This window comes from Archocentrus centrarchus, chromosome 13 (genome assembly GCF_007364275.1).
Source record: "Archocentrus centrarchus isolate MPI-CPG fArcCen1 chromosome 13, fArcCen1, whole genome shotgun sequence".
NCBI lineage: Eukaryota > Metazoa > Chordata > Actinopteri > Cichliformes > Cichlidae > Archocentrus > Archocentrus centrarchus.
The window spans coordinates 26371153-26493048 of record NC_044358.1 but is presented as its reverse complement, the minus strand read 5'-3'; the positions used below and the strand labels follow the sequence as shown (position 1 = coordinate 26493048).

Genomic DNA, 121896 nt, shown 5'->3' with positions numbered 1-121896 from the left:
TCTGTCTGTACACTGTCTGTACTTTTCATGTTGTTTTTTTCTTCGTGTTTTCTTTCTCCCATTTCTGTTGAACTATCCTGTTGCTCCCTTCCCTGTTCTGGCCGTCTTGTCAACTAATCAGAATTCAACCAACAGCATCATCCACACTGAGCATTTTGGATTTTGGAGGACTGCACAGGTGTACATTTGTGGTGGTTGAAAACTCCTCTCCATAGACTCCCCATAGGCCTCTGCAAACTGACAACCACGGTAACAAAAATTAAGCATCGGTCAGTTAGGTATGTTGTCATTCAACCATATTTCCATGAAGCATATCAAACTACAGTTCAGGTAGAGTTTCTCACCAGTGCCCAGCACACTCAAACGCTATACACTGAGGTATTTAGACTTTTGCCACTCAGTACGGTGCATGCTCAAAGAAGAACCACTTTAATATTGCTAGTAGTGGCTACAGTAGTAGTAGCATTCAGTCATCTCACTCAAGAAGATAATGTGCCTTCGTCATGATAATGTGCCCACGTCATGATAATGTGTCTGCGTCATTGTCTCTCATGTTACAATGAGACAAAACACTGTGCTGCTGTCTGACCTTTTTTGAAATATGTGTTTTTAGCAGTAGCTGTCCAAATGCCTAATCACCCCTCAAGGAATAAGCAGTTATTAAATTATAGCACTGATTTTAATGTTCAATTAAATCCCCATTAAAAGTATGAATACTGCCCTCCTTGTCAAAACTCTTGACTGGGCATTTGCTCCAAGTATAGCATTAAATTAATGATTCTCACACATTTTTATTGTTTTAAAATGTCAACAAAGTGTAACAGCTATCAGAGTGTGGGAGCCCGAGAGATCCTTGTTAAAGTGTCAGTAAAAAAAAAAAGTAACTCATTTTTTTCCCTTCAGTAATATTGCCTCACATAGATTAGCTTTGCATTCCTTTGCAATATATTTTTGCATTCCACTGATCTATATGAATAGTTGGTATATACACCAGACCTGTTATACTGTATAATACACTGTGCTGTGGGAAATGATTTAATCAAACAGAAACAGGAGACAATCTGACACTTTAGAATAACGTAATGTAATAATAACCCCTTTCAAAAGGTCCAACAGTGCACAGCCACAGGCTGTGAGCACAGCTTCTCTGCCTGTATCAGCTGTACTTGCGAATATGGTTGTCATGGTGCCCCCCGCCTTCCACCTGTCTGTCTTCTGCCACTTCTGCCGCTCTGTCACTCCCTTTCTTGTGTGAGTGGGTCTATGTGTGTGTCTGTTAACTTTACTTACCTCCCTCCAGAAGTGGGTGTGGCTGCCCGGGCTTCAGTTGTCACACTTGTTTTCCATTACTCTCTTCTGCAGTATTTAACCTGGACCTCTCCTCGTCAATCAGGTTGTTGTACTACTCAGTTGACACCCCAAACTCTCCACTCTTGAGAGCCAGCCTGAAAATCCTAAGCTCGCTCAGAGGAAGAAAACCTGTGGGCAGATCAACCAATTAGGATGTGACACATAAGCTTTACATTTCGAGTTTATAAACTGTCATATGTTCAGGAGTTCTTACCTTTGAATATAATCTTTTATTGAGTTCTCCTGTCCCATCTTTCTAAGTTATCACATATTCTCATGTTTATTTCTTCCTGGGTTATATAGCCTCTGTACATTTTCTCACAGACAGATTGTGATCCCAATCCCACTGAGTTTGTTGATATTTGTTTAGCTGTTTGAAAATCATCTGGGAAATTACCTGTCACTTAAACAAAAGTTGCTCCATTTATGCTCTAGAGCACAGAGCTGCCTAGATGCTGAAGTACTGCAACCAGAACTTTTACATCTGCATGAATCAAGGCGTGACAGGAGTGAGAAGTAATAAAGAATGTGTAAAGGCCATAAGCAGGACTGTGGGGTGACATTACTTTCTAATTTGCTGAGCAAGTACATACTGAGCATCAGCTCGAAGCACAGCCAGCACATTAAAAAAATCCCCTTGCTTTACATTATTATCTATTAAACGCCCTAATAGATTTAATTACTCATTCACTGAGGGTGCCTGAATGTTGCTCTGGATTGTTCCATCTCACTTACAACTCCTATTATCATACAAGAAAGTATTGTTATCTCACAACATCACTGACCAAACAATGCTTTTACCATACATGATAGATGTGTTACCAATACAGTACTTACAAATGTCTTGAGCCACCCCTCATTTCTTTATATTTTGTTAGAAAAATGGGAAACAGATGTATTTATTGAAACATGTGCAAACATACATGAACATAAAGTATATAAGACAAAAAAAAAAAAATTTGTACAATTCTAATGAGCTTGAAAGTAAATATTTAGTATGGCCGCCTTTATTCTTCAACACAGCCTGAACCTTCTTACACCAGGAAAGCTTTCTTGTAGTTTCTTTAAGTTGTCTTCAGGAAAAGTTCTTCAAGCTTCTTGAAGGACATTCAGAGCTCTTCTTTGGTTGTTGTATCCCTTCTGTCAAAATGATCCCACAATAATGTTGATGTCTGGACTCTGGGGTGGCCAATCCCTGACTGATAGCGTTCCATTGTGTATCTTTCTTTCCAGGTATGCTTTTACTACATTGGCAGTGTGTTTGGGATCACTGTCATGCTGAAAAATGAAGCTGGTGGTAATATAATATTATCCAGATGGTATCGTGCTGTGGATCAAAATCAAATGGTATTTTTCTGTGTTCATAACTCAGCAGTATTGCCTGAAATGCAGTCCCAAACCATGACAGAGCTTCCAGTGTGTTTTACTGATGGCTGTAGACACTCACTGGTATAATTTTGGAATCCCTTTGTTGCTGGAAAAAGACTATTTTATCTCTGTCAAAGACTCATTTCCACTGAATTTTAGTCCAGTTCTTGTGTAATTTGGCATCCTGTTCTTTCTCTTTCCCTTCCATTCTTTACAGCCATCCCTCCACTGAGACCATTTCTGATTATGTTTCAGTGAACTACAGATGAATTAACTGAAAGGTCCTGTGTCAGGTCTTTGCTGGATTTTTTCCTATTTCTCAAGGACATGACTTCACCTGCTGTAGACAGATTTTTAACCCTGGCACTTCTTTTGTCTGTGTTCCAGTTTTTAAGGAAACACTGCACAGCCTACTGAGAGAGGTCTTTGGGAATCAATTTGTTGGTGGAAAAATACTATTTTATACCTTTTAAACTGTATTCAACAAAAACAGTGGGAAGGAAAATGAGGTTTTGTGAGAGGCTGCTAGTAAAAAAGTGCCTACAGAATATTGGTTCTTTGCTAAGTTGTGTCTGTGAGTGGACATAACACTGTTTCATCCTGTGGGCTGAACATAGGTCAGTGTTAAGCGTTAAAAAAAATATGAAAATGGTCACGTTCAAGGACAAGACTTAATATAAGTGAAAAAGTAGCCATTGTCCAATGAAAAACTTCTGAAAGATTGGAGGACTTTTGGTAAAGACCATTTAAAAAGAATACTAGAAAGTCTGACACCTTGGAAGCAAAATATAAAGAAATGAGGGGTGGCTCAAGACTTTTGCACAGTGCTGAACATCACTGCAAAAGCCATAACAATCAAAGCAAAACATCTATAATCGAGTCTTTCTCAGACAGCTTCAGCAACAGGCAGTAAGAGAGAATGTGGGTGAGACCTAGGTTAACTATCACCATTTCTAATATAACTTCAGTGATATAGAGTCGTGCCTGAGCCAGCCACTGCTAAAGATACACCCACTCATGCTGTGCCACAACCAAGCTACTACATAATGCATGGCACTCTATTGATCAGAAGGAATAAAAAAAAAAGAAACTTCTGCAAATTGTAAATTTAAATACTGTGAAGTCAAGCCTACTGCTTAAATTAAAAAACCTTTTTAAGCATTTATGTCATCGCTCCTCAATATAAGATTCAAACACAAGATTTCAAAAGAGGATTGATGAAGATCGATTTTAATATTTTAATCTACATTTTTACTGCATCTTTGTAAGAAGTTATGAATGTCAGCCATGATGCCATTAGGGTGGGAGCAGTTTGTAGTAGGACTAATTAAACACATGCAACAACAAACAGTCAAAGCAGCTTAAAACTGTTGAACAGGAACAAAGTAAGGCTAAACATAGATTTTGTTTTCATCTTAAAGTGTGCCAAATTGTATGACAAAATAAAAATAATGCAATCGGTATTGCTGATATACAGTTACTGAGCATTTAAATTCTCTTTACCTCCTCTTTTTAACCATCTGTTTTCATATAGATCTTTTCTGCTTTTATGGCAGTCTGTAAAAATTAAGGCCAAATCACCGATCATTGTTCATCCCCTTAGGCAGAGTACTAATCCCAAATCTTTACACAATTTATCACAGAAGCATAAGGCTGGTACTGGAACAGTGGGGTGTGCTGTTAATTGAGCTGGGAATGAAAGTGGCATTGGAGAGGTGTCTTGGTGTAGAGCTGAGAGTCATAATCATATTCTTGATGGGATGAGTCCTTCATTTTTTAAAAATTTTTCTCTGTATCCACTTTAGCACTGTTTAAAATATTCCACTTTTTGTTTTATACCACTCTCCCCGCCTTCCAAGAGATGATTTAGAGTGCTGAACCTGGCTTATGTAAATTGACAGTCTTTTAAAAAAGAAAAAAAATTTTTATTTTTTTTTTAATGCGTTTTAGTTGGTTCAGTTGGTGGTTTTGGGCACACTGTCTTTAAGCACACAGGTATTTTCAAAGTGGTTTTCTTTACAGTGTAAAGTATTACCTAAATTAAAATGAACAACTCCCAAAATGCATTTTGGTCTGAAATATCCAATTTCCAATCTCAGAGCTTAAAATTCTGTCACATACGTTGTCAATGGATGGAGCCAGTTTATGATTACGCTGCTGATGCTTTTACAAGAGCTTAATACATTTCATGTTCTTCTGGATGAAAACAAAACAAATAACATGAACAATTATAGTGCTTTTTGATCTTTCTAGGAGTCTGGGTTACTTTAATCCAGCTTCTGGGAATCTGGGGTATCTTTGGCAATCCAATCAACATTAAACACCAACAACCAGCTAACAAAATGCTCAGGAAAACTTTGCCCATGCTGTGTATTTAAAACTTATTTCCCTGATAATGTAATTTCTATGAGTGTTGAGAAGAAGATAATATAATATAATTTTCAAGGATTGGTGAGTGTATGTTTTATGATACTGTGCACAGAGGCAACTTCAGCGATTGCTTTATTATACATAATTTTTTAATTATCTCTTCTCTGTTACACTTGGGTATGAGTCAGGGAGGAATCCACTGATCCTCCTTATCTCATCAAAAAATAAATTTAAGGTAAAGGAAATTAAATTCTTCCTTAATCATACCCTCATCACCAAAGGAACATGTTTAACTGATGAACCAGAGAAAGAGTTTAAAGATGTGCATCCCTGATTAGGCTGCAATACAATAGCAGGTCTTTCTATTTTCCATTAACAAGATTTTTTTTTTTTGTCTCAGTTCCCAGTTATGTTTAACATACAGAAACTACTGAAATATTAAAATTCTTCTCAAAATATACTCTTAAGTCATTATCATAACTTATTTTTAGAATATGCAGAAAATAACCATCTGTAGTTTGTTTGTTTGTTTGTGGCTTGACTGCTTTTCCTCTCAGCATCTCGGGCATACTGCCCATCCTTCGGCTGTGGCAGCCTTTGCTTTATCTACAGCTATCAACCCAAGAGACCATATCAATATCCCTGCAGCAACGACATCACAGATATAGCTTGACAGTCATTATTATTTGTGACTGATTTACTAAAGCACGATTGTCACCTAAGTGACATACTGATACAAAAGAAAAAAGATAAATATTTTGAAAAACTCTATGTGAAATATTCTGTCTTTTACAAAATTTTCCATATGATAATGGAAATATAAATGATTACAATTAAAAATGCACTATATCTATACAGACAGATTAATTAAAGGTTTTCTGCACTTTCCAATAGTCCAAGACACCATTCTAACCTTAATCTACAATAGTATTGAATGTATTGACTCAGTCTTTACCTCTAGATTGTGACATGAAGACTGCTGTGAAGGACTGCTCAAGGGTAACATGGTTTTCATATTTTCTATTTTCTATTTTTATATAAAAAAAAATCATAATTTGTTTTAAAGGAGATTTTCAGGTTTTTCAGAATTTCAGACTAAAATGCTTTAAGATCTTTCTGGGATTGTATATGAATGTAAAATAGGAGGTCAGACCACAACTATGATCGACTTCTTAATTCTGGCATCATTAACCATTTCCAGGTCCAATAGCTCCCAAAATCAAACAAACACTGAGGCCTCACTGAACATTGAAAACATTCCAAATTCAAATGATCAGTTTGGCTGTTTATAGTTTAACACCCAGTCATCCATGAAAAAGAGGATTTACAAGCTTCATCGAACGATTCCTGGTTCGATTCCATCTGGAGACACAAATCCCCTTTGAGGTTGCATCAGGAAAGGCATGCGATATAAAAATCTGCCACATCAAACCCACTGTGGTGACCCCTGAAAGTAGGTTAGTGAATTTGAAGTTAGCAGGAAGTTAGATAGCTAGTTTCCATCTAAAGGTGATTTTCCATGTTCTGACTTAAGTATTTCTAAAAATAAATAAATAAATAAATCAAGCATAGGTCTGTTATAGCTTTGGATGGAAGCAGAGATAGAAAACTAAATAGCAGTGACATTTGGAGGGTTAGTGAAGCATAATAATACGGTACGAGGTGGCTAGATGCAACGCTACAGTTAGGCTAATATAAGCACATTGGTAAGATGGAGGATAGGAGTTGAACTGTTCTCAGTAAAAGTTCATGTTGAGGATCCCTGGTGGGCAGAGACAAATGCCATCATATGGCAGGAAGAAGACTAAACTTCAGCCAAGGGTCTGGGATAAACGCACCCACAACATGAGGCTAGTCATTAATATGGTTTGGATTACTAACCATGACAGTGACCTGATCCTAAGTTCAGTGTGTACACTGAAATCAGATTTGGCTGAAGAGCGATTCTTGTCCAAAGTGTTCCAAGATTTGGAGTTCAGGACACCGTGAACCCATGAGCTGTAGTGTACACTGAGTTTTTTTCAGTCTTAGCTTAAAGACCCGCTGCACATGGTAATGCTAACAAAAAAGCTGGAGAAGCTGAGAATAACCACTGATTGCTTTAGTGGGCCTTGTTTCTACTGAATAAAATGAGACACAAAGCATGTTAAAAAAAAACAAGAACAGTACAACAGCCTCAATCAGTGCTCTCTAGGGCTTGAATGCTGTTGTAGTAAAGTATAAATCTAACCTTTCTGGGCTTTGGGAGTAAAAATGAATGACTTCAGCTGCAGTTCTTCCCAACTATTTAGTTTTATTACCTTCCTGTAGCAGTCAGTAATGGCTCTGTTACAGTTTGGTACTCTCCAAAGAGGCATAAAAATATTGCATACTGTACATCTTTGTTTGTCACTACAATGCAAAACTACATGTTTAACTATTAAAAATGAGCCTGCAACACCCTTGTTGGTACTGGCGAATTTGCTGTAACTGTATAATTAAGCTCTGTTGGCACATCAACTGTGTAACACTGCAAAAAATATAAAAATGGGTGAAACCTTAAACATTACTTGCCTATTCTTCAGGAATGCTTCAGATATTTTGTTTAGTTGTATATATTTAGTGGCCAAATTCATGTTGAGAAAAATTTATAATAAAACCATTACCTTAGCTGGATCCTGCTGTCAGGATATGTCATGTCCCATCTTTTGCAATGCTGTAAATTTGTGTGCCTACGTGATGTTTGACATTCCTGTGTGCCACGCATGACTTGTACTCAAAAAGGCATGAAATGAGCAAACAGTCTATTGAGACTGACGAGAACTGAGCAGCAACAATATCTGCTGCTGGTATAAAAACACTTCTTATTCATCTTATTCATCTTCAGAAGTTGAGTATAATCTAGACAAGAGGAGAAGAGGTGAAGGTGGGAGGAAATGAAACAGAAACACAATGTGTTTGAGTGATGTTTGGCTTATTGTAGGTTCTGTCCTTCTGGCAGCTTGCCCAAGGAGAGAAATGTTTTGATATTATTGTCCGCTGTGTTTTTTTTACAAGAGGAAATATAACTTCTTGTTATTATTCTGGAGTGAGGTGGGATTAAACTGTGTTTAATGGCCAGAATACATCTAAAAAGTTAGCTTTAGCTGCTTAGTTTGATTATGGTTGATTAGTAGTATCTTAGTATCTTGAGTCTCGAGACACTAATATACCACTATTTGTTTCAATTAATGGTTATTTCCCTTAGTATTCCGTTTTAGGATTATTTGGTATAGTCTCATTATTTTTCTTTCTTTTGTGTCATCTGTGTCAGGTTTGCATGTTCAAATTTTTTGTCTCTGTCTGTAGTTACTACCTGTTATATTTTGGTGGTCTTTTGTCACTTGTGTGTTGTATTTAGTTTTACTTCCCTTGAATTTCTAGTTTATATTTCTAATTGTGAAGCTACCTATTAATTTAATCTTTAACTACAAATGAAAAATGTGATATATTGTAAACAGTATTAACACATACATATAAAATGGTTGGAAAATTATAAGCATTTTTTTTGTTGTTGTTGTTCCTTAGTCCTTCTCTGTATTAGCCCACCTGAATGCAGAGGGGTTTATTTCTTTACTTTGACAGGAAATCCATCTCCTGGTGGTATGACCATTTACTTTTCCAGGTTGTTAGCACTTGAAGCGAGTCTTATATAATCAAACTCATAATTGCACTCGCTATGACTCCATTAGAGTCTTGGAAAAGAAAAAACCTACACGTTACTTTCAGGTCATATTAAAATCCTCATGACACACAATGTTCTTTCTACTTGTTAAAAGCATCTTTTTTTTTTTTTTTTCAGGATTGTGTTAACCAGTACCTTTAAATGTTTTGTTAAGCTCATTTTCACTGAGCCATTATAGACAAAGCTGGGGTAAAGATAATTAAAGAACAGCATAAAAGTATATGTGCAAGAAAAAAATGAGATGAATTTTCAAACAAACACTTCTGTGCATCAGTTTTGCAGAAAGAATAGAAACCAGACGTGCATCGTGTTAAATTGGAGCAGGGTGATGCTACACTAACTGGATCAATTAAGATCATGTACTTAGCCTGATGAGCACAAAAATAGACGATTAAAAATATGAAGTCAAACAATGGCTAACTGCTCTGCACTAATGTGCAAATGATGCTTTTCACTAGCACTAATTTGAAACCCAGTTTACAGATAACTGCTGTTTCAGCTAGTAACCTGAAGGGTGGTTCACTGGAAAACAGCAAGTTCTAATGCTGGGTATTTAGACAGATCGAGGTAGGGTGTTTTTCCTCTGTCATCTCAGAGTGAGAGGTCACTGAGAGATGACAGGGCCAAAGAAACTCCCATCAGGCATGACAGATCACTCACTCAATTATTGTAGCAAGCACCAAAGATGCCTGCTTGTCCCTGCTGAGGCTGCACACCTGGGTCAAAATACACAGCTGCATCAGTCATGATTGCATCTGCTTAAAACCACAGGGCTCAGCTCAAAGGTGAGTTTAACCCCGTTGAAGAGGGTTCTCTGCAGAGAGCATAATGGCTCTCATCTGAGAAGCTAAATATACCGATAAATGGCCAGATGAATTCCTGTCATTAAAATGAGAGCTGCGAATGTCAGAGAGTCCTTCTCTGCATCGTTTATACTTTGAAGGTTGTCTAAATATTCTAATCATTGTGTGAGGGGTTAAGGTAACATAAGACAATGAGACTGAGAAAGAAAAACTCATCAGCAGACTCATCCACCATGATATCATTTGATAAGATTTTGAAGAGTCGTATAAAGCCTGCAGAGACTTTGTGTTGGTGCAAATACATCATGGTGAACTGTTGTCTAAAGTCACTTCAAAGCAATTAGGCCTTGCAGTCTAACTGCATCACACAAAACATGTGAGCACAGAGGGGAGGACCATCAGAGAAGCTTTTGTTCAACGCTCTGTGAATAATACATGGTAAATATATACATAAACTAAGAAAATAAAAGGAAATACAACAGAACACAGTGTGAAACTAAAGACCACAACAACGCAATTTTCTTCTTTGTTTCTGTTGCTCCTGGTGTTTGTGGTAACAGCAACTTACATGGCATTATCTTCTTCCTGCTGGTCTCCCTATTAGAAAATAAAATTTGTTTAGGTGCCTTCAAACCCAATTACCGACTGAGATAGTAGGTTTCCGATGTGTCACCGTACGTGTAAAAAGGTTGAGGCAGAATCATTGATTTCGGTGGCCCCGATTAGATGCTGCAAAAGCAAGTTTTATTTTTCAGGAACTGACATTAGAACAGCTGCACAGTTGTATTCTTCTTCTTTTTTTTTCTTTTTTCTTTTTTTTTTTAAAGGGTGCTTGTTTCATTTGAATACTAGTAGGACAAAAATGTTGTTAGACAGGTTACACAATGACACCACTCTGGATTCCACAGATATGTGCCATTCCCATCTGTTAAATTGTCATCTGACTGTTTACTGTGGATAACAACCACACAAATGTGATTTGCTTTCAATTCTTCAGACATTAAAGGCTTCATAAATTTCAAATGTGAATTGCTGCAGTAAAAAAGGACACTTTCAACTACAATCAGCCAGTCATCCAACCCAACCTGAAATAAACAGACCTCTCCAAAGAGCTTCTTTCCATAATGCAAAAGCTGCTTTTCAAACTCTGGTCAAAGACAACTGAAGTCAACATACACTTCACTTTGTCTGGTTTCTGATGTAAAACCAAATGAACCAGGATTTTGGATGTGGAAATGAAGGAAATAATGCATAAATATATTAAATAATACTAATGTTACAAGGCTGTTAATGTAAATAAAAATGTTGAATTATACTGTACTCTATAGATTGTAAACTAGCATAGTGTATATTAGGACACCAATATTTTAGTAGACTGGTTGAAAAGACAGACTGCATATAAACCATAGACTGTATATAAAAGATGGATGTAGCATCATGACGTCACCCATTAGTTAGCAATGTCTTGTTGTGAAACCTCAAGCTGATTGCTTTCACCATTGCCATCTTGGACATGATGAGCAAGGGGTGGATTTACTTTTTGCAACCAGAGGAGTCTCCCCCTGCTGGTGAATAGAAAGAATCCCAGTTAGAGGTACTTCTGTTGAGGCTTCCCTTTTTCAGACTTGAAAGACACATCCATTGTTTGTTTGGTGTATTGGTCAGATAAACAGACAAATGGCAAGGCATGGAAGAAGCCACAGTCTCTCTTCTAATGACCAGAAGAAGAGAGTTGATGGCTTCACGATACAGACAGCCAAAATCAACACAGTGAGACAACCCACACAAGCGGACAACACGTCATGGAGGGGAAAAGTGAACTTCAAATAAAATAACATTTTAAAATGACATAGCAGGTATTCGCTTAGCAACCTATTAAAAAAAATATCTCAGTCTAGGTCAAATTTAACTTTTGCTTTGTTCATTTACAGTAATTTGATTCAGCTCATCTGAGTCGTTCCACTGCAGTTTCAGGAAAAATGAATGAGAATGTGTAGCTCCTGAATCCATGCATTTCATTTCAACTTAATAAGGTGTCACTGTGGTAAATGAGCATGTCACAGAGTGGGAAGTGCCTCCCTCAGCCTGGAAAGGAATTATCTTGGGTTTTCATAAAGAATATATGCATTTTTAATTAGAAATTTGGGCATGACAGCTATGTCAATTCTGATATCTGTTATTTAACCAGATTGGACAAATAATGTTTGCATAAAGTCTGACGGGTTTAACCAAAAGAATCTATGTGGATCGTTACAACAGCAGCTCTTTTTTTTACACTATTATGTCCATTTTCCAGCTGACAGGAAAGCACACATAAAGAAGCAAACAAGCAGGGTGATTCAATAAGGAGAATCAATATGCTTTGTCATTATCAGTATACATCACCTGATTCTGACCCCCACGTGTGTGGCTCGCTCACCAGTTTATCACAATAATATCTCTGTCAGATATTTTCTGACTTTAAAGTAATTATTTTTGGTACAAATGCCTGATTTGATATAAAGGTCAAGACCTCGTGTGGCGCTTCTATTGAACTTGCAGGAAAGTAATTACTGGAAAAATCAGACATAAATGTCCATTTATTTTTAAACAAAAACAGTGATAGATTTCTATTTTCAATTATGTGATGGTCTGACAGAATTTTAAATATAGATGAGTTTGTAATTATTGATTAGGTTTTCTTCTGCTCGGCAAAACTGCTCATTTTCCTGTGACAAAATCATCAATATCGTGCTTTAAGCTACGCAATAGTGTCTTGTAATTCCTCCATTATATTCTAATCCTCATCATAGTCAACATCCTTTTTCTAGTAGTTCTGCTATTTCCAACTTTTCACTCCGCTGAGCTACATTTAAAGCTGTGGATCCAGAAGAATCCAGCAGTGTCCTGTCTGCTCCATTCATTAATAAAGCTTTTACAATGGGTACACAGCCGTGCTGGGCAGCCAGGTGTAAAGGTGTGGCATTTCCATAATTTAAAGCATTGACATTTGCACCATAGGATATCAAGTGGAGGACACTTGGAAAACTGACACTGTTACAGGCTACATGTAACGGTGTCCATCCCTCACTCTCCTCTGTGACATTTGGGTCGGCTTTGGCTGCCAAGAGTTTTGCCACCAAATCTGGCTCACTGTGGTGACAGGCCAAGTGTAGTGGAGTCCATCCATTCTCACCTCTTGCATTTACACAACCACCCTGACTCTCCAGCTGGACCAGTGTAGCTTCATGTCCCTTTAGGGCAGCCAGGTGCATGGGAGTCCATCCCTGGATGGTCCTGGAGTCTGGGTTGGCTTTGTTTGACAGGAGCTGCCTACATATACCTGTATGACCCTTTAGAGCAGCCAAGTGAAGTGGAGTGTATCCTCTGCTGTCTGCAGTGTCAGTAGTCGCTCCATTCTGTAACAACTGTCTGACTATTCTGTTATGGCCTTCCTCAGCTGATAGGTGAAGAGCAGTGCACAGAAATTTATCCGTCGCATTGGGATCTGCCCCATAAGTGAGGAGGAGCTTTGTGATGTTGAGATGTCCATAGATGGAGGCCAAGTGGAGCGGTGTCCTCCCCTGTGCCTTCTCCCGTTCTACGACAGCTTTCTGTGACAGTCGTGAAAGCAGGAGGCGCACCACAGTTTCATGCCCATTTTGGCAGGCCAGGTGGAAGGGCATCCAACCAGTTTTTTCCCAGGCATCTACAACAGCACCTTTGTCCAGCAGGAGTCGGACAGTCCTGTCATCACCATTCTGAGCAGCAAAATGCAGAGGTGTCCATTGGTCCTCTTCTCCTTGGGTCACATCTGCGCCATGGTCCAGCAATACAGTGATGGTGTCATGAAACCTGTTGAAAAAACAAGAAATGAGATTCATTAATAAAGTGCATTACAATGCTTCAAAAAAAAAAAAAATGGGGAACAAGGTTCATAGATATCCTGAAGTACATGGAGTTTGGCAATGGAACTACCAGAGCAGAGCCATGGCAAAAGCAGGCCAAAGACAAACGTGCAGTTTCAGGGATGTTTAGACAATATTTCTAAGCCATTTAGTTGCATGGTTCCCTGGTTCTGATCTCCATGTATATGGACACATGGTAGCATAATGATGTGATGGAAATGTGATGCCAAAACTCAATTTAACACCAAGATCATTACATTATAGCATTTTAGAATATTTGTCATAGATAAAGGGAATTCTATAGACACAAACATAGAGCCATTAAAAAGCTTTAATCTATGATAAATAATTAAGTCCTAAATGACACCTACTCAGTAATTTATGTAGCTAAAATAGCTTGGTCACTTGAGGGTTAATAGTATCTGTAGATAAACAAATGTGCTGTACACACATACAGTCTTTGTCCTAAAAACAACTAAAAGATGGGAACACTAGGAATAATTGGAACACAGGTAATATATGCAAGGAGTTAATTGCTGAGGTTAAGCTGGGTGAATAGACAATCTGACAAAGGCACAGGTGGGAAGGAGACACAGGTTGAAACAGTTATGGAAAGCAGATAATACAAAAGACAGGGGGGGGGGAGAACACAATAGAGACCATGATAGTGATATAAATTTTTCCATCGAGTTCTCAGTGATAAAGCATAAAGTGTATTTCTTTAATTCTCAACCTTCTTTAAAACTTGGAATATGCAAGCAGGAAGTCTGGTTAAAATAAGAACTGCAGACAAGATCAAAACAGCCAGCTGCTAGCACGGAACTGTCACTTAGGTGCTTGTAACAGTTTTAACATAACACACAAAAATTAATACAAACCTCTGCAGAACAGCAATAATAAGAGGAGTGTAACCTCTGGCAGTTGTACAGTTGACTTCAGCACCCAGACTCAGGACGTGCTTCACACTCTCTGGATCACCGCTGGCTACCGTGTAGTGAAGCAGTCTCTTTTGGCCGGAAAAGTGTGTGTATACATGCTCTCTTCTCACAGAATGCCTGAAACTACCAAAGTCCTTCTTTGACAGCATGGAGAGAATGTCCTCCTTGCTATATTGGTCAACTGTGAAATTAAAGCAAATGTATTATACATGTTAGGGGGGGGAAGCTGCACAATGTCTGATGATAATGTCTCTATTGGAATCTTTTGTTGAAATTAACCTCTTCATTTTATTGTATCTTCCGGTTTCCTTGTGTACATGACAGAGAGTGACCTGAGTATAGAGCTCATTCATAATGAGTTGTTGCTTTGTGTACTGGTCTTTGAACATGCACTGCTGTGCAAAAGTCTTGAGCCACCCTTCATTAGGTTTTCTGAATCACTTTCAAATGTTTTCTTTGACATTGGCTGCTTTTTCACCTATTTTCAGTCCTAACACAAGGGATGAACTAGTGTTGTGTCTATAAATAACAGACAACTTAACAAAGAACCAATTTTAAATAGTAACTAGTCATTTTGTTTCTAGCGGCCTGTCACAAAAACATTTCAGTAATTTGTTTAAGATTCTTTAGTCGAATCTACAAAAATGCCGAAAAGAACATATTTTGATAGGCATTAGATAGTATTTTTTCACCAATAAGAAAGTGTACACAATGAGAGTAGGGAGCAGGTCAAAGAGAGCCTGGAGAGGTGGAGGAATCCTCTAGAACGAAGAGAAATCAAAGTGTGTAGAAGCAAAACAGAATACATGTCTGTGAATGAGAGGGAGATGCAAGGAACAGAGGTAGTGATGTGGATGTGTTTGGGGTCAACTGTTCAAAGCAACAGACTGAGTGGAGGCAGGGTGGAGTGGGTGGAGATGTGTGCCAGGAGTAACTTAAGACAGAGGAACAGCAGCAAGAGTGAACAGGAAGGTGTACAAGATGGTACTGACTAGACAGTGGAACTAACAAAAAGACAGGAGGCAGAGTTGAAGAGGTTAAGGTTTTTATTGAGAGTGACCAAATCGGACAAGATTAGAAATGAGTGTAGGACAGCTCAGATTTAGTATTTTGGAGACAAAGTTAGACAGACAAGGTCGAGATCTGCAGAGGAGGGATAGTGGATATATTGGACAAAGTCTACTGAAGATGGAGCCGTCAGGCAGGAAGAGAGGAAGGCATAAGAGAAGATTCAAGGAAGTCATGAAGGGAAACATGCAGAGGGTTGTGTGGCAGAGGAAGAGGGACAGGGTGAGATGGAGGCAGATGATCCACTGTGGTGACCACTAAAGAGAGTAGCCAAAAGAGTGTCTACAGCCGTATGTAAAACATGGTGGAGCGGTCAAAACTGATGAAATTATGAATGCAGAAAAGTACCATCCACCACGATCTATCATGGTTTTGATGCACCATGCAATACCATCTGGAAGGCATTTGATTGGCCATATTTTTGAGCACGATAATGAGCCCAGTGCAGTCAGCGCATACTTGGATAGAAAAACATACAATGGGACACTATCAGTCATTAATTAGCCTCCCCAGAGCCTGGACCTCAGTGTTATTAAAGCAGCTTGGGATTATCTTGAGGTCAGACAAAAAGGCAGCCAACCACCAAAGAAGAGCTTTGAATGTCCTTCAGAAAGCCTGGAGAACTGTTCCTGAAGACTGCTTAAAGAAATGACAAGAAAGCTGCCTCAGAGAGTTCAGGCTGTGTTGAAGAATAAAGACAGTCATACCAAATATTGACTTTCAAGCTCATTAGAATTGTTTTAAAACTTATATAGTGTATTTGTAGATATGTTTCACATGTTTAAATAACTCACTGTACCTATTTCCCTCATTTTTTTTAGCAAAATATAGAGAAATGAGAGGCACCTCAAGACTTTTGCAAAATCCTCCATATCTAGATATATTTTTACTGTAATTATAAAAGGCTGACAATGAAAAGTATGGTGACTTATTGATTCAGTGCTGTTGGCAACATTCCCGAAGAAAAGGATCAAAGGAGCATTATTCTCATCCACTGACTCTATTGACTCCATTTTGTCAGTATGAAGGTAATATTTGAAATGTGACAGCACTGTAAACAGCACTTCTGAAATGTCAGCCCTCCAATAATTAAATTGAACTGCACCTGATTTTCCACCATGCTCTAAAACCATGTTTACCTGAAGGAGAGTGAGACATCTCAGGCAAAGTGATCTAAAATTGAAGAGAAAGAACATATAGCAAAAAAAATAAAAAATTAATGGCTGTGATATAAATCATCACAAGTGGTTCATGAGCATTTTATTAATCAGCGTGTGAGCTCCACAGTTAAATAGAGTAATAAAAACTGAACACATTATTTGTTTTGGCTTTTTTTTTCTTTTTTTTTTTAGTGTTATTTTCTGGTTGGGGATGCTATTTTATGAAAATGCTTTGACAGACCAGACTGAGGCCTCGTCCTAAACCATAATAACACTGATAATCCCCTATATTTAACTGTAGCGTTACCATGATTCATACCCTTTGTTGTCTTTAATATAAAATCATTTGTCAGTTACTGGATTGATTGCCATGATATGAAGGCTTTAACAGAGGAGTCTCCTCCTGTGCTGCTATATCATAATATGACAAACTGTATTTAGCATTAATTGTATTATACATGAAATGTATTCTTTACTTGCTGTAATGAAAACTAAGCCAAGCATGATATGAGTAAGCAAAGTAAGAAACAAGGTCTTGCTGATGCTATCATGCTGACTTTTATTCCACTAAAAGTTCTATTTGTTGTTTAATGATCGACAGAAATTGTGGGGTGGTGATGTGAATCTTTTTTGTGCTTCTGAAGGAGGGCAGGGTGCCTGAAAACATTTGAGAACTGCTGGCTTTGGGGATAAATCCTACTAACTCGGGTGATCCCCTGCCTTTTCATTTAGCCTAACACCGCTGACATTTTAATCAGCCTCAGCTCTACATTGTGCTAATTAGCGAATGTTGGTGAACATTTTTAATCAATAATATGGTTAATCTGCCCTCAAAGCTGGAGTAGATACAGCGGATAAAACAGAGCAATTGGAGTCGAGTCTCAAGCAGAACAAACCTTTTTCATTGGTGAGATCAGCCAAGGATAATCCGCTTTCTGTCCCGCATCCCCATTTTTGCTGCTGTGAATTGGAACTGGAACTTTCAGGAATTCACTCAGGGACTCTGTTTGCCTCACAAAGTCTGCACACAAACAGCAGTCAAGAACACCTCTGAATTGGCGTGTTCAAACTAATGTATTCACCAAAACCCAGTGTTGACTGCACCCCTGGAATTACAGGTAAATTATTTCATAGATACGGCACTAATTGTAGAGAGATTCGTGAACATGAAAAATTGGACAAGGTGCTGTTTATGAATAAACATGACTGCTAATCTGTATTCATAAGCATGACTTCTCAAGTCATGAGTGCTTGTTTAAACAACAGTGACCCGCTCCTTATTATGTAAACGATGAAAACCTCATTTAAGTCAATGTGTTAAAATGTGTCCTCTATCATTGACTTTTGACTTGATAATTATTCACAAAGTCAAAAGGAACATGACTATTTGTTGTGTATGCATTTATTTTTCTGAGAGTTAACACACTGGTCTGATTAGACTGATATACAATAGTAAACTTGGTAAACCTTATATAGTAAACCTTTAAATCCAAAATAGAAAGTCTCCTGAAAGTATCTTTATGCTGCACCTGAGAACTGTGGCCTCTCCGTGTGATCCTGGGCCCAGCACTGCTTCATGATGCTTATCATCTGTTCACACTCAGGAGGCCTCTGATCAGGTATCAGCTCCACACAGGGCCTCTTCCCCTGTGACACCTGTAAGAGCACCGTGGTCACACTGCAACCTGCATCCAGATTTAGATGTAGATGTAGATGAGTACATGCAGTGAGCAACGAGCACAGCAAAGTGGACCTACTTGTTTGGTGGCTGTTTCAAAATATGTGTGGGACGCTTAGCCATGCATTCATTTAGGAGAACATAATTTTCCTTTTTAACAAATTACCACACAAGATGCACCCACACTGTAAATCTCACACATCAGAAACAAGTCAGTTTTTTTTTTCCTCTAAAAAAACATGTCATTATCAATGCAGTGTTGCATCAGAGGCATCAGAAGACATGCTTTCACTTGACTTTGAGAATGGTATAAATTTTCTCTAACTCTGCAGGACATTTGGCTTTTCTAACTAGACCTCTAACTTCTTCATCTAACTAGACTAACTTGTCATTCATAAATTGTTCACCAACAAGTTTTTTTTCACAAGAAAAAGTCTAATAAATACATCGTGAGCACCATGAAATAGCCCAGCTTACCACAGAGACCCATTCTGGTGCCAATTTTAAGCCCATTTTTGTCAGTTTCTGTGCTATAAATTGTATTGTTCATATTATTTTAGAGCACTGTTCCTAAAAAAAAAACTCACATGAAATGCCTTCATGTTTATGCTGTCAAAGTGATCCCATTAAGTGTTACATGACTCCTTGCTGAGGAAATGCCTGTAAATCTTTTTGATATGATGATGTGATTTGTTTCAAATGAATAAGTTCCTACCTGCATGTGGTTTCTGTTGTGTCAGAATTTCCCACATCACAATTCCAAAGCTGCAAATCAAAGCAGAAGGAAGCACTTCAGTCCCAATGCTCTCATACTGTGCATTCAATGAACTCTGTAACTGTCCTCCTCGTACATAAAAGGCATTGAAACCCCTTTTATGTTCTATAAAAAGCTTTTCAACAAATAAATAAAACCCAGCAAAACAAAACGGCACCGATGAGTGAGTGAGACGTGAGTGATATTGGAATATGTCCCTCTGACTGTAAGATTGAAGTACATATACTGTGCAGCAAGGTTACCCAGTGTGAAGTGTGGATTGTGCGCCGAATCCAAAAAAAAGCTGTGATTCTGATATTGCAATATCAAAACCACCTTTGGCAAGTCACCTGTAAACATCAAAGGTAGTTCCTGGAGGATTGGGGGATTGAGTGAAGGTCTCTGGAGGAATGTAACTTATGTTCCCTCTTGCAGTCAACTGCTCTATGAACAAGGTCTTGTTCATGCCCTCTTCCCAGTGGATTAAACCAAAATCTGAAATCTTAGCAAAAAAGAAAAAAAAAAAGAAAACACAAACAAGAATGAGACAGTGTTACTGAATTATCATGGAGTGCTCGGAATAAGCCAGGATGTTTATTATAAGCTTCCAGAAGTTTACTGACCTTGATGTGGAGATGATCGTCTACAAGGATATTGGAAGTCTTTAGGTTAAGATGGAGTAGAGGAGGTTTCATGCTGTGAAGGAAATTCATACCCAAGGAGGTCTCATGAATCATCTGAAACTTCTTTGGCCACATCAAAGTGTGACTGACCAGGAGATTGTTCAGGGAACCATTACTCATGTACTCCATCACAAGTGCAGTCGCTTCGCTGCACATGCCATATATGCACATTATGTACTTGAATTTCAATTTGGCTATGTTGGACACCTCCTCTATTATTTTCCTGGAATAGAAAAAAAAGAGTGTCAGTGATTTTATTTGCGTTTTGAGCTTTACCACTGGAAATGTTGCATTCTATGGAAAGTATCAAAAGTAGGTGTGCTGAGAGTAATGAATCTAACAGTTTGATATAAAGTAAAAGTTTAAGAATCCATGCTGATTGTTAGCTTCCTTTAATCTTGTCTTTATTCCTGTTAACTGTTAACCTTAGACAATATGCAGGCAATATATAACCATTTACCTGTTTCAGAATAGCTAATGATCAATCCCTTAGTTTAGGCCATGTTGAATCTGATTCTTTAGTTAACTTTTAACTAATACATATTCAACAATCAGTTGTGATATCTGGCACAGAGGATAAAAAAAAATTCTATTCAGTTTTATTTGTTTAGCCAACTCACAACAAACAGTCGCCTCAAGGTGCTTTAAAAAGAAGGTGTAGGTCATAGTTCTATTGTAACAGGTCCACGTGGTGTTTGACACCTCATGGACTTGTTCTGTAACGCTTCTACACTCCTATAGTTAAATCTAAGTGTTCCCTGTTGCCTGTGATGGTGTTAATTTATCTATTCAGTGTTGTGTGGTGCTAATATACTGTGGTGGGATCAGATTACAGCTTTGTCATACAACAATAAGAAGTCCTAGCACCACAAATGATAAAATCATAATCATTTCCATAGATCCAATACTCTTCAACCGCTTCTAACAATTATAACTTGACTCCCACCTGTAAAGGTTTTTTCCACACAAGGCTGTGTCAAAACTTTTCAAAGCAAATTTTTCCCGCCAGAGCTTGAGCTTGACCTGGTACACCTGACCAAATCTGCATTCTGCCACCCTGATCCAGTCAGCCTCAAAGTCGTCCTTCTGGAAGTTCCTGAATTGCCCAGGGGCTTGTTCAAACCGATCCATGAGTACAAATATCCTCTCTCACACAAGCCCTCAAAACAGTCTCACTCTCCGATCCTACACATCAACAGGGTTTATCTTCCAGATCAACATTGATCAGCTGTACCGCAGGAGCATGTGTCTCACACAAGGAGAGAAATGGCAGCAGAGACACGCTTTAAAATGAGTGAAGCCAGCTGTGTGGAAGTTATGAGGAGTGACATCCAAACTAAGCTATGCTCAACGCCTGTGGGCGGAGCTGAGGTGTAGAACTTGTTTACTCTGCAATGCTGCGAAGCTGGTTTTTATCAGCCGAAACTGCCGTCATAGTTTTCAGTCAATACTGAAAGCACACTCAGTGACTTTTTCTTTCCCCTCTGATGCCTTAATATGATATGATTTATGTGCCAATTCTCTCCTATGATTTGCTTCTGTATACACATGTCAGCCAAAACACTGAAGCCTCCAAAAGTAAGATGAATAAGACTGAGAGCACTGTAGTGCAGTGACCTGCTGGGGACCTTGGCTCAAAGAGGTGGTTTTAATATTGTGGCTGATCACAGTAACTCGACTGCCTCATGGACTATCCACTTTAACAAGGCACCTAACCCCTAATAGCTCCAGTGGAACAGCTCAGTAGTCTGCAATCTGAGGTGGAGGATGTGGCCATTTTGCTAGCACCAGGGAGGGATGGCATGTATTTGTGTTCATGTTTTGTGTGTATATGATATGCAAGTTCTTACACAGTTGCTCAAAATAATGTATACATTATATAATTCATCTGTGGGCTAAATCAATAATCTATGATGTATCTGTATAGCATTGCTCTGTCTACCAAGGGTCCCCAACACTCACACATGGACACAGCTATCACACTTTTATTTTGCTTTTATTTACAACAGTTCTCACTCCAGCAGCAGTGTTCATATACTTGTGTGCCTTGGCACAACCCTGCATGGCACTGAGTGTCAGCTTGCTCAGTCTTTTGGCGGTCAGCCACCGTCAGTGCTTCCAAGGCCTCTGTAGGCCCCAGCATCCTACTGAATAAATAAGAGACACTGATTAGATGATGTGCAACAGCTCTGCCACTAAGCCTCTCTTTGGCACTGAACCCCGAACCTTCCGGTCCAACTCTGCTTCTCACAACTGAGCCAAAACCACACCCCAACACCACAATGTGTTTTTAAGATCAATACATCAGGAAAACCTAAACCAGTGGCCTCTACAGGAAGGGGATCTGGTGGCTCTGTTATGCAGTGAGGATGGTTTGACTCCATTTTTCCCCTTAAAGGAAAGGGTCAAATGTTGCTCTCAGTCATCATCTTTATCACATGCTGAAAGACTCCAGATCGGCGTGTTTTCTTTGACGATGACTATGCCCCCATCCATATGACGCAAGGGGTTGCTGAATATTATGTGAATCATAGAATCATAGACTCATGGACTGCACAGTCACTAGATCTCAGGACCAACGTGATAGACAGCGCTCTTTACCACCACCATCAAAACATTAAATGAAGGAATGCCCTTTGAAAGAATGTTATTCATTGATCCTGTAGAGCTTCAGTGCTTTGAACAATCACTTTTAAGGCACACTGAAGCTGTTCTGACAGCATGTGGTGGCCCAGCACCTGGAAGATATCATTGGACTCATCATGACCCCAGTGAATGCCATGAGCCAGAACACAGCAGGCAAGCAATAGTCATACTAAAAGTGTTGCTGGAGCGTTAACCTCTGAAGACTTTTTTGATTTTCTGTGCACCTCGGAAGTAGGCAAAGTTGTGCCAGAAAGCTCTACTCTTTCTTCAAACCTTATTCCAAAGCATGCTGGTTTAGGCACTTAGTTTGTTGCTATTTATTTTGTCTTTGAATGGTTTGGGCACCAAACTGCATGCCAGCTAGTTTCTCTGTGAGTGGATGTGAAATCAAAGCTTTCCAAAACAGTGTGCAAGCACATTAGCATTACTTTGTCTTTTTCTGCATTTCAGGGAGAGGACATGCATTGATTTTCTTTCAGTGTTTTGAAATAAATGGGCAAATGATGTAGAGAGTTCAGAAACAGTCATATTCATAAGAAGATGATGTGTTTATCATTTAAAGATAGAAAGGTAGAAATTACCTGAAATTGTGTGGAAAATTGACCAAATTATCTTAGAAATCCTCAAGCATTCATTATGTGTAAGTAGCCTGTGCCGCTGAAGCAATAATAGATCATCATTCCACCTTCACTATATGCTCAGCCTAGCTGGTTAATTTAATACACAGAGATGCAGAGGAAATGAAATAAGAAAAGACTTTGAGCCGGTAGAGTCTTATTGTTTTCCACATACAAGAAGAAGGACATCTTTTCAATTACATCGCACCTCTATCTTCATAAAGGCTGGAATGAGACGCAGCATTGCCTCATTCTACTATAGAGCTGGTCATGCAGTTAATTTAGCATATTCTGAATGTATCAATAATCCTTAATAATGAATTGTAAATTTAGCATCGCTGCAAAGCAGACTTTCAATCATGTGGCGTGTTGCCTGGTGGCATGGGGACTATTATGTGTGAACCCATTTCGTCTCCCAATCTTTCACAACATTTATTGTGAAAAATCAGGAGCCTTATATTTTCTAATCATGCATTTCCATCTTTCCACATCACTGAAGCAGGCTGTTCCATGAGAGAAGAGATTTAAACTGCCGAGCTTATGGGAAAGGCTTACGATAATAGAAAGCTCATTCAAGAAGATGAGAAAACAAAGATGTCCTCCACCTTCTATTCCCACCTGCTGTTCTGCTTTATAGGCTCATTCAGTTATACTTCACCACTTTTCAACCCCCTTTAAAGCTGAATTTATCTTGGGACATGAGGTCTTGTTGCAGTGTTAAAGACAGTGATGAACTCCCACACATAGACACACACATGTATAAATGGTTCCTGTGGGTCACTGGTAGTTTTAGCTTTCATTTGAGTGGTCTCCCTTGGGTTTCTTCATTCCTAGCACATAGCACATTTAGAATAAGTATGGCTCTTTTGAGAAAAGAATTCCAGCACAAACCTACCTTGCAGTCCATCTCTTGTTGTATGTGGCTTTGTCTAATTTTTTTACACTAGAAATGTAAATGGGGTTCATTAGTATTTCTGCCCATAATGCATGTCCTATGAGAGACCAGCTACAGGTCAGGATTCTGCAGTCATTTCTTTGCTTCTCCAATTCTCTGAGCTGGCTTTTTGTTCAGGCTTTCATTTGTGAGACATGGCTAGAATTTTGGGGGGTTAATAATTCTACTTCAATGGGATTTTCCCTTGCCTGCTCCTTTTAAAACTGTCAGCTTTCACTGCAGGGCTGTGGAGGGGAAAGGAAACAAATCTACGGGGTCATGTTCATTTAGACATGTCCCATGGATTGTATGTTTATTTAGCAAAAACCAAAATGGGATGAGCTCAAAATAAATTATTGTGAGGCTTTACATGATTATGGATTAATTATTTTGCAGAGCAGCATCAAAGGTGAGCTGTTAGAGCTTTTGCACTCAAATATAAGAAGAAATAAGCAGAATTACCAATCTGATGACGTGAAAGAACGTCTTCACTAAATACAGTGTCACATTTGTTTTATTTCTACATTTTATTTCCACAATGGCCAGAAAAGCTGTTATCATCACACATATAAAAATGTATCCTGCCATTATTTGTTTGTTTTTCTTCTGCAGATAGCAAAAGTTCCAACTCCTTGCAAGTCTTTCTAAATACCTAAACGCTTCCACTCATCCTGTGAATACAGGTGCGATAATAGATGAGTTAACATTCACTGACAGTCATAGCTCTATGCCTCACTAACTAACACTATTATTTAGGACAGACACATGGATTGATGTCCCAGTGTAAAGCAGGCAGTCGTGATCAGATTTCCAGTAGGCTACCTGAGGGTGGAAATCTGTCTTCATTGATGAAATCCACATCTCGCAGCTCAGCCAATTGTATTAGCAGGCTCCACCGCGGCGAGTAAGCTGACTGGCTAGAGCTAAAGGTTTTTGTCCTCTAATAGCTAACAAGCTTAACTCCAGTGTCTCTTATTAATATTCTGTGAACACTACCACTAGACTAGACCACTGCTGGACCCCATGTGTGTCTCAAGAGCACCAATATTTTTTCAGATATTTTATGGCTTGCATTTTTGCAGAATTATAAGCACTATAAGCACAATTATAGTATCTGAAAAAGAGCCATAAAATGGTAAATTGCCATTGAAACACAGTCAAGCTGAGAACCTGTGAAATAAAAATTTATTCATCTTTTTTGCACTGGTTCAAATCTGTGAGTGATGTAAATTAGAAACCTTTCAAATGCAACGCTCATTTAATAGAAATCAGTATCTGTTCTGATTTGCCAAAGTAACTCATACAGTGCAGTTTGCACTTTTATTTCAAGGTATAGTATGTAATTCCTATGGAAGTTGGTTTCCAAAACTGAAAAAAAAAAAAAAAAAAAGATTGCCATCCGTGACTCAGAACTTTGAGTTAAGCATCTCAAAATTTTGCATTAATAACTCAAAATTTCAAGTTAGAGTTAGTTGTTTTACACTAGAAGACTTTCAAAGGTCAAAAAGCTGATAACAGTTTGTTCATGTTTGCTAGACACTGCTAGCTCACTCATACTGTCGCTACCCGATTTTGAGTGTGAATACGTTGGCGTTCTGCTTCTGGGTAACAAGGAAATGACCTCTTTCACAGAGCTTCCTGACTGGGAGAGCTAACTCAAAATTTCGAGTTGATAACGGATGGGGAATTTTTTTTTTTTTTGGTGGTGGAAACAAGCTTCCATAATTTTCTGATGCCATTAGTAAGAAAAAAAAAAAGATGTCTGCTAGTGCAGTGAAGTGGGATCATAGGAGGGATCAAGGAGCACACTCACACCGTCAACAGTTTTTGAGTGAATATTGAAAAACTGCTGAGTATTTACAGACAACTGGCTGGAGAAGATGGATTATGAACAGGGACGCAACCAGGAGCTCTGACAGAGAAGAGGGATGATGTTAACAGCAGCCAAGGTGAGTTGAACAAGATATTGAAGACTTAGTAATTTGTTTCCACTGTCTTACTTCTTTGTCTCACAACTGAGGCTCTGGAGGGGTACACAGCTGGGAGGTGGAAATCCAAGGCAGACAAAGCAGTGCAGATGGAGAATGGCCACAACAGTGGAAAGCAGGTAAGTCATTTTTGTTGCAGGGTAATGGGAGTGACTGACTGAAGCAGGTGAGAATAGCTGTACGTGTTTGCAGTACTCCTCAGGTATGTCTGGGCGAATAGATTTAAAGGACAGACTTCAAGCAGAAGGAGACGGGCAAACTGGGTTACAGAGCAAAAAGCACAAAAGCCAGCAGGTAACAAGGAGGGCCTGATTACCACCATAATGGCAAGCAATACCAGAAGCTCGATTGCTCAACTCAGAACAACACGGGCAAAATGACTCCACCCATAGGTGGGTGATCAGAAGCACAGTTGCCCCACAACTCCACAAGAGAACGAGGAGAAACAGGAGACCCAAATCAAACCCTGCTAAAAAAGACCATGACACACTGCCTGGGAAAATCCACTGAAGGTTGACATGACTCAGCAAAAAATGCATGTTCAGGGACTACGTGTTTTATAAAAGTTGTAACAATGCTGTATATTCATGTTCTGTTATTTCATTATAATTATAATAGCTAATGTCATGTTAAGTTGTTAATATATGATTAGATTGAGTTGACTGCTACTAGTTACTGTACCTAAAGATATATTGTAAATTCAGTCATGGGGTAGCTCATATCTGTGGTAAAAACACAGAGTTTAAAGATTTAAAGTTTAAAGTCAGAGACTACCTGGCAACCTCCACTCAAAATGTGTATTCTTTAAGCAGTCAATGAGTTGTTGCTGGCGGCATGTGATGCACCACAAACCTTGTTGAGATTGCTTTGCTCACTAGCAGAGTGCCACTGTCACCTGTAGTTTGCATGGAAGGTGCTGAAAAGTCTGCAAACACTTTTACTGAGTGGTAGTAAAACTGTGTGTAAAAAAAGTGTGACACAGAGTGGATATGGAGACCGTAAAAGTCCTGCATCGCTGCTATAGCCAGCATGTTTTCAAAGGCCAAAGTTATTGCACCTGTATCCAGTGAACCTGTGATTTTGTTGCCTTTAAAATGTTGACTTTGAACATAGAGACCAGGTCTGCAACCACTCACAGAGATTTGCAGTCTTCAAAGCAACTTTGGTGGCTCAAGACAGTGATAAATTAATAATCAAAAGCAGTTGCCCACAGGCTGAAGGTATCGCACACTCAACCTCTACTTTTTCAGTTGCCAAATGTGAAAAATTCAATGTAATCAGCAGGCAACCATCCTGTTTTTACTCCAGTGTGGATGAGCCATAAGGGAACCCACCGGTTAGTCAGCTGCTTTAATAGTCAATTTTTCAGGGCTTCAGTGTTGCCAGGATATCTAGACATCAGATAACATGTGGTTCAAGACATTGTGTTCTGTGCACCTTGCGGTGTATATGAATATTGAAATGTTAGAAAAATACAAAATTTCTACAATTAGTAAGGCCACAGGCTTTTTTAATGGCTACACTGAATAAGGGTGCACAATTTTAGGCAGTCGTTCCCTTCTGTAAACCATTCACAGCATAACACAAAAGGTCACCAGAATAGTTGTGCCATAAATTAAAAAGGCCAGATACTTGCTTTTGCTCAATCATTGCATGGAAGTATGTGTGATTATTTCAGAAAATCACAGATGCAGCTCCTGAAGTCTGATGTCAGATAGGCACAGTGGGAGGGAGCCTCGAACACCTTGAACCTACTCTGCAGTATGTTGATGGAATCTTATCATTCAGTTACTGTCCCTGAATTTTGTGCCTGTTTTCACTTGCACTAAAAACCCTGAAGGTCATCATCCTTCATTGGAAGTCAGTGTTGAACTCTCTGCACAGCAGTGCGCCTACAATCAAAGTGAGGAAAGAACAAGAAACAGTGCTAACAGTGTTCCAAAAAAAAATATTTTTTGAACTGTGCACATTAAATGGATTGAGAAATATGATGTTAGGAATACTGCTAGAAGTACTTCCCCCATTGTATATTATTTCCTTGTACTTACTGAGGATTACAGTTAGACTCACAGCATGAAATGAAGTCAGTAATGACCAAGAATTCTTCTTGAGAGGCAGTTTAAAAATAAATAAAAAATTACTAAATCAACACTGATATATATACTGATTTTTTTCTACAATCAACTTATACATAATCATATTATTTGCCATATCATGTTACAGTGTATTGTAATGTGATATGTCATGTCATACTACAGTGTATTGATACAAAACACAGTATTGCAGAGCTGTTGTATGTCCTCTTGCATTGATAAATGAGCTTGACAGTGCTTCTACCACAGGGGCTCATTATAGGTGACAAACCACAAATGCATACATTGCGGTGTATCAAACAATTATTAACAAGCTCTTATTCTCAAAGTGGGATACAAAGCATGCTGATTTCTTGCCTCTGGAAAAACAAAGGGTTCAGAGCAGCATTTCTATTTCAGGGTGGTGTTTATTTTCAGTGAATGATAATAGACTGCTCGTGGTTAAGTGCAAAATTAGACTGCAACAGCTGTGTCACCTGTGTGAATTGGATTGCTCCTCATTGTCTAGTCTAGCCTATACCTGTGGCTAATATGATTGACTGCTCCACTGTCTGTTGACTAATGTAATTGTCTGCAGCTATTTTGGTAAAGACTCGATCAGTATAACAGGCGACAGTCCCTCCATGGTCACGGAAGGATCAAGTCTCCTCCTGGGCGAAGACAGCCACAGCAGGCCCGTGGTGGAGCTGCTGAGCGGAGCAGCCAGTTTCCTCGTTTGCGGTAAGCCAGCCACACCAGCAGCAGCATCACTGTGACAAGAGAGGAGCCGACCACAAGGCTGACTATAACCAGAACCAGGTCCAGTTCTGATGGGTCTAGAAAAAAAAATCAGAAAATAAAAGGCACTGATTTGTTTGTCCAGTGTTCTCTTGTCTCTTTACTTTCATAGTGTAGTTTTATACGACACACTCATGAGGAAAATTTCTCATTTCCTGACACACAATCTGCCATGCATGCTCTCTCTCATCTCAGATCATCATTTTTGTGTAAGGACCAGCTAAAAAATTACCTATCTCCTCTGGAAATGTAGAATTCTTCACTTCTTTCAACATGGGACCAAAGGATATGCGATTTCGGAGATTGGTGACAATAGATTGTGAGCCCTCTAAGGGAAGTGCACTCCTCTGCTGAAGACACTGCTATAAAATGCCAAGGAAATATGAAACATGTAAGTTTGGAAAATGGTAAAACAGCTAACAGGTTATTACCTTTTCAGGTGATGGATGGTTGTTCCTTCTAGCTTTGATGATAAACAGAAAAATGTGCATAAAACCAATACAAATAATGCGTTCCTCAGATAAAGGAAACAGGAAAACCTGTTTTCTTTACTCGTGTTTTTTTTTTTTATGTGAATAAAACAGCAGGAGCTGAACTATTTATTTAAAATAAAGAGCTGGAAATGAAGATTTGAGCTTGAAAGGAACACCTTTTTTTAATCTAGGTATCCCATTCTGATTTAGAGCAGTTCAAACAAGGTAGCTCTGATGCAATGTTTAGCTCTGCTGTAACTGATGGGTTCCAGCAGAAGATGTAGTCTTACATCAAGAAGAAACAATTTATAATAATGTTTGAGCTTTGTGTCGAAGCTCATACTTTCTGCCCATATTGTGCTCGAGCGATGCATTTTAAACTTCAGGAAAACAGTGCAAACACTGATTTACGTGACTATTGCTAACAGGGGGGAAAAAAAGACAGAAAAATGGTGGTTGAGAACTTAGCAATACTAGAAACACAACTGCTGTGGGAGCTGTAGCAGGGCTCTTCAAATCCAGACATCAAAATGAGTCTCTGGAGTTTATCCTCTCTTTCACCTCCGCCCTCTAACATGCACTTGTCAGATGATTCCCTTTTCCCCATTAAATCAGTGGCCTCATTCCCAAAACAGCAGGATACAGCAGTTGGTATTAGAGCTCCTTTGCTACTTGTCGAGTGTTGCTCTGTAACTTTGCAAAGACCTTATCTGACCTACAGAGTGTATAACAACATGACCAGTGTTCTAGGCTCTTTATATTTGGAAAAATACTTGTATAAGTGATGGCGTGTTGCATTAGTCATACCAAAGCATTCTTTTTACTTCTGATTTAGAAAAAATATGTTTACTTCTATTTTCAAATAATCCTGTCTCTCCTGTTTTTTCTTTGCATATATTCCATATATGCATTCACCCTTTTTCTTGCTCTTTCACCCAACCAATTTACAGGAGCCTGTTCACTTCTCGTCTGTCCCATGTTTTCCATGTCACAACCCTGTGTCACAAAATTTAAATTACCTTCAGTCGCTCGCCCTTTCATTCTCTCACATCATTACACTGTGCACCCACTGCAATCTTACCCTTTCACAGTCAGAGTGGTTCCTCAGGCAGACACTCAGATCACAGTGTAGGTACACTACTGAGTAATTAATCATTTGGAAGAGACTGATGGTGAAGCTGGCACTCGTTGACAAGGCAGTGGGCAGCAGTGTGATCCCTGCTGGTTCCGCTGCTAACCTGAGGCACCAAAACAAATGCAGAATATTACCTTAGTGCAGGGTTGTTTTTTTTTTTTTCTTTAAAAGAAATAGTGGAATGTTTAAGGAAAAGCAGTTAAACTTAGAAAATCCTGCAGGTAAAGTCTCAGTACCACTTCTTCCAGAAGCCACGGAAGCTGTAGTGATCAATTAAGATGAAAGCAAAAACAATGCACCATTTTTGCATCAATATTTTATATTGGATTGAACTGAAACATTTAAGAGATAATGAATCATGTTAGGTAAATATCAGCATTTGTTTTAAGGTGTAAGATTGGTGCTTAAAAAACCCACAATAATAGTCACTCACATTTTGACATTTTAGAGGTTGTGTATTTACAGGATATTGCCGCCTCTCTACGTGTGCAGGAGTATACCCAACTCCCAGTTATCTGGCTGGTGCTGGCTCAGAGAGATAGTTCCATCAACCTACAACAGCCCTCTTATCTAGAATATTTAACTTTTAGAAATGTACCTGCAGCTCCCTGGATTGATGTGAATTATAGTAAAACTGTTTATCTGGTTTTATATATATATATATATATATATATATATATATATATATATATATATATATATATATATATATACACACACACACACACACACACACACACACACACACAGGGACAGTCTGGCTGTCTATATTTTAACAAGAGCTGGAGGCAGGGTACACCCTGGACCAGTCACCACTCTGTCACAGCACTAACAGAGACACAGTCAACCGTTCACACCCACATTTACACCTACAGCCAATTTAGAATTACCAAATAACCTAACGTGCATGTGTTGCAGCTGTGGGAGGAAGCCAGAATAACCAAAGAGAACCCAAGCAAGCACAGGGAGAACATGCAGACTCCACACAGAAAGGCCCCAGCTGTTCAAACCAGGAACCCTCTTGCTGTGAGCACCACTGCGCTGCCCCATCTTCAAAATTATCAAATAAAACTCAAATTAGATGCAACTGAGCAAATACATCCTTATAGGTACTAGTATTAATAGGCAGCCTCTTTGAATGCGTCATTATTGACAAACCCAAAAACAAACATCTAAGTTGGAAAAGGTTGGTGCAGAAGTTATAAATTTGCTTTATTCATGGGTGTATTTAATTTTTTTTTTCTTATTTCAACTCCAAAAATCCTATTACTATACTGTAAAAAGCATGTTTTGTTGTTTTGGGGTTTTTTGTTGTTCCATAATGCCATCGAGATGGCCACACATTGATGAGGTGATTGAAATTTCTAACTCTTGTGTTATGTTAAACATAAGAGTTAGAAAACAACGCAAACTCTTATTTCAGACTTTCCTATTTACCTTGAGAAAAGACAGCAGGTGGAGTTCGCAAGGTCTGGCTGGATGGTTGGAGACAGGCAACAGGAGGTGACCCCGAGGTTTATCTGACTGTTGTTTGTCTTCAGGTTGATAACCACTCTGAGGTTCCCCCTGGCAGGTACAGCATCACCAGGCTCTACACCTCTCCCAAGGTCGAGACTCATTTCTGCTGTGTAGTTCCCACTGCCACACAGGTCCTCTGAAACTTCCGTTATACTACCAGCAAATGAAAATATTTGCAATTTGTGAAGCTAATGTTTCTTCATTTACATCATAAATTTCTTCACAGAGAGATTATACAAAAAGTGTAAAATGTAAAAAGTATTCTTGCAAATGTAGTGGTTATGTTTAAGTTGTTTTGCTTAGCTAAAATTCCTATGAATGTTACACTAACTGCAGCAATAAATAAAAGATACACTAACTGGCACGATAGTCAGTTTGCTAGCTGTAGTTCCTGACTTAGTATCACTAATGAGGAAGGAAAAGAACTATATAAAATGGCATGTGGTCACTGGGGAACAACATAGCAGCTGACAGTGTACTAAATCTACTCAGTAAATAAACCATTCAAAATCAACAGTGTGTGCTAACTAATTATTAATAATGACATTACCCAGAAAGATACAGATGAGGTGAGGTCCTTCCCCTGAGTTTCGGCTTTCGCAGCTCAGCTTCAGACTCCGGGAGTAGCACCCTGTGCCCAGACTCTTCTTTAGCTGCACCACTCACCGACCTGGTGGCATTTTGTGCTTTAAGTGTCTCAGTTTTGCCTCCTCCTCGGTTTAATTGTGTTTTCGTGTTTTTTTCAGAGAGAAGAGTCAGCTCAGTAGCCTTTATTGTGGTCGGCAGAGCAGTTGCTTCAGGTTCAGATAAAGTGACCTCTTTAGCAGGGGCCTCCCGAGCTTTAGAGGTCTCTCTGTGAAAGCGTCTTTGTGTTGTTTTCCTTACAAACTGGGGCCTCTCAGGTGTCCAGTGCCTCTCCAAATGAACAGTTTTAACTGTCATACTCTTGACCTTTTTTGACATTGTTTCATGGCCATGATCAGATTTAGTGATGGATGCTGAAAGCGCTACATATTCAAGGTCAACAGCCTGCGGTGTAGTCTTTCCAGCTACAAGAGAGTCAGAGCTGTAACTGCAGTTTTCTGGTTTTGTGCCAGGAGTGTCCTCAGCCCTGAGATGATCTCTTTCTGTGACTGTACCCTGTGTTTTATACATTTTCTGACTATGATCAGTCTCACCTACTCCAGTTGTTGTTTTAGTTGCCTTGGTCGACTGAGCACAGCCAATAGTCCTACAGCTAGTTTTATTAATAATCTTTGTAGATGAGATCCTTGTAGTTGATACAGAATCTGTCACAGATCCAGATATCAATTGACTTATTGAAGTCTTTTCATGCGAGGTCTGCCTGTCGGGCTGCTCTATTCCGTCCTGCGTATGTGCTGTAGAAATTTTCTCAAGCAGAGGGTGTTTGGCTTCAAAAGCACTCTTTGTAGTCAGAGCTGTTTTGATGTCTTTAATTGATGAATATTCTATTTTTCTAAACATGGTAGATGTTGGACCATGTGAACCTTCAGCTCTGTGGGATGTCTGCAACAAGCCTGTTTGGATGTCCCTCCCTGGGTCATTAATATTGTGTGTTATTGCAAATATAGCAGGAGGAGCATGCTGACTTTGTTTAATAGTCCATTCAGAAATATTATCCTTGAGCTGCTTGGCACTCTGTGCTTCTGTTGCCTGTTGTCTTTTCACAGCAGAGGTGAGTTTGCCAGTAGTGGGAGTTATGGGAGGCCCTATCCGTGACAGAGTCTCAGTATGACTACTGGCGTGCTCCACATGCTCAGCAGAAGCGCGAGATGACTTTTCCACACCTGGCACACCCTCGCTAACCATCAGGGGTGATTCATGATCTTCTCTGGACACAGTAACACTCCCTATGGTAGGAATTGGAGTCAGGGACACCGAATCATTCATTATAGCTGCGATGATTTGAAAGGAAGACGTAGGGTTCACTAGCCGATCATTGGTCTGGTGTGTGAATTTACTGAGGACTATAATATCATTTCTGGAAGTAATATGTGGAGCAAGGGGAACACTGTTGCTCACTGTTCCTCGTGGTGTCACGGGATTGTCTTGGTTTTGTGTCGTTTTTTCTCCAAGATGCATCAAATCAGAAACAAACACGTTAGTCACGCCATTGGCCTGTAATTTCTGCATTTCAGACCCACTATCTGACTCAACATCTGGAGAGGTGCCAGTTTGAGCATTTGTGTCCAACACAGGTGTTCCAAAATCATTTACAACATACACAAAATCGTCGTTCGTAGCCTGCTCAGTCTTGGGCCTCGTATGAACTGCGAGCATGACAGACTTGACGGGAACTGTCACCGTGTTGTTTGCTTCATCCTTTCCAGTTACCCTGATTGGGTCATTCTCATTTGTGATTTTTACTACTGGTTTTTCAGTCTTCATTATAGACAAAGAGTTCAATTCATCTATGTTGTGGTCTTTATTCCTGCCAGTTATTTGCGATATGAAAGGGGAACTATGCTTTTCAAGCCTTGTCTCTGATAATTGTTTTGTGACTGACTCTAAATGTTTCACTTTCGAGGTTACCGTCATTCGCACATTATCATTCTCCTTGGGTTGATTTTTCTCCTCAGCAGTTGCTAAGAGAGACTCAGCATGGTTACTTTCACTATTTGCATAATGAGTGTTGGAACTGGCACTCAGTAAGTTTTTTTCAGACACTGGTCTGGTTAGCCCTGTCACCCTATAGGTGCCAGGTAAAATGTCACCTCCAAACAAGCTGAGATTTAGCAGTGGTGACACATCGGTGGGAGGAAATTGATTGTTTTCCGCTTTAGGACCCAATGATTCCGTTAGGGTGTGTACAGATCTCTGCCTGTTACCATCAACAGGGGTATGCAGAGCATCTGGATGGGCTGTCAGCTCTGACAGTTTAAATGAGCATGGCTGGCCTGAAGTCATGTCAAAAGAGGAGGAGGAGGAGGACTCACTGATCTGAGGGGCAGCATGCACTTGGCGTGGCTGCAACTGGCCTATGGAGATGTGGGCCTCAGATGACAAGGCTGTGGCCGTGGGTGGCCTAGTAGATGAGTCATTATACATCTTCTGGTATGGAGTGGGATTCACTGATGGTGTAATGTATTCTGCTTGCTCTCTCTCATTTGTGGTATGTAAAATTGAATTGCCCTTTGAAACTGAAGCACTAAATTTATGCCTGTGATCAGGGACGCTGTAAATAATTGATATGTTGAGAGAAGAACTATTTACTGCAAAGTGGGGCTCAGCTCTCAGGAATCCAGCTGTGGTTGCCAATCGATGGGTGGTGAGTGACAACATATTGCTGATACTGTTTAGTAAAGGGTGAGCGATATTAGCTGCACTGCTGTGTGGGGAAACTGATGGCTTTGCTATGTCCCTAAATCTTAAAGTGTGATCTCCAAATGTGTGAGGGGGTTTCATGGAAAATGTAGCCTCAACGAAATTGTTCTGGGGACTTTCTTTAGCGAGTGATGATGTAAGTTCATGCTTTGGAAGCACAGCCCTGGGGGGAGTGAGATGAGATTTATTCTGTGTGTATGGCTCCTTGGGAAGAGATGCTGTTTTCGATTGATTTGGGTTCTGATATCTCAGACTTGAGCGTGTTGTTCTGTGATTATTTGTCACTTTATAGGAAAATGATTTATTCGTGATTTCCACAATTGGTGTAGTATTTTCTCCCAGCTGAAGGTCCTTGGGTTCAGTGGTTCCCAGCTGTTTAATCAAACTGTGGCAGGAAGACAGGTTTTCAGCAGCGTGTCCTTTATCTCTGTTAAATTCTTTAGAATTAGTAGGAGGTCCGAGGGGAACATTTGTCAAGTCCTCTTTTCCAGTTTCCTCAGTACATTTATTGTCTTCATTTTCCTCAAGTGTTTCTTCATTTCTAGCCTCTGCTGCTTCCCTTCTTAAATGCTCTCTCTGCTTTTCAGCTACAACTTTGGGGGAATTCTCTTCATATATTTTAGTCACGCTGTCTCTTTCAGCACCTTCTTCATCACTGACTTCCCCTTGGCTTTGATCTTGGTTTTGTCTCAAAGTTACAGCTTCCTCGCCATCAGTCCTTCCAACTTTCTCCCTACTTGTGTTAGCCATTGGCACTGCCATTTCTTCCCCCTCCCCGCCTGTGGTTGTCTTTGCTCCGGTATTGATTATTTTTTCTTGTTCTTCTTGTCCAATGTCTTTAAATTTTTCTCTTTGGTAGTCCAACATTGCATCTTTCCCATTCTTCTCTCCTTCCTGGAACTTCATTATTGTTTTGATCTCTTCATTGTTTTCCATCTTGTCCCCATTTTCTGCAGCTACAATTAACACCTCTTCATCTCTTGTTTTCGTATCATAATCTCTTAGTGACTCTCTGATTAAATCCCCATTATATGTTGAATAAGACAGGCGAGTTGATGCCATATTCCTCTCACTGGCAACATCAAAAGTCCTTCCCTGGATGATTTCAGATTGAGCCCCTGAAACTCTGCTTATTGTCAGTTTCTCAGAAAGTGATTTGCTTGATATTGTTGGTAGTGTCAATACGGACGTGTCATCACCAAAGTCCTGTCTCAACTCTGAGAGAAACAACTTCCCGGGGAAAACTTCTCTTGTTGCGGTGGTGGTAGTTTGTGGTTCTTTTATAACTGGTTTATTCATTGGCCCTGAGGGATCAACAAAAGACTGTTTAGCAATGCTGTGTACAGCATTAAATGTCAGAGGATCTTGTTTATCTGTCAAGTGTGTCTTTGTGGTTGCAGATGCAAGCTTTATGGCAGAATCCTTTGGTAGCAAAGTCAGTATGGGTTCTTTGGTCTGAAAGCTTGGTTTAGTTGGTGTTTGGTGCCTCAGAAGAGAGATCAAAGAATCCACTCTTCCTGTCAGAAAGTGAGACTCTAGATTTTTGAGTGGCAAAGTGGTTGGCCTGCTCCCACTGAAGGGTGTTGTGGCACTGTGAGCTTCAGTCGAGCTCATTCTTACAGCTGGATGAGATGCAGTGCTGTGATCACTACCTTCTGGAAGAACATTTATGTCACTGCTGTGGGGAGCTGCAGTAATAACAGGCATATTGCTTACCGGCCTGCTGCTTGTGTCCAAAGGCTGGTTTTGAATGGAACTTTTTAAGTTTTTTGAGACACTGTGGGAAGCCGTTTTGTTATTCTTACTGAAATATATGAGGTCTGACTGCAGGTCCCCGGTGCTCACTTTTTTATCATACAACTCTTTTTCTCCACTTTTTACTGGTTTTCTTACAATATAAAAGGACTTTGATGAGTGATAAACTTCTGTAGATGTTGAGATTGGTCTCTCAGTGACAGAAGCATCACTAGGATAAGTATGCCTCAATAGATTCTTGGTATCTTTTTTTATTTCTGATGACATCTCAGAAAGAGGTCGCAAGTGAAATGCAACCACTTCTGTATCTGATGAAAAAAAATTGCTTTGGGAATCATTCAAAATGCTTTGACTATGATTCAGAGTTTTATTGAAGGAATAAGAAATGAAAGTCTGATTGTAAAGCAAATTTCCTCTCTCACTGAAACTGGTATGCATGGTAAGGTTTGAGTGACTGATGTCCTTGTTCAAAATTTCTTGTTCTCGAGCTGACTGTTGATTTAAACCAGTTAATGAGACTGCAAGTTTATTGTTGTCTGAGGAGCCATGAGGTGACAGTACAGTGGAGACTGGTCTTCGATCTTTCATGCAGGTCAGACACAAGTTTGTTATAGTGTTTCTTCTCAATAAATCTCCTGCAGTAGATATTTGAAAGATGGATTGCACTGTACCAAAGCCATACACATTTCTTCCTGGGTTTGTGGTCCCCTTGCCTTGAGACAGTTTGTCATCACTGTCGTTGCTTACTGCAGTCACGTTATCAGTTACACGAGAATGAGATGCAGATAGGATTGGAGCTCTCAGGCCTCCATCAACAGATGTGGGCTTAACAGAGTTAGTGTTTGCCTGATTCCTGTAATCAGGAAGAGTGTGAAGCCAAGGAGGGGCTTTCACTGCATCTGCAGTCAAATTGACCTCTGGCTCAGAGGTGTCATTCATCATTGATTCTACTGCAGCTTGTACAGAAGGCAGTGAGATCTTTTCATAATTAGAGATCAATAGTTTTTCTGATTCAGTGTCAATCCTCATAGCTGATGGCTCTCTCTTTAATGTGAGAAAGTTTTGACCATTTCTGGAGACAAAATGCTTTAAGCTTGGTAGGGAAATCACAGCTGACGCGTTTGTGATTTGACTTTTCTTATAAGATTGTGTTGGTCTGGTGTCAAACAAGACCGCCCGTAGAAACTTGTCAGTCACTGCCATTGCAGTATGTTGATGTGTCTTCTCTGTAGGTATTGCTTCTGTGCCATGACCAATTGTGTTTTCCTTTTTCAAAAGCAGATCTTTTGTGACAGTTGTGCCTTTTGTTTGCTCTGTGAAGTAACCTTGGAAATCTTCTTTTTCTGCCCTGACTACAAAGAAAAAAGCAAAACATGTCACTCAGCCATCTTCTCTAGAGGCTCTCTTTCCTAAACTTAGCATAAAAAATAGCACAAAAAAAAAAAAAATAAACATATTATCAAAAATGAATACTATTTAAATTCAACATTATATCAAAGATCACATTACTACCTGGGCTTCAAAATAAGACTGGGGTGATGTAAAAAATATATAAAAATTTTTTCACTGTTTCAATTATTGAAGAAATGGTCTTGCCCCTTGCCCCTCTTGCCAAGTCCTTGCCAGTGATTGTGGGACATTTAAAAGAGTGTTAGAAAAGGAGCCTTACTGCGACAGTACAAGTACAGTCTGCTGCTAGACATTTGCTTAAGCAACTGTATGCATACAGGATAGATGATCAAAGATTGAAAGGAAGTGAAAAATTAGTCATATTAAAACATGATTATACAGCTATACAAAGTATTTCAGCTACAGATTTATTTTACATTGCATTTATTAATTTAATTACTTGAAAGTGCTTTGAGTGCTCAGTAAAAAAAAAAAGAAGTAAATTCAGTTAATTAAATGAGCTACTTTCAACTGCAGCTTTAAACTGCTCTATAAAACATTTTTCATACTGACATCAATTTTTAGCTTTTGAAAGATTTAACTGTATAACTCATAACTGAACTGTAACTGTCTAACTTATGCAATATTTTTAAATCAAACAATTTATCAATAAATCTGTAGTATCTATCTGTACAGTACTCACCATTAAGTGGCACAAATTAACCATAACATTACTTGAGTAACTACTGTTTTATATTCAAAAAGGTAAATACGTGTGAGCACATACCTGTAACCAGAAAGAGTCCTAGTATGAAACACTGAAGCCGTCTCATTTCTGTTCTGTCTTATTTGCAATTAATCAAGCCTGATGTTCTCATTACTGTTTAGTCCACCTGAGCAGAAGGTATCAGCTGCTTGCAGTTACACACAGATGGCGTTGTCCCATGCAGGGAGCTTTTGTCCTCTGAAGTTCATTTATGCATGGATTAGATTTCACAGTAATCCTCCCATCTTTACAGTCACTGTCACAACTATGTGGTCAAAAAGGTTCAAAGATTTCAAGAATTCAATCCTGAATTGTAGATATTTATCATTAAGTCATGGTAATACTCTTTCATAAAACAAACTGTACTGAAAATGTTACAAATGAATGTAAACAGCCACATTTTTCATGTTTTTGGACAAAGAAAGGTTAATGTCCACAAGACTTGTGTTACTGCAATATTACAAGTAAAGCTAAAGCTATACACTTTGTGCTGCTTAACTGGCATTGGAAACCTTGAATTTGAAGGACTTTCAAGATGGATGAATATGTTGATTACTTCTTTTCTTTTTCTAATCCAGTTCCCAATAAAAATACAAACACTATGTTAAAGTTACCTGAACAATATCAATCCACCAGAATCCAACAAATATGATTCATTCCACTGTACAAGAAGAACAAGATATTTTATGTTATAAAAGAATGTCATTGAAATCCTATAAGATACAGATAAACAAGGTATAACTGACTGTACTTGCAGCTACATGTGCTAATTACTTACTTAAATCCACACACAAATGAAAAATAAGTAGAGAATGTTGTTAATTTTTACTGTATGACATTGTTTAAGTAGACTGAGCAAGAAGCAGACTGGAATCCAAATGAAATACAGCAAATATTTAATCAATCTCTAGTCAGACTTAGCTTTCTTTAACAACAAATTCATATATTAAATGAAATAAACAGGAACATTAAACATTAACATGTAAAAAGAAAAAAAGAAAATGAATATGTCAAGGACTGGCACTTTTTCTTTTTTTATTACATTTTGTTTTTACCCAAAGGTGTGTGAACATCAAAGCCTAAAACAGAAGAGAGAAGAAAACAAGACTGATGTCAAGTAAGGATACTATAAAATGTGCGGTCAGGGTTTCAGGAGATGAGCTTTACACAGGAGTGCAGAATCTCAAGGCCGTGTAGTTCTCGAAGTTTGCTCGTGTGTCTGGAAATGAAGGAAAAGCTTTTTTCAAAAGAAAACAGTGGTAATATATTCAGTGGGTTGGCATTCAATTATAACTACACTCGTGTGAGCTCAGGAACTGAAGATTAACACATCCTCAACACAGTCACATGCAAGTTCTTCAGCCTGGAGGAATATTTTAGTCTTTCTAGGAATAAAGAGAATTGTTGTCACTGCTGGCTCCTATTATTAAGTATACTATTTCAGTTGTACTCACTTAATCACACTGGTTCTATAGTGGATGATGGCCCACAGTAACACATCAGCGCTTAGCTAAGAATATTATCGGCTTTTATTTGTATCCTCATGGATTCTATAAAGAAAGGGGTGTTCACACCCGACTTTTACTCTGCAAAGTGCATGTGCACCTATAGATTTTTCACAGGAGACTCAGTAGCTCTTCCCTCAAATTATTTCACAGGCTGTTAAACACTGTCTTCTTTTCCCAAATATTTAAATACTCATCCTCATATAACGCAATAGCATAGACTAGTTGTATTTGTTTAAAAAGAAAATTATTCCACAACTATTTTATAATTGATGGCTCAATTTTATCATTTCTTTGCAAAAATGCCTTTCCAGTTTTTCAGAAAAGCAAATCAGCTGTAAATACTGTAATTACTGGGGTTTGGGGTTTATTTCGTCATTAAGTTTCTCCAATTAGCCTGACCCACATTTATAACATATATTTTTACATGACATAAATATCTCACATCATGGTAAATGGACTAGTTCTTATATAGCGCTTTTCTACTCAGTATGAGCACTCAAAGCGCTTATACAACATGTTTTACATTCACCCATACACTCCCATTCATACAAGCACTTCCATATTTACTAAGCTAAGTGCTTTTTAATTGGCTAACACACATTCATACTCCGACGGGACGGTCGGAGAACAACTTGGGGTTAAGTATTGTAACGTTGTAAACACACTTCCACAGTCGGCGATGTTCACAACAAAGGTCGTCTTTATTAGCAGAAAAATGGCTGCTGTAGGCCACAGCCACGCCAACCACAACTACAACAACGGAACAGCAACACACACACACAGGCAAGCTCTCGGTCTTTTCTCTCTCTCCATGCTGCCTTCACGAACCTCCCGAACAGTCCGAAATCCCACAACATCAACACGCTCTCTAACTAAGAGAATCGCTACAGTATCTTGCCCAAGGATACATTGGCATGTAGCCTGGAGTAGCCAGGAATCGAACCGCTGACCTTCCGATCAGTAGGTGACCTGCTGTACCTACTGAGCTACAGCCACCCACACTCATCACAGTATCATTGCTACAATATAGCAATGCCACAAGCTCAACAATGAGACAAGTCCAGGCATGTCTGAGAGCCAGAGCCGTGTGTCAGCCTGAGATGATGATTTGGTACTTAAAAGGGGAGTTACTTTAACAACCTTCAACAAAGCACTGAAAGGTGGAAACAAAAACAGTTTTACCATTTGAGGCAAAAAGTCACCGTCAAGTACAACCAGGCTACGAAGGAGGAGACACTAGCAGTTGGTGATGTGCGACGCGAATGATCAAAAAATAACTAAGCATTGCTTGAAAACTCGCTGGTTGCATAGTGGGAAAGCAGAGCTTTAAGCAGCTGGTTAAAAAGCTTGACCCAACATACAACATCCCAGGTAGAAACTGTTCTTCAGTTTTATTATCTGACAATATTGCGCAGCTCCCAAAGAGTTACAAGGTTAAGTTACTTTTGTTATTGTTAAACTGAATTGTTAAGCAGTCGTGTTGTACTTTTATTTTAAATTCCCAAGGAAAACACTACTGTGGCTACTTTTGTGCTTACATTTGCTTATGCTGTGCAACTGGATATAATGCTGTGTCACTACTATAACACTATAACGCTGCTGCTGGCAACTTGTTTTTATGGATTCACATTTCAAATTAGGTAGTATGTAATCAATGACAGCAGCTCATTGGAAAAAAAGGATGGAAAATGGCTTTCATTTATAAATGCTGCTGCCTGCAAGCTTCAAACATCGATAAAACATTCAATATTTTTTCTATCTCATCAGAAATATAGTGATCGTATATTTTCATGAAATATTGCGATATAATTTTGAGTCTATATCGCCCACCCCTACTACCAATGCTCCAGGCTAATATCTAGAATGTAATCAACAACTTATAGTTAATAGAGTAGCATGAGAGGGCACCTGGGCTCAGCTCGACACAGCTTCCCAAGAGCAATGGCTGCATTTTGCTGCACAGCTGTCCTCTTAGCGTCACCTGCAGCGTGCCGCAGCAGCAACAGCACAATATCAGTGCCCAGCAGGTTGCTGGCAACTCCCTCCAACTCAAGACAGTGGGCCAAGCACAGGGCTGCATTTCCTGAGACCATCTCATCACTGCTGGAGCTCAGCAAATGACGTAAAATGGACAATTCTGAGTGAAACAATAAATGAATAGCAATGAGGAAGAGAATATATATATATATATATATATATATATATATTAAATATATTTTAAAAAATACATAATGAAATGAAATATATGAGCAGATGTATTTTAGACTGCCCTCATATGTGAATCAACACATCCACAACTGACACAAACACACACACACACACACACACGCACACACACAATTTGAATATTAGGTCAGCACTCAAATTTTATTCATGGACTAATGAAGGAGCTTGTTAAAACTAGCACGTCAATCATTCCTCACTTTTATCAGAGTTCACCAGCTCCTCCCGTGCCAAGTGACTGGCAGCAGTGCACACTGTCAAAGTCTTAATGGCATATTTAGTGGCAGTCTGCCCGGTTCCCTGGGTAGGCAAGCACAAAAATAACAATGACATTAAAACCAGCAGAATGAATGCGGATAAACATTAAATTTATAGTGACAGTCAGAGGTCACATGAAATGTGAAGAAAAAAATGCCTTTTAGTGGAATTAGTGGAAATCTAAAAAAAAAAAAAAAAAAAAGGGGGGGGGGGGATCATATGCACACTTTAATATGGTTTGGAGAAACACTGATATCACTAAAGATATTTATATGAATATGTTTTGATGTTGTCTTTATGGACTCATTATAATCTGACTGTTGTGAAATTATTTTAGTTTATAATAGGGGTGGAAATTTGAGTTTGGTTTTGTTCCACGTTGTTTCTTTGAGCAAAACATGAATGGACATGACAAAGAACCAAGCCCACAAATAAGCCAACAAATTCTGCTTAGATCAAGCACAGAATTTATAGTGCAAATCTTAAGCTACATGCAATAATACAAATTAATACTGTGTTAAACAATCTTATCTTTTAAGAATCATGGTATGTGAGCAACAGATTAATATTCAGTGGGGAAGATTAGAATGACTGTGCACAGTTATCACCTTCAGGAGCCTGCACATGGTCTTGACCACTTTCCTTTGGGTAACATGCTGAATGGCTTGAGAGGACTGAGGAAGGACAGTGCTCAGCACACCTGTGGCTCTCTGGAGAACAATGAAGAATGCTGGCATTAGAAAATGAAATAACAGGAGACTGAAAAAAGCAGAAGCCTGAAAAACAGAGCAGAGAAATAGGATACCAGATGACCAAAAAAAAACTGTGCTACTGGGCAAGGAAAACTAGAAGAGAAAAAAACATTTGAAGAAAAACAACTTATAGTAGAAACAAAGAGAATAGAAGAGTGGTTTAAGAAATAGGTGGAGAAAAGAAAGAAGAAAAGAATAGTTTTAAGTTTTTATGGAGTGTGTTTTCAACAATAAAGCAGAAAAACAATAATGAGAGTAGAATGAGTGAACATAACACTTTCAATAAGAGAATAAAGATAAAAATGCAAGCCTAAAAATAAAAAAACAAGAACACCAAAAAGAAGAATATTAAAAGCTGCAACCTCATCACAGGTGAAAATCTTTAAATCTCATTTTATTACAAAAGGAATTCGAAGGCACAGTTTAATATTTTGCAGACACAAACTACAGAATTTGTGGGTATGGAGTGTACAGAACATAACAAAAGTGACAAAGTAAGAATATTCAGGTGAAAATCTAACAGAATTATATGTAAGTCAAAATTACAAGTGACTTATTTTAGAAAGTCTAAAACTCAATACGGAGCCAGGCTCACAGGCCCAGTGAGGTCCTAATGTTACATCTTTTCTGCTTGTTTGCTGACATGGAGGAAGTTATCTTTAACATCTTAGGACAAGACCGTGTGTCAGGCTGCAGTCAGCTAGTTCTAAAATGTTTACTTAATATTCTACCAGAAAGACCATCTCATGGTCTGAAGCAAATGGCAACTGTAGTTCATGTTGTAGCATCATATCTGATGCTCCCTAGATCATGCATGCCCTTGCCACAAAGCTAATCATAAATGTATATACAAAAATAGCACTGCAGTGATATCTGTAATAAGAATAATAAGACTAGATTGTGGCTTATATACACTCCTGATCAAAATCTTAAGACCAGTTAAAAAATTGCAAGAATTTGCATTTTGCACTAATGGATCTTAAGACAGTTCTAAGTAGAGCTTCACAATGCTAAAAGAAGAAATCAGCGCAAAACTACATTTACACTCAAACATGATTTTTTCAGCTGATCAAAAGTTTAAGACCATAGCTCAAAAAAACCCGAAAACACCCTCAAATCAAAAATCAAACTGTCAAAAAAAAGGACTCAGTAATGAGTAGCTCCACCATTCTTGTTGATCACTTCAAACAATCTTTTAGGCATGCTTGACGCCAGTGATTCCAGGAGGCTAGTGGGAACGTTGCTCCAAGTGTTGAAGATGGCTTCACGAAGGGCATCCACTGTCTGGAACTGATGTCCATTTTTGTAAACTTCCTCTGCCATCCATCCCCAAATGTTCTCAATCGGATTTAGATCAGGGGAACATGCAGGATGGTCCAAAAGAATTATGTTATTCTCCTGGAAGAAGTCCTTTGTCAGGTGGGCATTGTGAACTGCAGCATTGTCCTATTTAAAAACCCAGTCATTACCACACAGACGAGGGCCCTCAGTCATGAGGGATGCCCACTGCAACATCTCCACATAGCCAGCTGCTGTTTGACACCCCTGCACAACCTGAAGCTCCATTGTTCCATTGAAGGAAAACGAGCCCCAAATCATGATGGCGCCCACCCCACCCCCACTGTACCGTGTAGAAAACATCTCAGGTGGGATCTCCTTGTCATGCCAGTAACATTGGAAGCCATCAGGATCATCAAGGTTAAATTTTTTCTCATCAGAGAAGACAACTTTCTTCCACCTTTCAATGTCCCATGTTTGGTGCACCCTTGCAAAGTCCAAACGGGCAATTTTGTGGCACTGAAGAAGACGTGGCCTTTGAAGACATTTTTTGTTTCTGATGCCCTTCCCTCACAGATGCCATCTGATGGTTATTGGGCCGCAGTAAGCACCAGTAATGGCCTTAATTTGGGTAGAGAATCATCCCGTGTCTTGACTGACAGCCAATCGGATCCTGCAGCTCAGCGCTGGTGAAATTTCTTTGGGTCTACCACTCGACTTTTTTGTTCCATAACCCTCAGCATCATTTAAAAAATGCAAAATGACTGTCTTACTGTGTCCAACCTCAGCAGCGATGGCACGTTGTGAGAGGCCTTGCTTATGCTGCTTAACAATCCTACCACGTTCAAAGTCAGTGAGCTTTTTTGCTTTTGCCATCAAGAGGTCTTGACAGTGTAAAGACTTGACAGAAAATGACATGGAATCCAAATTTTTGCACAGCTTTTGGCTTTTAAAGGCTATGGTCTTAAACTTTTGATCAGCTGAAAAAAATCATGTTTGAGTGTAAATGCAGTTTTCAATAAATTCCCTGCTCAAAAGTTTTTGTCACTTGTGCCGATTTCTTCTTTTAGCATTGTGAAGCTCTACTTAGAACCTTCTTAAGATCCAATAGTGCAAAATGCAAATTCTTGCAATTTTTTAACTGGTCTTAAGATTTTGATCAGGAGTGTATATATAACCATTGTTATGCATTAAAGAAAAAAGAAGTGCAAGTGATATAAAGTCTTCAGTAATGACTTAAAAACAAAGAAAGCAAGAGAACAGATGGTGGAAATGTAGGACTCTGAAAGGGTGTGCATACAGGAAAAGACCAGCAGCAATGTGGCAACAAGAGTTCATAGAATATCAATGAAATTGGCAACCTTGAAGTGATGACAGGCAAAATGACTGTTAGCAAAGTGGGTATTGAGTGAAACTAATGTCAGCTTTGAGGAGACTACCAATAAGAGTGAAAGACAATATTGATTATGGTGTTTCACTTTCAAAACATTTGGGGAAGGAAACACATAAGCTGGTGTATTGTGTATGTATAGGTTAGGCAAACAGACCCTTATATAAAGTCCACTAGTGAAATCCTTTAAACTACAAACTGATGGGCGATGACTTTATATGTGGACATATATGTGCATGTGATATAAAAGTCTATGAGAGTTGTAATACCAGTAAAGGAACAGCATATATTCTGTGTTAAAGTTAAAGTCTTCTGAGAGCTGGAGCACACCTTAAGTAAGCTTTACTCACAGTTATGATTCCTCCATCGCTATGCCTCAGGAGGTCCATACAACAGTCACAGAGTGAAACAGAATGCTCCTTCAAAAAAAATCACAGATGAAAAAGAGGATAACCCAATTTTAACTTACACTCACCTCTAAATAGGTGGCTTTTATTAATTATTTTTGGAATATAGTCTAATCTCTCAATTTCACTAGTGTTAAGTGGCTTTAACAGCAAGAAGTGTTATTCCTTTTAAGATGGCCAAAAAAAAATGACAATTAATTTGACCTTGTCTCCAATGCATTAACATCTGTGATCAAATTGTCAAAAGAACTTTAAGAGAACATCAGTCTCACCTGGGTGACAGGGGAGGTGACAGTTGAAAGGTTGATGATGAAGCCAAGTAAAGGGTAGAGGATCTCTCTGTATTCAGATGCACTGCACATCCTCTGCATAGAGAGAGAATAAAGCCCTACACTACAGACATCTTTTATGTTGCATTTGACAACACTATACAGAATATATTTAATTTTTTTGGCATAAGAAGTCAACACAATGAACAGCAATTTGCACTTTTCTAAAGAAAGACAGAAGTGTGTAATCATACTAACAATAGCAACCACGGAGGCCTTCAAACATTCTGGTTCATGAGCAAGCTTGTGACGGATGACATCATCTCTAGCCAGATAGCCGAGAGTTGATATCAGAGACAGAACGACATGCTGATTGGACTTGTTGACAGTTCTCTGAAAAATAAAGGAAACACTTTGTCCACATGCACACAAACTGCATATAAAATGAATTTTGGTATTTGCGTGTATTACCAGTATTGTTGTAAGTGGCAGAGTGAAGGAGTCTGTCCACACATTTCTTAACTGAATGCAAAATCTGCAAGAGAATATTAAAAACATGTCACACAAAAGTAGCATATTAATAATGTCCTGTGTACTGTTTTTTAAAATGAGAATAAATGCCAAAGGTCAGGTAGTAAGGTGAGGGAGTGATGTCATGTTAAATCTTAACTTTAAGTTCTTCACTGCCAGACAGAAGACAAAAAAAAGAAGGCTGTGTAAAACCTCAAAGGAGGGGACCTCTTTCCAAGCTGAACAAGAGCCTAGTGCATCATCCTAGAACTATAGCATCTCCCCCAATATAAATACTCCCCAAATACACAAAATGTCCTAGTCTTGGATACAGGACAATTCAATTTAGTGGTCAAATAGCACTGACCGTCATGTCTCTGAAGACTGTCACTCATCCACATAAAAGGCAGTAAAAGCCAGATGGATTTGCTGTTCTCTGTATCAGCACTGCACAGTCATTTTCCTTTTGACTTATGACTAAAGTTTTAGTATGCTCTATGACACACATGCTATTTGAAATAGCTTCTTTCTCCTGACTCTCCCAGAAACATAATGGCCACTGCCTCTAAGTTATATTAAGACTTGGATAACATGTTTACTTGTCTGTGGACCTTTCCTGATATGGGTAGATCTGTGCTATTAATAAAATATGGATTTTATGTACATGGCTCAAAAAAATTAAAGGAAAACACAACAGATCTCAACGGGAAAAAAATGTGCTGATATCTACAGTATACTGATATGGACTTGGTAATGTGTTAGGAATGAAAGGATGCTACATTGTTTGATGGAAATGAAACTTATCAACCTACAGAGGGCTGAATTCAAAGAAAATCTGAAAATCAAAGTAAAAAAAATGATGTGGCAGACTAGTCCATTTTGCTGATATTTAATTGCAACAACTCAAAGTGGTACTCAGGAGTTTGTATGCCCCCCACATGCTTGCATGCATGCATGACAACATCGGGGCATGCTCCCAATGGGAGATCTCCTCCCAGATATGGACCAAGGTATCACTGAGTTCCTGGACACTTTGAGGTGCAACTTGGTGGCACTGGAAGAACTAAACCATAATGTCCCAGAGGATTAGGTCAGGTGAGAGTGGGGCCAGTATCAATTCCTTCATCCTTCAGGAACTGCCTGCATACTCTTGCCACATGAGGCCAGGCATTGTCGTGAAGAACCTAGAACCCACTGCACCACTGTAGGGTCTGACAGTGTGTCCAAGGATTTCATCCCAATGCCTGTTGACAGTCAGCGTGCTGTTGCCTAGCCTGTAGAGGTCTGTGCGTCCATGGATATGCCTCCCTAGACCATCACTGACCCATCACCAAACTGGTCATGTAGAACAACGTTACAGGTAACATAATCAGGCCCTCAGACCACCCTCATGATGGCTTGGTCAGAGATATTCACACCAGTGAGCTGCTGTAGGTCATTTTGTATGGCTCTGGCAGTGCTTATCCTGTTTCTCCTTGAACAAAGGAGTAGACATTGGTCCTGCTGATGGGTCAAGGAACTTTTACAGCTCTGTCCAGCTCTGCTAGAGTAACTGTTCATTGCTAGAGTAACTGTTCATTGCTTGGAATATCGTCCATGCTCTTGTGCTGGGACACACAGAAAACCTTCTGGCAATGGCATGTATTGATGTGCCATCCTGGAGGAGTTGGGCTACCTCTGCAACTACTGTAGGGTCCAGGTATCGCCTCATGCTACCAGCAGTGACAGTGACCATGGCCAAATGCAAAACTAGTGAAAAAACTTTAAGAAAATGAATAGAGAAAAAATGTCAGCAACTTCCACTTGTAAAGCCATTCCTGTTTGAGGGATATCTCATTGCTGGCCCTTCTAGTGCACTTATTTTGTAATTTCATTAACACCAATACAGCTGAATCTGATTAACAACACCCCCCACCCCACCCCCCCACTGAACTGGCCAAATATGTCAGAGGTTTAACTGACTTGATGCTCTATTCTGATTAAAATTTGTTCCTTTAACTTTTGAGCAGTATATGATAGGAAAATAATTACTGTACTTGAATATGTGTTTTACTTGTTTGTAAAGTCCAGACTTCATGAGGAGATTATGACTAGTGTATTTTGTTTGCCTGGATATCATTCACACCTGCTTTCTGTTGCAAAGTACTCCAGAATGTTGACCGCTGTGTTCTCCTGCTGCTTCTTTGGCTTTGAGATGCACACCATGAGGTTCCTCACTAACCTTTACAATCCGATAAGAGCAAAGGGAGATAAACAAAAAGAGAGGGAGAAGATATTACTGAATGAAATTAATATTTTGTTCTCATATAATGATGGCATTTACCCTGAGACCAACAACTGTGATAATAATGCCAAAAATACATCAACTATAAAACTCATTCTTTCTCATTTTCTGAAAATCTGACCAGCCGCAGGTACACAGGCAGCAAAACAAATTATTTGGTCTGCTCAGAGTTAACCGAGCAATGACAGAGCAAAAGTTCTTGAAATATCATTAAAATGATGTGACACCTCCAGTGACAATAACAAACATACTGCCCAAGGCTGGACTAAATTCCCTCCACTGCTGGGAGGAGGTAAAAGAGCATTACTATTTCTGTCTATATAATATATGATTCCCTGACCCTGCAAAGCGATTGACTATGGTGGACAATAACTGCATCTTCACTCCAGCTGAATCATTGTTAGATGAATCTCTCTGGCAATATAAAATAATATCTTACATGTGCAAATCAAGGCTCTCAATGGCCAAATGTCTGCCACGTGGCATCTCTGAAAACACTGATAGCAATGCCAGACATTCTTTCTCCACTTCATCATGCTCTGATGAAGCCAAATGAACAATGGAGTGTGTGGCGACTGGACATGTCATCAACAGCTTCTGGTTTTCATCTGAAAGCAATGGAAAAACAAAGAACACCAAAGAGATAGCTACACTGGCCACAGTGCTCCTGTTTGTTCCCAATGAACAACAACCTAGTTTTAAACACAAGACATGAGCATTGTATTATTAATCCTGTGTTGAGAAGGAAATACTTAGATTACAGAGTAGTGCAGTTACATAAACAAATTATCAAAGTTTGCAACAAATATTAGTCTTTCATTATTTGTCTCTGTAGTTTGTGATTAAAAATGAAATCCTGTACATTAGACAAAACACAAACAAGATTTGCATAAATACCACAATGCCAATATAGAGGTTTTATAATTATTTTTCTTAATTTTACCCTCTATATCCTTCTAAATCCATGACAGTAAAATGATGCATGGACAAAGACAGACAATGAAGTGTATCTCAATTACTGACATACCATTTCCACAGCAAACAATCCTCCATAATTTCAAAACAGACACACACAGCTCACGACTCTCTGGATCATCTGTTTGGTCCAACAGGCAACTGCAGAAAAAAAAAATATTGTGTTTTCCTTGCCTTGTGTTTCCTGTCAAAAGGCATTCAAACTAATAAAAATAACTAATTCAGGTATTTTATAGTTCAGCCATTTATGTAAAGGTGAAGAGCATGAAAGGCACCTGGAATTAAAAATACTTTATTTATATTTTGTATAAAATATAACTTTGAAGCACTCTAGACCTTTTTCTTTCTTATCTTTACCTCACAAAAAGACCAAGAGCAGCCAAACTCAGAGTGCCCCTTCAATTTGTGATTAGGACAGGCAACAATGGCACTGGCTTTCTCTGCTTCACATAGGTGTTATTTGGTTTATCTGGCTCACACCAGCAGACTTACTGAGCATTTTCATCAAGTTCCGACTGCAGTTTCTTTGCGTTCTCTACTTCCTGGACACTGTGTTCCAGCTTGAAAAAGTATACTGCCAACAATGGGCTACATTGAAAGTATGTGACAAGTTAATAATAACCTTACTGATCTGACATGAGGGAGTCATAATTTGTATCTTGTACAAAATAAGAACTCTTTCTGGGACAGAACACAGGACCTTTGCCTATTTCAGCACTGATCTCAATCTCTAGTGTGATCATCTTTTCTTTGGGGTATCATAGAAACAACTGAATAGAGAGAGGGGGCAGTGAATGATCTCTCCAGTTTATGCCATCATTGTCTCTGTATGCCCCTGTCTCTAGTTCCATCTGTCAAAGCTCCACTGAGGAGCCTCTCCCTCTGGTCTCCTTACCTCCTCACCGTGTCATTGCTTCTGATGATACTAAAGCCATTGTTCAGCCTGAAAAGGGTCTGCCCTGTAACTGTTAGAAGAGAACAGCACATAGTGTAAGAAGACAGAAAGCAGTATATCATCATCTGGTAGCCTAGAGATCTTACAGAAGAACCTTTTTCATTTATTGTAACTTGCTCTATTTACTGATTTACGGTCAAGGACAGGAGTGAAAAATAAATATGTTAAGAGACTAAGGCACAGTGAGGAATAGTTTATTATCCACTAATACTAAAGATAGTAGAGCAGAGCAGTGAAGGAGTACTTTTAGGCGAGAAAGCTTGTAATGTCAGCCCTGCTGAGATCCTTTCAATCGTAAGTTATGTAAGTTTTGCCCTTTTCTTTTGAATGGCACTGTAAGACAGGCATTATATCATTTGACATAACACTTCTATTCTTCTAAATGAAGAAAAAAGAGAAACTGTATAAGTTTGCCATTCTGCAGACAATAGCCAGTTCAACAAAATATCCTACATTACAAATAGTCATATAGGTTAAAAAAAAAAAAAAAAAAGTTATTTTATTTTGAGGTATCTTTCCTTTCTTATGGTTTGCCGAGTGGTGAGTCTTAAATTTTATCAGTTTCATCAGCCTTGGCCCTGTGGTCAAAGTACCTGAAAATTGACAATGCACGTAGCAGAACACTCAGTGTACTTCATTGCAACTTCTTTTGTAGTTGAAAGTTGAAAGTATAGAATAGACAAAAAAAAACTTCTGAGTGAGCCACTGACCTTGGTGAGCTATAGTGCTACTATTGAATAAAAACCTGCAACTGCTGCCTTGTGGCAATAACTAAAAAGAGTTACATTAGTAGTGTGGAGTTTCAAAGTCATCTGGCAGGTCAAAAACATTCACATAAACATCAGCAGCCTGCTGGAGTTCAATTGCTCCCTGTCTACAGTGGCCCCTTTTCAGAGCGCAAAGGACTTGGTAAACATATCAGCTATTTTTCAGCCTGATTGTATCATTGTCAAATGGAAGCATTCGGGGTAATAGTGCTTGCCACCCAATTCCCCCACTTGATCCAAGAGGAAATCAGGGCCATAAGAGCATGTTCCAGCCTACTCTATTTGCTTCAACTTATCTGAAACCTTGAGAAACAAGCTCTGTGCTACAACCAAGCAAAAGAAATTAGATATTTTTCTTTTCAACAGCTGAGTCTTGCACTAAAATGTGTATAAACATGACATTTTTAGGCCCATGTCCATCGAAAGTGCCGAGGGCTAGGCTGTCATACATCCAGAAAGTCAATGGACAAGTACCAATAGTCAGTAATGAAGTAATGCTACTGAGCTTAGCAAATGGACAACTTCTATCAATGATGCTTCATTAACTATTGCACTAAAGCATGCTCCATCAGGCACAGTAAAAAAAAAACAAAAAAAAAAAACTCTGGATTCTAAAAAAACATTGAGAGTCAATTCCAGGATTTTTTTAAGTGAGGAAATGCAAGACTGGACATATTTTAACTTCTGTACTGCAGTTTTTCGCTGTGTGAAACAAACAGGGTGGATGGAGCAGCTACAGAGTTCTCTTTTCTTCACTTTCTGATCAGGTGGTTGATGAAGGATCTCCAGCTGTTTCCCAGAAAAGGTTTAATGGAGGTTACAGGGACGAAAAGGCTTCTTTTGGACACTAGAAAAACATTTCCTTCTGCTCCATCTGAGCGCGCCGGCTCCGCCTCTTTCCGCTTGTGCAGACAGACTGCACGTAAATCAGCTGACTGCTGCTGTTGCATCATCAGTGTTCACGTGAAAAACTAGGGGCTGCGTGAGCGCAATCTTGTAATGCTTTATACAAGCATTCTCCTAAATACGTTTCTACTGCAGGTCTATATTTAGTCACAAATCAGGGATTAAAGTATCAAAAATGTTTTGACGGGGAAGGGGTTCTTCCGGTACCGGACGGTCACTAGTGCTAATAGCTGCGCTCGCTAGCAGTATGTCTGGGAGCTGAAGTAGAGAAAAAAAATAACAGCTGATTCTTAGCACAGCGAGCACAACACACAAACAAGGCAGAGAGCGGTGGAGGCGGAAAAACATGTCAGCGATGATCGCTCAGTGTCAAAGGGAATCCGTCGCAGCGACGGAGAACTGAGGGGGTTGTTTTCTAACTCCTGATCCCCCACTCCATTCCAGTAGGTGGCGGTAATGCAGCTCTAAGCTGGTTTGGTCAACCGCAAACCCACAAGAAGAAGAAGACGACTGAGCCCTGTAATGTAGCTAATGTGAGCGAAACGTTATTTAATGTATCGGATTACATTTTTTTATTTCTTTTCGATATCCGATCCAGTAATTTAGGCCAGTATCGGACCGATACCGATACTGAATATCGGATCGGCGCATCCCTAAATAAAACACTTGGAAAGCACTGAACATACTCAAGCTATTTCATGTATGTGGCACTACATAAAATTATTTACTAAATAATGTAAATGCATGTAAAGATGGATATATCATTTCACCATTGTAGGAGCAATAAACAGGAAAAGACCAATTCCTGATTAGGTCACCAAAGGTTCCAACAAAAATACTACTGCCTTATATGTAAAGTCATGTGAAATAGAAAGTTCCCTTTAAATCGATTCACTCCATCCAGCCATCGATTTTCTTCTGCTTTCTTCTGCTCTAAGGGAGAGGCCAAGCTCATTTCTGCCACTTGTATTTGCAATCTTATTTTTTTCGGTCACTACCCAAATGACCATAGGTGAGGGTAGGGACATAGATTGACTGGTAAATCGACAGTTTCACTTTCATGCTCAGCTCCCTTCACCACAACAGACCAGTGCAGTGTCCGCATCACTGCAGATGCAGCCCCAATCCATCTGTCAATCTCCCATCACTCGTGAACAAGAGCTCGAGATACTCCCTGAGCCGGAGTGGGCACTCCACCCTTTTCCGGCTGAGGACCACGGCCTCAGATTTAGAGGTAATTCTCATGCCAGCCGCTTCACACTTGGCTGGGAACCGTTCCACTGCGAGCTGGAGGCCACCACCTGATGTAGCCAACAGGATCGCATCATCTGCAAAGAGCAGAGATGAGATTCTGAAGCCACCAAGGCAGAAGCCTTCCGCCACTTGGCCACGCCTAGAAATTCTGTCCATAAAAATTATGAACAAAATCAGTGACAAAGGGCAGCCCTGGCGAAGTCCAACACCCAAAGGAAATGAGTATGACTTATTGCTGATAATACAGACCAAGCTCTCGCTGCGGTTGTACAGGGACTGAATGCCTCACCACCATTCAGGTGGAGGGGTTTGTGTGTGTTCCAGTGATACCAGGAGCTATGTTGTCTGGGAGCTTGTGCCACTTGTAGGGTCTCCCATGGCAAATTGGTCCTGGGTAAGGGGCCAGACAAAGAGCAATTCAGAAGACCCCTATGGAAGAGTCACCAAGGGAACTGTTTACCCTTCCCGGGATAGGGAAGGAGAGGAGTATCTGGTCGTAATTAGCTGGGTGATCCACATGGAGTATGTTGATGGGTTAGCCGAAGGTGAGCCAGAACCCTGTGAGAGTGCTGGCCAGCTTCAGCCTGAGATAATCACTTACCAGGATCACGCTGATGTGCTGGACATCAGCCTGAACTTGCATGGTTTATTGGAGGATGAGCAGGAGAGCCTGTCGTTGGCCAAATGTGCCGCCAGCCGGCCAAGACAACATGTTTCTTTTTTCCCGTTTTCTCCAAGCAGCAAAGAAGCTGCACGTTGACTGGCCCTCTCCTCCGCCAGCTGAGAAACTATCACATTTTGCGAAGTTTAACAGTCTAAAACCACCTTCCCATCTTTCCAAATTTTGTCTCAGAGGTAACCGCTTCATGAAGCAAACCACTGTCTACTCACGTCAGTGTGCCCGGTTATGGACAATATTTGGATCTTGATGACACAGAGGAGGCTGGCTTAGTCAACCTACCTATGATGGAACCGTTCCTGGCAGCTTATCTGGCCCCATCCCACAACCATGGTGTGGGTGGCCCCTCAACTCTTCCATCCAAGCACTGCAGATTCTCTGCATCTCAGCTGGACAAGATTTATCGTGTTTCAGCAGCAGGCAGACGTCGCTTCTCTTCACCTGTTGCCACCCAAATGGCACTACCTAAGTCCCAGAAGGTGCTGCACTTTCCTCCCAACCACTGTCTCCCAAGCACAAACCCTCTCCACACAAAAAAATTTTTTCTGCCTCAGGTTGTAACTTCCAGTGAGGATGTGTCAAAGGCTCAGGTGACTACATCAAGTGTTCCCGCTGTATTTTGGTGTTGTGCCCCAATAAAGGTGCTTCCATCAAAGTATGTGAATATACACAGTCCCATGTTACAATCAATAAAAAATTAATATTCTCATTTCTACAGAGTAATAAATACAACCGTGAGGGACAGAGCAGCAGCAATATTAAGGGAGGATATAAACACACTGCTGCAGAAAAAAGCAGTACAAGTGGTCCCCACTTCAGAGACAAACAGGTTGGTACAGCTGCTATTTTGCTGTTTCAAAAAAAAAAAAACAAGGGGGGGGGGGGGGGGGGGGGGGGCACTCCATTCTCGACCTGCAAGTCTTGGACAAACACCTACGAGCATAGAAGTTCAAGATGCTAACACACAGATTTTAAATGCAGTTGGCCAGGGGAATTGGTTTACAACAATCGATCTAACAGATGCTTACTTTCGTGTGGCTGTACACCTGGGCGACAGGCAGTTTCTGAGGTTTGCATTTGATGGTGTAGCCTACAAATACCCGGTACTGCTATTTGGGCTGTCTCTAACTCCTCACACCTTCATGAAATGTAATGAGGCAGCTTTAGCTCCCCTCCGAGAGTGGAGGGGATGGCTGGGCTTTCAGATTGGGAGGGTGTCGTTTGCAAGGTGGTGTCCAGTCCACAGATGCCTCCCTATGGGAGTGGTGGTCTTGGTGCAATGGCGCACAGGGGTGCCATCACATAAAGAGGGGTCTGGGCTGCACGAGAGGGGTCTGGGTTGTGTGAGAGGGGTCTGGACTGTGGCACATCAATCACTTAGAGCTGGTAAATGCACTTTTGTCCTGTTCTGATGGGCCAGCATGTCTTAGTCAGGACAGAAAATTCAACAGTGATCTCTTACATAAACAGGCAGGGAGGGACACACTCTTTTCCCCTGTTAAAGCTGTCTCACTCTCTGCTGTTGTGGTGCAGTGTTCATTTTCTGTCTTTAAGAGCCACCCATATTCCAGCCCATCTGAACCTGGGGCCGTACCTTCTCTCCTGGGGGGAGGGGGTTGCACCCTTTGGTAGTGGCCCAGATATGGGACATATTTGGTGAGGTGGAGGTGGACCTGTTTGCCTCAAGGGCGAACGCTCACTGCTCCAGAACCGACCACAATGCACCCCTGGGAATGACATGCTTGCATAGCCATGGCCAGACATACTCCTGTATGCTTTTCCCCCAGTGGAAATGATACAACCAATTCTACAGGGAGTGTGTCAGCAGCGCCTGTATCTGATTCTAGTGGCCCCTTGGTGGCCAGTAAAGTCTGTTGGCAGTGAGGCCCTGGCAGCTTCCTCTCAACAGTGACGTCCTCTCTCAGGCGGGAGGAGAGGTGATTTATCCATGCCCAGAACTGTAGTGGCTGCATCCCTACCTGGTGAGAGGTCAAATTTGATAGCTAAGGGTCTACCTCTAGGCTTGGTGAAGACAATCCAGAATGCTAAAGCTTTAGACACTAGAGACGTGTATGCATACAAATAGTGAGCCTTCAAGCAGCACCAGCACATTCTCCCATTCCAGTGTTCTATTGTGGATGTTTTGACATTCCTGCAGGAGCTGTTGGATAAAGGTGTTTCTTTTTCTACAATTAAGGCTGCTGCAAAGCGAATGGGTGACCCTCATGCTTTATCTGTGCATCCGCCTTACACACAATTCTCTTCTGACGGCCTCAGAGTTGAACTATGCCCAAATGCCCCATATATTCTGGCAGCTTATGGAATTTGAGCTTCAGAGTTTTTGACCCCCTCCTTTCGCATCTGAGGAGGGGAGGAGGCTGCATTCTCTGTGTCCAGTGTGTCTGCTACAGACCTACACTGACTGTACTCAGAATGTGCATTTATGTGACCAGTTGTTTGTCTGCTTTTCTAACCCAGCTAGGGGTAGAGCTCTGTCAAATCAAAGGTTCTCCCACTGGATTATGGAGGCTAGCTCTCTGACATATGGCACTGAAGGTCTCACCTTGCCTCAGGGTGTGAGAGCGCATTTCATCAGGGGAATGGCAACCTCATGGGCCCTTTTTAAAGGGGTTCCTGTGAGTGATATTTGTGCTACAGCTAGTTGGTCTTCACCACTTACTTTTGTTCGGTTCTATTGCTTGGATGCGACAGCCCCTTCACTGGCTCGCTCTGTTCTTTCTGCTGGGTCTGCCTTGGTGGTCCGATTCCAGTTCAGTGGCTGCTGTGGGGCATCTTCATATGTCCCATACTATATGTGTTGTATTGAGTGAATCAACTGAAAGGGAGTGAACAGTTATGTCTATAACTTCTGTTCCCTGAAGGAGAAGAATGAGGTTCAACACCAGGCTGCCCTGTCACGCAGCTGGGTTCGATGAAGAAAGACTAACGAACTGAGTGATGACTGTGATGACAGAGTATATATGTGCGGGTGGGGCCACAGGTCATCTGCCTTAAAAGCATGAATAGAGGTGTCTTCAGCCAGTACACGCGGGGGCGTGGTATCCCATACTATACATGTTCTACCCCATTCCTCTTTTCCAGGGAACAGATGTTATTGACATAACTGTTTGTTTTCACAGGACTGCATGGAGTCCTGTGAAAAACTAAGCACATCCAATGATTCAATAGCTTATACAGTATGTTGCTTTAGTTAATTAAAGCTTGTTTTCTTAATGTTTTACCCACAGCATTTCAATCAGGTTGAGATCTGGACTTTGACTCGGTCATTGCAACACCTCGATTCTTTTCTTTGTCAGCCATTCTGTTGTAGATTTTCTGCTGTCCTTGGGATCATTGTCCTGTTGCAATACCCAAATTCAGCCAACTTAGCTGCCAGACGGATGGCCTGACTCTAGAATACTTTGGTATGCAGAGCAGTTCATGCTCGAGTTCATGCAGTGACTGCAAGGTGCCCAGGTCCTGTGACTGCAAAATAAGCTCAAATCATCACTCCTCCACCACTGTGTTTTACAGCCAGTATGAGGGTTTGGTTTTCACCAGTTGTGGTGCTGTGCATTATGGCCAGACATCTCCACTCTGATTTCATCTGCCCAAAGGACATTATCCCACCCAAGTCTTGTGGTTTGTTCAAATCCAGCTTTTCAAACCTAAACCTGCGATCTTTTTAGGTCTTTTTAGAGAGAAGAGGCTTTCTCCTGGTAACCCTTCCAAACAAATCATATTTGTTCAATCTTTTTCTCATTGTGCTGCCCTGAACTTTAATATGTACCACGCTAACTGAGGCCTGTAGAGTCTGAGATGTAGCTCTAGGGTTATCTACAATTCACAGGACTGCACAGAGCCCTGTAAAAACCTTTTTTTTCTTGACTGTATGTAGAGGTATCTGTCATTACTATGATAAATGGAAGCCGGTTTTTCTTTTCTCTTCCAGTTTAACTGACCCAGCATGCTGACCAATTAAATAAACACACATAACACAAACACAGCAGCACTCAAGTTAGATTTAGTTTTTCGAACAAAGAAAACCTCTGATGTCTGTGCTGTCAATATCTAAAAGTATAAAATGTTATGAGAGCTGCTGAAAAAAATAATTCATATTTAAACATACTGTAACATGTTGTAATACTGTTGTTTTTAACAAATCAGTGTTTACGTTGAACAAAATTACACCATGACAGTCATTTTACAAACACTATCACTGAAAAAGGAATATACAGTACTTGAAAATGAAGTTACGCAGGGAGTTAATGTTAAATATACTGATCAAAAAAATTAAAGGAACACTGAAACACATCAGATCTCAATGGGAAAAAAAAATCATGCTGGATATCAATATTGATGTGGACTGGGTAATGTGTTAGGAGCAAAAGGATGCAACATCATTTGATGGAAATGAAAATTATGAAACTACAGAGGGCTGAATTCAAAAACATCCTGAAAATCAAAGTGAAAAAATTATGTGGCAGGCTACTCCATTTTGCCAAAATTTCACTGGAGCAACTCAAAATGGTACCCAGTAGTTTGTATGGCCCCCACATGCTTGAATACGTGCTTGACAAAGTTGGGGCATGCTCCTAATGAGATGTCCTGAAGGAGCTCCTCCCAGATCTAGACCAGGGGATCACTAAGCTCCTGAACACTCTGAGGTGCAATCTGGCACCATCTGAACCAAAAAATAATGTTCCAGAGGTGTTCTATTAGATTTAGGTCAGGTGAGCAATGCGGCTGAAACTGATTAACACCCCTCTGCTACTTAAACGACCAGCTCAATATCCCAGAACTTTAAGTGACTTGATGCTATACTGATTGAAAGTGTTCCTTTCGTTTTTTAAGCAGTATATTATATTATAAAAATTACTTTTTTAATTAATTTTGTTTAATTAGCCAATATCTTGAATCATAGACACATGGCTGGTATTTGTAAGAAACCACTAAAAAAACATTTACACACTTGCTCCACTGTCAGTGGTGGCAAAGGCTAATGGTACAGGAGTTCATGGATGGTAGGTGGTAGTGGTTTACCCAAACCACTGTGAAACATATCAAGGGTGAAGTAATTCTGCAAAACTTAAAAATGCAGTTTAGTATCTATAATTAGCACAAGCTTTTAGAACATATTATTCTAATCTCTTTAAATGCTTCAAGTCTTCTTAATCAATCTAGCCTGAAATCTGGTCTTCTGCTATTATTTTTGTCATAAAACTAACAAATAGGTGCACCAGAGAAGCAGTGTAGAAAGGAAAGACTGAACAGAGTGATTAAAGGAGAAACACAATTGTTTGAACACTCACAGTCAGTAAGTGCTTGTGACAGTATTTCCAATCCTCCGCAGTAGTAGAGAGCAATCTGACTGGGGTTTGACAGCTTCTCTAACAGCTCCACCACTATTGTGGCCTTCCTCTCTCCCTTGTCAAACTCTCCGCTTGCCTTTATCTCCTGAGTCTCCTTCTCCTTTTCCAAATCAACTTGGGTCAGGTATTCTGCAAAGGAGAACAAAAGAGAAAGAAGAAGGAAGAAGAGAAGGCAACTTATTCCATGGCGGTAAGTGCAGCTGCACTATCTGAGATGAGTCTCCTGTGGTGCATCTGTCAGCCTGACATGAACCCCCCCACCACCACCACCATTTGCTATTAATATGCACTCAAATAGAAAGAGGTCAGTTGCCAATGTATAAGATATGTATTAGTACATCACATATGACCTAATAGCCTAAATAAGAAAACAGCAAAGTCAGTATAAAACAGTGAAAATGATCCGTGATGTTCATTAAAGCCACAAAGTGAAGGAAGGTTAGGTTCTGTCTGGGAAAAAAACAAAATAGAGCAGTGCTAGTTCAGATAAACCAGGTCATTCAAGCCAGCAGATCATGACAGTCCGGGCCACATCAGCTTCTATCTCACCTATACCAGGAGTGTCAAATTCAGTTTACATTGTGGGCCACATACAACACTTTTTTTCTGAAGTGGGCCAGACCAATTCAGTTCAGTTTCATTTATATAACACCAAATTACAACTGTTGCCTCAAACCACAACAAGTGAAAAGACAGTGAAAAGACATTTAACTTACTCCCTGAAATATCTTAATACAAGAAAAGGAAGTGCAATTTTAACCATATGCCTCAATTTTTCTACATGATAGAGAAATACTGCTGTAGTAAATGAAAGAACTCTGTCTAGCTTATTGACCAGACTGGCATGTAATTATAAAACAGAAAATTTTTATTAATTTGCAACAATTTTTTTTCTTGCTAAAAAAAAAAAAAAAAGACCATAGGAGAGTGAAAAAACGGTAACTTTTCTGTCATTTAATTATTTTTCTGTTATTTAATTACTTTGGTGTAGTATGAATGTAGCAAAAGCTGTAAAACTTAAAAAAAAAAGAAAGTTAAAAGTCCAAAATGTAGTCCCTCCTTCCCCTTTTCAAAAGCCATGCAGTGGGGCTGGATTGGAGTCTTTGCAGGGCCTGTTCTGGCACCTGGGCCTTATGTTTGACACCCCTGGGCTATACGCTTCTATGCATCCTATTGGTAAATCTGGCACAGGGCCTACTATTTAAGATATTTACTCTGGTTAGCCTAAAGTTGATGTGCATCTTCACGTCACGCTGCAACCCACCTTCATCCAAGCTCCTTCTTGTCAAACCATCTGATCTGACCAGTGTTTTATCATTAAGGCACGAGGACAGCTTGCTGCTGCTCTTCCTGCTTCTTGCCTCTACCACTTGCATGTATATTATTATTGAACTAAATTCCTTGATTTATACCATTAAAGACAATGGAAATACCAAGATGGTGGAGGAATTAGTGATGTAAATTGATAAGTTGTAAGTTGTGGCAGGCGCTACAGGTGCATCAAAGCCAGAACAAACAGACTCAAGAACAGTTTCTTCGCCAGAGCAATCACCACCCTGAACTCACACACTCACCCACTGTAACTGTGCAATATTATATTATTCATACTGAACAATATCTGACATTCCTATATTGTGTAATATCCAGTATTCATTCACTAGTGCAATATTCATTCACCAAGTGCAATATTCATCATCTTCATTATTATATGTATACACATATTTACTTTTCTTACAATGTACAGATGCACCAATGCATGTATATATTTTTATACATTCTATTTTTTGTATATTTTACACATTGTTTATTTCTGTATATCTCTTGATTATATTGATCATCTCCAATCTCATTGTACATCCTGTATAATGACAATAAAGGCATTCTATTCTATTCTATTCTATTCTATTCTATTCTATTCTATTCTATACCCTTATTTATTTAATCCATTCAGGAGCTTGATAGTACTGTGATTTGATTTGATCTTTAATTGTAATTATTTGGCATTATTTTTAATTATAGAATAAAAAAACATCAATTCATCCATCAAATTATTAATCGTCACAAATAAACCATTTGGAATGGCTTTTTGTGTTTAAATGTGCACATCACATCAGATGTTTTCAGCTGTTTTTTTCCCCATACACACCCAATAACACATTAGTGGTAATAAAAATAATCTTCCTCTAGGACAGGACAGTGGTGCAGTTTTAAGTACTGTCACCTCGTAGCAAGAAGGTTGTGGGTTTAAATCCACTGGCCAGCTGGGGCCTTTCTGTGTGGAGTTTGCATGTTCTTCCCCTACCTGTGTGGATTCTCTCCGGGTACTCCGACTTCCTCCCACAGACCAAAGATGTGTGTGTTAGCTTAACTGGTGATTCTAAATTGGCCATAGATGTAAATGTGAGCATGAATGCTTTTCTGTGTTAGCCCTGTGATAGACTGGGACTCCCAGCTGCCATAGAGCTCAAACCAGATTTGAATAAGCAGAATAAAATGGATGGGTGAAATCTTCCTCTAACTCTCATGGTATTGATTTAAATTACTTTTTGGCTGAGCAATGTAATGAAAATATTACAATTTTCTGGCCTGGTCAATCAAGAACCTCTTCTACAGTTTGATGAGCTTCTGTCTCTCTAATGCATGACAAGCTCAAAACTAACACTGTATGACTAATTTCATGGAATAATAAAATGTTTTAATAAGTTTTCATAAAACTAGATCAATTGATCCGTTATCAAAAACTTAATCCCCCAGTTTGTGGAAGCTGCCATGTTCCTCCACCGTGTTGGCCAAGATGGACTGCTAAGTGTTGATATTATTCAAATATGTTTAAAAAATGTGTGTACCAATTTTTTTTATATACAGTGGGCACCATAGCTAGGATTATGCAGTTGAATTGGGAGAGGTAAGACTGCAATCTGCAATCTACTGACATCACTGTACCTTAAATGCATTCAACTTTTCCATACCCAGGCCATTGGAAATTTGACTTTACCTTTCACCATCTTTTCTGTCCCAGGTTGAATTTCCTGCACCTTTTCAAAGCAGTTTCTTGCCTAAAAAAAAAAAAAAGTAAAATGTTCTCCATCATTTGCTTTGAATCTGGCTACTCGCAAAGATTAAAGTCTCTCAGCAGAAGTGGATTCCAGTTTATAAAAAGCTACAGTGCAGTTTAATATAATTTGTTAAATAAATCTCATTCTACTAGTTATCTCTGTTAGATATAATCCTATTTCACAATAAATAGATTTAAATAATCATTAAATAAGATTTACAGAAGATTACTGTGAGACCACATTATCTTAATCAGAAAAATGCTTATAATTTCTTGAGAATTCTTATTATATTTTGATTTCAGGCAATGAGAGGCAATTTTACTCACCTCCTTATATTTCTTCAATCCCAGATATGCTTTGCCCATGTGTAGATAAGCCTTTATGCACCTCTCATTACACTGGCAGAAAGGAATTAATCATGGGATTACTTAATAAAGCTCTTCATCTACATAACGCTGTTTAATGGCTCTAGCATACTTGCACAGTGCTCAAAGAACTGAATATTCAACCTGAACTTCAGGCGCACTACACTGCAGAAAAGTGCATGAACAGTTTTACAGAGCATGTTTCCCATCCAAAACTAGGATCTGCCTTTGAACATTTTGGAGGAGCATAAAGAAAACATTCTGAGGATATTATCAAACTAAATAAACTCATATGCACTTTTCTCCAGTTTTCCAAACATCATGGTTTCATTAGAGAATATTTCTAAACTGCTGGTGAGCTCACTGTGCTTCAGTATGACAAACAAGGTAACAACCGGCTGGTCTCAGTTATGAGCCAGATCTTACCTTCAGGGCCCATTCACAGTCACTGATGGCCTCTTTGTACTTTCTCAGTTTAATATAGGCCTAGGCAGATGTAAACATTAGACAGGTGTTTTAAAAAAAAAAAAGATGGGAATATGATTGTTTCTCAGAGCACACTTTGAAAGGGAACATATTGACTTTACAATTAACTGCAGATGGTCATGAACATAAAATTCAAATCTGCCAAGTCTGGTTTCACAGATGCTCAAAGCTCTCTACGTCCACATAAGCACACAAAAGCATCTCTACTTTGGTTTCCTCTGAGAAGTAACATAATTTGTTTTCATTGTAAAGTGCAGGTTGAAAATATTTACTTGAGCTCGGTTTGTATACAGTGGTTGCATGTCCCTGATTTCAGCCAAGCCGTCACTGTAATACTTCACCGCAGTTTCATAGTCTTCTTGAGCATAAGCTTCATTCCCCTTGTCCTTGAATGCTGCGGGGATACAAGCAGTACATTTATAAAGGACAAACTGTTAGCTCAACACAGCAGTGGCTACGGAAAAATGTTAACCTACAACAGATGAACCCTCTTAAGGCTAAGTTATCATAGGTGATAACCCTAACCCTATATTTTGGAGAATGGCAAACTGCTTTTTTGGAAAAAAATATGAACAGTTTTAAGCATCAGGATTGATCATTTTCTGTGTTCCCTAATTGCAAAGACTTGAAAGAACAATAAAAATATTTTGATTGCCTTGGGTTAGAGTTAGGGTCAGGATTGGGGTTACTGATGATGATTTAGGCCTCAAAGGGTTAATTAAGTAGCCAAGTCTCACAAACCAGTAGCCTTTTTGACTTTTGCAGCTTTCCGAACTCTCCTTTCTTCTGCATCCACCTCCATTATCTTCATGAAATTCTCTGATCAAAAAAGAAATTTTAAAAATCTTAAGCATGAGTACTAGAACAGAGAAGGAGGAAATAGCCAGTATGTCATTTTCAACAAGAACAGTGTGAAGAGAATTTGCACACATTTAAGAAAACAAAATCAAGCCAACACTGTCTAAGAAGCTCAGTTATTTTTAAACTACAGTCATTTTAGCAAGTCACTGGTAACTACACAGATCCACACAAGTGTACACAATGTGTGTTTATAATGCAAAGAGGGTTCATGCAAAGCTAGATATAACTGTATAAATAAGAGCTGGAGAAATTTAAAGTCTGTTTTGCTTTCTCAGCCTTAAGCACAGAATTATTTTTCTTACTCATCGTGAATTCAGTGTATGGTATGTTAATTTCAATATTAGAAGATTCGAACACAGAGGCGTGAGTTTTTTGCACATTTGCAGCTTAACTGTTAATGAGTTTTACCCCAGGGAGACTTAAAAAGAAGTACCGGTTGAAAAGCTATTTTAAATGGAATATCACATCCAGAGTGCTGGGTTCAGTGGGATGTCATCACAGTGCCTTTCAGTATATCAAAATACTGTACACTAGTCCAGGGATTACGTCCATTTGCATGACATGCTTAAGCAATGAAAGTACTGATATGATGGAATGCCTTGATGAGCTAAACAGTTAACAAGCTCAACAAGCTCATCAAGCTCATCCTTAACTAAAGAGCATCCAGACAAGTTCATGGCAGGAACACATGATTTATATTCTTCTCAGTTTTAATAATTTATCTTTGAAAAATGAATATCTAGATTTTACTTCTTTGGTTGAAATGTTTCATTATTGTGCACAGTGTTGGTCTGTTTTCAATCATTGCAACTGGCATCCACCAAGACATTGATTTTCATTGTGGCTCACCTGGAGTTTCACTCTGTGGAGTCTGTAAAATAGGAAAAGTGATTTAAAAAAAAAACAAAAAAAAAACAATGTTAGTAAAGAAATCAAATCCTGCTCACTGCTTCATGTACATCACATCCTCCTTCTTAAAGAACAACAAAGGACAAGGTAGACAACAAAAGAAGTTGCTAGTAGTGCGTTTGTGCCTGAGGGACAGTGAGTGGAAGACAGATACAGACTTAGACTCGTACTGTTGACTGTGTGCATGTCTTTACTGTGGAAGGCTGGAGTGGCGGTGGGTTTGTGTTAATTGTAGTCTTGTCGATTTTGGTTCTGCAGGGTTCTGCCAATGAAGCAATGTAGCGATCAGCTTTTTCCATTGCATTTTGCTGGACTTCAGCATCAGAAGACCTCAGGTCCCCCACCAGCTGACCTGAAAAGAAAAAATAAATACGTTATTTTCCGGCAGCCTTTACTTTGGCATTTAAAATATGCCTAAATTTGCATGCGTTGCAGTAAACAAATGACTTTACAGCCTACAGTAACAAAGGTCTCAGTAACACAGGAGACTACTCTGCATGTGCGTTTAGAGCTCAAATGGGGATGAACTTGAAAGTTACCAAGCTAATTAACTTATCAAAATAAGTATAAGAAAAAGACTTGTGTTAGTTTTGTTAGCTAATATCTAATTAGAACCGTCATACTGTTTATGGAAACAGCTAGTATTACTCATTCTTACTTATTTTATCAACATTCTTCAGAAAACTTTCGAAGTCTTCGAGTTTCTCCATTGCGTGTTTGTCCGTTTTACCCTGTTTTTACTGTTCTCTAAACTGCTGGCTCCGCTTTATCTACGCTGAGCGCTGAATGTACTTCTCCCTCAGGTTTAGCGTTGAGTTACCATAGTAACGTGATGCCTTCAAGCCCACTCGTAAACAAGAGTAGTAAACAATGCGATAAGACTTGCGGGAAGAAACAAAGCAAAACTAAAGAAAATCCAGAAACTGAAACACTACACTTTTTTTTTTAACCAACTACACTAGAGATTGTTATTTTGAACCAAACCAGACTCAAAATCGCATCGAGACGTGTCTGATTCATTGTAAATGTTATTGGAAGTTCAGTTTTTTCCCCCCATGGTGAATAAAATGTTTTTCATTTTAAAAAAAAGCATTGCCATAAGTGTCGAAAAATAATGTTTATGTTTCTTGTGATAGCCGATTAAAGAAAGTACCTGAAGGCAGAACTTCCAGCCATTGATATGAGTGGTCATTTTTATTGATAAGTTATTTATTATTAGTCCAAATTAAACAGACAAAGAAATGGTTTATTAGTAGTAGTAGTAGTAGTAGTACTTGTAGTCAATATAAACCAAGTCATGGTTGCCATTATTTCTTTGTCCTGTAAATTTAAACTGTAAATTGCCCCTTACACACTATGCGCACCCACGGAGGACCGTGAGTTCTGCAAAGACCTTCTGTATGATCTCGACAGTAAACTTCCGCCTTTGTTTTTCTTTACCATAGATCTACACTGCCTCCCTGTGGTTAAAAACACATCTATCCAAATATTTTGTCCATCCAGCTGGTTGCTATTTATGTGCAATGTTTCATACTATTCAGACTATTTTTGGGGAGTCTGTTAATTAAAGATGAAAAGAGTACAGTACTGTGAGCCTTGTATCGTACTGTACTCTTTTCATCTTTAATTAACAGACTCCCCAAAAATAGTCTGAATACAGAGAATGAATACATTCTTTTGTTAAAAAAAAAAAATTCATTGATTTCAGTTTCATCCTTCAACTAGTGAGTCATTTGCTAAATGTCAACAGCACAAGTCACAGAATTGTTGTTGAGTTATGAACTGGGATGCTTGCCCATTCTTGCTGCTGTAAAAGGATAGGCTGTGGTGTTCTAATCAAATGTCACCCTAATTTAAAAGACCTCTATGGAAGAGCATAGGAATGCCGAATGTGTCCCTCAGTTGTCTCTCCTTGTTCTTGCATGAGTGAGGTTATACATGACAGAACTTGCCATGTAAATAATCACATAAATATTTAACGGGAATATTTTATTGTCATCTGCAACTACACTGCTATGAAAAATGTATTTGTCAAATACGGTGGTGGTAGTGTGATGGTGATTTGCTGATTCAGGACCTGAACGACCTGCTGTAATTGGTGGAACCAGGAATTCTGCGCTCTACCAGAAAATCCTGAAGGAAAATGTCTGACCATCAGGTCATGCCCTGAAGCTCAGGCTCGCTCATGTTATGAAGCAGGACAGTGATCTGAAACACACCAGAAAACCCACCTCTGAATGGCTCGAAAATAAACAAATCAAGATTTTTAAGTGACCTAGTCAAAGTCCAGACTCAAATCTGATTTAGATCCTTTTGCATGACCTTAAGCAGGCCGATCATGCTGGAAAATTCTCCAGTGTGGCTAAATTAAAACAAGTTTGCAAAGAAAAGTGGGCCAAAATTCTGCCACAGTGATGTGAAAGTCTCATTGCCAATTATCACAAATGCTTCCTTGCACAGTGTCAACGGTGGCACAACCACTTTTTTAGGATTAGGGAGCAATTACTTTTTCACACTGGTTTGGATAGTTTTTTCCCTTAATAAATGTAGTAATCATTTAAAACCTGCATTTTACATTTACTCAAGTTATCTTTGTCTAATATTCAAATGTCTTTGATGATCTGAAGTGTAAGTGTGACAAAAAATAAGAAATCAAGAAGAGGGCAAATACTTTTTCACAGCACTGTAAATATATTCTATATTTCTGCATGTTACAAATTTAATTTTGTTTTTTTTTTGGCCACAGCGGCTTTATTGACAGTGTGGGTTATGACAGAAAAGCAGAAGAGGAGATGGGGGAGGGCATGGGGCAGAGAGCACAGGCCAGGACTCGAATCTGCGCTACCAGCTTTTTGCCTCGTGGCATGTTATGCGGTCACCTGCACTACCACTGAGCCATGCCGGTACCCACAATTTACCTTTTTACGTTTTTGCAATCAAATGTTCAGCTTGAAGTATTTGTCACGGACATAGCTGTATAAATGTCTTTGCTGAACGTGGAATTTATGCCAAACTTCTTGTGCAAAATGGAAGCTCTTCCTGTCCATTACAAAAAGAGAGCATGTGTACTACAGTAAAAGAGAGCATGTGAGCTCTGGCCTCACTTCCCCACCCCACAGCTTCCCTCCCCCCCCAAGCTCTCTGTGTTCACAGTTGGACATTTAGACAGATCAGATACAGATCCAAGTTACAGTATCACAAACAGTGAGGCTCATTGTCCTCATCTACACAAAGAAAATGAGGAGAAAGAGCTGCAGTTATATTAATTACACTCTCAGCTTAAATGCTTACTAAATTTTCCTATATAATGTTCAGCACAATATCTCACACAAGATTTAAAATAGAAACTTGGAATGTTTTCTAAAAAAAGGGACCTAAAAGGTTAAGAGCACAGTGAGACACAGAAACAAATCACTTAGAATGGATGAAATTTGATCAAACAAAAGCAATTTTGAGATATGAAAGTTATCGGGTTTAATTCAGTGTCCAGCTCCTACTTATGGATTGTGTGTTCGAATATTTATTTCAGCTTGGGAAATTTAGTTGTAGTATGCACAGGAGCAGGACAGAATGTAAATTGTATGAGTTATTATTGCGAAATAATACAGATAGGGGCTTTTGTATAGCTGGATCCAGCTGCTGCAGTGTCGTGTCTCAGTGGACAACTGATGCTGACAGCACAGAGCAGTCAGTGATTAAATGCACTCCACTTTATCTGTCTTTGTGTACTAAATCTGCTCAAGGCGCCCGCTCCTTCTATACTTCTAAGTTGATCTGTAAAGATGAGCCCCACTTCAAAACTGCACTGCATACTAAAGATTGTTTCTATTTAAGTTATACGCTTTTTAAACATTTCACCCCAGTAAAGAAATTTTATACATTTATTATAATTCATGCCATTTTCCCTTATAAAACTGAACACTGTGTGCTTTCAGCAATCTCTATCATGTTTTTTTGCAAGCACATTTGTGAGATCAAACACGGATGCTGGACGAAAAGCCTTGGATTGTAGTCTCCACTCCAATTCAACCCAAAGGTGTTCTAGGAGGTCAGGACTCTGTGCAGGCCGATCAAGTTCTTCCACACCAAACTCGCTCATCCATGTCTTTATGGTCTTCGCTTTGTGCGCTGGTGTGCAGTCATGTTGGAACAGGAAGGGGCCAACCCCTATCTGTTCCCACAAAGTTAGGAGCATGAAATTGTCCAAAATGTCTTGGTGAAGCATTAAGTGTTTCTTTCACTGGATCTAGGGGGTCAAGCCCAGTTCCTGAAAGACAGTGGCACAATACAGTCAGACAAATACTCGTCATTCAGATTGCCAGATGGAGAAGCATGATTTGTCACTCCAGAGAACACATCTCCACTGCTTTACAGTCCGTTGGTGGTGTGCTTTTTTTTTTTTATCTGTGCCTTTGTTTATTTGTGAAGGAAGACACCTGAAACACTTTAATTAATTATTAAATTAATTAGTTCCTCCTGAACTATGTGCTTCAGCATTTGCTGACCCCTCTCTGTCATTTTATGTGGCCTACTACTTTGTGGCTGAGTTGCTGTTATTCCCAGTCAATTTCACTCTGTTATAATACTACTGACAGTTGATTGTGGAATCATTAGGAGTGAGGAAATTTCACGACTGGGCTTGTTGCACCAGTAGCATCCTATCACAGTACCAACATGGAATTGACTGAGCTCCTGAGAGCGACCTTTCACACATTCGCAGAAGCAGTCTGCATGCCTAGGTGCTTGATTACCTTAGGTGCCACCCCTTTTGTACAGCTGACTCAACTCAGCAATTAAGCCAATGTACTGAAGGCCGGAGAGAGGAGCACTTCAGAGCCAGAAAAAGTGCCAGAAAGCCTTTGTGAAACTGCTTGTGAGCGCTATGTATGCTGTGGCTGCTCTGTGGAGAGGAGGGTATTTTTATGATTCAGGCCTTTTACCTTAGGCTGTTACCTTAGTGACTAACTTCTGTGTTTTGTTTTTTACTTTTGAAGGTGAAAGCAGCCTGTTTGTCTCTTTTAGTTTAACTATCAATAAAAACCTTTTACTTTGATAGTTTTGCCTCCATGTTTCCTTTTTGTCAACCCGAACACTTTTTGTTACTTCCCCACATCCCCTGGACGTGGGGAAGTAACAAAAAGAGGAATGTAACAAGTGTTATAACTTAAAAATGAAGCTTTTAATCCTTCTGTTTGATATTGTTCATTTATAAATATTCAAAGACTTGTCTTCCTCTTGTTCTCATCCTTTTGTTTTTCCTTTGTCGGCAGTAACTGGTTCAGAATAACAGAGGATGTCATCCATCTCAGATTTGATCTGAAGCTAAAGAATGTGTTTGAAACATTTAGAGCAACATTTAGAGCAAACACGCAAACTGCAATGCAACACATCAAATTCTCGACAATAAGACCTTGAAATATAAGTTGCATTGCAAAGAGGAACTGCTATAGCAGTATTGCATTCACGGATTTATGTTTCTATTTAGATTTGATACATGAGGTGTGATTTGACAGTTCTGCAGCTATGCCTATTAAAAAATACATTTAATTTTGGCCACTATTCCCTTTAAGGTCCTCTCCTTTGTGCACCCACTGTTGCTGTTTTTTGAGTGATGGAAAGTGGTCCTCTGACTATTTGCACACATGCAACTGCAATTTTATCATGGACCCCCAAACTTGCTCAGTGACCAAACATAAAAAAAAAAAAAACACCACTAGTGAGCATGACCAGAGGCATGCTTGTTTTTGTCAGTATTCACTGGGTTGTACTGGGAATGATTCAATGTACAACCCAGTATTCACTGGGTTGTATATTGAATCATTCGAAGTATTCGAAGCCACTGGCGATTGGCTTCATCTTCTTGACCAAACTGAATTTTAAGTTGAAAGGACATCATTTTAACCCAGTGGAGGAAATCCAGAGTCCATCACTGACACACACAATAAAAGGACTTTGAAGGGGATGGTGACCAAATTTTTTATTTTTTTTTTTAAGTCTGTCATGTCTGGCAGATCTTGCAAACAGAACTGTGACCTGAAAGCGTTGTTGTGCCAAACATATTTGCTATTTCAAGGTGAGCTCTATAGGTTCTCTATAGGCTTCTCTTGTTAGTGTGTGACCCTTTATTTTATTTGAATTATTTTTAGCATACTGTGTGATGAATTTTGCCAGAGCTGACAGGCTTAGAAAAAAGAAAAGAAGAAAAGAAAAAGGGAGAGAGAAAGAGAGAGAGTAAGAGAGAAGGGAAAGAAGAGAATAGAGAGAAAAAAATAGGATGAATAAACCAAATAATTAGTCACTTGTTAAACATAAAAGATACTGACAATACTTGCAAAATTAAAAATTGTGTGGGGAAAACAAAAATTGCTTGATTACACAGACCAACCCTTTTGTAATATGATTACGTGAGTATTTGTGCTGGTGTCATGAAATGTACTTACCAATGAGGGCAGAACGCCGCAGCTCTGCCCATCAGAAGCTAGAGGCAGACAAAGAGAGCCCCAGGAAGCCCAGGCCGCCAGCAGCCCACCAATTGCCACTCATTCCAAAGACAACCGCACACCCACCCCAGCAGACAGGGGAGGGAGGTCTCGGACGGAGCCCCCCCAGTCAAGGAGCAAGGGCACCAGAGAATCCGAGGCAACGAGAACCCAGCCCCCCCCAGCGGCCAGCCCCCCGCACAGGCCGGCAGCAGGGCCCCAGGGCCCCGGCACCCGAGGACCGCCCGAGCCCCCACAGAGCCCCCCCCCCACGCCGAAGAGGCCAATGCAGCCCCGCGCCGCAGCTCCCAGGCGAGCAGGTCACCACCCACGCCAGAACATCCAGCAGGTCACCACCCACGCCAGAACATCCAGCCCCACCCACAGAACATCCAGCCCTTCTTACTTCACGCCAGCCCCTCTTCCCCCCTGCCCCAGGGGGGCAGGGGGGAAGAGGCAACCAGCAAGGAGCAGCCAGGAGGCAAGGCACAGGCCCAGACCCAGGTCCAGCCAAACATACAACCCCACGCACACCCACAAGCACACCATGTACACATTTATGCACAAATACATATACATGCACATACACACTCACTCATACATATATAAATATAGATACACCAGATATGACCAGGAAAAAAAAAAAAAAAAACCATGGAAGAAGAGAGCCAGCTGGTGATGGTGACCAAATTTAAATCAGGTACAGTTTTGGATTTTATATCCAAATATTATAATTGCATGTTGTATGTTTACCTGGAATGAACAGTTACCAGATGGTATGTAGACAATAACTTACCCTTAATTCCCTCATTGCCTCTGGCTCTCTGGACTCTTGCCTTTTGACCGTGGGGGGGTCTCCCTCCTTCCTCCTCTGGGGTGTGTGCACAATTGCCATCGGGATGTGTGGCCTCTCATCTTCTGAGGTCCTGGTGGGCCGTGGATAGGCCGCGTCCCCTGGGTCCTTCCCTGTTCGTCTCTGGATCACGGGGGGCGTGGTTGCAGTTTCTTGCCCCCATTGGTGAGTAAGTTCCATGGCAGAGGCACATACACACATTATTTGCAAGCAACAGCAGGATTGTGTGTGTGTGTGTGTGTGTGTGTGTGTGTGTGTGTGTGTGTGTGTGTGTGTGTGTGTGTGTGTGTGTGTGTGTGTAGATATGTGGATGTGGATGTATATATGTGTGGATATCATTCTTTGATTATTCTTTTCTCACCTTTGTTTTGTTTTGTTTTTGTTTTTTTGTTTGTTTGTTTTTTTTCTTTTCTCTTTCTCACTCCTTTTCCTGCCCTTTCCTTTCTGCCTGCCAGGCCTGGTGTAAATAAATAAAATTAAATTAAAATACAAACATTAACAAGAGTAGCCTATTGGAAAACTTAGAGAGCTATTCTTGGAAAAGCAAATATGTTTGGTACACCAGAGCATTCGGATCATATTCTGATTGCGAAAACTGCCAGACATGACAGGCTTAAAAAAAAAAAAAAAACTTACCCTTAATTCCTACATAAATACTTATATGTACTGCAAGAAATGCTTTAGTGTTAATGTTGTATAGTACCAGATTCAGATATCAAATTTAAGAATGAAAATAGATGCAGGAATTGCAGTAACATTTAGTCAGTGTAATCGTGCTTTGTTTGGTACTAAGTTAACATTCAAACATGCTATTTCATAAAAAGCTGCTACAATATACATTCTCTTGTGACCAAAAGCTAAAGGTGTACATAGTTAAATACATCAATATCAAGTATGGAAACAGACAGGTTTTAGGTCTGATGTCAGGTTTAATGTCAGTTACCAGATTCCTGTTAATTATACAATGATTCAAGTTAGTCTCCAGAAGAAAAATAAATAAATGCATTTATGTAGCAATCTTCTGATACGCTATTCATAAAAAATAGAAATAAAACAAAGTGTTTCACCAAGAAAACATTATTTTGGGTGTTACAAATCCATGTGAGCTGAAGAATAAAACAGATATGAATTACAATTACACAAGAAGAATGTACTTTGTGTCTCCTGGAATCAACCAGGGATGAGGGTCTCTAAAGTGGGAAGTTTCTTGGCTCTATCTTAATCTTTCCACTGGTTGTCATCTCTCCTAATCACATGGCAGTGCATGGATTTTTTTTTTCCTCTTGGTTCCTCACATAACTGTTAGCTCCTGAAACCACACCCCTAAAGGATAAAAAGGTTTGGGTCATAACACCCACCAGCCATTGGATCCAGACACTGGCAAATAAGCCATAACTCTCACCCACTTAAAGTACAAGAGAGTGTTACAGTGTTACAGTTGCTCCATCCTATATTGAATGGTCCATCTTTAACACTTTTTGCTGCTGTCTGCCGCTTGAGATTGCTGCTATTGTCTTCTCCTGCAAGGTACAGTAGGTAACATTTCTTGAACATCAAACTTTTTTCCTACTCAAACTTTTGCTCCTTTCTACTGCTACTTTGCTACTTAAGATTTTTTTAAAAAGAGAGCATCATTCCTTATTTTTTTTTAGTAACCAGAGATATCACTTAAAAGTAAAATTCAATGTAAAGTGAAGATAATTTACTAGGTTTTCTCTAGGTTGTAGCCAGTCAGATTTCATTGATGAGTTGTTTTCTCCATTGTGTGTGTGTGTGTGTGTGTGTGTGTGTGTGTGTGTGTGTGTGTGTGTGTGTGTGTGTGTGTGTGTGTGTGTGTGAAGGAACACACACACACACAATGGAGAAAACGACGATATATATATATATATATATATATATATATATATATATATATATATATATATATATATTAGGGGTGGGACTCGATTAAAAAAATTAATCGAATTAATTACAAGCTTTGTAATTAATTAATCGAAATTAATCGCATTTTAATCGCATTTCAATATTTGACATGAGAAATATTAATTTAAGTTTAGTTGATGAATAAATCAATAAACATAAGCTTAAACTTCAAAATTTTGTTTATTTTCCCACCAGTCTGCTACACAGACCAATGAAGGGTGGAAGTGCTCCTGTGATAAGCAAACACCTGAAATTAAAGTTAAGCATCATAACTGGATAGTTTTATTCAACATTAATGTCTCACTTGTTATAGCTGGAAATTAATCATTCTCTCAGCTGTATTCCTTGATGTTGAAATGTGTTATGCTTGTTTTAACAGCTTATTTTGAATTAAAGACTTAAAATTAAACCACAAAAAGGAGAAAAAGTTCGTTCTCCGTTTAAACAGCTGCTTTTACACAGCTGTGCTTCGCACTCACGGTTGCTAGGCGACATGAGCTACGCAGAGGTGACGGCAGCTGATATGAAGGCTAGCTGCTCACTTCCGGCCTTTGTGGTGTTCGTGGGCTGCGAAAGACGTGGGCCGGGTCCTTCGCAGGATTCGGCCCCTAATTTGGACATTGTGCGTCGATATAATCTGTATGCCGGGAACTCGTGCACTGAGAAACGTTCCACGGTGCAAAGTGCGATTAAAATGCGTTAAAATTTTTAACGCATTAATTTCCCCATAATTAATTAATCAAAATTAACGCGTTAAAGTCCTAGCCCTAATATATATATATATATATATATATATATATATATTAGGGGTGGGACTCGATTAAAAAAATTAATCGAATTAATTACAAGCTTTGTAATTAATTAATCGAAATTAATCGCATTTTAATCGCATTTCAATATTTGACATGAGAAATATTAATTTAAGTTTAGTTGATGAATAAATCAATAAACATAAGCTTAAACTTCAAAATTTTGTTTATTTTCCCACCAGTCTAGTACACAGACCAATGAAGGGTGGAAGTGCTCCTGTGATAAGCAAACTCCTGAAATTAAAGTTAAGCATCATAACTGGATAGTTTTATTCAACATTAATGTCTCACTTAATATAGTTGGAAATTAATCATTCTCTCAGCTGTATTCCTTGATGTTGAAATGTGTTATGCTTGTTTTAACAGCTTATTTTGAATCAAAGACTTAAAATTAAACCACAAAAAGGAGAAAAAGTTCGTTCTCCGTTTAACAGCTGCTTTTACACAGCTGTGCTTTGCACTCACGGTTGCTAGGCGACATGAGCTACGCAGAGGTGACGGCAGCTGATATGAAGGCTAGCCGCTCACTTCCGGCCTTTGTGGTGTTCGTGGGCTGCGAAAGACGTGGGCCGGGTCCTTCGCAGGATTCGGCCCCTAATTTGGACATTGTGCGTCGATATAATCTGTATGCCGGGAACTCGTGCACTGAGAAACGTTCCACGGTGCAAAGTGCGATTAAAATGCGTTAAAATTTTTAACGCATTAATTTCCCCATAATTAATTAATCAAAATTAACGCGTTAAAGTCCTAGCCCTAATATATATATATATATATATATATATATATATATATATATATATATATATATATATATATATTCTTTAGGCAAATTAAATGTAGAATAAAACAAAGTTTAATCTTTATTTTTTCTTAAAGGCACAAAAGGCAAATTCAAAGAATCAGCTATTGCTGCTGACGCATCAAGGACAGCCAAGATCCTGAACATAATTGGAACTGTCTTTGGAATAATCGCCATCATCATTTTCATTATATTTGCATCCGTTTAAGACAGTAAAGGCACCTGTTTTGCCAGACGCAGTGGAATCCCAGCAAAGATTAAATAATTATGTACTCCCCCTCCTCTACACGTACTACTAATAAGGAACCTATGCCTGTAGGTGCTGTTCACACATGTTTGTAAACTATATTTAATCTGCTTTTTCAATGAAAATAAAAACACCCCAGAAATACCTAAACAAAAATCCTACAAACATTTAAAGCAGAAAACTGAGTGTACATCATCATCAGTTTCTATTCTTGTTGTTAGGAGTATTGTATGAGTGTGCCATTGAATAAAATGAGGGATGATAGCTCCTTTCATTCGGCATCTAGTAGCCATATAGTAAATTTTGCCTATGTTTTGTTTTATTCTTTACATTGTCTTGTATTTCATTTAAAAAATTAATAACATTATTATAGCAGCATAAAAGGTGTACAGTATGTTTACCTATTTTTCAGAATTATTTTCTCCTAAAGTCACAATGGGGAAAATGCATTTCCCTGGGGGTCCTCTGAAGTTTCTCAACTTCCTGCTTATATAATCATAAACAGACTCAAGAAGCAGGAGAGTGGCTGTGCTTACTTGAAATGTATTCTGTCTTCATGTGGTGTACATAAATACAAACACTCACAGCGAACAATTATTTGAACAATCAAATGAAGATAAAATTATGTTTTACTGGTGATCCACCCTGCAGCAAATGATTAGTTAGGAAATATTCTCTTCTAACATCTTCATACAGCAATCTTCTGCATTCTTTGTGAAACCATGCAGAGCAGCAGCATACAAGCCAGATCAAATTTCTTTTAATGCTTTCTTGGTCCTGAAAGCAAACACACTAACTAGCTTTCTGTCCAGAGCCCTAAACTATGACGCAGGACTTATCCAGGTAACTTCGGGGTTAACCCTGGGTTTTCTGTGGGATACTAAAAAGGTGGCTCACTTTTTACCGGGGTAAATTGGCACGGTAATTTATGCTATTAAAAATAGTGTCACCATTGCTGGAAGATCATTCTGCAGGGAGAGTAGGAGGGTCTAAAGTTTTTCAATGTAGCTTTAAAGTCTCTGTGTTTGCCTGAGCTACATCAATAAGAATCATAGATTCTTATTCTTATTTTTTTTATTTTTTTTTGGGGGGGGGGGGGGGGGGGTTGTTTTTGTTTTTGTCATGCAACAATTTTACAACAGTTTTATTGTTCTATAAACATTCATTTCTGATCCTAAAACATGCATTTTACTGTTATATTTTAATGTTCTTTGTAGAGTTTTAATTACCATTTGGGATCATTATCTGTGGAAGCTATATTTTTAACATTTAAAATCTGCCATTTTCATTCATGTGCACTTTGAGTGTTTTCCTGTAGGGGGAGTACATGGAACATCAGAAGAGAGTAACTTGTGTTGACTGACAAATTTGTTCCAAAGCTTCCTCTCAGCATATTTATTCCCAATAATATATTATAGCTGTGCAGATGGGACTCAGATGCTAAAGGTAACAGGTTTATTTACAAAGAAGCAAGGGCAAGATTTTGATGGCTGAAGGATTTCCAGTTAGCAAAAAAATAAAAAATTTTAAAAATAGGTGAATAACAAATGAAGTTACTTGAAGAAATTAAAACCCCAGTTTGAAAAATGTCAGCAGCCTGTATAACACAGAAGAATGACAGATAAGATCAGGCTGTTAGAATCACAGCCTGAACAGCATATTAAATATCAAAACCAAGAAATTAACCAGCACGAGGTTTGGAAATTAAGGCAGCAAGAGTGCCAAGGACCCTGTAAGAAGTGCTTAATTGCAAAAGTTAAAGACAATAAATACTCCTACTACTGAATAAAAGTGACACAACGTCTGCAATAATTACAAAGAGATACATTTGTAATGTGAAATTTCAAGGTCATTGTTGGGTAAAAATTCCCCACTTCATTAGGGAAGAAATCAGAGCCTACCCTGTTTGGATGTTTCTGAAACTTTAGGAAACAAGCACTGTGCTCCAACCAAGATAAACAAAATCAGAGGTGGGAAGTAACGAAGTACAAATACTTCGTTACTGTACTTAAGTAAATTTTTCAGATATCTGTACTTTACTTGAGTATTTATTTTTCTGACTACTTTTTACTTTTACTCCTTACATTTTTACACAAGTATCTGTACTTTCTACTTCTTACATTTTCAAACAGACTCGTTACTTTTTAACACGATGAAATGAGTTTGAATCAAAGCTGCTGATGCTGAGATTCATTCACTGAATCCAACATTTCTACAGCCTGTATGCTGTCAGTGTAGGGGATGGAGATCAGCTCAGATAGCTGTGAAATACTGGGTTACATCTTTGTGAATTCAGTTCATCCACACAGAGCAGTAAACCTCAGAGCAGCAGCAACAGGTCAGCTGATCCCAGCCTGCACACCAACATCATTTACTGGAGCTCACAATAGAAAGTTGTGATTCTTCTCCCCATGCAGAGCTACTACAGCTGATCTTAGGGTTCCTCCACCTTCTGAATCCCACTGTAACCCCTGAGTATCCTCATATTTGTGTTTAGGTGGAGGCCCAGTCACCCTCTACTATAGAGGACACAGAGAATAGAGCTGTGTTTAAATTCCCTTTCACAGATTGTGTCCTGTATAACAGATTCAAGCTGAGTACATTCATTAGGATTAAAATTTAGATTGGAATAATGTTTCTATTCTCATGTATTATATATAGAGGTTTGGTTAGCTTTACACAAAAATAGCTGGTAGAAACATCCTCCAAAGAGCTACTTTTACTTTCTTACTTTGAGTACATTTTAGAGCCTGTACTTTTTTACTTTTACTTAAGTAAAGAAGTTGAACCAGTACTTCAACTTTTACCAAAGTATTTTTTAACACAGGTACTTGTACTTCTACTTAAGTACAGAATACCAGTACTTTTGCCACCTCTGAACAAAATAGATATGATATGTGTTCTGCAACCCTTTCTGCCATCATGTGGCAGTGTAGGACTTAACATCTCATTCTCATGGGGCTTATGGCATACATGGCACACGGTTACACATTCATGCTGCATTACATGCTTATTCATGCGGTCCTGTCCCCTATAACAGACAAGCCTACGTCATGTGCTTTTCTTCACTCATTCAGTACTGAGTTTTTCCAAATGTATTTATTTATTTATTAAAGAGAAAAAGAGAGAGCATATTTCTCCCATACTGGCTCCACTTCATCGACTCCCTGTTAAATCCAAAATCTAATTTGAAATACTTTTCTTTACATATTAGGCCTCTCTTATCTTAGAGACCTCATAGTACCGTATCACCCCAAAAGAGCACTTCGCTGTCAGACTGCTGGCTTACTTGCGCTTTCCTAGGATACCAGCTCCCAGATTGGATCTAGGAGACAGACACACTCTCAACTTTTAAGATTAGGCTTAAAACTTTTCTTTCTGATCAAGCTTATAGTTAGGGCTGGATCAGGTGACCCTGAACGTGGAACTTGGATGTCGTTCCAGGAATCTGCTGGAGCCACTCTCCTGGTTTGGGGGTCCCTGCCCCGAGTGTTCCAATTACCACGGGGACCACTGTTACATTCACCTTCCACAGCCTTTCTAACTCTTCTCTGAGCCCTTTTTCGAGCTTCTCATGTTCTTTCTTCTTGATGTTGCCATCACTTAATATTACAGCATCTATCAATACGGCCTTCTTCCTTTGTTTGTCCACTACTACGATGTCTGGTTGGTTAGCCATCACAAGTTTGTCTGTCTGTATCTGGAAGTCCCACAGGATCGTAGCTTTGCTATTCTCAAATACCCTTGGGGGTGTATCCCATTTTGACCTCAGAACTTCCAGGTCATACTTGGCATAGATGTTCCTGTATACAGTACTATGCCAGCCACTTGGTTATGGTGTTCCATGTATGCCCTGCCTGTGAGCATCCTGCACCCTGCTGTTGTGTGCTGGATTGTCTCAGGGGCATCTCTGCACAGTCTACACCTGGGGTCTTGCCTTGTGTGGTAGACCCCAGCCTCTACTGATCTTGTGTTGAGAGCTTTTTCCTGTGCTGCCATGATTAGTGCCTCTGTGCTGTCTGTCAGTCCAGCTTTGTCCAGCCATTGGTAGGATTTTTCTATATCAGCCACTTCTTCTATCTGCCGGTGGTACATGCCATGCAGTGGCCTGTCCTCCTCTTTCCGCTCTTCTTTCTCTGGTTTCTGCAGCCTGAGGTACTCACTAAGCATATGATCCTTTGTTGCCATCTTCCTGATATATTCATGGATTTATTTATTTATTTATTGGCCTTTTGTGGCTTTATTTCCCAGTGTACAGTGTAGAGAGACAGGAAAGCAGGAAGAGAGAGATGCCCACAGGGCAAGTGGGAATGTAGCTGACAGGAGTGGCCCCCAGTGTGGTCTTCTGTTTCTATAGCCCTTCTACTTCAAGGCCTGGTATGTCGTGGTGTCAGAAATGCTCTTTTGCATACCTTGTTTGTAATGAGTGGTTGATTGAGTTGCTGTTGCCTTCCTTTCTGCTCAAAGTTGTCTGGCCATTCTCCTCTGACCTCTGACATCAACAAGGTATTTTCACCCAGAAAATTGCTGCTCACTGGATATTTTCTCTATTTTGGACAATTCTCTGTAAACTCTAGAGATGATTGGGAATGTGTTGGAAAATCCCAGTTGTTCAGCAGTTTCAGAAACACTCAGACCAACAACCATGCCACTTTCACTCACCTTTCTTCCTGATGCTCAGTTGAACTTCAACAGGCTGTCTTGACCATGTCTACATGCCTAAATGCTTTGAATTGCTGACCTGTGACAATTAGATGTTTCTGTAATGAGCAGATGAATAAATGCACTCAGTAATGCGACATTAAGCCCACATTTTTTGCAGTACTCATTTCAAAGTCAGTAATCTTTTGATGAAAGTACAAAAAATTTGATGTCTAAGTTTTACGGTGGTGGTGAAAGGGTTTTTTACTCAATGGTCAAAGAGCTGAAGTGACTGTCTGATTTTTCATGTGTTGACATATGTGAAGAAGGTTTTGATTGTTGTAGTGTCTTTGGCACAGATGAGTTTGTGTTATGAAAATGTCTTAACTGTTTTGAGAACTGCATTAAGAGTAGTGAGAATGACTTCTCTGCTGTGAGAATTGGGCCAAAGCGATTGAAAAAAATTGTAGGGTAAGTGAGAGGTCTATAGTTCTGGTTAGTAGTGAAGTACGGTACATGTAGAAGCAGTAACAGTATGTACATACTCAACGAAAAAAGGCTAATGTGGGTGGGGAAATGCGTTACTGGTGTGAAAACTGCATCAACGCGATCAAGAGAAACTGTAACACTTGAGTGTACCTGTGGTTAGACAATCTACTTTCGCTGCCTGATGTTAAAACACATTGATGCAAACTTGTCAGAGCCACTGATTTTGATTGATTTGGAGATGAAATATGAATATAACTACATGAAGGAATGAAAAGCATCTTCTCAGCACAAAAAGGATCAGTTTTTGTCTAAACACTTTACATTAGGCCTAAAAGTTTATGATAGACTCCTTTGCTCCTTCACTAGAGTCTTGCTTTCGTCTTTGCACTTTTCTTCGTAGATTTTAAATGTCCAATCTTTTGATTTTATATCTTTTATTTGCCTGTATATGTTGTTGAATACCATGTAGTGATTTAAAACACTTTGTAACCCCGTTATAGAGCACCTTTTTTGTCAAATCCAATGAAAAACAAAAACAAAAAACAATGCAATGAGTCTGCTGTGATGCACTGTGATCTGCTCAAATTTGTGCAAATTAGTTGTAAATAAAATTATTTTTCTTATGTATCTCATTTTGGGCAATCTTTTACTACGTGTTTATCCTGTACACTTATATCACAAAGAGGTCAGCTCTAACCCTTTAAACCACACCCCCTACATGATAAAATGCTGTGAATCACAGGCCCCACTAGCCACTGGATCCAGACACTTGCAAACAAATCATAACTCTTATCTGCTTCAAGTTGACAGTGAGACCCAATGGAAAGAGGCCAAACTCGTGTTCCTCCTCCATCCTATCTTGGATGGTCTTATTTTAGTGCTTTGTTTTGCTGTCTGCCTCTTGGAGCTGCTGCCATTAAATACTCTAAGAAGGTAGGCAACATTTCCTGAGCTTCCGCTTGTTTTTACTCATTCAGCCTAAATTCAAAATTTTTTTTTTTTTGCACCATAATATATTTTGAAAAAGAACAGTTTTTATGTGAAATTAAAATCTCAATGTAAAATCATTAAAATATCCAAAAATGCTAAGAGAGTAATAAAACCTTGTCTTGTTTTCACCTCTGTAAAGTGTCCTTGGATGTCATGAAAGGTGCTTGTATATAAAATGTATTATTATTGTTATTAAAAATCATGAGGCTACACTAAATGTTAATTGCTTAGTAGCAAATATTTTATTGATGATTTCAACTCCTCTATTTAACATACTTGTCTTTTAGCATTTTGAATTGCATGTCAACTTAAACTGAACTTTGACAACTACAAACTTTGTTGTGCTTTAAAGGTGAAATCTGCAATCGAAGGGGGAGAACTAGCTCTAGCTGAAGATGCATCGCAAACTGCCAAGGCACTGAACATTGCTGCAGTCGTCTTTGGAATTGTTTTTATCACCATTTTTGTGACTTATGAAGTCCATGAAATGAAAAGAATGAAATGAAGGTCTCTGCTTTTGTCAAATTGATGCATGTTTGTCAGAGCTACTGGATTTGACTCATTTATAGATGAGCAGCTTATGTTAGTGGCTTATGAACACAAAAAGGAAAGTAAACTTTGGACTTGTTCTTATCACAATTTTTGTGACTTGCAAAGTCTATGAAATAAAGGGAATGAAATGAATGTCTGCTTTTGTCAAATGACAAACTGGAATCTCAGCAAGTTTTTACTGTCTTCTCTCTCTGTTGATATGAACTAATGTCTTCATGTGTTTATTCACCATATTGCTTTAATTGGTTGTCAGCAGTGGCGGTTTCTGATATGGGCGACATGGGCAGCCGCCCAGGGCGGCATTTCATCTAGGGCGGCATGACCGCCCCCCTCCCCCCAACGCATTGCGATCGCCGCAGCAACGCCTACCGCACTGCTCCACTTGTGGGATAATGGGCGCCCTCTGCTTGCTGTGTATTGCATGTAGCTTTCTGCCATGGTCAGACAGGTTGTAACAGAAGAAAAAGGGCAGGCGGGGGATTCTCTCTCTGTCTCGCTGTCACTGCTTCACTCGATCGTCACACACACAGCGCTGCCCCGCCCCCTTCTCCTCTCAGCCTGGGGTGCGAGTCGAGTGAAGCAGTGATGGCGTGAGAGTGAGACTGTCAGCCGGGTTCATTCATTCATGCCTGTACAGTTTGGGCCTGGTTACAGCCAACAGTAACCGCTGAATTATAAATAAAGGCGACTTTTGCTGGCAGTCTCTCGCCAAACCTTTCATCCTCACGGACACTGCCATATCAAGATTAACGCGAAGTGTATGTCCTAATATTGAAAAGTTTTGCGAGATCTCGCAAAAGTAACTCAGGATCTCGCAAAACTTTTGCGAGATATGCAAAACTGACTCTTTTTTTTTTTTTTTTCCTCCCATGTTCCACAGAATGAATCTGTGCGTCTAATAAAATTAGATGCACACAACTGATAGAACACAAAGCCAATTTCATTTATAATACTGTAAATATGGTCATTAAATCACAGTATTTGTGTGAACCCGAATCCTGATAAAAAAAATAACACAAATACGAATCTAGACAGTTTGGACAAATGTTGGTGGATGGCGCAGTGTTGCCAGATTGGGCAGCTTGTGAACACATTGGGGTGGAATATTATATAGATATTTCTATATAATTATAAAATTATATAGATATATAATTTTACAATAAAAACTTCCTAAAAACCTACCAAATATGGTGAAAAGCAGCCAAAATTTTAACAAGTTACCCAAAGCTTGTATATTTAAATATATATCACACCTGGTGCTATTAACATGAGTTTCAGTGGAGGTTTTGTTGTGTTGGGCTGGCAACTGTCAGTCAGATCTGACAACCCTGGGGATGGGCGGTGGTGGTGGCGAATTGTGGCAGATGGAAAGGAAAAGGTCAAAGCCATCAGGTGCACAGTTTAGGAAAAAGAGAAAAGAAGAAGAGGAGAAACAAGCAAAGATGAAGGTAAGCAGAAGCTGTGTAATATTTCAGTTTCTTCCATGTTTTTTCAAATAAAAATTTAAAAGAAATTCTGAGTGTGCCTGTGATGGTGGGGGGACCTTCTGTTAAAGCCTGTCTGTCAGACCATGGCAGAAAGCTACATACACCACACAGCAGTCGCTCATTACCCCCCCAAGTGTAGTAGTGCGGCGATCGCTATTGTGTGTGTGTGTGGGGGGGGGGGGGGGGGGGGCGCCGGCGGGGATGCTCGCCCAGGGCGCCAAACAGGCTAGGACCGCCACTGGTTGTCAGTACAAATAGCATAAGAATGCCTTGGCTTCATCATGGTGCAAGCCAAAGATATATAGTGGGGAAAATAAGTATTTGATACACTGCCGATTTTGCAAGTTTTCACCCCTACAAAGAATGGAGAGGTCTGTAATTTTTATCGTAGGTACACTTCAACTGTGAGAGACAGAATCTAAAAATAGAAATCCAGAAACAACATTGGGGTTGTATGATTGGGGTTTTATGATTGTTGGCAATTACAGAGGTCAGACATTTGCAGTAGTTCTTGACCAAGTTTGCGCACACTGCAGCAGGGATTTTGGCCCACTACTCCATACAGATCTTTTCTAGATCTTTCAGGTTTTGGGGCTGTCGCTGGGCAACACTGAGTTTCAGCTCCCTCCAAAGATTTTCTATTGGCTTCAGGTCTGTAGACTGGCTAGGCTACTTCAGGACCTTGAAATGGTTCTTACGAAGCCACTCCTTAGGTGCCCTGGCTGTGTGTTTCAGGTCATTGTCATGCTGGAAGACCCAACCACAACCCATCTTCAATGCTCTTACTGAGGGAAGGAGGTTGTTGGCCAAAATCTCATCATACATGGCCCCATCCAACCTATCTTCCATTCTGGGCCAATTCCTGACCTTTCTCAGAATCATCCTTACCCCATGAGGTGAGACCTTTCATGGAGCCCCTGGAAGATTGACAGTCATCTTGTGTCAAGTCAAGTCACATTTATTTATATAGCACATTTAAAAACAACAAAAGTTGACCAAAGTGCTGCACATAGAGATAAACAGGGTAAATAGGCAATAATAAATTAATTAATTAATTTAAACAACACAATCAGAAGTCAGCAATCATCTAATAGGAAGTTACATTGCAGCCAAATGCTAAGGAAAAGAGATGTGTCTTTAATAAGGATTTAAACGAGTCTACCGTCTGGGCTGAGCGAATATGGAAAGAAAGATTATTCCAAAGGCTTGGTGCTGCCACTGCAAACGCTGGATCACCTCTCAGTTTCAGCCTAGTTTTTGGTCTTTGTAAGACTAGTTGATTAGATGACCTCAGAGCCCTTGGAGGTGTGTGTTCATGGAGTAGCTCAGACAGATACAAAGGTGCTAGTCCATTTAGAGCTTTAAAAGTGAGCAATAAAATCTAAAAAATATATTCTAAAACAGACAGGAAGCCAATGAAGGGATGATAAAACTGGGGTAATATGTTCATGTTTTTTTTGTACCACTTAAAAGACGAGCTGCTGCATTTTGGACCATTTGCAGGCAGTGCACTGATAACTGATCTATACCATAGTACAAGGAATTACAGTGGTCCAGGCGTGAAGTGACAAAAGCATGAATGACTTTTTCCAGGTCCTTATACGGAAGATAGGGTTTTACTTTAGCAATGACTCGGAGCTGATAAAAACTACTTTTAGTAACAGCACTTATTTGTTTTTCCATTTTAAAACAGTCACCAAAAATAACACCCAGATTTTTCACTGCATCATGGTGTTTCTTCCATTTTCTAATAATTGCGCCAGCAGTTGTTGCCTTCTCACCAAGCTGCTTGCCTATTCTCCTGTAGCCAATCTCAACCTTGTGCAGGTCTACAATTTTGTCCCTGGTGTCCTTAAACAGCTCTTTGATCTTGGGCATGGTGGAGAGGTTGGAGTGTGATTGATTTAGTGTGTGGACAGGTGTCTTTTATACAGATAACGGGTTCAAACTGGTGCAATTAATGCAGGTAATTAGTGCAAAATAGGAGGGCTTCTTAAAGAAAAACTAACAGGTCTGTGAGAGCCAGAATTCTTGCTGGTTGGTAGGTGATCAAATACTTATTTCATGCAATTAAATGCAGATTAATTATTTAAAAATCATACAATGTTATTTTCTGGATTTTTCTTTAGATTCTTATAGAGTCTCTTACAGTTGAAGTGTACCTACGATAAAAATTACAGACCTCTCCATTCTTTGTAGGTGGGAAAACTTGCAAAATCAGCAGTGTATCAAATACTTATTTTCCCCACTGTAAGAGTTGTCAAATTAAACCTGTCTCTGGATTTAAGTGTTTCTTGTTGTGAATTATATGTATATTTTAATGATTAAATCATTTTTGTTGTTTCATAATGAGTGATTTGTTCCTAATGTGACAGTTGTGATATGTTTCCTTCATCAGAGACTCACTCTCACTTTTATTTAAATGGCACCCTTTAACTTTATATAAAGACTCAAAGGGAGACAACACAACAAGATGATAGTAGTGGCAGGCACATAAACAAAAAGTGTGTGAAAGACTCAGAGAGACTGAGCAAGAGTAGGAGTGCAAATATGTGGCTTTGTGTGCATGTGTTTATCAGGAAAATGTTCATGGAATGTTGATGGCAGAGGCCAAAGTCTGTGTATGTCATTTTAACACCTAACTGAACCTGTGGTTAGACAATCTATTTTGCCTGCCATTGATGAAAACAATATATAGATGCAAACTTGTCAAAGCTACTGGATTTGACTCGTTTGTAGATGAGCAGCGTATGTTGCCATATCCACAAGAAGAGATGAAAAGTGGCCTATCAACACAAAAAGAAAAAAAGTGTGACAAACCGGTGCCTTTTTGTCTGAAGCCTGATGAATGTGTGACAGGACCATTTGCATTATCTGAACAACACACATGAATTTAGAAAAAAAAAGCACTAAAATAAGACAGAAAGTAAAAGGACTTTTTTAAAAAGGACCATAAGAATATATTCTTAAGTAGTATGCATATGCAATTGGTGTAAAGAGTGTAACCATGCTTTTGATATATTATTTAAACTTACAGACAGGTGCTATGAAAGGTTACAAGGTTTGAAGAATACCCTGCATCTATCTGATGTATCAAGGACTCAATCTGGTAGGTCAAATATGTGCATATTAAATGTAAAAAAAAGAAACGCATCTGTTGGGCAGACTTTTGCATGTTCATATGATGATAATGAAGATAATGCAGGTTATTGGTTGACACTGTAATCATTCAAACCACATCCTGAATGATAAAATGATGTTAGTCACAACCCCCACCAGCCAGTGGGTCCAGACACTTGTCAACAGCACATAATTCTTATCAACTTAAAGTTGACAGACATACGATGGAAGCAGGCCAAGCTCATCCTCTTCCACCATCCTATCTTAGATGGTCCATTTTAAATACTATTTGCTGTTGTCTGCCTCTCGGGATTGCTGCTATCATCTACTCCAACAAGGTAGGTAATACAGTATACTGAGTATCAAACTTTTTTCATTTGTATTCCTGATATGCAGCCTTCAGAAACGTTTTTAATATTCTGCAGTATAATATACTTTGTAAATAAGATACAGCAGTTAAAAGTGAAATTGACAGTGAAGTGAAAAATCATTTACATTTTCTGTAAAATAGTGGGGCATCAATTAAAAAAAGTCAAAAGTCTGGTCTCCTGTGAATAAACATGTCAAAGTTCAATCATGTCCTAAATGTAAAACAAAATTGCTCAGCAGCAAAAGTTTCACTGCTGATTGCGGCTGTTGCATCAAGTGAATTTTCTTCTAGAAAACTGAATGTAAATTAAAACTCATTGTGTTTGTTGTGATTCAAAGGTAGAGTCAGCAAATACCCATGGAGACATAGACAGAGCTCGAGATGCATCACAAACTGCCAAGATGCTGAACATCGCCGCACTCATCTGTGGGATAATCCTTATCACCATTTATCTCTCCATCAAATTAACTGAAAAAAAATAGTGACGGTTCCTGCATTTCCCAGAAGTTGCACTGGAATACCAGCAATTTTTTGATGTCTGCTTTTGCTTTTCAACATCCTCCACTAAATATGGACTGATGTCTATATGTGTGGTGTTTAACCAGCTCCCCATAAAAAGAATGGAAGAATGCTTTTGTTTTCATTGTGCAAACTGAGTTGTCAAATGAGAAACCTGGATTAAAGTGTTGCTTTGCATGTGTTATTTTTATGACTTTTTATGATGAGTTATTACAAAGTTTCAAGCAATCTCAGAAAGAAGAAAATATCTCATTACATTTACTTGATAAACATACAATTTGTCAGACACATAAAATTTTGCCTCTCTTTATTATGTGTATTTCTTAAATAGATTTTAGGATTTCCTATACATTTAACATTAATGAATGATACAGTAGCATGAAGCAAATGCAGTTTGTTTAACCAGTCTGGTCTTCAGCTTTTTCTGTGGCTCCAGAGCTCTTTTCTCGTAGAAGTTCTTCAAGATGAGAGAATAAAGATGTTTCTCTGTGCTTCCTCTGAAGTTTCTCAACTTCCTGCTTGTATAAATCATGAGCAGACACAAGAAAAAGGCAAGGTAGCATTGTTATTTATAGATAGATAGATAGATAGATAGATAGACAGACAGACAGACAGATAGATCCTATGCTTACATCTTCAGACAGCAATCCTCTGATTGGTTTGTGAAGCCTCTGAAGCAGGGAGGCAGCATGAGAATCAGACCTCGTCTCAGTCTCTGGGCCTCCTGGTTCTGAAACCAAACACACAAACTGGCTGCCTGTTCAGATGAAGAAGCACCCAATCTAGCCTGAAAGAGTTCACCCAGACATTCCTGTAATACCTGTAACATGACATGAAGTTAAATAAATAAATCCTATGTCATACAGCAAAAGTCATATTACAAGAAAATGCTTAAATGTAAAGTTTCAAAATTTAAAGTGATTTTATTCATGCACGCTTGGTGTGTTTGCACCTTGAAAAAAAGCCTCTGGAAGGCAGGACTGGAATCAGAGCTCATGTCGTTAATTTTGACATGGGACAGGCAATGTAGTAGCAGGAGAGAGAAGCCTCCAACTGACTGAAGCCTCTGGCGACGGACAAACAGAGTTTCTGCAGCCTCCTGTCAATACATGTCAGAGATTTACACTCTTTAAACTGTATTTCACCACAAAATTTTTATAAAAATGCCTTTTCATTCTTTTACCTGATAAAAGAAGGAATTTCTGAAGGCGTTGTTGAAATAGGTGTTGTTTGGGAGACTAGCTGCTATCTGAAGTGAAATGACTGGAGTCTGTTCAAAAAGAGCAATTCTTTTATTCTTATAATATTTCAATTCAAGTTTAGGCAACACTAAAATACACTCTGAAAAATATATACCTGCATTCAAATATCAGTATATAATTAAGAACTAAACATGTAATAGGTAAACATTTATAAGGGTTAAAAAAGGAAAAGACATGAGGAAAACACAACAAATATGAGGAAATGAGGAACAAAGGAAATATGATTTTGGTAGGTATTTTACTAATAATTTCCTCTGCAAAGAAATGGGAAGAGAGGAGCCAACAGCAAGGTTGAGACTTCTGGTCAACAAGCACTTTAAGAAGGCCAAGTATGAGGATCCAGTGACCCTGATTTTACATTTGAGCCAGTTCTAATGAAATTCTCTCTAATTTTCCTGACATATCAGACTCACAAGTATGCTAGAGACATGAGGTCACATAACACAATGCCAAAGTCTGCAGCTTTTAGTGGTATAAAAAAATACAGCAAGCAACAGAGTCAGAGTGTGAGTGAAGCTTTGTCACCAACCAGTTTCAGCCTATGCAATGTGTGCATCAGGAACAGTCCATGCTGATAGACCAGAAACTCTCTGGGCTTCAGGACTGACAGCTCCAAAGGAATCAGCTCACCTTCACATTGCCACTGAGCATCGAGGACATCTACAAAACATTTGCCTCTGTCTGGGCACAACACAAAATACAATGAATTGCATTTTAGTGGATAAAGCTAGAAAACAAGAAGAATGAAGACTATACTTTCCCCAGGCTCATCTTTCCCCCAGAAGGGAAATAATGAGAAAATCAATATTTTACTCAAAAATTAAAAGGCTGTTGGAAAAACATTGTTTCATATGCTCGAGCTGTTTCTGTCCTTTAGGATACTTTATTTATAATGTTTATTTATTAGTTAGGTTTAATTTCAGTACTACAGTATCTGTGCATTGTGCTCAACACGTTTTGTGGTTGGCAGATCTTCTCTCTAGGCGTTGTTTGTCGGTGCTTAGAATCTTCCTCTTAACCACAAGAAAAACCCACATTTGCAAATGTTTCCATGAGCTTGCATGGGTTAGAGCAGGGGTTTTCAAAGTATGAAAGGGTGAGCCCCCCTCCAAGGAGCACAATGCCTGCTGCGCCCCCCCCCAATAATCAACCCACACACAAACAAAACACCTTCTAATTGCTTTTATTTTAGAACCATCTCATCTTTTAAAATGACACTTTATCTGAATGAAATTTAACGCATGACCATTTTAAAACATTTCCTCCCATTTTAATTATTTTATCAGGGCCTTTGTGTGGCAAATACGCCCTTTTTTCATTTTTCTAATGATAAGAACAACCGCAAACTCATCACAAAATCCAAACTTTAAGTAGTCGTGGTCATACTTCCTCTTTTTTCTACTTACGCCAGAGCTTGTCTCCCCTGCCTTTTTCTTTACTAAAAATTTGTCCATTCTTTCTCTCACATCAGTAGACAGCAAGCAGATAGCTTCTTTTCCCGGTTTATTTTTTCCCTCGCACCGCGCCTCCCCTAAAGTGCTCTGGCGCCCCCTAGGGGAGGCGCGCCTCACACTTTGAAAACCGCTGGGTTAGAGGAAATCCAAAAAAAAAAAATATTAAAATGTGGGCATACAATTCTTGTTTTTTAAACAGTTCAAAGAAAATATTGACTGTCCAAAATGACCATATTCATGCTAATGATGAGCCATGCAAAAGTTTGGACACACTCATGTGACTGGTACTGTATGCCAACTTCTGACCACAGCGGTAGTGCCGAGAAAGCTTTCTATTCTATTTTGTTTGTTTTATGGCTTGTTATTTTTCTGTTTCAGATTGGGGAGAGTATCGAGTGATGCTACATTTTAGTGGTCCAAGTGGCAAATATATTTATACATTTCAATATAACCGACAAATAAATATGTAAATAAGAAGGTGAGAGGTAAAGACATAAAGAAAACACAGCAAAGTGAGAGTGAAGCTTTGACACCAACCAGTTTTAGCCTTTCCTATGTCCATACTGACAAACTGGTTCACGCTCACACTGAGCATCAAGGGACATCTACAGTACAAAATTGTTGCCTCTCTCTGAATACAACACAACCTGATGATTTGCACTTTAGTAGCTATAGTTGGATGACAATAAGAACTGAGGTTGTACTTTCCCCAGACTCATTCTGCAAGTGACCAGACCCAGAGGTGAGAATACTGAGAGAGAAAATAAATACTTTCTTCCAAAGACCTGAAAGGCTGTCAGAAAACATTGTTTAATGTGTTTTAAAATGTTTTATGTTATTTAAAATATCTTCTTCAATATCTATCTTCAATCTCAATACTGTGCACGCATTTTTGAAACACTCTTTTTAGGACACCACATCCGCAGGTGCTATTTCTCAGTTATCGGAATCTTCTTCTAAACCTTAGAAACCACATCTGCAAAGGATTAGGTCTGCTTTTGTGGTGTGTGAAGAGGTGTGTTATTTCAGTAATGGAAAATAAAATTCAATCAAATGTATATATCATTACTGTTAGTTCAGTTTAAATTTGTGAGTTTATGCAACTTGCCAGTAGAACGTGTCAGAATGCTTTTGAACTATCAAGTCAATAACTAAAGCAAAGTATTTACAGTATCCTTAAATCAGATGTTAAGTTATTGAAGCCATCACATTATGTTTGAATGGAAAAGACAATCATTTCACTGTGAGTTTAATATGTATGTCCTTAAAAATGACTTCTAAATTAATTCAGTTCAGTTTCATTTATATAGCACCAATTCACAACAACAGTCACCTGAAGGCACTTTATATTATTTACCATATTGTAAGGTAAATGCCCTACAATAGCATAGGAAAAAAACAACAACAATCACACATCCCCCTATGAGCAAGCATTTTGCAACAGTGGGGACACTGCTCCACCAACTCTCTCTGTCTCAGCTCTCTGTCCTGCAGGACAAATAACCACAGGTGTGTGATTGACAATTAGACAGCAGTGTTATATAGTGCCAAATCACAACAACCATTGCCTCAAGGGGCTTTATATTGTAAGGTAAAGAACCTACAATAATACAGAGAAAACCCCGACAATCAGATGACCCCCTTTGAGCAAGTACTTGGCCACAGTGGGAAGGAAAAACTCCAGGAAGAAACTTCTGGAGAATACCTGGAGACTCACAAAGGGGCAGCTACGGTATCTGCCGCAACTGGTTTGGGGTCAGGGGAGACGGGACTAAAGACACACTGTGGAAGAAAGCCAGAATTTAATAATAAATAATGATTAAATGCAGAAGCATGTATACACAGAGAGAGAGTGAAAAGAGGTGAATGAAGAAGAAACAGTCAGTGCATCGTGGGAAGTGGCCTAGACCTACCTGATTCAGCACTAACTATAAGCAGAAGGTTTTAAGCCTAATTTTTTTTTTAAAAAAAGAGAGGGCGTCTGTCTGCCAAATCTGAACTGGGAGCTAGTTCCACAGAAGAAGGGCCTGACAGCTGAAGGCTCTACCTCCCATTCTACTCTTAAGTATCCCAGGAACCACAAGTAAGCCTGCTTTTATACTTTTTCACTGCACTGCAGGGTGCAGGTGAATATAAACATCCTTGATTGCTGGTGGCTGGTTTGCATTTACTGGCTTCAATAACAGCAAGTTCTTACATTTATGATCTCCGCCAGGTGCCTCTCAGGGAGCCATAGTAAAAGGATATTGAAGTTAGATTAAAGAGGGATTTTTTTTTTAAAGCAAAGAAGTAAGAAATATGTGGCAGTGAATCCGTATGTAAGCATAAAGAATGTGAATGACTGTTTAAACTTGGAATTAGGGGATTGTGATATGATCGTTTCACCTTACAATCAGATGAGAAGTGGGCATATAAACTGTTGAAGCTAGTTTTTTTAGTACTTCATAGAGTCATTCTTATCTAATGGGATAAGTGCTACTGCTGGGAACAAGGAAATGAAATGGAAGAAAAGGGAAGTTCTTCAACTGAAAAATTAATAAAATTTTATTGTATCAAACAAGAACCGTTGTATCATGTTCCTAAACAGTAAAAGTAAAATCTTCCTAATCTCATTGCATTGTTATATTGTTCAGTTAAAGGTGTGCTTCTAGATGTAAAGTACAGTTTTTGTGTGGCTAGGTGAGGTCCATTAATGACTGCTCTTACAGGTGGGTCTACAGATACTGAAATTAGCCTTGCCTTAGAAGCAAAAGATTACCTGCGCCTTCAAAACTGTCCAGTATTTAAGAACTGTTGGAAGGACAACAGTTGGTATTCTTTAGGTTAACCAGTAACAGTGCTAAAAAAGGGGCTTTATGGGCTTGTTTTGAGTTTTCTCATGCAAATGGACAAGATGCGAATGGACAATCCCTACCAGTACCATCACTGAAACCAATCAGTTGATGTATAACACGGCAGCAGTGATCCTTGAGATGCTTGGCTATAAGATAAACAGCACTAAGGAGCAGTACCCTCCATGGAAATGACGATTGGAGGCTAAGATCAAGGCAGCACGGAGGGAAGTTAGCCAGCTCTCAGAGTTGCAGAAATGTGGGATGAAGAAGAAAGCAGTGCCTAAGAAGTACAACAGGCTGTCCATACCTGAGGCCTTAGAGACTGCCAAGCAAAGACTTACAGCCTTGGCTAACCACCTGAAGAGGTATACCAGAGAGATAGAAGCCAGTAAATAAATAAACCGGATGTTCTCCACCGAACCATCCAAGGTATACTCTCAGTGGCAGGGGAACAATAGGAGAATAGCACCCCCACCAAGGCTGGAGACGGAGCAATACTGGAAGAACATATGGGAGAAGGATGCGTCACACAACACCAATGCTCAGTGGCTAGTGGAGCTAAGAGCAGACCACAGCAACCTCCCAGAACAGGCTCCAGTAACCATCACAGTGGCAGACATCCAAGAAAGAGTCTCGCACATGAAGAGCTGGACAGCACCAGGCCCTGATATGATTCACACCTACTGGCTAAAGAAGCTAACTGCACTCCACGAGTGCCTGGCAGCACAAATGAACCAGCTGCTAGAGGCTAAGACACACCCAGAATGGCTGACCAAGGGCCGGACAGTCCTGATCCCCAAGGACCCCAGAAGGGACCAGTCCCATCCAACTACCGGCCCATAACCTGCCTCAGTACAACATGGAAACTCCTGTCAGGCATCATAGCAGCTAAGATGAGTAGGCATGTGGCACAATACATGAGTGAGGCCCAGAAAGGGATAGGAAGAGAGACCAGGGGAGCAAAAAACCAGCTACTAGTAGATAGAGCAGTCACTCGAGACTGTAAGACCCAGCTGACCAACCTGTGCACCGCCTGGATTGACTACAAGAAAGCCTATGACTTGATGCCACACACATGGATCCTGGAATGCCTAGAACTGTATAAGATCAACAGGACCCTAAGAGCCTTCATCAAGAACTCAATGGGTATGTGGAGAATAACACTAGAGGCCAACTTCAAGCCCATTGCACAAGTCAACATCAAGTGTGGGATTTAGCAAGGAGATGCCCTGTCCCCACTACTGTTCTGCATAGGCCTGAATCCCCTCAGCCAGTTCATTAACAACTGGCTATGGATACCGACTACGGAATGGAGCAAACATCAGCCAACTCCTGTACATGGATGACATCAAGCTGTATGCTAAGAGTGAACAAGATATCGATTCGCTGATCCATACCACCAGGATCTACAGCAATAATATCGGAATGTCATTCGGACTGGAGAAGTGTAGTCGGATGGTAACTAAGAGAGGAAAAGTAGCAACATTGCAGACATTGAGGACAGCTACAAGTACCTTGGAATCCCACAGGTAAATGGGAACCATGAAGAGGCCGCTAGGAAAGCTGCAACCTCCAAGTACCTGCAGAGAGTAAGGCAAGTCCTGAAGAGTCAGCTGAATGGGAAGAACAAGATCCGGGCTATCAACACCTATGCCCTGCCAGTTGTCAGATACCCTGCTGGGATAATAAGCTGGTCAAAGGAGATGGAAGCCACTCATGTTAAGACAAGAAAGCTCCTTACCATGCATGGAGGGTTTCACCCCAAATCCAGCACCCTGAGACTGTACGCTAATCGGAAAGAAGGTGGCCGAGGACTAATGAGTGTCAGAACCACTGTCCTAGATGAAACAATGAAGATCAGTGAATACATCAGGAAGATGGCCACAAAGGAGCATGTGCTTAGTGAGTACCTCAGGCAGCAGAAACCTGAGAAAGAAGAGGAGGAAGAACAGGAACCATCATGGAAGGACAGGCCTCTGCACGGCATGTACCACTGGCAGATAGAAGAAGTAGCTGACATAGAGAAATCCTACCAATGGCTGGACAAGGCTGGACTGACAGACAGCACAGAGGTACTAATCATGGCAGCACAAGAGCAAGCTCTAAGTACAAGATCAATAGAGGCTGGGGTGTACCACACCAGGGAGGACCCCAGGTGCAGGCTGTGCAGAGATGCTCCTGAGACAATCCAGCACATAACAGCAGGGTGCAAGATGCTAGCAGGCAGGGCATACATGGAACGCCATAACCAAGTGGCCGTCATAGTGTACAGGAACATCTGTGCCGGGTATGACCTGGAAGTCCCGAGGTCAAAATGGGACACGCCCCCAAGGGTGGTTGAGAACAACAGAGCTAAGATCCTGTGGAACTTCCAGATACAGACAGACAAACTTATAGTGGCTAACCAACCGGACATCATAGTGGTGGACAAACAAAGGAAGAAAGTCGTGGTGATAGACATTGCAATACCAAGTGACAGGAACATCAAGAAGAAGGAACATGAGAAGCTCGACAAATACCAAGGGCTCAGAGAGGAGCTGGAAAGGATGTGAAAGATGAAGGTAACAGTGGTCCCCGTGGTAATCGGAACACTCGGGGCAGTGACCCCCAAACTGGGAGAGTGGCTCCAGCAGATTCCTGGAACAACATCCGAGATCTCTGTCCAGAAGAGCGCAATACTGGGAACAGCTAAGATGCTGCGCAGGACCCTCAAGTTCCCAGGCCTCTGGTAGAGGACCTGAGCTTGGAGGGCAAAAATAGACCGCCCGTAGGAGTGAGCTGGGATTTTTTTTTTTAAGGCTAATATATATATATATATATATATATATATATATATATATATATATATATATATATATATATATATATATATATATATATTAGGGGTGGGACTTTAACGCGTTAATTTCGATTAATTAACGCGTTAAAAAATTTAACGCATTTTAATCGCACTTTGCACCGTGGAACGTTTCTCAGTGCGCGAGTTCCCGGCATACAGATTATATCAACGCACAATGTCCAAATTAGGGGCCGAATCCTGCGAAGGACCCGCCCACGTCTTTCGTAGCCCACGAAGACTGCAAAGGCCGGAAGTGAGCGGCTAGCCTTCATATCAGCTGCCGTCACCTCTGCATAGCTCATGTCGCCTAGCAACCGTGAGTGTGAAGCACAGCTGTGTAAAGCAACTGTTAAACGGAGAACGAACTTTTTCTCCTTTTTGTGGTTTAATTTTAAGTCTTTGATTCAAAATAAGCTGTTAAAACAGGCATAACACATTTCAACATCAAGGAACACAGCTGAGCGAATGATTAATTTTCAACTATATTAAGTGAGACATTAATGTTGAATAAAACTATCCAGTTATGATGCTTAACTTTAATTTTAGGAGTTTGCTTATCACAAAAGCACTTCCACCTTTTGTTGGTCTGTGTAGTAGACTGGTGGGAAAATAAACAAAATTTTGAAGTTTAAGCTTATGTATATTGATTCATTCATCAACTAAACTTAAATTAATATTTATCATGTCAAATATTGAAATGCGATTAAAATGCGATTAATTTCGATTAATTAATTACAAAGCTTGTAATTAATTCGATTAATTTTTTTAATCGAGTCCCACCCCTAATATATATATATATATATATATATATATATATATATATATATATATATATATATATATATATATATATATATATTTTTTTTTTTTTTTTTTTTTTTTTTATATCAAATACATTCAGTGGTCACTTTGTTAGGTATACCTGCTCAGTTGCTAATTAACACAAATAACTTTCAAAATAATTTTTTTTGGCTTGATGCTAGACTCTGATTAAGTATTCCTATAATTTTTTTGTAGTGTATTATTATTATTATTATTATTATTATTATTATTATTATTATTATTATGCAGAATGGCCAATTCCCAGAGTCATATACATTATAGATTTCAGATTAGAATTAGTCATTACTACTATATGCCTTAATACATAATATTCTAGCAAACATACCTTACATTATATACTCTCTACATATTCTACCTATATTTGTATTCCAAATTAATAATTTTTAATTGCAAACAAACCAGTAACAAAAACGTAAAAATATAGAGTACAAAGTAAAATTTTATCAATTACAATACATTGCTCAGGTAATATGGCCTTAAAAAGACATTAATTATAATTCAGTGTTGGCAAAATAAAAGGGCAACATATAGTTGACTTTAGAGTCTGATGTTTCATGTTGTGCATTTTTCCTGTTGTGCATTTTCTGCCTTCCCATCTTCACACAGAGTGTGAAATGATGTCATATTATCTTGGTGGTAGTAGCATTTCCTGTTGTGACTAAAGGGGACAGCAGCTAGTTGTTCTTGTACACATATGGTTTCACACCTACCTCTGCGTGGTTGCACCCAATGCTTTTTCTCATGCTATGTCTTTTATGAACACATATGCCCCCACAGACACATCTGCAGGTTTGTTTTTATGATCAATACCTTGTTTCAATCCACAAATCATTATTATAATGCCTTTTACAAGCTTAGCGTACATATTCACCACCTCTCTTCCTGACCACAAACACACACGTCTGCCACGTGTGCTGCACACACTGGTTAAGTGGTTAGAGTTCTGATAATGAATGCCTTTTCAGAAATGAGTATTATTAACTGGTACTAACACTTACTTATGTGTCTTTGGGAACCTCTATTTGTTTCTCAGTGATTATTTTGGGTTGGCAAATGTTCATAGGTTGCGTTTGGTTTGTTGTGAGTATGTGTGCGTCAATCACTGCCATGCGCTAGTCCCTTCTCGTATCAGCAGTTACACTTCTGTTCCTTTAGTATAGTCCTGTGATCCATTTTATCTAGAAAGTCTTTTATTTTTCACTAATTATGTATTACTGTCTAGTAATTTACTGCAAAAGAGAGAACATATTTTTCCCATATTGGCTTCTCTTCATTGCCTCCGTGTTAAATCCAGAATTAATCCTTCTTACATACAAGGACTTGAATAATCAGGCCCCATCTTATCTTAAAGAGCTCATAGTACTGTATCACCCCAATAGAGCTCTTCGCTCTCAGACTACTGGCTTACTTGTGTTTCCTAGGATACTTAAGAGTAGAATGGGAAGCAGAGCCTTCAGCTTTTAAGCCCTTCTTCAGTGGAGCTAGCTCCCAGTTTGGATTCAGGAGACCCTCTATATTTTTTAAGATTAGGCTTAAAACGTTCCTTTTTGATCAAGCTTATAGTTGGGGCTGGATCAGGTGACCTTGCACCACACTACACTGCAACAGGCCTAGGCTGTTGGGGGGGGGGGGGGTGTCTTCCTGTTAAAAGGATGTTTTGAGGTGACTGTTGTGATTTGTTGTTCTATAAATAAAATTTAACTGAACTGAATTGAGTAGAGTGCGTGTTTAATAAACCTTAGTATTTGAGGTGGTGCCAATTTGGTGTTAGCTAGAGTTGGAAATAAACACTTCTATTGCCTTTTATGCATCACTTTTAAAGAAAGCAGGAAAGAATGCCATCATGAGTTAAGTGCAAAAGTGTAAACCAGTCTGTGATGTTCTCTTTCTTTGCCTATGCTACACCCATACTGTGAGTGACAACAGCACTATAAAGAGTTTGACAGAGACTTTTGGAAACCACAACAACAAAACTGTTTTTGGTGGACCGAACAGAAAATCTACCAACACTTGACCGCTCTTAGTCTCAGTTCCTGTTTAAGGTGTTATCATTCAAACAACATTTGTTGATTGACACCATAGTAAACAAGTTCAACTGAAGCTGGGCCCTGTGCTGTGAAACAAGGTCGGCATATCCAGGTTAACTGTCTCTTATCTGGCTTCACTTCCCCTTACAATCAGTCTAAGCAGTTACATGAAGGTGGTCATAAACTTGATAAAATAACCCAATCTAGGCATGGGCACGTTCAAGTGAAAGGGAAGGTGTTGGAGCCATCTGACCAATCACAAACATGGACAGGTCTACTGGCAACAGAGTGACCGAATTTACAAAGAATGATAACAATATAATTTTTGAAAAATATGAAGAGGTTAAACAGAAAAAAAAAAATGACATTGTGCATTTTGAGAATAAATTCAAAAATTTGAGAGAAAAGTTGAAATACATTTTCAAGAAAAAAGCTGAAATAGTATTTTGAGAAAAAAGTCAAAATGTGGAGATTAAAGTTGTCATTTCAAGTCAAACAACTGCCACGCCACATCTGCTATACCCCTCAGAATCGGTTTTAGTAACAAGGAAATTATTTCTCTTTTAGTACATAAACACGATGTAGTGATAATCAAGTATGAGGACGTTAACGTGGCTCAGAAGGAAAAACTGCAAAAATTAGGGCATATGTTGAATCACAAGACACAATAAGACAGCTGATCAAGTTTTTTCATCTACCCAAGGCATTTTGTAGAGAGTACAGCAGCCGTGGCCATTATTTAACTTGGAATGAAAACGTTAATCCCAAAATAGTACAATGGCTTGCAAAAGTATTCATACCCCTTGAACTTTTCCATATTTTGTCACATTACAACCACAAACATCAGAGTGATGTGCAGTGTCAATTCTCTGCCACACATAGCGTTTTGCATTTTGGCCAAAAAGTTCAATTTTGGTCTCATCTGACCAAAGCACCTTGTTCCACATATTTGCTGTGTCCCCAACATGGCTTCTGGCAAACGGGATTTTTTTATGGTTTTCTTTTAATAGTGGCTTTCTTCTTGCCACTCTTCCATAAAGACCACATTTGTGCAGTGCACGACTAATAGTTGTCCTGTGGACAGATTCCCCCACCTGAGCCGTGGATCTCTGCATTTCGTCCAGAGTCACCATGGGCCTCTTGGCTGCATCTCTGATCAGTGCTCTCCTTGTTTGGCCTGTAAGTTTAGGTGGACGGCCTTGTCTTGGTAGGTTTACAGTTGTGCCATACTCTTTCCATTTCCATAATGGATTGAACAGTGCTCCGTGAAATGTTCAAAGCTTGGGAAATCTTTTTACAGCCTAAGCCTGCTTTAAACTTCTCCACAACCTTATTCCTGACCTCTCTGGACTTCATGATGCTGTTTACTCCACAATATTTTCTTAACCAACCTCTGAGGCCGTCACGGAGCAGCTGTATTTGTACTGAGATTAGATTACACACAGGTGGACTCTTTTTAGTCATTAGCAGTCATCAGGCAACTTCTGAATGCAGTTGGTTGCACTCAGAGAAAAGGGGGCTGAATACCACACTTTGCACACCACACTTTTCAGGTTTTTATTTGTAAAAAATGTTTTGAATCATGTATAATTTTCTTTCCACTTTACAATTGTATACCACTTTGTGTTGGTCTTTCACATTAAATTCCAGTGAAATATATTTATGTTTGTGGTTCAATTTTTTTCTCAAAATAGTATTTCAACTTTAATCTCGAAATTTTCACATTGTTCTCAAAATGCACATTTTTTTTTCTCAATGTAGCCCCAAAGCTCCTTTAAAAGGATTTTATATGCTTATATATAGAAGGTAACAAAAGGAAATAAAATCCTGTTTTTTTGTTTTTGTTTTTGTTTTTTTTGTTTTTTTTGGGGGGGGGGGGGTAAGGAAAATTTTGACTTGTTGTTGAAGTTGTTGGCAACACATCACACATCAGGTAGTAAATGGTAAATGGTCTTGTGCCTATATAGCATCTTTCTACTCAGCTGAGTAGAAAGACAGGTTATCAAGTTGTTTCATTCTCCAGTCTGAGATCTGGAGATTGATAACAAAGATCAGTCCACTGGGCTTTCATTTGGTAAATGACCCACTATACACCTGAACTGCACCCTCCCAAGTGATTGAAATTGGATCAGTTAGAAAGTCATCATGTCAGTGAATCACAGAATTTTTTTCACTGCTTAGTTTTCAGTTATTCTCTTTTTAAACAATATTATATATATTCCCATTCAAAAGTTTTAATCCTTGGTCCAGACCTGAGTGAGAATTTCTAATGGGTAAAAAACCTTATTTTATAAAGCAACTATAAAACTTTTACAGAAATAAAGTTTGATGTGAACTGCTACATACATTTGGTGTGTGTAGGCCCATAACTCGGTCAAAAATAAACTATTCAAATCTTTCCAACTTACTCGCGAGCTCTTCCCCAAGAAGTCCTGCCTTAGAGGCCCAACCCTTGAGCTGTAGCTCCAACCCCCTCAACAGGTGGAACAGAGGAGAGAGCTCCAGCAGTCTTGTCCACTGCTCTTCTGAGAAATAAGAGAAGAAACGATGGTGGTTGGTCTGACTTACCCCATTGTCCTTTTAAAATATGATGTTATTAGCATAGCATCATATCATATTTACCTGGAATTGTAGGAATAGTTATATGTGTAGACTGAGCAGATTCTTTCATTTGTTGGCTTTCTGTAAGGGTAATGGAAATGAATTAAAACAAAAATCAGTTATTTGGGGACTGTTTTCGATTTGTTTTGTGACTGAAATTTTAAAAAGGGAATTGTTACCATTCTCTGATCTGTGTAATATGAAGCCAGTGATTCAGCTAGCTGAGAATACAGCACAGGGCAAAACAGGGTGCAAGCACTATTACATTCAGTGCCATCATTTGGTGGTGTTCTCTGTCTCACCCTGGGAGTGAATGCCAGAAGATCCAGTGTGTCTCTGTGGGTTGTGTGTCACCGCTGAGCTGGCCTTCACACCGGTGTCCTGAGATTGAGGTATATTCACGGGCTCCCTCAAAGACTGGGTGGAGATTCCTTTGAAAACATACAAAGTATGTACTTGAGTTGCTAAGGCCACTTTTCTGTGACAAAAGGCACATTATTTCTAAGTGTGAAAATTATTCCTTTTACTTTTAACACTGAAACCAGAAGATACTGTAAGGAAATTATTCAGATCTGTATAAATAACCTCGTATTCTTCACTGATAGTAAAGTTCCCTAAGACAAAGTTTTGATCTACATGACTTGATTTTCAGCCAGCAGGTTGTCTTTTTTCACACACTGTCACTGCTCTAGCATGCTGAATTTTGACAGTGAACATAGTTGAACATGTATCTGTGCTTTTATGTGTATATGTACTATTTCTACACAAACACACACTGACATGATGCATACCTTTCACCACAGGCATAGAGGCTGTCCAAGTTCTAGAGGCACTCTCTAAACCATATACCTGCTTTGTTGACAAACCTGAAACATTAAAAATCACACTTTAGCAGTGTGTGTATAATATATACAGTTAAGACATTGGGACATTCAATACAGTAAATGTGGACTGCAGTACAGCATTTCCAAAGATTTTATTTTATTTTTAATTAGAATCATTAATGTAGATTCATTAACTGGTACAGTGCCTGTAACAGAGATGTGTTGATTGCAGGTGTTGGGGGAGAAGCCCACTGGCTGTTTTTCTTCCAGGAGCTGGTTCAGTCTCTCCAGTAGAGGCAAAACCTTCTGTTGGATTAAAGCCATGATCTTCACATTTGGTTTGTGTCCACTGTACTGGACTGGGCCATATTCCTTAAACCAAAACGTCCCACACAGTACAGCCTAGACAGTCAAGCAGAAAAAAATAACCATTATGCAGTCCATTCAATTAAACAATTAAGCTTACTTTTACTCCATGTTGACTGCTTACCACAGATTGATGACAAAATAAAAGACAAGGTTCAGTTCTATCATTCACCTGAGCAGTGCAAGCACGGAGCAGAGAAAGGTTCCTGACAAAGTGCACCGGATTAAGAGCAGCCTCCAACTCTGTTTGTCTGGAACAACACTGCTCCACCAGCTCTCTCTGTCTCAACTCTCTGCCCTGCAGGAATAATAACCACAGGCTTGCTACTGCCTTTTAGACAAGCGTTTTAGTGTGTATTTCACAGCACAGAGCTGGATTAAAAGTTCAATTACAAGACTAAAAAACAAAGTGAACTCCTGACCGGACTGTGTTGCTCACCTACAAAGCTGAAGTGCCAGCAATAAACCATAAAGCCACTGTTCTTACTGTAGCGTGGATGTTTGCAGACCAATCTCCTGTCTGTGCCATCCATTTTTCCTGGTTTTCTCGCAGATGATTCATACACATGTCCAACTTATCAAGGCCAGACAGGAGCTCTGAATGCCAAATGCACTGCTGATCCCACTCCTCCTCATCACCTGTGCCCAAAGACAGAGAAACATAACATGACATGAGGCAAGCCAAATAACAAAATGAAATATTTGCATTTAGTTAATTACTATTAAATAGTGTGCTGTGAGACTCTGGCATGAAACCACTCTCCTTTGGAAAGCTATGAATATAAATGCACTGCAGGTCATGAGTATAATTTCCTTTATGCTTTCATTCATCCAACAAGCTTGCCAACCCAATGTGAGGATGTGCAGTACAAGTGGAGGCAGGATCAGAGCCAAGTGGGAGCGCTGAGCTGCTCTCCTCTGGGCCTCAATCTGTGCTGAATCCTGCAGCTCCATGGCTGCTTCCCACAGTTGCTTCCCTGACCACTGGGTCTACAACAGAGTAAAAACACTTTAAACATGAAAAGGACCTACATATTTGTACACTGATACTAAAAAGCCACATGCATTCATATACACTATATTGCCAAAAGTATTCACCCATTTGCCTTCACATGCATATGAACTTGAGTGACATCCCATTCTTAATCCATAGGGTTTCATATGATGTCAGCCCACCCTTTGCTGCTATAACAGCTTCAACTATTCTGGGAAGGCTTTTCATGAGGTTTAGGAGTGTATTTATTTTTGATCATTCTTCCAGAAGTGTATTTGGAACCTCAGACACTGATGTTAGGCAAGAAGGCCTGACTCAAAGTCTCCACTCTAATTCATCCCAAAGGTGCTCTATCTGGTTGAGGTCAGGACTCTGTACAGCCCAGCCATGTTCTTCCACACCAAACTCACTCATCCATGTCTTTATGGACCTTTGTTGGGGGCATGAAATTGTCCAAAATGTCTTGGTATGCTTAAGCATTAAGAGTTCCTTTCACTGGAACTAAGGGGCCGCACCCAACACCTGAAAAACAACCCCACCCCGTAATCCCCCCTCCACCAAACTTTATACTTGGTACAATGCAATCAAACAAACAGCATTCTCCTGGCAACCACCAATCCCAGACTCGTCCATCGGCTTGCCAGACAGAGAAGCGTAATTTGTCACTTCAGAGAACACCTCTCCACTGAGTCCAGTGGCAGCGTGCTTTACACCACTGCATCCAATGGTTTGCATTGTTCTTGGTGATATAAGGATTGGATGTAACTGCTCAGCCATGGAAACCCATTCCATGAAGCTCTCTACACTCTGTTCTTGAGCTAATCTGAAGGCCACATGAAGATTGGAGGCCTGTAGCAATTGACTCTGCAGAAAGTTGGTGACCACTGCTCTCTGTGAGCCTCAGTATCTGCTGACCCTGCTCTGTGATGTTATGTGACCTACCACTTTGTGGCAGAGTTGCTGTTGGTTCCAATCCCTTCCACTTTGTTATAATACCACTAACAGCTGACTGTGAAATATTTAGAAGCCAGGAAATGTCATGACTGGACTTATTACACTCATATATGCATACCATGTATGCTGTGTACCTTATCGGCTACAAATGTATATAGTGTTTTTGATATTTGTATATAGTGTTTTGATGTGTGTGTATATGTATATATGTATTGATATTGATATATATTTTATGTACACTGCTCAAAAAAATAAAGGGAACACTCAAATAACACATCCTAGATCTGAATGAATGAAATATTCTCATTGAATACTTTGTTCTGTACAAAGTTGAATGTGCTGACAACAAAATCACACAAAAATCATCAATGGAAATCAAATTTATTAACCAATGGAGGTCTGGATTTGGAGTCACACACAAAATTAAAGTGGAAAAACACACTACAGGCTGATCCAACTTTGATGTAATGTCCTTAAAACAAGTCAAAATGAGGCTCAGTATTGTGTGTGGCCTCCACATGTCTGTATGACCTCCCTACAATGCCTGGGCATGCTTCTGATGAGGTGGCAGATTGACTCCTGAGGGATCTCCTCCCAGACCTGGACTAAAGCATCCGCCAACTCCTGGACAGTCTGTGGTGCAACGTGACGTTGGTGGATGGAGCGAGACATGATGTCCCAGATGTGCTCAATCAGATTCAGGTCTGGGGAATGGGCGGGCCAGTCCATAGCTTCAATGCCTTCATCTTGCAGGAACTGCTGACACACTCCAGCCACATGAGGTCTAGCACTGTCCTGCATTAGGAGGAACCCAGGGCCAACCACACCAGCATATGGGCTCACAAGGGGTCTGAGGATCTCATCTAGGTACCTAATGGCAGTCATGCTACCTCTGGCGAGCACATGGAGGACTGTGCAGCCCTCCAAAGAAATGCCACCCCACACCATTACTGACCCACTGCCAAACCAGTCATGCTGAAGGATGTTGCAGGCAGCAGATCGCTCTCCACGGCGTCTCCAGACTCTGTCACATCTGTCACATGTGCTCAGTGTGAACCTGCTTTCATCTGTGAAGAGCACAAGACGCCAGTGGCGAATTTGCCAATCCTGGTGTTCTCTGGCAAATGCCAAGCATCCTGCACGGTGTTGGGCTGTGAGCACAACCCCCATCTGTGGATGTCGGGCCCTCATACCATCATCATGGAGTCGGTTTCTAACCGTTTGTGCAGACACATGCACATTTGTGGCCTGCTGGAGGTCATTTTGCAGGGCTCTGGCAGTGCTCCTCCTGTTCCTCCTTGCACAAAGGCAGAGGTAGCAGTCCTGCTGCTGGGTTGTTGCCCTCCTACGGCCTCCTCCACATCTCCTGGTGTACTGGCCTGTCTCCTGGTAGCGCCTCCAGCCTCTGGACACTACGATGACAGACACAGCAAACCTTCTTGCCACAGCTTGCATTGATGTGCCATCCTGGATGAGCTGCACTACCTGAGCCACTTGTGTGGGTTGTAGAGTCCGTCTCACGCTACCACGAGTGTGAAAGCACCACCAACATTCAAAAGTGATCAAAACATCAGCCAGAAAGCATAGGTACTGAGAAGTTGTCTGTGGTCCACACCTGCAGAACCACTCCTTTATTGAGTGTGTCTTGCTAATTGCCAATAATTTCCACCTGTTGTCTATTCCATTTGCACAACAGCATGTGAAATTGATTGCCAATCAGTGTTGCTTCCTAAGTGGACAGTTTGATTTCACAGAAGTTTGATCTACTTGGAGTTATATTGTGTTGTTTAAGTGTTCCCTTTATTTTTTTGAGCAGTGTATATAGTGTTTGCTATTCTATTTTATTTCATTTGTTTTAGTCATCCTTTCATTTTTCTCTGTACTGAGCTGCTGTAATGCGCAAATTTCCCCGTCGTGGAATCATTAAAGTTTTATCTTATCTTATGTTACCTCTTATCTTGTTGCACAGGTGGCATCTTATGACAGCACCACGCTGCAATTCACTGAGAGCGACCCATTCTTTCACAAATGTTTGTAGAAGCAGTTTGGATGCCAAGGTGCTTGGCTTTATACACCTAAATCCATTCATGATCCCAAATCCATGCATCTCTTTACTTATTTGCAAATGTTAAAAAAGCTCAACCCCTTTCAATTTCTCCCACTATCCTCAGCAACATTCACAGCCAGAACAGAATCCTCTCCTGCTGACCTGATAAGAGTTTACATCTGTGACTCTAAAGAGACACTGGAATACAGTCGAATCCAGATCAGCAAGAAAATCTTCCTCCCGCTGCCTTTGCTGCTGCCAGTAACTGTTTCGCACACACACTTCTCTCTGAAGTGCCTCCACCTGTCACACAACAGGGAGAAACAAAAACCATCAGATTTACTCAGTTCTGTCTGAAGTACTTTTATTGTGTGTGGGGGGTGGAGGTGAAGGGGTACAGTGGGACATTTATGAAAACATCTTTTTCAGTTACCTGCACACTGTCAGTTTGATCTCTAATCATTAACCAGTATGCAGGTGTAACAGGCACAATATTTCTTCTAAACATATCCAGCCTTGCCCCAACGACTGGAGCCAACAGCCCTGTCACTGGGTCAATAGTCTGAGATCCATAACGCATCGCCACCAGTCCTGTGAAGTGTAATAGCATCAGTACAATGCACAATGCTGTAATGTTTACCAGGATTTAATTAGCTTATATATGCAAATGCTTGTTCTCCTAATACCTTTGCCATTTGCGTCCTCCATGGTCCCTGCCAGTGGTATTGTTTTCCCAGAAACAAGATCAGTCTGACAGCCTAGCACAGGTACACTAAGCCCAGATCCCATAGGATCAGGGTACTCCATCCCTAGCAAAGCCGGCACACATGTATCTGAACCTGGCAGAGGCATCTCTCCTGGTTTGAACGTAACAGAAAAGAGTTAGAAAGATGGGAAACAAATGTTGTCATTCAATCATCCTGATCAACACATTTCTAGTCAGACTTGTTGATCGGTGTTAAAAAGACTGAAATTTTACATTCATTATACATAAATGCAGACAAAACTCAGTAAATTAAAGAGGATTGTGACTTCAAGGATCATCTAGCAAAACATGTTGAGCATTGCAAATAGTCAAACTAAACAGCTTAAATATAATGCAAAAAAAAGTGCTCTAAATGCCGATACATCTGTGGTCAGAAGTTTGCATACACTCATCATGGGCATGATGTCTTGATAATTTGGGGCTTTTAATGAGTTCTTTGAACTGTTCTTTTTCCAGGGTTAAATGATTATACAGCATACATCTAGTGACTTTAAAAAAACAAGAATTGGGTGCTCAAGTTTGAATTTATTTAGGATTTTCTCTAATCTGTATGTAAACTTCTGACCACAACTGTATACGGACATCTACTTGGTCATGGAAACCCATCACATGAAGCTCCAGGTGCAATGTTTTTGTACTGATGTTAATACCAGAGGAGGCCTGGAGCTCTGCAGTTACTGAGTCATCAGAGCACTGGCAACTTTTACATACTATGTGCCTCAGCGCTCGGCGACCCCACTCTGCAACTTTACATGGTCTGATACTTCATGACTATGTTACTGTGGTTGTGGTACAATACCACTTACAGTTGATCATGCAATATCTAGGGGAAAAGTAAAATGCTCAAATTCAGTGAACTCTTCACAACAAGCCATTCTTTCAGTAATGTTTGTAAGTGCATTGTTTTATACACCTGATAGAGGTATTATAGGGATATTTTTTACTACTTTCATTTATTATCTATACTTTCCCTACTGCAATCAGAGGCCCATTCAATATTTCGTACTGTATACTGTTTCATACTGGCTGGGCCTTTTCCACTGGCAGTAGCCACACATTCATTGTGTCATATACTGGGCGGGACTTTCCCCCCGCCCTCAGCAGTGGGACATCCATCGTTCCATACTATGTACTGTGAGGGCTACTCTTCCACTGCTAGGTGCGACCCATCCATTATCTCAATACTTTACTCTACTTTCCCTATGGCTAATTACTGGCATTGCTCCCAGGGGCCTCTGATGAGTCATTATTACTTTCATTTATTACCACATATATGGGAATATATCTGTTTTTATTGTTCACTTGTGTTGTTTGTACTGTCACTATTTTTACTTTTATTACTTATGCTGAGACTATCTATATCTTCTATATGGCATTCATACTGGTGCATGGAGTCATTATTCTCATATTTTAGGTACCAGGCACCATTTTTATGGCCTGTGCAAAGTAAGAGAAAGCCCCAAACACACTCACCAATGTATAGACGAAGCTGAAAACCAACTTCAGCCTCGTAAATTTTATTTTGATTTTCATTTTCCCTCTTACTTCTCGTCGTGTTCATGCCGGTTGTTATTTCGATTTATGCAGCACACGCATGACCATAGTGAGATCAAACGTACACATTGTGAATGAAACTGTCCGCGCTCTGTGGTAGATCGCAAACTGCGGTGAAATGATACAGGCGCAGCGATAATAGCAGCGACCTAGCCGGGGCGGAGTCTGCGAGGCGCGCTCCTTTGAGAGGCAGAGGAGCGCAATCTTTGTTGGATTTGAATCAGTACGTTTTGCATCCAATAAAAGCAAAGATGTTAACAAATAAACTGGACAGTATTCTGGCAATTTAGTGATATTTCCAGAGCTGTGGTCTTGACTGGTCTTGAAATAAAATCCCGAGTCCGCAATGTCCGAGTCCATGACAAGACCGAGACCATCAAAAAGCGGTCTCGAGACCGGTCTCGAGTACTACAACACTAGTGTGTGTGTGTGTGTGTGTGTGTGTGTGTGTGTTGACTTAGACTAAAATAGGGGACATTTTTCAGAATACACACCAGTTGATTGGGGACGGCTTTCCAATTGGGGACAAAAATCACCGTCCCCAATCTGATTCCATTATAATCGTATTCTACAAGCTCCAACATGCATTTCGCTCTTAAAATCTCCATTGTCCCAAAAAGTGACTTTTTTCAGATTCTTTGTGTAAAAGTGTGTACACCCCCCCACCCCCCACTACCCCCCCACTCAATTTGTGTATAATCTGACACAGCGCCCCTTGTGGAAGTGTATGGAACTACATAATTCATGTCCCCGATTTGACTATAAATTTTCTGACAAAAATGTGTACCTCCTCCTTTGGTAAAATATAACAAACCTGTAGTTTTAAAAGTTGTCAGTCAAGGAAATACAAACTAATATATAATAGATTTGAATTTATTTATAACTTTGAGTGTACAATCGAAAACTAGCGGACTACTTTTATTTCTTAGGAACTGTATCACAAACAATAACATTAGCATTTAGCTAAGTTAGCATTTAGCTAAGTTAGCATTCGGCTAGGGTTAACATACATATAGAACATGTCCCCAATATGACTATAATTTTTCTGTCAAAAATGTGTACCTCCTCTTTTTTTGTTAAATATAACAAATCTGTTGCTTTAAAGGCTGTCAGTCAGGCAAAATGCAATCTAATATATATAATAGATGTGTATCAATTAGTAACTTTAGTTTGTGTGTTCAACTGAATGCCAGTAGACTACTTTCATTTATTAGGAATTTCATCACAAGCAACAAAGTTAGCATTTAGCTAAGTTAGCATTTAGCTAGGGTTAACATACAAATTGAGCATAGCGTTCTTTATTATTTGCTGGCTATTAAAATTTACTTTATTAATTTGTTATATATATTGAATATTGTATTTTATAGTAACAGTATTGAAAATTAGGGTTCAATTTCTATATTCCAAGATTTGTTTGAGGGTTTTTTTTTTTTTTAGGTTATTTAAACAAAAAAATAGAGGGCTTGTATATAAAACAAAGAGCATACCATTAAAAATTTTATAATTGCCAAATACAAAATAATCAGTGTTAGTGTTGTCTACAAATATGTCCAAAATCCTTCATTTTCAAATGAAAGGTACAAGAAAGTAGTCAGCTTTACCAGCTTCCTAATCACAGGATATGTTAAAAAAAGTAAAAAATACAAAGAGGCATACATGCTAGATTTTTTTTAATAGATTGTTTACTATGTAGATTTGTACCAAGTGTGCTATGTGATGTCTGCTACGGCTGCCTGCCGTTTTGTTTGTCTCTCTCTCTCTCTCTCCCTCCCGCAGGGGTGTCTCCTCCTAATCAGGGCTGCAGGATAAAGGGAGGCAATGTAGGAGGCGGCACGGGGAGAGAGGAGTGTGGTGGCGAAGCAGTCTGCGGAGTTGGTGGTTTGAGCAGCTGTAGAGTCGTGTGTCTGTGGGTTGACTGCAGACGTACTCCGGGGTTCTGGAGGTGTTAGAATGGTTGCTTTGGCGGCCAGGGGCCAGTGTGCTCCACACGTTCAATCCTCGAAAGAGTATTCCAGCGCTTAACAGATGCTTCTCTAACGCTCAACTTCACAAAGTGTGAGTTTGGCAAAGCCACCATAACCTACCTAGACAAGGTGGTCGGGCGGGGACAAGTGCGCCCCCTGGACGGTAAAGTGGTTGCCATTCTCGCATTCCCAGTGCCGAACACTACGCGCGAGTTGCGGAGGTTTTTAGGCATGGCTAGTTACTACAGAGGCTTCTGTAGAAACTTCTCACAGGTGGTTGCTCCGCTCACCCGCCTGTGCAGCCCGAAGCGATCATTCCTGTGGGATGACAGCTGCCAGCACGCCTTTGAGAGCGTTAAAACTCTTTTATCTAACTCACCTGACTTAGCCGCCCCTGATTTCGCCAAGCCCTTTGAACTCGAGGTGGATGCTAGTGACGTGGGTGTCGGTGCTGTGCTGCTGCAGGATGATGAGCATGGGATTAGTCATCCTGTTTGCTACTTTTCGCGGAAGTTTAATAAACACCAAGCCAGGTATTCTACCATCGAGAAGGAAACTCTTGCCCTGCTGTTAGCATTACAACAATTCGAGGTGTATGTTGGTTCCACCCCACAACCTGTCGTAGTGCATACCGACCACAACCCGTTGGTTTTTTTTATCCCGCATGTACAACCATAACCAGCGGTTGATGAGGTGGGCTCTCTTGTAAAACACAAGAAAGGGTGTGACAATGTGGTGGCCGATGCCCTCTCCAGAGCCTAGGGACGGTGTTTACCTGCCTATGTGGTGTTTATTTTTATGGGTGGGGGCCTCCCCCGAATAAATAAAGTTTATTTAAGCGAAATAAACTGAAAACCACTACAACTCAAAACAATCTCCAAACGGGAGATGAGAAACCTACAAGGGAAAAACACAAAACAATCTCCAAACGGGAGACGCCACAAACTTGTTAGGGGACCAGAAAAAAAACAGGAACGTGTGGAGCACACTGGCCCCTGGCCGCCAAAGCAACCACCCTAACACCTCCAGAACCCCGGAGTACGTCTGCAGTCAACCCACAGACACACGACTCTACAGCTGCTCAAACCACCAACTCCGCAGACTGCTTCGCCACCACACTCCTCTCTCCCGCCACCTCCTACATTGCCTCCCTTTATCCTGCAGCCCTGATTAGGAGGAGACGCCCCTGCGGGAGGGAGGGAGAGAGAGAGAGAGAAACTAAACGGCAGGCACCCGTAACATGTCAGAAAACTCATTAAAGACAAAGAAAAATTTTTCCCCTAAGAGTTTCTGAGTAAAAACTCTAATTTGAGTGACATTTAAAAATCCTGAATTCCAAGCTGCCTGGAGCTCAGCAAGTTCAGATCTCAAGGTAAGTTTACAATAATTACATTTTAAATTAACTATTAATTATTAACTATTCCTGCTAATTGCAGGAATAGAATAATCCTGATATCTAACTGGAGAAATTCTCAGCCCAGCCCAGCGCAGGACAGCATCAGCATTGTGCACTGCTAGGTGATCAACTGCTAGCTAGAACCCTGGAGTGTCAAAGTGAAGCTACTGATATACAGGTGGTGATCATAAAATTAAAATATCATGAAAAAGTTGATTTATTTCAGTAGTTCCATTCAAAAGTAAAATTTGTATGTTATATTCATTCATTTCACAGACGGATATTTTTCAAATGTTTGTTTCTTTTAATTTTGATTATTATAACTGACAATTAATAAAAAACAAAAAACAAATTCAGTATTCAATATTATGAAAAAGTTCAATATTGAAAACACCTGGTGCCATACTCCAAACAGCTAATTAACTCAAAACACCTGCAAAGGCCTTTAAATGGTCTCTCAGTCTAATTCTGTAAGCTACACAATCATGGGGAAGACTGCTGACTTGACAGTTGTCCAAAAGATGACCTTTGACACTTTGCACAAGGAGGGCAAGACACAAAAGGTCATTGCTAAAGAGGCTGGCTGTTCACAAAGCTCTGTGTACAAGCACATTAATAGAGAAACGAAGGGAAGGAAAAAATGTGGAAGAAAAAAAGTGTATAAGCAACAGTGATAACCGCACCCTGGAGAGGATTGTGGAACAAACCCATTCAAAAATGAGGGGGAGATTCACAAAGAGTGGACTGCAGCTGGAGTCAGTGCTTCAAGAACCACCACACACAGACGTATGCAGACATGGGTTTCAGCTGTCGCAGTCCTCGTGTCAAGCCACTCTTGAACAAGAGACGGCGTCAGAAGCCTCTCGCCTGGGCTAAAGACAAAAAGGACTGGACTGCTGCTGAGTGCTCCAAAGTTATGTTCTCTGATCAAAGTCAATGTTGCATTTCCTTTGGAAATCAAGGTCCCAGAGTCTGGAGGAAGAGAAGAGAGGCACAGAATCCATGTTGTTTGTGGTCCAGTGTAAAGTTTCCACAGTCAGTGATGGTTTGGGGTGCCATGTCATCTGCTGCTGTTGGTCCACTGTGTTTTCTGAGGTCAAAGGTCAATGCAGCCGTCTACCAGGAAGTTTTAGAGCACTTCGTGCTTCCTGCTGCTGACCAACTTTATGGAGATGCAGATTTCATTTTCCAACAGGACTTGGCACCTGCACACAGTGCCAAAGCTACCAGTACCTGCTTTAAGGACCATGGTATCCCTGCTCTTAATTGGCCAGTAAACTTGCCTAAACTTAACCCCATTCGCTTAACCCCATCTATGGGCAATTGTGAAGAGGAAGATGTGATACGCCAGACCCAACAATTCAGAAGAGCTGAAGGCCACTATCAGAGCAACCTGGGCTCTCATAACACCTGAGCAGTGCCACAGACTGATCGACTCCATGCCAGGCCGCATTGCTGCAGTAATCCAGACAAAAGGAGCCCCAACTAAGTGTTGCATGTTGTACATGCTCATACTTTTCATGTTCATACATTTCAGTTGGCCAACATTTCTAAAAATCCTTTTTTGTATTGGTGTTAATATTCTAATTTTCTGAGATACTGACATGGCACACGTCAAGACCACAAACAGCAGTCATGACCCTTAAAAGCTCAATGTCACAAATGCGCAGTATGCCAACTGTTCAATGACTGATTTTGATAAAAATGATTTCATTAGACTGGCATAGCACCCAGTTATTAAATATGTGGCAATATTTATGTTAAAAAAAAAAAATAGACATCATGTAGAATTAAAGTACATAATGTCCACTCCATATAAACAGTCAATAGAGCAGCACTTCTACATAACATAAGCTAACACATATCTTGCATATTAACAACTTACTGTTTGATGATGTCATGTCTTGAACAATGCTGGTGCTGAAAATCCCTTTAAAGTTCTGTTTCTGCTTCAAATTAATATCATAATCCTTTCTGTGTAGGCGTTTATTTGCAGAAAAACTTCAAGGCTTCATAAAATTAATCCAAAAAACAGCAACGTCAGAAGTGTGCTGCTGAATCCTCTTCGGTAATCCTAATAGACTGGATTCAGGCCTGGGAGAAACATAGCAGGCAACTCCAAGACTGGAGCTTGTGATTGGTTCCATCAAGGAAAAGACAAGCTCCACCATGAATGCATTTTTTTTTTTTTAAATGTCCTACTTTCTTTTTTTCTTTTTTAGCATAATGTGTTTTAATATGCATTATTAATTCATAATATTTAAAGTCAATGAATCTTATACAAATATTTAAAAAAAAATATAGACATCATGCCATCCACCCCCCTCCTCCCATACGTGGTTTGATCCAGAAGATCGGGACACACCACAGCACTACAACACGGACTACAGCTGAACAATGACAGGTAATTGTGTTTGAAATAATTATTGAAGTCATTTTGATTTTGTTCAATTAAATTTAACGAGTTATAAATAATTTTTACCTGATATTCTTTGCTGAATTACCTGTTAATTATATTCACATTTTCACTCAGTGTGGTTTTTGGGAAGTGAGCTTAGCTTAGCTCTTAGCTTAGCTCTTAGCCAAGTCACTAGCAGCATAGCTTCTTCTCCCGTCCCTCCTGCACTTTCCTGCTCTGTGTCAGATGTTTAGTTACTCCACGGCCTCCTTTACAAGAAAAGATACTTGTAATACATGTAGCTTCGAAGGCCAGGCTCAGTAAATTGGAGACTCAGCTCAGCACTCTGAAAAATTCGGTAGCTAGTGAGGCCCCTGTAGTCGGTGAAGACCAAGGTAGCTTAAACACTGTTAGCTTCCCCAGCAGATCCTGAGCAGCTGGGAAAGCAGGCTGGCTGGGTGACTAACCCATTCTCTATCCGTTTTCTACACTTGGCAACACACCCACCGAGGAACTCTTGTTGTTGGTGACTCTGAGAAACGTGAACCTAGCGACACCAGCAGCCATAGTGTACACCCAGGGGTGTTAGCAGGCCACATTCAAGGAAATGTGAAATTTGATTTTAATAGCAATATTGACTCCAAACGATCACAAACACATTATAATCGACAAAAACCCCCGATTATTATTAAAATTATTTAGTCACTTTCCATATTAGCCCTGATTTATTGTGCAACTGTCTTTGCGGCCTTAAAACGTTACGTAAGTGGCTGGCAACAATGCCAGCACTTATGCTTGAGCATTGTGTTAATTACCATTAATTATCAAGCGGGAAATCTACACTGTAACCTGACCTGCACCTCCCGTGAAATATCAAATGACGTCTGTTATGTCCCTACCAATCACGGGGCATGATTAGAAGGGAAATATCCCTACCAGTATTTGCTCCACAGGTGCTCAGCGCCACACAAGACCCCGATTGCACCATCTCGGAAACACTAAGGGGCTTGACACACAGGGAGTGACATCGCGCCCGCTCCATTCATTTCCTATGGAACTTGTGTGATGAGGCGACAATTGCTTGGCACAAGTTCCATAGTAAATGAATGGAGAGCGAGCGACGTCACTCCCCGTGTGTCGAGCCCCTAACAAGAACGTGTCAGCTGTCATTTATGCTTGGTACAAAAACAGTATAGTGTTCACATTATAGTGCATCTTTCTTTTGATGTTTGGAGCTTACAGTATGCTGTCATTTTAGGGTACCTTCACTCACGTAGTCACAGAGCATCCTTTACAGAACCGATCGATGAGACTTTAATCATGTGTACGTCTTTACTGGTTTTTGGTAGGAGTGTGTCTTCATGCTATCCCTTGTTGAACTGCAGGTTTCTGCTTCAAATGTGGACATGACATTGCTGATGTCTCAGGCGCCACCGACCAGTCACTACTTCCTGTCTCGCACTTGATACCACTGCCCTCCACTGCAATAAGGTACGTGACATTGCAACTACAAAGACAAACAGTTTATGTACTTACATATACTTTGGTCAGATGCCAACAAAACACATTCTCAGTACAGGGTAGTTATTGTCCTCTTATTCATATTCATAGCAGAAATTCAGACATCTGAACTACAGAAATCATCCATGTGGCAAACGCCTCAGGATACAAAACTAGTACAATTATTACCTCTTCTAGCAGCACAGTTCTTGGCCTGCTTCTGAATGTATGAATTCTTCAGTGTTCAAGTTGAATGCTGTTAATTGTAACTTATGGATCATAGTTGATCATTTTGTTTTGTCCCTTAGTTTATGCTGAGGTCACCGCCTGAACAGTGAATGTATGAGTGCACGTTGTAACCCAGTGGGTTTCTCGTGCCCACGTAGCAATATCCTGACATGATCTGATATTATAGACTTCTGAATATGGATGGCAAAGAGGTTCAGTCACACAAACGTCCCCATTTTGGATCATGGACTTTGTGTGTGTGTGTCGAGTGTCCCCGGTTGTATGGACAGGATTATTCATTTTTGATAAAGCAGTTCAGTCACACAAACGTCCCCATTTTGGATCATGGACTTTGTGTGTGTGTGTGTCGAGTGTCCCGTTGTATGGACAGGATTATTCATTTTTGATAGAGCGGCCCAATCATGTAAACATCCCGATTTTGGATCATGGGCTTTGTGTGTGTGTGTGTGTCGAGTGTCCCGTTGTATGGACTGCTTTATGGCTTAGTGTTTGAGCATGTTTAACTCTAAGGGGCTCGACACACGGGGAGTGAGCGACGTCACTCCCCGTGTGTCGAGCCCCTAACAGGAGCATGTCAGCTGTCATTTATGCTTGGTACAAAAACAGTATAGTGTTCACATTATAGTGCATCTTTCTTTTGATGTTTGGAGCTTACAGTATGCCAGGGGTCTTCAACTCCAGGCCTCGAGAGCTGGTGTCCTGCAGGTTTTAGATGTGTCCCTGATCCAACACACCTGAATCAAATGGCTGAATTACCTCCTCAGTATGCAGTCAAGTTCTCCAGAGTCCTGCTAATGACTTCTATATTTGACTCAGGTGTGTTGAAGCAGAGACACATCTAAAACCTGCAGGACACCGGCTCTCGAGGCCTGGAGTTGAAGACCCCTGCAGTATGCTGTCATTTTAGGCTACCTTCACTCACTAGTCACAGAGCATCTTTTACAGAACTGATCGATGAGACTTTAATCATGTGTACGTCTTTACTGGTTTTTGGTAGGAGTGTGTCTTCATGTTATCCCTTTGTTGAACTGCAGGTTTCTGCTTCAAATGTGGACATGACATGGCTGATGTCTCAAACGCCACCGACCAGTCACTACTTTCTGTCTCACACTTGATACCACTGCCCTCCACTGCAAATAAGGTACGTGACATTGCAACTACAAAGACAAACAGTTTATGTACTTATATATACTTCGGTCAGATGCCAACAAAACACATTCTTAGTACAGGGTAGTCATTGTCCTCTTATTCATATTCATAGCAGAGATTCAGACATCTGAACTACAGAAATCATCCATGTGGCAAACGCCTCAGGATACAAAACTAGTACAATTATTACCTGTTCTAGCAGCACAGTCCTTGGCCTGCTTCTGAATGTATGAATTCTTCAGTGTTCAAGTTGAATGCTGTTAATTGTAACTTATGGATCATAGTTGATCATTTTGTTTTGTCCTTTGGTTTATGCTGAGGTCACCACCTGATCAGTGGATGTATGAGTGCATGTTGTAACCCAGTGGGTTTCTCGTGCCCACGTAGCAATATCCTGACATGATCTGATATTATAGACTTTTAAATATGGATGCAACGAGGTCCAATCACACAAACGTCCCCATTTTGGATCATGGACTTTGTGTGTGTGTGTGTCGAGTGTCCCCGGTTGTATGGACAGGATTATTCATTTTTGATAAAGCAGTTCAGTCACACAGACGTCCCCATTTTGGATCATGGACTTTGTGTGTGTGTGTCGAGTGTCCCCGGTTGTATGGACAGGATTATTCATTTTTGATAAAGCAGTTCAGTCACACAGAAGTCCCCATTTTGGATCATGGACTTTGTGTGTGTGTGTGTAGAGTGTCCCCGGTTGTATGGACAGGATTATTCATTTTTGATAAAGCAGTTCAGTCACACAGACGTCCCCATTTTGGATCATGGACTTTGTGTGTGTGTGTGTCGAGTGTCCCCGGTTGTATGGACAGGATTATTCATTTTTGATAAAGCAGTTCAGTCACACAGACGTCCCCATTTTGGATCATCAACTTTGTATGTGTGTGTCGAGTTTCCCCGGTTGTATGGACCGCTTTATGGATTAGTGTTTCAGCATGTTTAACTCTAAGGGGCTCGACACACGGGGAGTGACGTCGCTCCCACTCCATTCATTTCCTATGGAAATTGTGCCAAGCGATTGTCACCTCATCACACAAGTTCCATAGGAAACTAGAAGCACTCAGAGAGCACAAACCTCCGCCAAGACCATAGGGTCACTGACGCTGCAATACGTGTATCTGAATACTGTGAAATAATCTTTCATCTTTCCCAGACAACAATAACCCCCTATGCCGCAATAGTGTGTTACCTCGACCAGATCGCGGCTCCCAACCGTAGTAGGGAGACCTCTGGTTTCTACTTCGCTTGGCTCGTGGCTGGTAACTATCTTGCTCATCCATGTGGGTCAGCTTCAGCAAGGCGGAGAAATGCAGCAAGTCGAAGGATTTTAGCAACAGAACTTTTATTCCTTTTTCCACCGCCACCGAACACACTTTTTCCCTCGTGCTTGTCTACCGCGCTAGCCCGCATACACACACATACACGGAGCAGAGAAAAGTGGGCGGTGTCTCTCAGCCTACAACATACAACCTGTGCCTTGAAATACATTTCCCATAAGGCTACATTCTTAAAGGGGAAGGCTCTGCCTGTATCCCGCAATAGTGAAGAATCTTTAAAAAATTCCTGGATCCAGATCGTGATCCGGATCACCGCCAAAATTTAATCACTTCTTCCTCTTGTCATTTCCAACCACTCCACAAAATTTCAGCGAAATCCATTCATAACTTTTGGAGTAATCCTGCTGACAAACAGACAGACAAACAAACCAACGCGACCGAAAACATAACCTCCTTGGTGGAGGTAATGAATGGAGATCGAGCGACATCACTCCCCATGTGTCGAGCCCCTAACAGGAGCATGTCAGCTGTCATTTATGCTTGGTACAAAAACAGTATAGTGTTCACATTATAGTGCATCTTTCTTTGATGTTTGGAGCTTACAGTATGCTGTCATTTTAGGCTACCTTCACTCACTAGTCAC

The 121896-nt window shown here is 39.9% G+C and overlaps 3 protein-coding genes and 1 long non-coding RNA gene across 8 annotated transcripts; 1 reads left to right on the top strand and 3 right to left on the bottom strand.

Moving 5' to 3' along the window:
• Positions 1-11760: 11760 nt before the first annotated feature.
• On the bottom strand, positions 11761-21041 carry ankk1 (ankyrin repeat and kinase domain containing 1). The gene is made up of 9 exons (XM_030744936.1): positions 20709-21041; positions 19703-19985; positions 19430-19581; positions 19041-19090; positions 18177-18332; positions 17544-17668; positions 16627-16660; positions 14360-14600; positions 11761-13428 (listed from the first exon to the last, which is right to left on the bottom strand). The coding sequence occupies exons 1-9, from the start codon at positions 20891-20893 to the stop codon at positions 12387-12389; spliced, it is 2268 nt and encodes a 755-aa protein (XP_030600796.1). The 5' UTR covers positions 20894-21041; the 3' UTR covers positions 11761-12386.
• A 7626-nt stretch (positions 21042-28667) lies between these two features.
• LOC115790482 (uromodulin-like 1) lies at positions 28668-32576 on the bottom strand. Its single transcript, XM_030744287.1, has 5 exons — positions 32494-32576; positions 31863-32096; positions 30372-30528; positions 29050-29179; positions 28668-28855 (listed from the first exon to the last, which is right to left on the bottom strand). Exons 2-5 carry the CDS (start codon positions 32042-32044, stop codon positions 28668-28670), a joined length of 657 nt encoding a protein of 218 aa, XP_030600147.1. The 5' UTR covers positions 32045-32096; positions 32494-32576.
• Positions 32577-40141: 7565 nt separating this feature from the next.
• On the bottom strand, positions 40142-67484 carry ttc12 (tetratricopeptide repeat domain 12). Of its 5 annotated transcripts, none has more exons than XM_030744677.1 (21): positions 67393-67484; positions 66833-67014; positions 66603-66624; positions 65634-65711; positions 65165-65286; positions 64833-64892; positions 64368-64439; positions 63981-64041; positions 60926-61114; positions 51948-52017; positions 51105-51193; positions 50517-50685; positions 49919-50014; positions 47755-47818; positions 47542-47676; positions 47287-47379; positions 46958-47026; positions 43796-43897; positions 43130-43229; positions 42615-42843; positions 40142-40417 (listed from the first exon to the last, which is right to left on the bottom strand). In XM_030744677.1, the coding sequence occupies exons 2-21, from the start codon at positions 66959-66961 to the stop codon at positions 40348-40350; spliced, it is 2019 nt and encodes a 672-aa protein (XP_030600537.1). In that variant the 5' UTR covers positions 66962-67014; positions 67393-67484; the 3' UTR covers positions 40142-40347. The 5 variants fall into 5 exon arrangements, with proteins under 5 accessions (XP_030600537.1, XP_030600536.1, XP_030600534.1 ...); XM_030744674.1 differs by having other exon boundaries at positions 40143-40417; positions 67321-67472; XM_030744675.1 differs by having other exon boundaries at positions 40143-40417; positions 66857-67014; positions 67321-67472.
• Positions 67485-89222: 21738 nt separating this feature from the next.
• On the top strand, positions 89223-90117 carry LOC115791250 (uncharacterized). Its single transcript, XR_004020855.1, has 2 exons — positions 89223-89389; positions 89760-90117. It is a non-coding gene; the product is annotated as an uncharacterized LOC115791250 (long non-coding RNA).
• The last annotated feature ends 31779 nt before the right edge of the window (positions 90118-121896 follow it).

Coding starts and splice junctions, on each gene's coding strand:
- ankk1 (XM_030744936.1), bottom strand. CDS start 20,893: ATGGATCGGTTTGAACAAGCCCCTGGGCAATTCAGGAACTTCCAGAAG. Junction 19,986..20,708: donor TGTGGAAAAAACCTTTACAG/GTGGGAGTCAAG, acceptor TTTCTATTCCAG/GAAAATAATAGAGGAGGTGT. Junction 19,091..19,429: donor ACTACCTTTGATGTTTACAG/GTGACTTGCCAA, acceptor TTTGATTTGCAG/CTTTGGAATTGTGATGTGGG.
- LOC115790482 (XM_030744287.1), bottom strand. CDS start 32,044: ATGAGTCTCGACCTTGGGAGAGGTGTAGAGCCTGGTGATGCTGTACCT. Junction 30,529..31,862: donor ACCTGCTGTCTTTTCTCAAG/GTAAATAGGAAA, acceptor TTGGTGCCTCAG/GTTAGCAGCGGAACCAGCAG. Junction 28,856..29,049: donor TACATTTCCAGAGGAGATAG/GTAATTTTTTAG, acceptor TTTTTTTTCTAG/ACCCATCAGAACTGGACCTG.
- ttc12 (XM_030744674.1), bottom strand. CDS start 67,372: ATGGAGAAACTCGAAGACTTCGAAAGTTTTCTGAAGAATGTTGATAAA. Junction 47,380..47,541: donor AGGCCTCCGTGGTTGCTATT/GTTAGTATGATT, acceptor CTCTCTATGCAG/AGGATGTGCAGTGCATCTGA. Junction 42,844..43,129: donor GCTGGTGAACTCTGATAAAA/GTGAGGAATGAT, acceptor TGTTTCACTCAG/AATTGTCCATTTTACGTCAT.